Source organism: Microcaecilia unicolor, chromosome 5 (assembly GCF_901765095.1).
Source record: "Microcaecilia unicolor chromosome 5, aMicUni1.1, whole genome shotgun sequence".
NCBI classification, from domain to species: domain Eukaryota; kingdom Metazoa; phylum Chordata; class Amphibia; order Gymnophiona; family Siphonopidae; genus Microcaecilia; species Microcaecilia unicolor.
The window spans coordinates 88,786,604-88,930,782 of NC_044035.1; positions in this window are offsets into that span (position 1 = coordinate 88,786,604).

The following is a 144,179-nucleotide window of genomic DNA, read 5'->3' on the forward strand; positions in this document are numbered from 1 at the left end:
CAGAGTGATTTTTGCATGTTCTTAATGAGACAATGAACTTCATATATGCTATAATGGAGTTTGTAACTCTATTAATGTTATATAGGGGCTCATTTTCAAAACAAAAACATTATAAGGTAGCAAAAGGATGTTTTATTCTCAAAAATGTCCAAGATTGATGTTTTGCTCCTCAGTTCGTCCAAATTTCAAGGGGGCATGTTAGGGTCATGGGAGGCAACAAAAGATAAATGTTTTTCTGTAATAATAATGGACAAAATGAAAACATCTATGGTCAAAAATAAGACATTTTGGCTAGATTTGTTTCAAACATGACTATGGGCTTCTTTTTCAAAGTTACACTAGCGATTCCCATGCGGCAAACGAGAGGAAGCCCATTCAGTTCCTATGGGCTTCCTCTCATTTGCCACATGGCAATCACTAGTGCAGCTTTGTAAAAGATGCCCTAAGTGACCAAAAAGTGCCCTAAATGACCAAATGACCACTGGAGAGATTAAGGCATAAACTTTCTTACTCCTCCAGTGTTCACTGACTCCTCCAATTCCCCAAAGCTGAGAAAGAAGCAGTATATACCAGTTTCTATGACAGCTTCAGATGTTATGGCCAGACCTATTAGAGCAGAAAGCAGGTCCGTGGAGTTGTCCAGTGGTCGGTGCAGTGCACTGTAGAGAAGGGGACTCAGACCATATCCCACTCTATCTGGTACACTTGTGGTGGAAAGTGTGAGTAAAATCCTACTGTACCTACATGTAGGTGACACTTGCAGGCATAAGGGCTGTTGTAGTGGTGCAGATTTGGGTGCAGTAGGGTTTTGGTGGGTTTTGGATATCTGTTTGGCTATCTACTAAGAATGCTGGCCTCCTATACATCCCAATGGCTTGTTTATGTGTTCTTCCCTTGGACATTTTTTTAAAATGGTCCTAAAAGATAAGACACACTGAGCACAAAAATGTTCTGCAAATGACCATATTTGAAACAAAAAGTTGGACATCTTTCTGTTTTGAAAATTGCCATGCTTGCAATTGGATTTTTGGATGTTTTGCCCTCTTGTCCCATGACCTTTGCAACAGCATGCTGCAAGAGCTTATGGTTTTCTGATCGGCAGGATATAAAATTCCCCTGATGAAGCCTGGGAGGTGAAACGGGTCCCCGTTGGGATCATTCCTCCTGCTGAAGCTGTTTTTTCACTTTAACGTTAAAATACGAAGATGTTTGCAATAGTTGATAAGCATGAAAAATAATGACAATTAAAGATAATTGAAGACTCTTTATTATGCACGAGTGAGCACTACAATAGACATTTGAAAATTTCAAAGAAGGTTTTTGACCAATGATTGAATCCGTGAGCTATGTATGAAGGAAGTGGCAGTTCCATTGCTTGACCAGTGAACATATTGTCAAGGATTGATCACAGCCAGCTGAGGTCTTCTTTTGCCTCCATTTTATGTTCCTCTTGCATATTTAGGGACCCTTTTACAAAGGCGTGGGAGGGCTAACGCGTGGGTAGTGTGCGCCAAATTGGCACTACTGCCAGGGTAGCACGTGCGCCTGGCAGTAATTCTGATTTTGGCATTTTCTATTTTCTACTACAGGGGATGTTCCCAGCAGTAACCAGCAGCGCTCCCACATTGGCGCGTGCTGCAAGGTTACCACATGGGTAGCATGTGAGCCCTTACTGCTAGGTCAATGGGTGGCAGTAAGGGCTCAGGCCGTAAGTAGACGCGTACTAGTTTTAATACTAGTGCAGACCCCTTTCCCGGCCCATTAAAAAATAGCCTTTCTCCCAGCTGCGGTAAAAAATGGCCCAGCGCACACCTAACAGATGCGCCCACACTTCTGCAGTTCCCTTTTTTCTGTGGCTTTGTAAGAGGACCCCTTATTGACTTGGAGGTTTCTGGTAGAAGAGATATTTATTTCACTAATCTTTTGTTTTGGTGTTCACACATTGTAGTGAGATTTCTCCAGTTTTGTTATTACTTCATAAACTAATGTTGCCTTCAGTGCGCAGCAATTAACAAAAAAATAGTGTGTGAGTCTTTACCACCACCTATTTTGTAGGCAGTAAGAGCACGTTGATCAGTTGGCTTGCAGCAATGCTGACGTGCTGATTAGTGCAGAAACGCCCACTCTCTTCCTCCAGTCATGCCCCCTCAGGCAAAAAATTAAAAAAAATAATTTTTAGCATGTGGGTAGCATGCACACATTTGAAACTTACCACAGGATGCGTCAGCACACCCTGTGATAAGCCCTTTTAAGGTGAGATAAGCACACATTAATGCTTACCGCAGCTTAGTTAAAGGACCCCTTCTGTTTCTCTTCTTGCAGTAATATTTTAAATTAACCTTCTCCTTAATCAACTCTCTTTCCTAGTTCTGTATTATTCTTCAATTATATTTTAAGAGTCTGCTTCCTGCTGTCTGTCATTATTGAAGTCTTATTTGTCCGTGTCTGACACATGATTTAATTAATCTAATTGCAGTCAAGGTTCTTGTCTTTTGTCATTAGTGGAACTCTTTGTGTCAGATACCATCAATGATTCAAGTAACAACTTGACTTCCATAAACTGGTATGTACATTACAGAAACAGTAAAATTAAAGCATTCATTACTTTTTAATGATATTTTGTAGTTCAAGGAAAATCCAGTCTCTTTCTATAGTTCAAAAGCTTTTCAATTACTGGATTTTTTTTTTTTATTAGTGCAAGTAAAAAGATAATGTCTCTCTGCTGGACCAGCTTTATGTAATTAATAATAACTAATAATGAATGTATTTCAGGTAATTTACTGATAGGAAACTTGCAAGTGAAATTATGGCAACTCATGCTAAGGGGCCCTTTTACAAAGTGCCGGTACCCATACCACAGCTTTGCGCGTGCCAAATCGGGACCACTGCCAGGCTACTGTAGGTGCCCAGTAGTAGTTCCCAACCCCAGTGTGCACCATTTCCAGTGCAATTTTCTATTTTTGTAGTGCCAGGGCTTACCCAATGCGAGCCCTTACCTTCACCTAAATAGGTAGAGGTAAGGGCTCCCCTGAAAATGGCCGTGTGCCAATCCCTGTAATTAGCAGAGGGCCATTTCCTTTTTTCCTTTTACCCACATTGGTGCATGACAGATCAACACACCAATGCTACCACAGGCCACCTTTTAGCACAGCTTGATAAAAGGGGCCCTAAGTTAGTACAAGTTGTATTATATAAAATGGGCCTGGGGCAATTAATTCATGCACTAACTGTCAGGTTCTCAGGTTCAGAGCCCGCGGGACCGGGCTCTGGAGCAAACGTGAGCCCTTGGGCTACTGACGAGGAGCGACAGCAGCAGGCAAAACCCATCAACCAACGCTGGGCAAGCACACCGGCACCGGCAGGGACTGCAGGCACTGCCCAGCAAGCCGGAACACACGGACTGGAGGACACAGGACTGGAACACTGGACTGGAATCCCCTGGACTGGAGGACACAGGACTGGAACACTGGACTGGAACACACCGGACTGGAGCACCCTGGACTGGTCCATACAGCTTCACCTGCACTTAGCCACTGCCCCCCAAGGGTTGAGCCCCTGGGTTCGAGTGGCTGGCAGGACTTACTGGATGACACCGGATGACACAGGGACCAGGACTGAAAACAGAAGTACTCCTAAATCCTAAACTGACCTAAGTGCTCCCAAGTCCTAAACCAACAGAAGTGTTCCTCACAGTAAACTAACAAAAGGACTTCCTAAGGCCTATACTAACAGGAGTGCCCCTAGGCACTGACCTAACAGGAGTGCTTCTCACAGCACCAAAAGGAAAAGCAGAGGAGCCACAAGGAAGAACAGGGAAGCTAAACACATAAGCCAAAAGTGCTTCCAAAACACCAGACCCAACCGTGCTTCTAAAGCACCAAACACAGCAGAGCTTCCAAAGCCCTAGACACAGAAGTGCTTCTAAAGCACCAAGAGGGAAAAGCAGGGGAGCTATAAGGGAAAGGCAGGGAAGCTAAACACATAAGCCAAAAGTGCTTCCAAAGTACCAGACCCAACCGTGCTTCTAAAGCACCAAACACAGCAGAGCTTCCAAAGCCCTAGACACAGAAGTGCTTCTAAAGCACCAAGAGAGAAAAGCAGGGTAACCACAAGGGAAAATCAGGAAAGCTAAACACACTGTCACAAGTGCACACTGCACTAACACTAACCTGAACCTAAAGCAAGTAGCAAAAGCAAACGTTGCAAAGGCCCTGAAGGGAAGAACACCACTTCCTTATCATGGCCCTCCCTGATGATGTCACACTCCCTAGACCCAGGCAGACAGCACACTGAAACCCAGAGAGGCCCAACCCACACCAATGCAGCACTGTGAAGCACTTGAAGCCAGCATACCCAAAGAGAGGTAGAGCTAACTCAGTCCACACACACAGCTGCAGTATAGTGAAACAATTAGAGTCATGCTGCTGGAAGCTGCCAGCATAAAGAGACAGAGCTATCTCAGAAAGGACAGACACAGGAAACAGAAGCCAGCTAAGAAGCTGACCACCAGGAAAAAGGTAAGTTTGAGAGGGGTTCTGACCACAATCATAACACTAACACAGCATTTCCCAAACTGTGCGCAGCGGTACCTTGATGCGCCACAGCAAACTCTCAGGTGTGCTGTGGCACATCTTGATCTCCATCCCACTGCCCACAATCCAGCATCTCTCTCTACTTTCACCTCCTGCAGGTCCAGAATCTGCCTTTTCCTGCTTCTTCCCTCGCCGCCGCTGCAGTGCTTGCAGCTTACATTTTTGGTCCGTTTACAATTAACACAGGCATTGCGGGGACTTCCCTCTTCCATGTCCAGCCCTCACAACAGGAAGTTACATCAGAGAGGACCGGATGTGGCAGACTGGGAAGGCCCCAGAGTGCCTGCCTGTGTGAATCGCGGATGGCCCGAAAATGTAAGCTGTAAGCACTGCAGCGGCAGCAAGGGAAGAAGCATAAGAGAGAGATTCCAAGAGATTGAGAGAGACTGAGAGATTACTTTAGACTGAAGTTTCTTGTGGCAGATACCTTAGCATTTTTAGAGGCACCTCTCGGATGTGAATCATTTTTCTTCCCGGGTTTAAAGCTAAGTATTTCCTGCCTTCCTTTTTTTGTATGTTTCTGTTCAGTAAAAAGTTTTTTACATTCAGTCCTCTCTCTCTTAAATATTTTAGCTTTACTCTTCCGATACACTACATTACATTGATTTGACTTAAGTGATATTTTCTGTGCTTATAGTCAATTCATCATTTATGTGTTATGATACCACCCTCTGTTTTTTTACTACAGATTGATCTGGTTATCTCACTCTATAGGTTTTTCGGAGGCGGTGGTTGGCCCATGGTATAAGCCTTGTTAGGTGTGTCCACTGAGTTGGTACCCTAGGCTGATGAGGCCTCTTGTTAAAATCATTTATGATATACTTCGTGACAATAGCACATAATACCTATAGCTAATTAGAGCAAGTCTCTTTAATTTCTTTTTATTTTTTGCTCTAAGCAAATTTGTTAATTTTTTGTTTATAAAACAATCATTATTCCATACATAAAATATCCTTTAGTAATTATGAAATTTAAAAGTATCAAATATCACTAAACCAGTTAAAAGTACACATGCTGTTCCATTATTTGAGTATCAGCAGGCCTAAATTAAACAGATCACTTATCTGTTTTGCAGCAGAATATTGCTGCTAAATGGATAGATTTCTAAGATACCAAACACAGTGAGAGAATGGATTCACCTTGTAGAACCAAACAATCTTTATTCCCACCAACATGGACAATGCAAATGAGATGACAACATGGCCATGGTTGGCGAAAGGATACCTATGTTGGGGGGGGGGGGGGGGGTCTCATGACGTGGGTTGTCGATATAATAGAGCAGTGTCTCCAAAAGAGAACACTCAGACTGCTTGTCTTTGAAAAAGTAGTCATAATTAGATTTGCAAAAAACACCGTGTAGTAGCGTGGGTAGCAGCAATTCATGTTATTAGACCCCTGATGCAGGCATCACTCTTGCTGAAACACGGTCATGTCTGGTCATCACATTTGTATTGTCCATGCTGGCTGGAATAAAGATTGTTTGGTTCTACAAGCCAACTCCATTCCTTCAGTGTTCAGTTATTTTGACCTCCTTCATGAGGTATTGGTCCTTCTGACTTGTGTCTAGATTTCAAAGCTACCTGTGTCCCTCCCCTAACTTGGATAGTATCTGTCCATTTTGTGAGCTGAATGGCCTACTATTATCCTTAGTTAAGAAAGAAAGAATAGGTAAGTTGTGAATTTGCCCCACTACCATGAATGCATAACCCTTTATGAAAATTGGGCTCAATATGCTTTGTATTAATTAATCATAGTAATTGATGTAAACAGAAGCTCAATTAAATGAGCATCTGGTAAGTCTCCAGTGCATATTTTCACTTCTCCATCTCCTTAAAGTCAAATCCAGTAACACCTGAAATAGATGTGGGATTTTGAGGCAATGCTGTGGGATTTTGAGGCAAAGCCTTGGCATTGCCTCAAAATCCCACACCTATTACAGAAAAACATGATCTAATACTTCAGAGTATAAATACAAACACAGGTGTCACACAAAACAAATAGGAATTGTGCAATCTGTGAGTAAAATCTCTCACTTGAAAATGTAACAAGGTTACAAACAGCAACATCTTTCAAAAGAAAGAAAACTCAAAGATATTAAGTTACAAGGCATCGAAGAGCTGAAATAAGGATTAACCTTGTGAAAAAGGAACAAAGGGTGGAAATGTATCCTATGCGGGATCTTTTACTTCATTCATAAATTGACACCAAATAGTTTTGTGAATGAGTTCACATCCTGGTCACAAAGGAGACAGTTTTAAAATCTAACACTAGGTATAGGCACACACAGTAATAGTTAGAGCTTCACACATACAAAAAGGGTTATGAATATGAATGAATTTAAAAGAGGTTGTGTGTAATGGTGTGGTATACAAAGATGGCATGTTTGAGACATGTCATTGACATATGTATGTTTAATACCAGTACTTGCTTATGTATAAAACATGCATGGACATTTACAACTAGCTAAGTAATATGCCTAAGAATAGGACAGGCATATTTTGGGATGTGATGGCTTGATTAGTGGTTTGTGTTGGTGGGTTGGTTGTCAGGGCCGTGCTGATGCAGTAAGCAAGGTAAGCGCCGCAGGGGGGCGCTTGCCTTCGAGAGGCGCCATAGGCGCCCCGTATAAGAGGCTTGGGGAGGCTAAGCCTCCCCAGCCCAGCTCTGACCTTCCCCGCGGCCCTGCCAAGACTCCTGACAAAATCTTCTGCTGCTGCCGCCGCTTCTATTGAGCAGCGCAGCGGCAGCCAGGAACGACATCTATGCAGCTGATCCGCTGCCGCCGCTTCTCTCGGAGCCAGCATAAGAAGAAAAAGAAGCGCGGGGCCGCAGCAGCGTTCAGACATGCGCTGTCGGCTCTGCCGGTCTCTGCCCCGTGATGTTAATTTCCCGTTCCGGAGGCAGAGGACCGGCAGAGCCGACAGTGCATGTCTGAACGCTGCTGCGGCCCCGCGCTTCTTTTTCTTCTTCTGTCAGCTAAAGAGGCCCGGGCCGGAGGGAAAGAAGGGAACATGGCCACTGGCTGGAAAAGGTAGGCGGAGAGAGAAGAAAAGCAGGGGAGAGCCAGGGGACATGGCCAGCGCAGTGGAGAGCCAGAGAGCAATAGGGAGAGAAAGAGGGGACATGGAAAAAAGCAGGGGAGAGCCAGGGACATGGAAAAAAAGCAGGGGAGAGCCAGAAAGAAATGGGGAGAGAAAGAGGGGCCATGGAAAAGTGCAGGGGAGAGCCAGGGACATGGAAAAAAGCAGGGGAGAGCCAGGGACATGGAAAAAAAGCAGGGGAGAGCCAGAAAGAGATGGGGAGAGAAAGAGGGGCCATGGAAAAGTGCAGGGGAGAGCCAGGGACATGGAAAAAAAGCAGGGGAGAGCCAGAAAGAGATGGGGAGAGAAAGAGGGGCCATAGAAAAGAGCAGAGGAGAGCCAGGGACATGGAAAAAAAGCAGGGGAGAGCCAGAAAGAGATGGGGAGAGAAAGAGGGGCCATGGAAAAGAGCAGGGGAGAGCCAGGGACATGGAAAAAAGCAGGGGAGAGCCAGAAAGAGATGGAGAGAGAAAGACGGGACATGGGCAGGAGAGAGAGAGAGAGAGAAGCTGCTGGGGAGAAACTGGGGGAGACCCTAGCTGTCAGACTGAGAAATGCTGGCTGGATGAAAGGAGGGAGAAAGAGGAAAAATGCTGGAGGGAGGGAAGAAACTGGTAGGGAGGGAAAGAGGAAAGACACTGGAAGGATGGAGTGAGAGAGGTCATGCTGAATGGAAAAGGGTCAAGAGATAACTGTCTAGAAGGAAGGGGAGATAGAGGAAGACAATGGACGGAAGGATTGAGAGAGGATAATGGATGGAAGGATGGAGAGAGAAAGAGGGATAACACTGGATGGCATGGTAGGAGAGAAAGAGGGAAGGTGCTGGACATGGATGGAGGGGAGGGAAGTATATGCACATGGATGGAGGGGAGTGAGGAGAAATGCTGGATATGGATGGAAGGAAAACTGTTGAATATAAGAGCTGGATCGGGATACTGAAGGATAGGGACAGGGCTACAGATGGTAGACAGGACGCATAAGGACACAGGAGGATGGTGGACATGGTGAGAGAAAAATATCAAATGGAAAGAAGACACTGCATAAAACAGAAGACACTGGGACCAAAGCGAATAGAAAAACTAAATGATCAGACAACAAAGGTAGAAAAAAGTATTTTATTCAGAATTTATTAACTGGAATATGTCAGCTTTTGGAAATGTGCATCTGTGATGTTTTGCATGTAAATTTCAATTTTTCTAGTATTGCTGCATGCTGAGTCTGACTTCTTGAGGTAACTTTCCAGTTCAGTATTTTGCCTTCATATCTGTTGTGTCATGTGTTTTTCATGTATGATCAAGGTGCAGTATTCTGCTAGCGTGTAGTATTTTCAGCCCTTTTTGGGTTGTTGTTTTTTTTTTGTTTCACTAGGTTGTGCACTGGAGTTTTAGAGCCCCCGTGTAATTACAGTGCTGCCTTTCCACGCATAAGGTTTAGCTCGTCCTGTCCTTGGAATTAGTACTGTTATGGTTTGGTAAGGCTATATGAGTGTGTTTTTGCACAAGTTTGTGTATAGTGTTTTGCAGTGGAGAGATTGTGTATTGGCCTTACTGAGGTGGCACCAAATCATCAGAAAGGGTTTTAGAGCCTAAATCATGACACACTACCTCTTGAAGTATCTACATATAGTCGTTCATAAAAGGAGCTCATTGTGAACACTTTCCACCCTAAAAGGGTGTTTTGTGGCTCTACATGAGCATTGTGATATTATGATCCCTTGTTTCATATTGTTGACGGTCTGCATTTTCCGTATGGGTGGTATATTGGTTTATTAGGGTCTGCCCAGTGTTATGGTACAGTAAGGTTTATGAGTGTGTTTTTGCACAAATTTGTGCATAGTGTTTTGCAGTTGAGCAATTATGGTTAGTACATGCTTTGAGCAACCACTTTATTCTTTGACATATGATACATATTTAATATCTAAATTTAATAAAAGGTATTAATTGTGACTTATTTTTACTTATTTTTTTTCTGTTGTCAGACAATTATGGATGTAAGCCCCGCCTCTGGTCCCACCCTAACCCCGCCCCCTTTAGCCTGCCCAAACAGCTCACTTGCAAAAGCTTTCACCTGAACTTGTGATTCTCCTATCTGTGCTGCCCTCCCCTTTTCATGCAAAGGAGCAGTATTAATTGAGGCAGGCATGCTCTTCAAGTTACCAAGTTATGTGAGAATACAACCAGATTGCTATTTATGCTTCAGTTTGGGGCTAGCTCCTCAGTCAGGGTGAGTTTCAGAGCTTGAAACAGCATTCAAATTAAAGAGAACCTGAAATTTTAAAAGTGCTAAAAATAAGTTTTAAAAGTATTTGCCTTAAATCTAATTGCAGAATTCAGGTGCTGGGAGTCTGTACTTGGTTGTCATATGCTCAGATTTGTTTAAATCATATGCAAATTAGTCCGGTGTTTTTCACTAAACATTCCCATGAGTGTCTGTATTTTAATCTGCATTCAAATAGAGCTCTCTGATTGGATGATCAGCTTCTGTTAAGAAATCTGCCTGGGAAATGAACAGAGTGAGAGCTGTCCTTTGCCAAGAGAGACATCCAGCTGTGACTTCCTGTGTTTGTTGACTGAAGTTATAAAAGAGTGCCTGATTGTGGTAAATGAGAAAATATAAGTGAAAAGAGATTGGTGGCGATTGAAGTTTCTCTAGTGAGAAAAGGATCTGAATATTTCAGGATTACTTGAAGTTTATGAAGAATAGAAAAGGGTGAATTTCAATTTAAGAGTGTTTAAATCTTATAAGCTAGGTAGATTTAAGTGACTGTAAGCAAGGAAACCTTAATATTTGATCTGAAATAAATATTTGACCTGAGATAATTGATCAGAGATAAATGTTTGATCTGAATTATATCCTTTGGTGCAAAGGAGATTAGAATGCAATAGAGTATTTCTTTCTGTTTACCAGTACAGTCAAATAATTCCATTTCACTTAAATAATTTTTTGTTATATATATGAGGGAGTAGTATCTGGATTTATTGTAAATCAAATTGATTCCATTCACAGGAATTCATATTCACCTTCATGCATTCATCCGATATTATCTTTTAAGAATGAAGTTTTATTTTATGTTCACTCTGTCTCTTGTGAGCTGAGTACAGTTAGTTTCCTCGGCTGGCACGACTACATATTAGAGGTATTTTGATACTGTGTGAAGTTTTACCACAGACGGGTGACATATATAAAACATTCTCCTTGGATAGGATGTGATATGTGAAAATACATTTTGCTTTAATGAAATTGCTAAACTTTAGAGTCAGAGACTTATCAATGAGGGATACATACAATACAGTGCTATTTTTTCCTGAGGTCCGGCTTACTTGCCTGCTCCCTTCTGTTCCTGCTCTGCTGGACGGGGGGGGGGGGGGGGCACCAACCGATAGTCTGCAGGGGGGCACCAGTGACCCTAGGCACGGCCCTGTTGGTTGTGAATTCTTGTCCTTTGCTTATCAGGCATACTTCTCTGTCCTAACTCTGCTCTTGTCACTGTCAGTCTGGATTCCATTCCTGTGACTTGAGATCCTGCTCCCATGATGCTTGATAAATCTGCACCGGTGAGGGGGTGAGGTGGGATGCAACTAATGAGTTTATTCACATACCAGTAGCTTCCAGTATGGGCTCACCTGTTGTGCCTGTTCCTGTGACTCTTTTGGTTGTATCTATAGTTGATTCTGCCTTTATTCAATTAGGAAAAAGTTGATGTTTGCACAAAAGACCCATGCCAAAACTACAATGATGGCTCCAGCCAGTAGGTGCAGACACTAAGCTGGTGATTCTGAATTCAATTTCCATTTTTTTTTGAGAGGTGGGGGGTAATCTTTTTTTTCTTGCTCTACCTATGTTTTATGAAACTCTGCATGGAGCTGCAGCTCTAGAGAATGTAATGCAATGCTGACATTTTGGAGTAACTCTAAGAAGAAAACTGGACTGTGATAATAGTATCATGACATCCTGCTTCAGATATTGTTGTCTGGGCACTGTCTATAATCATTATTTTTCATGGTATCAGGGTCCTATACCCCCAAAGACTTTTACGTTATGTTTCCATGAATAGACCATCAAAGGCAAGACTATACTGAGCTATAACTGCACCCTGTATGACTCACTCACTGGCTTCCCCTAGTCCCTTCCACTATACTCTAGCCAATGAGAGGAGAGAGGAGTTGGGATCAAATTTGTGTCCCTTAATATTTGCATCCTGTGCAGCTGCACTGCTCAAACACCCCTTGGTATGGCACTGATCAAAGCACACTCTCTCTGTGGGATAGTTATTTCAGTGGGTAAGCCTCAAACCTGGAAGGTCTATGGAGTACCTAGAGTGGAGGCAGTAGATATACGACAAAATATTTCTGGCAGGACTTGACTTCATAGTTTGCTAAGAAAGGAGACTGAAGTACAGCACATCTCTGATAAATATAAACTGAGGAAAGTAGAAGGGGTTTGTATAAAGTCTGAAATGAAGACCGCACCTCAAATATTGTGTTCAATTCTGGTCGCAGCATCTCAAAAAAGATATAGTGGAATTAGAAAAGGTGCAGAGAAGGGCGACGAAAATGATAAAGGGGATGGGACGACTTCCCTATGAGGAAAGACTAAAGTGGCTAGAGCTATTCAGCTTGGAGAAAAGACGGCTGAGGGGAGATATGATAGAGGTCTATAAAATAATGAGTGGAGTGGAAAGGGTAGACGTGAAGCATCTGTTTACTCTTTCCAAAAATACTAGGACTAGGGGCCATTTGATGAAGCTACAAAGTAGTAAATTTAAAATAATCTGAGAAACATTTCTTCACTCAACGTGTAATTAAACTCTGGAATTTGTTTCCAGAGAATGTGGTAAAGATGATTAGCTTAACGGGGTTTAGAAAAGGTTTGGATGGCTTCCTAAAGGAAAAGTCATTGACCATTATTAAAATGGACTTGGGGAAACTCCACTGCTTATTTCTGGGATAAGCAGCATACAATGTTTTGTACTTTTTGGGAGCTTGCCAGGTATTTGTGACCTGAATTGGCCACTGTTGGAAACAGGATGCTGGGCTTGATGGACTTTTGGTCTGTCCCAGTATGGCAATACTTGTGTACTTATGAATTAGTCCTCTGGGCTTACATAAGGGATCACTGGGAACTTGTTTCCATCAATCTGAAGGTTGTTGAACTATATGTAGAAGTACACACAAGGAGGTATCTTATTGCTCATTTGTAAAATAAATTGTCTGCTGGACTGACTTCCTGAAGATTTTGACCCTGGAATGAATTTGACGTGAGTACTGCAAACTGTAATTTTCTCCTGACAAACACTCTTGAAAGGCTGAATTCAAGATTTCAACACTCACAGGAAAGATCTTTGACTGCATAACTAGATAGTTGGATAAAGGGATAGTGCTAGATGTGGTGTACATTGATTTTAGCAAAGCCTTTGACACAGTTCCATATAGGCCACTTATAAATAAACTGAGTACCCTCAGTATGGGCCTTAAAGTAGTTTATTGGGTTAGAAACTTGTTGAGTGGGAGTCAATAAAGCATATTGGTAAATAGAATTTACTCTGAGGAATTGCCAGTGGTATGCTACAGGGATTGGTTCTAGTCTGATTCTGTTTAACATTTTTGTGAGTAATGTTGCAAAAAGGCTGTTTGGAAAAGCTTGTTTTTTTATGGATAATACCAACATTTGCAATATGGTAGACACTTCTAAGGGTGTAGATATCAAGAGGAGGGTTCTAGCAAAGCTTGAAGAATTGTACAGAATTTGGCAGCTAAGATTTAATGCTAAAAAATACAGGGTCATGTATTTGGGCTACAATAACCTGAGGAAGTGGAAGAGTATAGGGAAAGAAATAATTCTGTGCAAGAAGAGCAGGACTTGAAGAGGGTCATATCTGGTGATCATAAAGTGGCCAAACAGGTAGAAAAAGTGAAGGCTAAAGCCATAAGGATGTTTAAGTGCATAGGAAAAGGAATGACCAACAGGAAGAAGGAAGTATAAGTCTCTGGTGAGACCACATTTAGAATACCGTGCCTTCACAAAGATAGACACAGGATGGGATCAGTTCAGAAGACAGCTAGTAAAATGGTTAATGGTCTTCATCATAAAGCTTATGGGACCAAAAAAGATCTCAATATGTATACTCTGGTAGAAAGAAGAGAGAGGGGAGATATGATAAAGATATTTAAATACCTTTATAGCATAAATGCACATGAGATAAGACCCTTTCAATTGATTAGAAGCTCTGGAATGAGAAGGCATAGGATGAAGGTGAAAGGGGATAGACTCAGGAGTAATCTAAGAGGAAATATGTCTATATGGAAAATGTAGTGGATGAGTGGAATGGCCTCTGTACTGTTCTAGGCAAACTATAGTGTAGCTTAAACAGCCAGCATATCCCATCCCCAAGCAGAAGCTTCGTCAGTAGACTCTCACATAGAAAAATATAGGCATGTTAGCATTTAAAGCGCCTTAAGTTAACAGGCGCGTTAAAAACTGTGTATGACTAAGGCAGTAATTCCCAAAATTTTACTATGGAGAAGCCCCTAAATATTTTTTTATACACTGAGGAATCCTCAATTTATGTAAACATATGTTCATACAAACAGATTCTACAATCTAATTTCTTGAGGAACCCATGAAGAGAGTTTGAGGATCCATAGGGTTCCGCGGAACCCAGTTTGGAAATCACTAGACTAAGTTGTAGTATTCTGCTAGCATGTAGTGCCTGTGTAGAGATCTTGTTGCAGTGGTGTTTGTTTTGTGTTTTTTTTCACTAGGTTTTTTAGGGCATGGAGTAATATTTACAGTGCTGACTTTTCATGCATAAGGTTGTTTGCTCTTTGAATCTTGGGAATTAGTGCTGTTAAGGTACAGTAAGGTCCTGAGTGCATTTTTGCACAAGTTTTAGTACATAAGTACATAAGTACATAAGTAGTGCCATACTGGGAAAGACCAAAGGTCCATCTAGCCCAGCATCCTGTCACCGACAGTGGCCAATCCAGGTCAAGGGCACCTGGCACGCTCCCCAAACGTAAAAACATTCCAGACAAGTTATACCTAAAAATGCGGAATTTTTCCAAGTCCATTTAATAGCGGTCTATGGACTTGTCCTTTAGGAATCTATCTAACCCCTTTTTAAACTCCGTCAAGCTAACCGCCCGTACCACGTTCTCCGGCAACGAATTCCAGAGTCTAATTACACGTTGGGTGAAGAAAAATTTTCTCCGATTCGTTTTAAATTTACCACACTGTAGCTTCAACTCATGCCCTCTAGTCCTAGTATTTTTGGATAGCGTGAACAGTCGCTTCACATCCACCCGGTCCATTCCACTCATTATTTTATACACTTCTATCATATCTCCCCTCAGCCGTCTCTTCTCCAAGCTGAAAAGCCCTAGCCTTCTCAGCCTCTCTTCGTAGGAAAGTCGTCCCATCCCCACTATCATTTTCGTCGCCCTTCGCTGTACCTTTTCCAATTCTACTATATCTTTTTTGAGATACGGAGACCAGTACTGAACACAATACTCCAGGTGAGGTCGCACCATGGAGCGATACAACGGCATTATAACATCTGCACACCTGGACTCCATACCCTTCCTAATAACACCCAACATTCTATTCGCTTTCCTAGCCGCAGCAGCACACTGAGCAGAAGGTTTCAGCGTATCATCGACGACGACACCCAGATCCCTTTCTTGATCCGTAACTCCTAACGCGGAACCTTGCAAGACGTAGCTATAATTCGGGTTCCTCTTACCCACATGCATCACTTTGCACTTGTCAACATTGAACTTCATCTGCCACTTGCACGCCCATTCTCCCAGTCTCGCAAGGTCCTCCTGTAATCGTTCACATTCCTCCTGCGACTTGACGACCCTGAATAATTTTGTGTCATCGGCGAATTTAATTACCTCACTAGTAATTCCCATCTCTAGGTCATTTATAAATACATTAAAAAGCAACGGACCCAGCACAGACCCCTGCGGGACCCCACTAACTACCCTCCTCCACTGAGAATACTGGCCACGCAATCCTACTCTCTGCTTCCTATCTTTCAACCAGTTCTTAATCCATAATAATACCCTACCTCCGATTCCATGACTCTGCAATTTCTTCAGGAGTCTTTCGTGCGGCACTTTGTCAAACGCCTTCTGAAAATCCAGATATACAATATCAACCGGCTCCCCATTGTCCACATGTTTGCTTACCCCCTCAAAAAAATGCATTAGATTGGTGAGGCAAGACTTCCCTTCACTAAATCCGTGTTGACTTTGTCTCATCAGTCCATGTTTTTGTATATGCTCTGCAATTTTATTCTTAATAATAGCCTCCACCATCTTGCCCGGCACCGACGTCAGACTCACCGGTCTATAATTTCCCGGATCTCCTCTGGAACCCTTCTTAAAAATCGGAGTAACATTGGCTACCCTCCAGTCTTCCGGTACTACACTCGATTTTAGGGACAGATTGCATATTTCTAACAGTAGCTCCGCAAGTTCATTTTTTAGTTCTATTAATACTCTGGGATGAATACCATCAGGTCCCGGTGATTTACTACTCTTCAGCTTGCTGAACTGACCCATTACATCCTCCAAGGTTACAGAGAATTTGTTTAGTTTCTCCGACTCCCCCGCTTCAAATATTCTTTCCGGCACCGGTGTCCCCCCCAAATCCTCCTCGGTGAAGACCGAAGCAAAGAATTCATTTAATTTCTCCGCTACGGCTTTGTCCTCCTTGATCGCCCCTTTAACACCATTTTCGTCCAGCGGCCCAACCGACTCTTTGGCCGGTTTCCTGCTTTTAATGTATCTAAAAAATTTTTTACTATGTATTTTTGCTTCCAACGCTAATTTCTTCTCAAAGTCCTTTTTTGCCCTCCTTATCTCCGCTTTGCATTTGGCTTGGCATTCCTTATGATCTATCCTGTTACTTTCAGTTGGTTCTCTTCTCCACTTTCTGAAGGATTGTTTTTTGGCTCTAATGATTTCCTTTATCTTACTGTTTAGCCACGCCGGCTGACGTTTAGTCTTTTTTCCCTTTTTTCTAATACGTGGAATATATTTGTCCTGAACCTCCAGGATGGTGTTTTTAAACAGCATCCACGCCTGATGCAAGTTTTTTACTCTGCGAGCTGCTCCTTTCAGTCTTTTTTTCACCATTTTTCTCATTTTGTCGTAATCACCTTTTCTATAGTTAAACGCTAGCGTACTTGATTTCCTAGTTTCACTTCCTTCAATGCCAATATCAAAACCGATCATATTATGATCACTGTTATCAAGCGGCCCTCGTATCGTTACCCCCTGCACTAGATCATGAGCACCACTAAGGACTAAGTCTAGTATTTTTCCTTCTCTTGTCGGCTCCTGAACTAGCTGTTCCATGAAGCTGTCCTTGATTTCATCAAGAAATCTTATGTCCCTTGCGTGTACAGATGTTACATTAACCCAGTCTATATGCGGGTAATTGAAATCCCCCATTATTATTGTGTTGCCCAGTTTGTTTGCGTCCCTGATTTCCTTTAACATTTCCGCATCCGTCTGTTCGTCCTGGCCAGGCGGACGGTAGTACACTCCTATCACTATCCTTTTCCCCTTTGCACATGGAATTTCAATCCACAGTGATTCCAAGGAGTGTTTTGTTTCCTGCAGAATTTTCAATCTATTTGATTCAAGGCTCTCGTTAATATACAATGCTACCCCTCCACCAATCCGATTCACCCTATCACTACGATATAATTTGTACCCCGGTATGACAGTGTCCCACTGGTTATCCTCCTTCCACCAGGTCTCAGAGATGCCTATTATATCTAATTTTTCATTTAGTGCAATATATTCCAACTCCCCCATCTTATTTCTTAGGCTCCTGGCATTCGCATATAGACATTTCAAACTATATTTGTTGTTCCTAAGTACATCATGCTTAGTACTTGACAGTATTAATTGGCAATCTTTTGTCTGATTTTTATTGTTATTTAAAGATACCCGATCTACTACAATCTCTTTTGCAACCTCACTATCAGGATACTCTATCTTCCCTGTTATGGTGATATCTTTGAAAGATACCTTATCCCGAACCATGCTCTTTTGAGCGACTGTCGGCCTTCCCCCCATTTCTAGTTTAAAAGCTGCTCTATCTCCTTCTTAAACACCGATGCCAGCAGCCTGGTCCCACTCTGGTTAAGATGGAGCCCATCCTTTCGGAATAGGCTCCCCCTTCCCCAAAATGTTGCCCAGTTCCTAACAAATCTAAAGCCCTTCTCCCTGCACCATCGTCTCATCCACGCATTGAGACTCTGGAGCTCTGCCTGTCTCTTGGGCCCTGCGCGTGGCACAGGTAGCATTTCAGAAAATGCTACCCTGGAGGATCTGGATTTCAGCTTTCTACCTAAGAGCCTAAATTTTGCTTCCAGAACCTCTCTCCCACATTTTCCTATGTCATTAGTACCCACATGTACCAAGACAGCCGTCTCCTCCCCAGCACTATATAAAATCCTATCTAGGTGATGCGTGAGGTCCGCCACCTTCGCACCAGGCAGGCAAGTCACCAGGCGATCCTCACGTCCACCAGCCACCCAGCTATCTATATGCCTAATGATCGAATCACCAAGTACAACAGCTGTCCTAACCTTTCCCTCCCGGACAACATTTGCATAGTGTTTTGTATTGGAGGGATTGTTTGTTGGCCTTACTGAGGTGACATCAAAATTTTAAATACTAATAAATCTAATTTAAGGGCCCTGTTTACTAAGGTATGCTAGTGTTTTTAGTGTGCACTAAAAATTAGCACACACTGTGCCTACAGAATTATGTGATGACTAAAATATAGCTATCAAAGGATATAATAATGGTAAAATATAATGTAATAGATGGACAGAACAAGCATATAAAAGACTCCATATAATAATCTATAGATTTATATGTATTTTTGATATTTTACTTCTTTTATATGTTGTACTCAGATTTATGTTTTTATACATATCCATTATTTTTAGACCCCTGATGCTGAAACACAGTGCTATGTCGGGTCTTAAAGAATAAAGGTATTGTTCATTACATCTCTCATCCTTCTGTTCTTTTCTGGGAGAGCCTTGCTGATCACACTACTCCTCTCACTGGTTTCTACTGACGTAGTGATATATGGTCCTCTGCTTTTGCAGTGTCCCGCCTTTAACCTGAAGCCTAACAAGAATGAGGCGGCTTTTGCTATGTCATCAGTTAAGAGGTTGAAGCCAGACTCTCCATCACTTGCCAAAGCCCCAGGGGAGAAGAATGATATAACAGCAAACTTTCAGCACTTGCAGAAAAGTTACAACAAATTACTAATTTACTCATGGAGAATGTTTCTGATTTAAATCCATCGAATCTGAGGTTACTCTGTTGAATTTGAAATTCACTGTTTTTGATAGTCCTTTTTGCAAATTGAAGCAGTCAGTGAGTGTCCTTGAAGATGCAGTCAGCCATTGTAATGCAATTGCCAAGATGGTGTGAGATCTTCAAGTAGCAATCAAAGATATCAGCAATCAGAATCATTACAATAGTGTAAGAGTGCTGGGTCTCCCAGAGGGCTTGAGGGCAATAATCTCATCCAATTTATGGAGGACTTACTACCCAAACTGTTGAATTTACAATTTAAACATGCCTTTAAACTTGGATGGGCCCATCATGTTCTTACCATTTGTAGTGAAGCTTTTGTGCTTTCCTCAGATGTGTATATATATAGTGATAGAGTCACATCCAGGATAGTTGGGTTAAGGCAGTTTCAGTCTGAAATAGAAGTCCCAGAAGGCACCTCCCACCACCGGTTCTGGCACAGACCATATAAGTCTGCCCAGCACCATCCCCGCCTCCCGCCACTGGCTCTGCCATCCAATCTCGGCTAAGCTCCTTAGGATCCATTCCTTCTGAACAGGATTCCTTTATGTTTACCCCACGCATGTTTGAATTCCGTTACCGTTTTCGTTTAATAGGGGGATAAAATATAATCCCTAATATCTCAGTGAAGTCTTTAAGCTTTCAACTTCTTTAACTCAACAGCAAGCACTATTTATTTATTTATTGCATTTGTATCCCACATTGTCCCACCTTTTTGCGGCTCAGTGTGGCTTACAATACGATATGAATGATGGAAATACAATTTGTTACAACTTGGTTATGGATTACATTGTGAAGAGTTATACAAGACAATCAAAGTGTTGTTAAGGAATATAAACACTGGAACAAAACCTTGAAACATTGGAAGGAGACAGCGGGAGGTTAAAAGGGCATTATGTATGGTATACATATTTCTGTGAGTAAAGGTATGAGTGAGGTGAGACTACGGGGGATGAGAGTTCAGAAGTGGATGTATTGATGCATTAGTGAACAGTGAGTATGGACTTTGTGTTTTGGTTCTTTCCGTAAATTTTTTTAAAAAACTAGAGGTTATGAAACATGAAACAAACAGGAACAGACTTACCTGAACTTGCAACTCCATTGCTCATTCACTGTGAGTTCCAAAACGTCCTACAGCCTACACTGAACTCTCCTTTGAACCCCTTAACAAATAAAGATCTATTATTTGACTTTTCTTTAGGCATCTTTTTTTTATACTGCTTTTTTTAGATATACTTTTGGGATTGACTTCTTGTATGGTGTATTAGATTTGTCTCTCCCTTGGGATTTGTGTTAGCAGTTATTGATTTATCACATCCATTTTCAGCAAAAATACCCAAAAAAAGGGATTTTTTTACAGGTGTGCTGAAAAATGATTCTGCGCATTCCCAAAACACACGCCTACACTACCGCAGGCCATTTTTCAGCGCACCTTTGCAAAAAGACCCCTTAACCCCTAATACTATATACTTGTGAGCACAATTTGATATTTAGGTCCTCTGTTGCAAAGCCGCGCTACAGATTCTCAGTGCAGCAAATGAGAGGAAGCAGCTTTGTAAAGGAAGCCCTTAGTGTGCAAAGTTGCATGCAAAAGTTTTAAAATACTTACCAGCTATTTGTATAACTTAATTGTTAAATTAGCTGCTTATTGGTGTTAACATCCAACAATTGGGTAACTGGTGTGGTGCTAATTGATACTAAATTCCAGTTACGCAACTTCAAGGGGGGGGAGGGTCAGGAGTGCGTCTGACACTTATGCACACAGGTTATAGATTGCTTTTAGTTACACACCTAACAGCAGTTAGGCACGAGCACTTAATCCAGACACTGAGCTAGCGTAAGTGCTCATGCCTGAAATTAGGTGTGTAACTGTGGACTTATACTAGTATTGTGTAAGAGCAATTACATATGTAATTACCGATATAGAATTTATGCTTAGGGCCTTATTCTATAAAGGTTATGTTCCTAAATTTACACTCCTAATTTATGGGCATAATTTATGCTCCTAAATTTATGCTCTTAAATGACGAGCATAATCTATTATGGAACATAGAATATGCTCCTAATTTAGGAGCATAACTTTTATAGAATAAAGCCCAATAGACCCTAAATTAGGAGCATAAATGTAGGAACATAGATTACGCTCATAATCTAGGAGCATACATTTAAGAGAGTAAATTTAGGAGTGTAAATTTAGGAGCATATGCTTTATAGAATAAGGCCCTTAGCTTGCCTCATCCTGGCGCCTAACTTTACGTGACCTATAGAGAATTACCCCCTAAATTTCTCTTACTGTGTGAAAGTGTCTGATCCTATGTTTGCTTTGACTAGGCTGTGCTTATCTTGCGGTCCTCCTGCAAACCTTAAGAGAGTGACTCATATCCCCACAGCATGTTATAACTTCTAGAACAAGGGTAGCAGTACCGTGTATAATAAAAGTTTAACGTGCACAAAAGCTATATGAGCATGGAAAAATAGTTTAATACAGTAAATCAATCAATAAAAACAAACACGTCTGCATTATTTTGGATTATGATTCACACACTGTAACATAGTTTTTAAAGCAGATTAATGTTCCTGGCTTTCCCAAGGTTAAAAGCAGACTAATTAGCATACTTTACAAAGTAACCTATGCTCTATTAAAAATTGGAACTGGTCTTTCAGGAAATGCTTTCACGAACTGATTATACTAAAATACCACCACTTAAATGAGGATGGGAGTGATTAGTGATGAATTCTCCACAATGTTGCAATTCTATTTTCTTTTCTTTGCCTTAATGAACTTTGGAGCTATCTTGAGGAGGTTGCTTGTCTTGCTGCGTAAATCCTTATCATTTATCCAAAAGAATGTGCTTCTGCCGAGCTACATATGGAAGCATTTCTTTAGCAGACTGGCCAAATTTCCACATGTCCCTTCAGCAAGGCAGTCATTTTGACTATGTTATATCCACTCACAAATGCAATTAAGACCAGGAAATAATTTTATGTGTTATGGATTTCTACCCAAGGTATCCTTTCACAAGTGAACTTTGCAATCAGATAACCTCATTATCCATTTGCTAGAATTAAACGGGTTGCAGGAAGGGCTCATTAGAATATAAGAATAACCATACTGGATCAGACTAATGGTCTATCTAGCCAAGTATCCTGTTTCCAACAGTGGCCAATCCAGGTCACAAGTACCTGGCAGAAACCCAAATAGTGGCTTCACCATGTCTATCTCAATAGCAGACCATAAACGTTTCCTCCAGGAACTTGTCCCAACTATTTTTAAACCAAGATTTGCTAACTGCTGTTACCACGCTGTTACCACATACTCTGGCCATGAGTTCTAGAGCTAAATTATTCATTGAGTGAAAAATATGTCCTCATATTTGTTTTAAAAGTATTGCCAACCAACTTCATTGAGTGTCCATGAGTCTTTGTACTGCTTTGAATTAAAGTAGCTGTTCTACCAAGAAATATTTAGTCAATGCAGATGGCAATTAAATAAAACTATTAGGATCCCTCTTATCTTCTTATTTATATTTATTTTTTCAGGATATGTATATGATATTAAATTTTGCATTTTTTTGTCACTACTGTTATGTTGATTTTTGTTTCAAGATTAATACAGATTTTACATTGACATATAAAGAGAAAGAGCTAGTAACCCATCTCAGAAACAAAATGTTAGAAAGCAATAAAACAATAAGATAATGCAATAAAAGTATTCTAACAAAGATTTACATTTGCTACTGAATTATAGAAAGCCCAGTGATTTACCAGAGGGCTGAATAAGAGTGGCACTGCTCCTGTGGGAAGATACTCATTTATTTATGCAAAAGGTAGTCTGGTTATTTTTTGGGGGGGGGGGGAGAGGAAAAGGAAGGAGTTTACAATTTTGGTATTTCAGGGAAAGGATTGAAAAGGCATTTTAATTATTCAGAGGCAGGTGGTAAATAAATGGGTTGGGGGAGGGAGGTGAATTATAATGAGAGAATAATTAATTAAGTAATTAGAATAGTGAGGGGAAGAAAGAAGGAATGATATGGAATTACTGTAAAATAGAAGCAAATTTGTTGCTGGGGAATAGGAAGAGTGAGAGCTGAAAGCTGATTGGAGTGGGTAAGCAGCGAGACACTGATTGGTGAACGGTAGGAAGGTGGGAAGTGTAGGTTCCATGTTTATGTGTTGCTGGGGGTTATTGTGGTAGTTCGGGTGAGGAGAGGAAAATTGACTGTTTTTAAGTCCACTTGGCCCTCCCGTTATGGTTTCTGGTTCTGTCTTTAGCACATTGAAGGGCCTGGCTTATTGCATTTATGGTTATGTGAGTTTTCTTGTTTGTATTGTGTTGGGAATTTTAATTGGGTTGGGGGTGGGGTTGCAGCTGTGGAGAAAGTCAAGGAATAATTAGTAAGTGGCCTTCAGTATTGACAGAATTACTATTTATCTTTGGGGTATGATATGCTGGTGTGTGAGACTGCCACTAGTGTAAGATGAGGCCTTGACACCACAAGCTTCACTGGAATACATGAGATAGAATATTTAATAACTAATAAAATTGGGCGGCTAGTTCAGCACTGACTAGCAGCATCAAATGAATAACTAAATTGAAGGTCGCTTGAATTATATGTATGGTTGTATGTAAATGCTATTACTGACTTGATAATGATGTAATAAAGCTGAGACCAAGACTGTTCTCCACTAAAATCTTGTATTGCGTAGTTATTTGTGAATAAGTATGGAAGTGGATCAAGTAGTAGTAGTATGTGATTGCCAATGTTACATGCATTAATATATTTAATGTATGTTATTAGGTCCTATTATATAAAATGGAACCTGTAGTAAAAATTAATAAATAAAAACGCCAGTGTTGACACATGATAATATGGTAGTGCACTTCAGCAACCCTAGTTCTATATTTCTTATGGACAATCACAGATATGGATAATTTTGAAAATTTTTCTCAACACTCTATGACTTGATTATCAGGACCAAAGCCTCTGAACCCACACTTAGCCCCCGCTGTTTACAAAGCTGTGCTAGCCATGGGATGAGAACAGGCTTGAGGGAAGGGAGCATATTGGGGGGGGGGACAAAATGGATACAACTGGACATGGAAGGAGAGAGAGGGGGGATGGTGGAATATGTGGGGCAAGGGAGGGAGAAAATAGATGGCACACAGTTTGGGGTTTGGAGAGGGGATATGCTGGACACCAGAAAGAATGGAATAGGGAGACAAAGGGCAGTTTTGAGGGGAGGTGGTAGATGGGGAAGGCAAGAAGGGGACAATGCTGGACTGAGAAGAAGGAGGGAGAGAGAGAGGGGGAGATGCAGGAACACATGGGGAAGGGGAAGGAGAAGAAAAATGGTAGACCTTCTTGGGTTGGGAAAGGGGATATGCTGGACACTGTGGGGAAAATAATAGGGATACCAGGACCAACAAGACATAAGCTCAGACTGCTCAAGTGTAGGGGCAACTAAACCTTGCCACACTGGATTGCCCCTTCACAGCTGCCACCATATTCCACCCCACCCCGGTATCTGGGATATGAGCAGCTATTACCTCCTTCCCTCCCCATCCCACCCTCTACCCAAACAGGATAGCGGGTGGAAGGAGAGATTGAGGAAGATGATGGAGAGGAGGTGGGTGGAAGGAGAGATGTGGGACAACACTAGAGAGAAGGCGGGTAGAAGGAGAGATCGGGAAGACACTAGAAAGAGATGGATGGAAGTAGAGATTGACAGAAGATGCCAGAGAGGAGACTGTGTGAAAAGAGACATCAGGAGAAGATGCTGGAGAGGAGGCCAGGTAGAAGAGGAGATCAGGGGGAGACACTGGACATGGTGGAAAAGTAGATGGGAGGACGTACTGGACATAGAGAAAAGTAAAGGGAAGATCAAGGGGAGATGCTGGAAGTGGAGGAACATGCTGGACGTAGTGGAAATGGAGATGAGAGGATGTATTGAACATTTCCTGAACATGTAAGTGACAAGGAAGATCAGGGAGAGATAACTGGACATAAGGGAAGGGAAGACAGGAGAGATGTCTGATCTGGATGGAGAAGAAGGAAAGAGGAGAGATTTGACAAGGATGGGGGAGAGATGGAGAGCTAGATAGAAGTAGTAAAAAGAGGGAGCTTGAAGACTGGAGGATGAAAAGGAGACATGGAATTTGTGAATATGAAAATACATTGGAGAAAGCAGAGTGTGAAAAAACAATGAGGAAATAAAGAAGATAGGAATACAGAAAAGAAATGGCAAATGGACAGGAGTCCCTGGACAGCACACTAAGAGGAAGAAGAAAGAAGAAGCAGAAACTAGGATCAATATGATTAGAAAAAAAAACACCAGACAAAAAAAAACGGTAGAAAAATATTTTTCCATTTATTGATTGGAATGTGTCAGTTTTGATAAGTGGCATCTGCTGTCTTTATATTTTGCACATTACAGGAGCAAATGCATCTCTTTCTATTTCTCTGCAGAATTTGGCTTTTTGAAGTCACATTCATTTTGTGTTTTTTTTTCCTTTAGGTTGTGATCACATTCTGTATTTGGAGACAGTCTATTTGTGTTCTGCATGTGTGACTGGGAGTTATAGTATTCCAGCTTGTTCAGTATCTCAGTACAGACATCCCAACGGCAGACAAACTTGCCAAATACTTCAATGAAAAAATCGTAAAACTGCGCAACACACTCTCATAACACTACTGATATCGAAAACTTCATCAATGGTCTGGACCCAACCCCAGGAGAATACCCAGCGGACCGAACCTGGTCAAACTTCGCTCTCCTGTCAGCCGAAACAATTACCCATGCGATCCTCAGGTTCTCCAATGCTCACTGCAAACTGGAATCTGCCCCAGCTACCTAATAAAATCCGCCCCCGACCGCTTCATAACATGACCCCACTAGCAAAATCCCTAGCCACCCAAGGCTTCAACCCATTCATCTATGATGTTACAATATTTATTCCTTTCAAACACGACTTGACAGAATTCACCAACGAAATCACGCTCAGCTTAAATACTATGAACTCATGGGCAAATGCATTCCAATTAAAACTCAACACAGAAAAAACACACTACCTCATCCTCTCATCCCAACACAACACGTATAAACCCACGAACTTAAACATCCCAGACTACACCCGCCCTATCTCAGACAGCCTGAAAATTCTCGGGGTCACAATCGACCGTAACCTCACACTCGAGAGCCAAGTGAACACTACAACCAAGAAAATGTTCCACTCTATGTGGAAACTTAAAACGTGTGAAACAATTCTTCCCGAGGGAAACTTTTCGCAACCTGATACAATCAATGGTACTAAGCCACGTTGACTACTGCAACAGAATCTATGCAGGATGCAAAGAACAACTCTTAAAGAAACTTCAGACCGCCCAAAACACAGCAGCCAGACTTATATTTGGAAAAACGCGATTCGAAAGCGCAAAACCCCTCCGAGAAAAACTACACTGGCTTCCAATCAAAGAACACATAGCTTTCAAAATCTGCAACCTAGTCCACAAAATTATCTATGGTGAAGCCCCGGGTTACATGGCTGACCTCATAATCCTCCCAACCAGAAACGCAGCCAGATCAACAGGAACATACTTAAACCTCCACTACCCAAGCTGTAAAGGACTCAAATATAAATCAATCTATGCATCCAGCTTCTCCTACATAAGTACTCAATTGTGGAATGCATTACCAAAAGCTGTGAAAACAACGTACAACCTTATCAGCTTCTGGAAATCACTAAAGACCTACCTGTTCGAAAAGGTATAACCTACCGACCCAACTTAAGCACCTAAATCCTGCAACACAATGTAACCTAAGCTCGTAATGAACACTTTATATCTCTTATTCTCTACTATTCCCAATGTCTCTGTAACTATGAACCTAATTAGACTATAACACCACTTTGTAATTGTTTCTCTTCTGGTGTTGGCGTATGCCTTCACGGTCCCATGTAAGCCACATTGAGCCTGCAAATAGGTGGGAAAATTTGGGATACAAATGTAACAAATAATAATAATATTTATAATGCTTCTTTTCCTAGGAAGGTCCTTGTCAGTGCTGATATGGAATAGTAGATTTGACTTTTGTAGGGTTTTGTACTCATTTGTAATAGGTCTGCTACTGAAGTGGGGTTATGTTGCTGCCACTGAGATGAAACTAGAATCAGATTTTGTTTTTCTTTGTATAGTGAATGCAATAGGATCATACTCTAGTTCTGCTCTGCACACATTGCAGAATGTATGTTTGCTTTTAAAACTGTGTCAATGCAAAGCCAGGGGTCTGTATTTTTTTTTTTATATTAGAGTTCCAGGCAACATAATCTATCTCAAACAGTTTTTGCTGATAAAGTTTACTTTTTTTTTTAAGTAAAGCTTGGGCATATAAATTGCATTATTTATTTTTCCTCAGGACAACTGCCTGACTAGTGTTCGGAGTAAGGGGACCTCCTCACTCTCCTTCCTAACCAGAGTGATCAGAGGGATTTCTCCTTTGGGAGCCTTGGGAGGGAGGGTGCCACCTCATCCCTTACATCAGCAAGCAGACTGCCTTAAGCCACACCTGGGGTGAGTACTGTCAAGTACTGCCCATAGGGGTAGGGGATAGGATAAAGTGCTGCCTGTGGATTGCCCCAGAAAAAAAGTGCTGTCTTATGGGGATGGCAGTGGGGGAGAGGGGCTATTTTCTATCCATGTGACATGGAATAGTAGTAACAGTATCTGGCTGTTTTTTAATTAGAAGAACTAAACAGGAGGCAATGTTTTGTTTATAATGATTATTGTTTTATGTGTTTTTATGAAAATGTGTTTGCTAGTTTTTACACCACACAGAATGGTAGATATTGTGGTATATAAGTTTTGTAAATAAATAAAATGGGGAAGTGCTGGTAGGGAGGGAGAGAGATGGGGGAGAGGAAGGGAGAAAGAGTTGGGCTTTGGAAAAGGAGAAGAGAGGATGGTGTTGGTATCAGGCCTAAGGAATAGGGAGAGGGAAAGTGTGCTCCTCCTGTGCCAATTCATGTGAATGTAAGAGGAGGCTTTAGGAGAGAAATGTTCCATGGTGCTGGCTCATTTCAGTTAAAACAAATATCTTCACTATTTTGGTATGCTGCTTCATATTCAGTCTTAGCCTGTTTGTTTTTTCCTTGGAATAATCATGAATATGTATGAGATGTCTGTATGCTAATGAATATGTCAGTGCATCAAGCAGTACCCTTTTGCCCCCCACCCCATGAAACAGTCAAACTATACCTATTGTGACCAGAGATACCAGTTCTATTTCTATCAAATAATATTCATGGGCTGGCCCCTGGCCAGTTCAAGGATACAGTTCTGCGGCTGCAGTTCATACGTACATGTTGAAGGCATATGAAGTGGGTTTCATTGCTTACCTCTGGGCCTCCTCAACCTAGCTGTACCCTGAGGTTTTATACTCCCTGGACCCTCCTGCCTACGCCCTTTCTGTGTTACTTCCCCCTGGTATGGAAGGTGTGATTTAAGGTGGTTCTGCCACTGTGATGGAGTGTCATTAAGGGGAAGCAGTAGATTCCTATAGGTTCCCTCACACAGGGCAAAAATATTCTCTAGAACAGAAAATGCCATCATTCTCAAGCAAAACAATGATGGAGTGGAAAAACAAAAATTGTATGGTAAAATATAAAGTAAATCAAAAGAGTTAAATTTTACTCCTCCCAAAATGCCTAAGAGGGGCATAATCAAAATGGATGCCCAAGTTTTGCTGAGGACGTCATCGCAAAACGTCCCGGTGGAGGGGCGGTGAAACCCGTATTATCGAAACAAGATGGACGTCCATCTTTCAGTTTCAGTAATATGGTCAGGGACGCCCAAGTCTTGAAATTTAGGTCGACCTTAGAGATGGTCATCCCTAGATTTTGTTGTTTCTGATTTTTGGCGATAATGGAAACCAAGGACGCCCATCTCAGAAATGACCAAATGCAAGCCCTTTGGTCGTGGGTGGAGCCAGCATTTGTAGTGCACTGGTCCCCCTGACATGCCAGGACACCAACCGGGCAATCTAGGGGGCACTGCAGTGCACTTAAGAAATTGCTCCCAGGAACATAGCTCCCTTACCTTGTGTGCTGAGCCCCCCAACCCCCCTCAAAACCCACTCCCCACAACTGTACACCACTACCATAGCCCTTACGGGTGAAGGGGGGCACCTAGATGTGGGTACAGTGGGTTTGTGGTGGATTTTGGAGGGCTCACATTTACCACCACAAATGTAACAGGTGGGGGGGATAGGCCTGGGTCCGCATGCCTGAAGTGCACTGCGCCCTCTAAATCTGCTCCAGGGACCTGCATACTACTGTCATGGACCTGAGTATGACATTTGAGGCTGGCATAGAGGTCGGCACAAAATATTTTAAAGAGTTGTTTTGAGGGTGGGAGGGGGTTATTGACCACTGGGGGAGTAAGGGGAGGTGATCCCTGATTCTCTCCGGTGGTCATCTGGTCACTTCGGGCAACATTTTGTGCCTTGGTCGTAAGAAAAGCAGGACAACGTAAAGTCTTTCAAATGCTCGTCAGAGACGCCCGTTTTTTTTCCATTATGGGTCGAGGACGCCCATGTATTAGGAACGCCCAAGTCCCACCTTCGCTAAGCCTCAAACACCCCCCCGTGAACTTTGGTTGTCCCCACGATGGAAAGCAGTTGGGGATGCCCAAAATCGACTTTCGATTATGCGGATTTGGGCAACCCTCTGAGAAGGATGCCCATCTTCCGATTTGTGTCAAAAGATGGCAGTCCTTCTCTTTCGAAAATGAGCCTGTAAATATTATTAACTATGCTACTACCCAGCTATCCTAGAACAAACTACAGAAATAGTAAATCAGGTTAACATGCTTCATGTTTCCCTTATTAGCAATACATTCCTGAAGTTCTGAAGGCTCAAAGAAGACAAAGCAATTCCCAGAATAAGAAATCAAACATTTACAAGGGAATGTAAGATAAAAGGTAGCTCCTCCTGAAATCAGCAGAAGTTACCAGGCCGTAACGGCTATAGGCCTCAGTTGAGTTCTATTGCCAATTTATGGAGGAAACTGAATTCTCTACCCACAAAATGGAACATATTTATACTGAAAATAAGTCTTCATAATTACACACATTCAGATATATGTGAAACCAACAAGGTTGCCCTATTAGGGAAAAGGTCTTACAAAGTCTCTAAAAAAGCTGAGAGATCAAAAGTATCAGCTTTCTCAACAACAGATATTCCACCTTGGAAAGAATACCATCTCTCTGCCAACATTTATTTTTTGCACCTAAAGAATATAAATTGAAATGACTGTTTTGCCACATCCTAGATTTATTCTGATCTAGTATCTTAGTTGTAATCCTCTATGAACTATGTTATTGGTATTAGTGGGCTATAAATGAACTAACTGTAACTGTTAAATGCACAATATTGCATTTAACCACATAAGAAATAGCCAGCCACATAAACCGGATATTCAGTTCCGGTGCCTGGACTAGCCCGGCAATAAATATCCAGGAATAACTTCAGCAACATCTTTATAAAATACTCATAAGTACATACTGTAAGTATTGCCATACTGGGAAAGACCAAATGTCCATCGAGCCCAGCATCCTGTTTCCAACAGTGGCCAATCCAGGTCACAAATACCCGGCAAGATCCCAAAAATGTACAAAACATTTTATACTGCTTTTCCCAGAAATAGTGGATTTTCCACAAGTCCATTTAATAACAGTCTATGGACTTTTCCTTTAGGAAGCCGTCCAAACCTTTTTTAAAACTCCGCTAAGCTAACCACCTGTACCACATTCTCTGGCAACAAATTCCAGGGTTTAATTACACGTTGAGTGAAGAAAAATTTTCTCCGATTCATTTTAAATTTGCTACATTGTAGCTTCGTCTCATGTCACTTTGTCCTAGTATTTTTGGAAAGCATGAAGACACGCTTCACATCTACCCATTCAACTCCACTCATTATTTTATAGACCTCTATCATATCACCCCTCAGCTGCCTTTTCTCCAAGCTGAAGAGCCCTAGCCGCTTTAGCCTTTCCTCATAGGGAAGTCATCCCATCCCCTTTATCATTTTTGTCGCCCTTCTCTGCACCTTTTCTAATTCCACTATATCTTTTTTGAGATGCTGCGACCAGAATTGAACACAATATTTGAGGTGTGGTCGCACTGTGGAGCGATACAAAGGCATTATAACATCCTCATTTTTGTTTTCCATTCCTTTCCTAATAATACCTAACATTCTATTTGCTTTCTTAGCCACAGTAGCACACTGAGCAGGAGGTTTCAATGTATCATCACGACGACACCTAGATCCCTTTCTTGGTCTGTGACTCCTAACGTGGAACCTTGCATGACATAACTATAATTCGGGGTTCCTCTTTCCCACACTTGCATTTGCTTACATTAAACGTCATCTGCCATTTAGACGCCCAGACTCGTAAGGTCCGCTTGTAATTTTTCACAATCCTCCCGCGATTTTACGACTTTGAATAACTTTGTGTCATCAGCAAATTTTAATTACCTCACTAGTTACTAGTTACTCCCATCTCTAGCTGAATATTGATCCCTATACAAATAATCTCCCCCCAACAACACAATACTCAGTAGCCTGCGCCAATACTTCAAATTTATTTTCAGAAAATTAACCCTGTGTAAATGCAATCTTGGATACTGCAAGAGACTAATTATAATATAGCAGTCAACCAAAAATAAAACTGATAGTTTGTGCTTTTTTTTCTGAATAACAAACTAAAACATAACTAAAGCCACAGGCCTGCTGTAGACTTCCAACTGGAGATAAAAGGGGTTTGAAATCCTAACTCTTTACAGTCACAAAACAATCAAGCCCTCAAAACACACACTTTCATTTCATTGCTCCTGCAATCAACATATAAAAAAGTCAGCACCAGCTTCAAACCTCATTTAACACCCACCAGTCAACTTAAACCACAAGTCTTAGTCACACTTTCCAGCACACCACAATTACAGTATCTACCAAAATATAATTCTATCAAAATATAATTCTCCAATTAAGCAAAGTTATAAACTGAGTTTCTCAAACTTTTTTCAGAAAACTCAAATACATGGCTCTCACGTATTTAACTAAGCATTCAAATGTTGCTTTTTCTCCTATGTGTGAAATCTTCAAAATGTATTTCAATCAGCTCTTTCGACACAAATGGCAAGATGGGCGTCCTTCTCACAGGGTCACCCAATTGGCATAATCAAAAGCCGATCTTGGGCATCCTCAACTGCTTTCCGTCGCGGGGACGACCAAGTTCACGGGGCCATGTTAGAGGCGTAGCGAAGGCGGGGCTGGGGCATGCCTAACACATGGGCGTCCTCAACCCATAATGAAAAAAAACAGGGCATCCCTGACCACACTTGGACAACTTTACCTGGTCCTTTTTTTCTAAGACCAAGCCACAAAAATGCGCCCTAAATGACCAGATGACCACTGGAGGAAATCGGGAATGACTTCCCCTTACTCCCGCAGTGGTCACGTAACCCCTCCCACCCTCAAAAATAATTTTTAAAAATATTTTTCCATCCTCTATGCCAGCTTCAAATATCATACCCAGATCCATGACAGCAGTATGCAGGTCCCTGGAGCAGTTTTAATGGGTGCAGTGCACTTCAGGCAGGCGAACCCAGCCCCCCCCCCCCCACCTGTTACACTTTTAGTGGTAAATGTGAGCCCTTCAAAACCCACCAGAAACCACTGTACCCACATCTAGGTGCCCCCTTCACCCGTAAGGGCTATGGTAGGGGTGTACAGTTGTGGGGAGTGGGTTTTGGGGGGGTTGCGGGGATCAGCACACAAGGTAAGGGAGCTATACACCTGGGAGCAATTTATGAAGTCCACTGCAGTGTCCCCTAGGGTGCCAGGTTGGTATTTGGCATGTCAGGGAGACCGGTGCACTATGAATGCTGGCTCCTCCCACGACCAAAGGGCTTGCATTTGGTCATTTCTGAGATGGGCGTCCTCGGTTTTCCATTATCGCCGAAAATCGGGGCCGACATCTCTAAGGACGACCATCTCTAAGGTCAACCTAAATTTCATGATTTGGGCATCCCCGACCGTATTATTGAAATGAAAGATGGTGCCCATCTTGTTTCAATAATACGGGTTTCCCCGCCCCTTCACCAGGACGTCCTGTGAGGACGTCCTTAGGAAAGCTTGGGCGCCCCTTTCGATTATGCCCCTCTATATCACACTTTATCAGAGATATTTTTCCATGCATCAGTTCTTTCCTTTAGGTTATCCACTCCTGTTTAAAAGGCCTTAGAAGTTGTGTTATTACATCTTCCAAATCAGATTTCTTTCATGGGAAAATTCATTGTCTGATATCCTATTAGGTCTAATATTTCAAAATTACTGAATCTGCCCATTATGATATAGCATGCTACTATAATGCCAATATAAAAGACATTAATGTGTCTTAACTATAATGTTGATAGTTTATTAATACTTTCTATACTGCTTTAAACTGATTAAGCAGAGCTAACTGGTTTACAAGCTATAACACATATATGAAAAGGGAAACCATTGTTATGATAGGAAAGTGATAAAAGTAATGTACTCACACCATACAGGATACATACAAATAGATTAGGAGGGATGGGCAAAGGGAAATTAAATAAAAGGAAAGGAGGCAAAGAGGAGGGGTAAAAGGTGGTAGGCAAACCTTATTTATCTGGAGATCCTAATGCTTGTGTAAAGAAGATAAGTCTTGAGTTCAGAACTGAATTGTTTTAATGATGCAGAGGGATAATGGTAGGTTGTTCCAAACATGGGGTGCCATAAAGAAAAAAGGGCAGTTTCTTGTGGATTCTAAATGTGCAGACTTTGGGCCCAGAAGAATCAACCGATGATTGTTTATTGAACATAGAACCCATGCTGGAGAGTATGGAATCGTTAGAGAGGAGAGATAATCAAGGGAGCTGATCCGAAGAACTTTAAAAGTTAAGATTGCTATCTTATAAATGATGCTTTCGTGAACTGGTAGGCCAATGGAATGGCTTAAGTAAGGGAGTAGTGTGATCTTAATGATGAGCAAAACAAAGAACGCCAATTGCAATGTTTTTCAAGTTTGCAGTTTCTTTATTGTTGATTGTGGTAGGCCAGTATAGATTATATTGCAATAGTCCAGACAGATGTGAAAAAGTAAGGATGAAATGTGTGCTAAGAATGATAGGATGAAGTCCAGTATGATACTGAGATATCGACAATTTGGAACAGGAATGATGGAAGTTCCAACAGGTGTACTGGGACCAAAGGGGTGTTAGTAACATAGTAACATAGTAGATGACGGCAGAAAAAGACCTGCACGGTCCATCCAGTCTGCCCAAGAAGATAAATTCATATGTGCTACTTTTTTATTTGTACTGTCCTCTTCAGTGCACAGACCGTATAAGTCTGGCCAGCCCTATCCCCGCCTCCCAACCACCAACCCCGCCTCCCAACCACCAGCTCTGGCACAGACCGTATAAGTCTGCCCAGCATTATCCCTGCCACCCACCACCGGCTCTGGCACAGACCGTATAAGTCTGCCCAGCACTATCCCCGCCTCCCAACCACCAACACCGCCTCCCAACCACCAGCTCTGGCACAGACCGTATAAGTCTGCCCAGCACTATCCCCGCCGCCCAACCACCAGCCCTGGCCAGACCGTATAAGTCTGCCCAGCACTAGTTAGGGTCCCAGAAAACCACAGTTTTTATCTTTGTTAGCACTAATTGATGTTCCTGTAACCAGAGAGCAACTGAGTCTAGACAAGCTTGTAGGGGTCCCAAAGTGGGTGATAAAGGCACTCCCTTAGAGATCCTATGTACTTGCCCCAAGCTGTCTTGAATTCAGATACTGTTTTCATCTCCACCACTTCAACGCGCATTAATTTCAGGAATGCCCCCCATTATGCCCACAACCCTCCCGATTTCCACACCCCCTTTTCAGATCACACATAAATTTTAGGCATGGATCCTGTGCCTAAATGTATGCATGTAAATGCCAATTAAATCTAGTGCCAATAATTGTTAAAAGTCAATTATTGGTGATAATTAGCTCCATTCAATTAAATTGGATATGCAAATTGGACATGTGCCCAAGTTTGTGCACACAATTTTTGCTGATTTTTTTTTTTTTTTTAATTGAAATTTTTATTAAACACAATTTAAATAATACAGTATAAGGCTATGTAGCCTTCAGAAGTCTTAATACAACAGACATTTGAGTAACATCGCAATATATCTTAAATTTTAATAGTTTTCTCCTACCCCTCCCCCTCCCACTCCACCCTCCCCTGCTCACATAATTCCCTTGCTTGTGAAATCCCCCTATTCTGGCTGCTGATTTTTTATTGATTTAGGGGGTTAACTCGCATTGGGCTTCTTTTACAAAGCCACGCTAGCGATTCCTGCATGGCAATGAGAGGAAGCCCATAGGAATGAATGGTTCTTCCTCTCATTTGCCACACTGAGAATCGGTAATGCAGCTTTGTAAAAGAGACCCATAGTTTGTATTTTCAAGGAGGATGTACACATAAGCAGATCTTGGGCGGGGCTCAACTTACACACAAGTTATTACACGTTATCTGTCGCATTTAGGTGCTAACACTTACATCAGCTCTATGGCTGGTGCCTAGCTTTTAAGTGCACATTTAAGCAGTTAAGCTAGTATTCGATAAAGGAAGTGGGTGTTTAATTCCTTTATAGAACAGGCTCCTACCAGGCACCCAGCTATAGAATTGCCCTCAAAGTGTTTTTGTTTGCCTAAGATATGATTCAAAGACTAGCAGCAAAAATTGAGATGATAATCATTTTGGAATGTCTGAACCAATACTCAAGGTGCAGACACATCAAGGATCTATATAGAGGCATAATGATATTCTCAATCTTGTCCTCCTTCCCTTTTTGGATGATCCCTAACATTCTATTTTTTTTTTAATGGCTGTATCCATACCACATGTCCTAACAGGAATTTCCACATTATGAGGATTATTTTTATAAGGGGGGTATCTAGTTTAAGAGAGCAAGTAGGTGTCTACTTACATGCCATTTTTAATAAAAACACATAAGTGTCTAATTTGCCTTCATAAAGATACAAAGGCATAAATGATAGAAAGCCATAACTATATTGTACATGCAGAATTTACGCCTTTTTTCTCCACTTGGTATTTACTATAACCCCCTAAAAATTGTGCACATAAATTTGGGTATGCACCCAATTTGCGCATGCAATTACAATTGTATAACAAGCCAATTAGCACAAATAATTGGGCGTTAACAATAAATTATCAGCACTGCTTAGCAATAATTAAAATTTATATGTGCATCTCTTTGTGAGGTGATATCCTGAATACCCCAACTGACTGGGGTGTCGGGTTGAAAACCTCTGCGCTATTCTATAAAATACATGTGTAGATTTTACATATTATAACCAGGGTACCTCTCTTATGCAGCCAAGGATAGAACAATCTCCTCCAGCCACAGAAATAGATGTCCACCAGTAACTTCAATCTTAAGGACTTTTATTCCATGCAGGTTTCTAGTACACAGTTCCAACAGCAGCATAGCACATACCAGGATTCAATACAGGCTTACAGGCTTCAGTCTGGGCTATTTATCCAGTGCACAATAACAGTAATTCAATTCCCAAGACAAACAGTTTTTTCAGTTCATCATCACGTTCAGTCACCAAGCAGCATTTTCTACCTTCTATCCTCTTACCTTCAGGAGTTCAATATTTAGGGACTCCTTCTACCCAAGGTTTCCCCCTGCATCAGCTTCACAGTGAATTCAATACTTTTGGGACGTCCTCTCACCCAAGGAATTTCAGCCTGCTTCAGTACTTAGGGACCTCCCTGCCCAAGGATTTTCAGCCTGCAAATATTTTAGGGACCTCCCTGCCCAAGGGTTTCAGCCTGCAAACTGCTTCTCTCCTTCTGCTTCTCTCTCTGAAAACGAACTCCACTCCTGGACTCCTTCCCACCTGCCTAATCAATCCCTGCTTCCCCTATTGCAGCTAGAAGTCCAGTCCGGGTTCCTCATCTCACCCCCTGGCTCCTTGCCTGCAATGCCTTCTGGGACTTGTAGTTCAGACTGAAACTGCCTTAACCCAACTATCCTGGATGTGACTTTATCACATACCACCCCCCCCCCCCCCCACACGTAAGAAATTGTGAGTCCCTTTGGGACCTTCCCAGGGATTGCAATTCTAGATAGAACCCTTCGCTCCTTTCTTTTACGCCTCCCTAGCCTCGGCGTCTAATTCTTCGCCCACTTTCTGACCCATGGGTACACCCCCTTTACCACTATGGGATTGCTGGCGTACTTTCCTCAGGCCCAATTCCCTTATCACATCAGGGGAACTCCTAGTCCTACCCCTCTCATGGCTACAACCCTGGTCTGTACTTCTTCGCCTACTAGGCCCTGATTGGTATTGTAGGTTGTGTATAGGGTCCTAAGTCTTCTTTTCCCTGGGACTTTTAAGTGTTTCCTATCCCTCCCTTTTGGTATAGGATAACCACTCTTGGTACAAGGCTCCCCCCAGTCTCTGGGCGATCTAGCATCCCCCTGTCACCCTCCCTGAGCTGGTGTCCCCTGCCTAGGAGCTCTTTCCTCCCCTGACTCTAACATGTGGTGTCTGGGCCCTAGGATCAACCCTTTCTTCTGAGGCTTGAGCCTTTCCCTCCATTGGACAGCCTCTTCCCTTTTCTGCTTGCCCTTCCGGGGTTTCTCAAATTCCTTAACCTTTACCCTACCTCTGGGGTTTTAACAGTGCCCTTCTGACTCTCCCTATCCTGATCATTACTCAGGGATAGGAGTTTACTTACTTTAAGTCCTCCTGGGTCCTTCTTTCCCTCAAGCTTTTTCTGGAGGTCCACAATGCAGGCCTGGGCTTCCTGAAGCTCGTTTAGTCTTCTCTGCCCATCCTGGAAGAGGACATCTACCACTAGGGTCAACACTCTGCACCTCTCTTCCAGGGCCACCCTGCAGCTTTCTGCCCTTTCTGTGGTTTCCTTGGCCTGCAGCCTCTCAACCGCCCACTCAGCTGCCCCCTGAGCTTGAACCTGTTGCAACTCCTTTATCTGAGTTTCCAACTCAAGGTTCCTCTGAGTAAGGTATCCTACCCTTCCCTGGGCTTCCTGCACCTCCGCTACTAACCCCTCTATCCTTTGGGTATATCCCTTGTGCAGGTTTCTATCTGGATCACCTTCTCCTCATTAAGCTCAGGCCCAGAATAATCGTATAATAGAAATATGATAAATGTCAGTACAATACAAATGATACCATAATCATTTGAATCAAATAGACTAAACATTCTGCAAGACATGAAACACATCTTGGAACTCCTATGGATTCCATGTGTAAAGGGGAAAAAGATAAAGTCCACTTGCCAGGATGAACATACAGATGTAGAAATGCTATCAGAAATGAGAGAGACTAACAAATAGAGGATCACAATAATAATGGGTGATTTCAATTACCCTGATATTGACTGGCTAAATGTAACATCAGGGCATCTATGGGCATAAAATTCCTTGATGAAATCAAGGACTGCTTTATGGAGCAGCTTGTTCAGGAACCAACAAGAGGTGGAATACTTTTAGACCTAGTCCTTAGTGGAGGACATGATCTGGTGCAGGAGGTAATGATGCTAGGGCCACTTCATAACAGTGATCATAACATGATCAGATTTGATAAAAGCTCTGGAGTAAGTACGCCCATGTAATCCAATGCATTGGCATTTAACTTTCAAAAAGGAGACTATGGTAAAATGAGAAGAATGGTAAAAAAAAAAATCAAAACAAAAAAAAACCTTTAGAGGAGCAGCTGCAAAGGTCAAAAATTCCATCAGGCAGGGATGCTTTCAAAATACCATCCTGGAAGCCCAGGTCCAGATATATTCCATGTATTAAAAAAGGAAGAAGGAAGGCCAAACAACAGCCAGCATGGTTAAAAAGTGAAGTGAAAGAAGTTCTATTAGAGCTAAAAGAAAATCCTTCAGAAAATGGAGGGATCCAACTGAAAATAATAAGAATCAGCATAAGGAGTGGCAAGTCAAATGCAAGCGCTGATAAAGAAGGCAAAGACAGACTTTGAAAGAAGATTGAGTTGGAGGCAAAACACATCATAAAAACTTATGGATAAAGGGAGTAGACCATATTATATATCTGGATCTTGAAAAGGCGTTTGACAAAGTCTTCATGAAAGACTCTAGAGAAATATGGAGAGTAATGCAATAGGAAGTAGTGTTCTATTGTGGATTGAAAACTGGTTGAAAGACAGAAAACAGAGATTATGGTTAAATGGTCAGTTTTCTCAATGGAGAAGGGTAGATAGTGGGGTGCTGTAGGGGTACATGCTAGGACCGCTGCTTTTTAACATATTTATAAATGATCTAGAGAGTAACTAGTGAAGTAATTAAATTTGCTGACAACATAAAGTACCTCAAAGGTGTAAAAATGCAAGAGGATTGTGAAAAATTGCAAGAGGAGTTTATTGGACTGGGAGACTGGTCATCCAAATGTAACCAGTAATGAAAAAATATTTATTTACCTGACCCTGGGGGAATCCAGGCGGTCGGGGCGGGTCTGTCACGGGACCGCGCATCCGGCACGAACTGCGCAATTATGGACAGCCCCTGATGAAGAGGGAAGCCGAGGTAGGCAATAGGAAACAGCCCTGAGCTCCATGAGACATGCTGGATACAGGGGAACGCTACAAAAATGCATCTAAGACGTGGGTGTGCTTGCTGATGTAATCAGTGACGTCTGCGGCACATGCATGGTGTCCCAAGTTCATCCAATGGCTCTAGTGTTAATATGGACCATCAGGGACCATTGTGCCACCAATTAAATATTAAAAATATCAAAGGGAGGCTTATTGTGACCTGTAGAAGGGTCAAATTATAAAAATAATATGCGTGTGAAATCGGAGGTTATGCGCAATTGCGCATGCGCAAGGCACGTGCTTGCGGTGTATTTTTAGTTAAATTTAGCCTGAGGCTGCTGGGAAGTGCAGGGGGGTGTTTGGAAGCATCCTTGTTTACCAGGAAACTCAAAACAGCGCAAATTCTGGCTGATTTGCAGTACAGTAAAAGGAGACCTGCACTGACACCTGAAAATGTAAAAGTATTAAAAATAAATTTTAAAAAAGTGTTTGCATGAGTTTATGGTGGAATTCAGGTGCTGAGAGTCTATACTTGCTTGCTATGGAGTTAGTTATGCTTAGATTTTATGCAAATTAGTCCGATTTTGTGAAGTTCCAGTTTGGCTATTTGGGGGTCAATTTTAATGGATTTTTTAATAGAATAAACATTAGGGTATTGCTCTGACCTGTGCTATGTAAATTAAATCCAAAAATTAAGGTTTTATATACTGTTTTTAACTAAAAATGCACAATAGAATGCCAGTATGGAAACCTGTTCTCAAATGGAGCTTCCTGATTGGTTGCACTGCTATAGTTAGGGAACTAACTAGTGTCAGTTGGTGAGAGAACAACATAAGATCTTGTTGAGAGAAGACCTGTCCTGACCTGTCTGAGTGAAAGGTTTGAGTGGAAGGAATAAATAAGAAAGTTTGTGTGAAATAATAAAAGAGTGATTGAGAATAGTTTAACTGAGAATACTGAGATTATATAGAGGTTTGTGCTGGAAAGCATTAAATATCAATAGCCCTTCAGTGAGTTGAGGTAATTTGTAATAGGAATTGATATGATATTGTCTCTGAAAGATATCTTCTGAGTTTTAAAGATATTTTTAAGGTATTTATTGGAAGCCAATAGACTAATATCTGAAGTCTGACTAGACAGATAATTAAAGATTTAACAAAACCGCTTAGGGCTGTGTGAATCCAGTGTGAGTTTGTGTGTGTGTGTGTGTGTGTAAGTGATCTGAATATCTGTGATCCTCAAGAATTCAGCAAATTCCTGGAAAAGGAGCTGCTCTCTCCATAGTTAGGGTTAGGAATTAAAAGTTTGTCAGAATGTCAGGAAATTAGACTCAGAAAATTTAAATTTATTTTATTTTATTGATATTAGAATATTCAGTCCAGGTTCCTGTTATAGGCAGACTCATCTTTAGATACACACACTGCAGGAAGGTAGATTCTTTCCTTTTATTTTCTTTTTAAGAATAAGTTTAGGGAGAAGATCAAGATAAAGATAACCAAGACAGATGACATTTTCCTAAAGTCAAGAAAGCTGGAATTCAAGCTAAGTACTAAGGAAAAATTAATTCAACAAGACTCTAAAACTGAGAGAGAAACATTGTACATCTACATTGTCACTCATATTTACCTTAAGGAACTGAGGACCTGATAAGAGAAAAAAGAAAAGTTAAAGTACTTTAATTATTTTTTTACAATACAATTGATCTGTGATATCATTACTTACTAGTAAAACAGGCCCGTTTCTGACTCAAATGAAACGGGCGCTAGCAATGTTTTTCCTCGTAGTGTGTATGTTTGAGAGAGTGTGTGTGAGAGTGACTGTGTGAGATAGAGAGAGTGACTGTGCGAGTGTTGTGTGTGACAGAGAGAGAGAGAGTGAGACTGGGTGTGAGTGTGTCTGTGAGAGAATGGTGTGTGTGTCAGAATGACAGTGTGTGCGAGTGCATATGTGAGACACAGTGAGTGTGAGAGAGCGAGAGAGAGAGTGTGTTTCACACAGCTACAGTGTGTGTGAGAGAGAGCGAGTGTGAGAGTATGTGTGCGATACACAGACTCTTTGTGAGACCGAGAGTGTATGAGACCGAGAGTTTGCAGAACCCCCTTCCCCTCCCCCCTCTCCCCTTCCCCCCCTTCCACCCCTGTCTGAGTTCTAGAAACCCTTCCCACTTCTTACCATCTTAGTTTCAGGACCCCCCTCCCACTTCTTCTCACCCCCCCTCTCCCCTTCCCGTTCCACCTCTCCCCCCCTCTCTGAGTTCCAGGACCCCCCTCCTCCTTCTTCCACCTCCCCTTCCTCCTTCTTCCCCTCCCCCTTCTTCCCATCCCCCCGTTACCCCTTATCCAGGACCCCCCTCCCCTTCCAGTTCATGACCCGCCCCCTCCCCTTCCAGTGGATTTCCAGGATCCCCTCCCCCTGTGTAATTTCATGACCCCCTGTTCCCTCCCCTGTCATTTCAGGACCCCCCTCCCCACCTGTCTGACACTCCCCCTCGTAAGAGTTGCTTTGCTTAAATGTTTTTACCTCCTGCACGCTGTGATGCCGCTCAGACAGCTTTCCCCCCCCCCCCATGTCGTTCATGACCCCCCCTTCCCTCCCCTGTCATTTCAGGACCCCCCTCCCCACCTCTCTGGCCCTCCCCCTCGTAAGAGCCGGCTGTTGCTTAAGAGTTTTTACTTCCTGCACGCTGTGACGCCGCTTCAGACAGCTTTTTCTTTTGCTTGTGTTTCAACTGTACCTGTGAGGCAGCTGTTCCTGTGGTCCCGCCCTCACAGGAACAGCTTAAACAGAAGCGAAAGAAGAGTCTGTCTGAAGCTGCGTACCTGCATGCACGAGGTAAAAACTTTTAAGCAGCCGGCTCTTACGAAGGGGAGGGTCAGAGAGGGGGGGAGTGGGAGGGGGGTCCGGAAAAGACAGAGTGGGGGAATGGGGGAGGGGGTGTTTGCGGCGCTATTATGTTTGACTCACGCGCTCCACATTTTCCTCACGGAGCTCCTTCAGCAGCACTATCAGTAATTCTCACCTCCAACGTTCTGTGTTGCCTCGGACCGTGGCTCCCTCGGAGTTGGTCTGCTAGGACCACGTCATAATGCTGCCAGTGACGTCTCTGTCTAATCTACAGAGCCTTCCTGACCCCCTCCGAGGGAGCCACAGTCCCAGGCAACACAGAACGTTGGAGGTGAGAATTATTATATAGGATTACTTACCTTAAAAGTAATTCCTATAGAAGGAAAGAAAATTGGAATTACTAAGTCAAATTTGAATAGGAAATTTTATGCAAGATTTGTTAACAGTATATGTGCAATACTTACTTGTAGTTGTAGTAATCCTATTGATTTCTATAAGGAAAGGAAAAATATTTTAGAATGTGAGACCTGGATCCAGGAGGGATTTTAACTATTTATTACATTTAATATATTTATGGTTTTAAAAGTTTTTAACTAGTTCTATAAAATTCTTAGTGCAATATAATCATTTATTTGCACTTTAACAAATAATTTATTTATATTTACTAGTGTTTGTGCCTTTAATTTATGTAAACTAAATTGATTCTCTTTACAGAAATCAAACATTTACCTTAACTATTTTCATCTGGTAACACCTTTTTAAGGATGATGTTTTCTTATGCTCACTCTGTGGGCTAAATACAGTTTAGGCCTCGGCTACATACATGACTACAAATAAAAGGGTTAATTGGACAAACTGTGTGACGTTCACAGAGCAGGTGACACAAATGGCAGGTGATGTTTAATGTTAGCAAGTGCAAAATGATGTGTGTGGGAAACAGGAACCCAAACCATAGCTACATGATGCAAGGTTCCACATTAGGAGTCAACACCAAGAAAAAGGATCTAGGTGTCATTGATGATGATAAGTTTAAACCCTCTGCTCAGTGTGCAGCAGCAGCTAAGAAAGTAAATAGAATGGTAGGAATTAAGAAAAGAATGGAAAACAAAAATGTGGACGCTAGAATGCTTTTGTATCGCTCCATGGTATGACTACATCTAAAAAAAAGATATAAAGGCGTATTTTCAAAGCACTTAGACTTACAAAGATACATGGAGGGGCATAATCGAACGTGGCACCCAAGTTTAAATGAGGGCGTGCTCGCAGGACGGCCCCGTAAAGGGGCGGGGCAACCCCTATTATTGAAACAAGATGGGCGTCTATCTTTCGTTTTCGATAATACGGTCGGGGACGCCCAAATCATGAAATTTAGGTCGACCTTAGAGATGGTCATCCTTAGGTCATTTTTGAGATGGTCATCCCCGGTTTTCGGTGATAATGGATACTGAGGACGCCCATCTCAAAAACGACCAAATCCAAGCCATTTGGTCATGGGAGGAGCCAGCATTAGTAGTGCACTGGTCCCCCTGACATGCCAGGACACCAACTGGGCATCATAGGGGGCACTGCAGTGGACTTCAGAAAAAGGTCCCAGGTGCATATCTTCCCCACCTTGGGTGCTGAGCCCCCCCCCCCCCCAAAAAAAAAAAAACCCCACAACTGTACACCACTACCATAGCCATTAGGGATGAAGGGGGGCATCTACATGTGGGTTTCTGGTGGGTTTTGGAGGGCTCACATTTACCACCACAAGTGTAACAGGTAGGGGGGGGATGTGCCTGGGTCCACCTGCCCAAAGTACACTGCACACAGTACAACTGCTCCAGGTACCTTCATACTGCAGCGATGGACCTGAGTATGGCATTTGAGGCTGGCATAGCGGCTGGCAAAAAAGTATTTTTAAAGATTTTGTTTTGGGTGGAAGGGGTTAGTGACCACTGGGGGAGTAAGGGGAGGTGATCCCCGATTCCCTCCAGTGGTCATCTGGTCAGTTTGGGCACCTTTTTGATGCTTGGTCATGAAAAAAAATGGACCAAGTAAAGTCGCCCAAGTGTTCATCAGGGACGCCCTTCTTTTTTGCATTATCGGATGAGGACACACATCTCCTAAGCATGCCCCAGTCCCACCTTCGCTACACTGCCAACACGCCCCCGTGAACTTTGGTCATCCCCGCGACGGAAAGCAGTTGAGGGCGCCCAAAATCGGCTTTCGATTATGCCGATTTGGGCGACCTTGCGAGAAGGACGCCCATCTCCCGATTTGTGTCGGAAGATGGGCGCCCTTCTCTTTCGAAAATTCACCTGATAGTAACCTATGGAACTTTATAATCCTAAGTGCTTTGAAAATAAACTCCATAATGGAATTAGAAATAGTACAGAGAAGGGCGATGAAAATGATTGAGGGGGATTGGATGACTTCCCTATAAGGAAAGGTTAAAGTGGCTAGGGCTCTTCAGCTTGGAGAATAGATGGATGAGGTGAAATATGTCTACAACAGACTGAGTGGAGTGGAATGGGTAGACTTGAATCGCTTGTTTGCTTTTTCCAAAAATACTAGGACTAGGGGACATGCAATGAAGCTACAAAGTAGTACATTTTTAAAAATTCAGAGAAAATATTTCTTCACTTAGGAGCGGAGGAGTAGCCTAGTGGTTAGTGCAGTGAACTTTGATGCTGGGGGAACTGAGTTCAATTCCCACTGCAGCTCCTTGTGACTCTGGGCAAGTCACTTAACCCTCCATTGCCCTGGTACAAAATAAGTACGTGAATATATGTAAACTGCTTTGAAAGTAGTTGGAAAGACCTCAGAAAGGCAGTATATCAAGTCCCATTTCCCTTCCCCTTCTCTTCACTCAACATATAATTAAACTCTGGAATGTGTTGCCAGTGAATATGATACAAGCACTTAGCTTAGCAGGTTTTAAAAACATTTTGGCTAGTTTCCTAAAAGAAAAGTCCATAAGCCATTATTAGGATAGACTTGGGAAAATCCATTGCTTATTCCTAGGATAAGCAGCATAAAATCTGTTTTACTGTTCTAGGATTTTGCCATCTAATTGTGACCTGGATTATCCACTGATGGAAACAGGATACTGGGCTTGATAGACCTTCAGTCTGTCTCAGTTTGGCAGCATGTATGTTCTTATGTGCAATAACTAAAAGCTTATTACTTATTTAGAGTAAAAATGCACATTGGAAATATAGCATTCCCCACCCCTGGTGTCTCTCAAATCTTTCAAAGGAGTTCTACTGCTCCTTTGACAGACTTAAAAAAAATTCCTTGCACTCTACTGCTGCCTATGCTACCAAGCCTAAGTGTCCTCTTAGCTGGTGCTGGTAGCACTTGGTCAGTGAGTCATTTCAGGCTGTGTGGTCAGTGCAGATGTTTTGCTGCTTCCTCATTAAAGGACATGTGTCAGACCTCTGGTTCTGCAATCTCCTGTCTCTTGGTCTAACTGAACAACATATCCCATTATAACTGTACAATATTTTAATTTTTGTACCTAAGGCAATAGAGGAATGAGTTGCCCAAGATCACAAGGAGCAGTAGCAGGATTTGAGCTGGGATTCCTGGGTTGTCAGCCTAGTGATTAGAGTACCTTGCCCCGGGTCCGGCCCAGTCTCTCGGTGGCCCTGCCCTTAATTAGTGCTAATTAACTCCAATAATTGTTAGTGCCTAACTAACAGGCTCATTTTCGAAAGAGATGGACGTCTATCTTTTGACATAAATCGGAACATGGACGTCCATCTCCCAAGGACATACAAATTAGTATAATAGAAACCTGATTTTGGACGTCTCCAACTGCAGTCCATCAGAAGGACGTCCAAATCTCAAGGGGACGTGCCAGGGGTGTGTTCAAGGCGGGACTTGGGCATTCCTAAGACATGGATGTCTTTCAGCATAACGTCCATGACTAAAACCTTTTTGAGCAAGACCTGTTATTATAGTGAATAGCTGCAGTGGGGATTGAATCCACTTCCCCAGGATCAAAGTCTGTTGCACTAACCACAAGGCTATTCTTCTACTCCACACAAGAGCTGCACCAAAAGACCAGATGACCACTGGAGGGACTCGGGGATCACCTCCCCTTACTCCCCCAAATCACAAAACATTTTTCCAAACAGCACTTTCAAAAGGAAAAGATAGACTTTTTTTGTAGAAAATGACCTTTCCTGTTCTGATTTTGGACATTTTACAAAAAATGTACAAATTCAGACTTAGGTGTCATATCCAAAAATGACCTTTCTGTATTTGACTTGCCAAAGGTCTCAAGGAGCAGTAGTGGGAATTGAACCCATGTTGCCAGGCTCAAAGTCTGCTGCACTAACCATTAAGCCACTCCTCCTCTGTTTTGAATAGCTTGCATTTGGACATTTTTTTGTTTGGAAATGGACCAAGGACATCCAAATCACAAAGATGTCCAAATCACAAGATGTCCTTGGTAATTTCAAAACAAAAGATGGACGTCCATCTTTTTTCAAAAAATACGCTTTTCCCCGCCCCAGGATATGGATGTTTTACAAAGACGTCCAAAACCAAACATAGATGTTTCTTTCGAAAATGCCCCTCTAAGTGTAGTGGAGGAGTGGCTTTGTGGTTAGACTACCAGTCTTAACATCTAGAGGTTTCCCAGTTCAAATCCCACTACAGCTCCTTGTGATCTTCGGCAAGTCACTTAACCCTTCATCGCCTCAGGTACAAAATTAGATTGTGAGCTTTCCAGGAACAGGGAAATAACCAATGTACCTGAATGTAATTCACCTTGAGCTACTACTGAAAAAGGTGTGAGCAAAATCTAAATAAATAATTAGTTTCCATGCACTTCATATGGGTGATCTATATGGAGGTAGATGTGCCTAGGGGCAGAGTTTAAGTAACACAAGGATAGAGTTGTGATTCACCTACATACTTTATAAAATATAGAGCTTTGCATGTATATTTACAACTTTTGAGCAGGTGTAATTTCGATGCCTTCAGTCTAGGTTGGATTTGTGCTAATATTTTATAAAAATACAGATGCATCTGGTGCCATTATAAAATAGGGTTAAAAATATGTCTGTTCCTGCCTTATTACTCTATGTGCTCTATTATAAAATTACACTCACAATGTTGAGATTAAGACAGGAATTAAATGCAGCATAATTGAACTCAAATTCTTTAAAGATCAATGGAAGAGCTGAGATTACTGATCATAATATCAAATTAACCATGCCTATGGATAGCATGCTTTAACTATGAAAATTCAGGAATTTTGAGGAATGAAATCTCTCAAAAGCAATTTTTAATCAACTCAAAATATATATCTCAAATTTTATATGAATAAGTAATCTTGGTATTTTGACATTAAGTACTGTTTATGTGCCTGTTATCAGACACATGCTTATGTTAAAGTAGCTTAATGGCAGCTATGATACCTGTAATTGCTGTAACTGCCTTAGAATTAGGAACTGGGCTATAATTATCAGTGCTCAAGAGGAGACAGCCCTGAGGAATGGCTGAAAGTTTGCAATGCGCAAAATTGCTAAATACATGCCCAAACAACACTAACCATCATGCAATTTATGTAATTCTTTTCCTAATATTAATTTGAATGCCACATGCAAGACATATACACTACACAAGAGCCTAACTTTTAATTTAAGTGATTTATTCCACAGCATAATTAAAATATTTGCATTCTAACCTTTTGCAATTGTTTCTTTGGTTGTTCTTAGAATTTATAAACATTTACATTTCTTATTCTTAGCTATGCCCTTTTTCAGTTATTAATGACTGGACATATTCACATTGTTTGTTGCTGTTGTAATATAGTTTGATACTAGTTATGAAAGGATGAAAAAACAATCAGGCATAGAATGAGCAAGATGTCTTATGATATGTGCTGTTATCTTGCCGCAACTGTAACGTTTGAAAATTAAAGAGCCCTTTTAGCTTTAGCTTAGTGCGTTAAGGGGCCCTTTTCCTAAGCAGCAGTAAGGCTAACGTGGGGGTAGTGCATGCCAAATCGACACTAGTGCCAGGGTAGTGCGGGTGCCCAGTGGTAATTCCGAAGTTGGTGCGCACTGTTTCCTGTGGTGGAAAACATTTTTCCATTTTCTACCTCGGGGAGCATTTCCGGCAGTAATTGGCAGCAGGCCACATTGGCACACACTGCCTGATTACTGCACGAGTAGCGTGTGATCTCTTTCCACCAGGTCCATGGGTGGTGGTAAGGGCTCAGTCAGTAAATAGGCGTATGCTACTTTTAATATCAGCACATGGCCATTTACTGCCCCATTAAGAAAGGCCTTTTTCCCAGCCATAATAAAAAATGGCCCAGCACGTGCCAATTTCATATGTTCAAACCAATGCAGGCCACTTTTTACCATAGCGTAGTAAAAGGGCCCCTAATAGAATTAGCTCATGCTAAATGCTAAGAAGCCCGTTTTATTTCTAATTCCATTAGCACACGTTAAGCTTTAGTAAAGGAGCCTGTAAGTCTCTTCAGGTATTTGTATTGCATAACTAAGGGGCCCTTTTACATCTTAAAATGGCATGCTACAGGAATTGCTCAGGCATACTAGCTTAGGGCGTCTTTTACAAAGCTGCGCTACTGATTCTCGGTGCGGCAAATGAGAGGAAGCCCATTTAATTCCTATGGGCTTCCTCTCATGTACCGCATGGGAATTGCTAGCTCGACTTTTTAAAAGAAGCACTTAGTTCAATATTTATGCACCTAACTTGAGGCATAAGCTCTGATGTTAGCTCAGTGGTTGGTGTAAATACTCATGTCTAAATGTAGGCAGTTAGGTGCATAACTGATAGTATTCTAGTATCTGCATGTTAAAGTGCTGTGCATGCCTCTCCTTTATCAACACTCCCCTTGCAGTTGCACATGATGGACTTTGCTCCCCCTTCCCACCTACCCACCCACCACTCTACACTCCCTCTCTGTCCTGAGCATCCCCCCCCCCCAACTCAATATAAATACCTGAGCTGGCAGGGATCCTTAAACACCACCACCTAAAGACCTCCTCTAATGCTCAAAAGGCACTTAGAAGCCCAGAATGCCATACCACCAAGCTCTAGAACAAATGAACCCCAAGGGAGAGATAGAAATACCAGAATATTAAATTAAAATCAGAATACTAAATTAAAATCAATAACTCAGTAGGCACTCCGGGACCTGTAAATAATGTCAACAAGTATAAGATTTTTCAAAAAATATATATGAAAGGAAGTAAGGAAGATTCAATATAGGCTGTATGACAACTGCCGAGCTTGACTTCAGTGAGAAACGCCAACAGATTCAGCTCACTTAAATTGCTCTAAACATCATAAAACTTCTCAATACTTCTTTCACCCAACATTTTAGAAAAAATTGTTAAATTATATGTACTATTATTCTTTAAACCAACAGGTTCCCCATGTGACTACCGAGTGCAAAACAAACTCGGTCTGCTACAAAAAGTATGAATGTCTCTCAATTCAAAATGAAGACCAAAAGACCAGTAAATAAATAATATAGCACCAGTCTTTCAAAGAGCAGTAACAGCATAACTTATTTTAATGTTTATTTGTTCTTCCATTGACTGCTTGCAAAAACGTCCGACAGAGCGCCCTGTTTCAGCATCTCCTTTGTCAGGGACGCCAGTGCTATAAGCCAAAATAGGGAGGTAGAGAGGGGAGTGGGGGTGGGGGGCAATTGTGTTTGGTTTGGAGGGTTGGTATAAGCAGCAGAGATTCAAGGGGGCAGATCTAGCTGTCTAGCTCTGTTAGTAGGTAGATAGATAATTTTTTAAACTCTATCCCATGTGCTTAAAAAATAAAATACATTTAAATTGCATATACTGTATTAGGTTGTATTTCATTTATAATTTGGTTATGAACTCTGGTGTCTCTCTGTAAGTTTGATTGGATGTGGTTAAATGGCACTGCATTTTAATGCTGCTTGAAATTGCAAATATTGTTTATATTTCTCTGCTCTGCATGCTAACTAATAAAACTATGTATAGTGAAGAAGGTATGTGTAGAAGATACTTAGGAGTAGGGTAGTTAGTACAAGGTTAGAAAGAAAGCAGTGCCTGCAATTTTACTGTTGGTGGAGAAAATAGAATAAATGCATGTGGAGCTTCTTAATGCCATCAGTTTCTATGAGCTCCGCTATAAACAGATGGGGTGTGTGTATGGAAATTTGATTCATTATTGAATCAGTTTGGGATATTTTGGTTGATTTTTAGTAATTTGTTTTTATCTTAAATTTAGAAATCAATCTGTTTGTATGTGTGTAGTCCTCTTAATGGGCAAGAAACCCCCAAAGTTGGGAAAAGTAGCTTTGCACAGTTACATAGACATCAGGAAAATACAACAGAGAGTTTACCAAAATGAACATTAACTTTTTTCACCAACTCTGGTATCCACTATGAATGATAAAGACCAATGACATCTTCCACCATTTAAGGTGTATTAGTCTAACAAAGCAGTTTATGAAGAATATTGATAAAATCACAGTGTAAAGGGGGAATACATTGGAGAAAGTACTAATAATAATAAAGAGACAAGAGAAGAGACATAAGGATGCCATACAGCATATACAGTATAATATTTACATAAAGACAAACTAAACAATATCTAAGCCTTATATCATTATCAATGACCCAAAAGGAGACACATTTTTCTGGTAACAGAGGAAGGAAAGAGGAGAACAAAACAAATGGTCAGTGAGGCCTATCCTAAAGCCTGAGAGCTCATTGGGAAGGGAACGACTAGAGAAATAACCAGGACTTATGCTTCACTAAGGTGGAAAATACAAAGGAGGATTGATGGGTAACATTAAATCTAATGCTGAAATGGGTTGGAAATCCCAACTGGTAAAGCTGAGGGGAGCTACTGTTGGATATTGACTTCTGACAGCACTTTTGAAATATTTCATACAAATAACTGCAAAATTGTGGCTGCTGCTGTTTTAGTTTCTCTTTGGACTAGCTAAGATTGGGATTGGTTCTGCTCCTTCCCCCAGCTCCACCTGTTCCAGGCTGTCAGGATTGAAAAGTACAGTAAACATGCAGTACTTCTCTTTCCCCACAGACTTTAATAACCCATAGTCATCAAGAACAAACAAAATGTACAATTAAAATAAAATAAATATGTTGTTGAACCTTTATTTTGGAAGGTTAGGCTTATATATAGTTTCAGCAATCCATTATAACTTCACATAGACAAATTTGGAAGAACAGGATATGCATTCATAAATGAGCTTTCAGTTCATTTGGGTACCTTAAAGTGCATACAAAACCCAACATAGTGCACACACTGATCTACAAATTAATGTAAATGCAATCAGCTTTCACATGTGTAAAAATTCTAATGCATGAATGCATTAAACAAACTGAACACGAGTCTAAAAATCTTGAAAATGTCCAAAAATGAACTAATTATTTTTCCCTAGCACATCTCTATAAACCTTTCCGTAACCCATGGAAAATATTGTAATTAACGTAGCATTGACACCACATTACTTTTGAACCATTTAGAATGTGCAGTCAAACAAAACATTCTGGGGGTCCCAAAAAACAACAAGGCAAACGATCTGCAAAATCCAATATGGGAAAGAAAGCCAGCAGATCAATGTCACAACAAAAAGATTTTATTGAAGATACCGTGTATGAACAAATCGCCCGACACAGGCCGTGTTTCGCCCACCTAGGGCTGCGTCAGGGGCTACAATGAACAAATATATAATAAATATCATAGATCATAATAAATAAAATATAACACACATACGAACATAATATATCAAATATATGAATTGACAAAAAATAATTAATAAAATATGGAATATTACTAGGTATACATAGAGAGTATACTAAAATAATTACATGAATAAACATATCGATACGCACTGTCCAATATAAATAATATATATATATATATACATGTACATAAAAGAGCATATATAAGAAAATATATATATAAAAGAAGTATATATAATGCAACAATTATATGACAGTGCATATAAACATATATATAAAAGCATAATAAAATCTGACATCACGTAACAGCAAATCAAGGGCACTGGTATAGGTTATGAACTTCAATACAAATATGTATATAAAAAAAAAAAATTATAAATGAGATAATAAAAGGCACATACCTAATTTGAAACCTTCGTAAAGGGGCAAATATGGTGCATAAAAGTCAAGAAAAAACCAGCTAAAACGGGAATCCCTATAATCATGAATCAAAAAGAATTAATAAAAAGCAAAAAATAAAATTAAAGCGGATCAAGACTAATAATATGACATTAGTTTAGGTATCATAGGGGGTATTGACACTACATTGTGTATTGACATGACTAGTGCAATGTGTTTATAAAAAATACTATATACAAAACGTCTTGCAATCAAAACATCATGGCACAGCAATGTCACATATATAAACACTAAGTGCAATGTAATAATAAAATATCTAAAATGTTACAAGTGCCGTGTTATAAAATGATGCACTTATTGTTATGTATGACAAACAATTATCAGTGCCCTTAAAGGCTGACAGAAGCACAATGAGATATTAATACAGCATCAGAGGAGAATTAAACCACCACGTTGCCAGTAAACTTCCTGCTATACTACTTCAAGTGATTGTATGTAAAAACAGGGATGATTACAACATTAAAGCAGGGACCACAAAAAGTGTGGATATCAACATCTCTAAAAAGCAAAACTGCTACAGCAACGTGGTGGTTTAATTCTCCTCTGATGCTGTATTAATATCTCATTGTGCTTCTGTCAGCCTTTAAGGGCACTGATAATTGTTTGTCATACATAACAATAAGTGCATCATTTTATAACACGGCACTTGTAACATTTTAGATATTTTATTATTACATTGCACTTAGTGTTTATATATGTGACATTGCTGTGCCATGATGTTTTGATTGCAAGACGTTTTGTATATAGTATTTTTTATAAACACATTGCACTAGTCATGTCAATACACAATGTAGTGTCAATACCACCTATGATACCTAAACTAATGTCATATTATTAGTCTTGATCCGCTCTAATTTTATTTTTTGCTTTTTATTAATTCTTTTTGATTCATGATTATAGGGATTCCCGTTTTAGCTGGTTTTTTCTTGACTTTTATGCACCATATTTGCCCCTTTACGAAGGTTTCAAATTAGGTATGTGCCTTTTATTATCTCATTTATAATTTTTTTTTTTATATACATATTTGTATTGAAGTTCATAACCTATACCAGTGCCCTTGATTTGCTGTTACGTGATGTCAGATTTTATTATGCTTTTATATATATGTTTATATGCACTGTCATATAATTGTTGCATTATATATACTTCTTTTATATATATATTTTCTTATATATGCTCTTTTATGTACATGTATATATATATATATTATTTATATTGGACAGTGCGTATCGATATGTTTATTCATGTAATTATTTTAGTATACTCTCTATGTATACCTAGTAATATTCCATATTTTATTAATTGTTTTTTGTCAATTCATATATTTGATATATTATGTTCGTATGTGTGTTATATTTTATTTATTATGATCTATGATAATTATTATATATTTGTTCATTGTAGCCCCTGACGCAGCCCTAGGTGGGCGAAACACGGCCTGTGTCGGGCGATTTGTTCATACACGGTATCTTCAATAAAATCTTTTTGTTGTGACATTGATCTGCTGGCTTTCTTTCCCAAACAAAACATTCTGTTCATTTTTGGATTTCTTGAACTAATTATCAGATTTTGTTTTCAATTTGTTTTATACATTTGTTTCCCTGCCTCCTCCCCCCAAAAAATAAAAAAAAATTGTATGTGAATTTTCAACACGCACAATTAAGTTTTATGCCTTGGTGCATAAGATGATGAGTATTATATCAATTCTGCATGTAATAAGGGCCAGAGTTTTAGCTAATGTGGCCAGTGAATTAACTTAGAAGTCAGCACTTAACTTATTCAGCATGCCTAAACTAAACAAATAACATATTCATGTAGCAGTAGTTGGACGTTCTCCACCCAACCCCTGATCAGGCTCACAATTATGCAGATAATATCTGGCCACTTGGGGGGGGGGGGGGAGGGAGGAGATAGTTATTAAGGTATGTGAAGGCATAAGTATGTGCTATTTGCCCCTTAATGTGAATTAAATGGCAGCAATGAACACTATACTACCATAATATGAGGTTATGTAGTAGTGAGATGCAAAGCATCTCAGCAATAGCTATGTAAATTGAATAATACACCTTTTGTCCTTATACAGCAGCTTAACCCCTAGTAACAGTATTGCAATATTGGTGCTAAGGATCACTGGTGTCATTTAGAATCCAGTGCCAGAAGGGACAGGAGCAAATAGGGCTTGCTCCCGCCCTAAACCTAATAGACAGACATCAGGAAGTTGCCAGGTAGTCCTGTGGAATGGAGGGGGGGGGGGGGTAAGGGAGGTTGGGAGGTGCTTTGATTGGCTGGTAGGAGCTTCAGGATGGACGCCATGAGGTATGCAAAAGAGTTGGATAAAATATATAGGGCTCCTTTTACAAAGTAGTGCTACCGATTAACTTGCGTTGAATGAGAAGAAGCCCATGGGAATTGAATGGGCTTCTTCATATTCAGCGTATGTAGCACCACTTTGTAAAAGGAGCCCATTGTCCAGCGCAGTACGGTAAAAGTCACTTTTATTCACACGAGCCCTGATGCAGCCATATTTCATTTTGCACCTGAATCCTGTAGCCTTATTCAATCTCCAAGAAGTAAAATAATATTCTGATGGATGTATTCCAAATAATAATCCACAAAGTCTGGTCTCGAAGCACAGAATAATGAATCTTCTTGTCAATGATGAGTCTTCCTGTTACTGAAGCACAGAAGGGGTGAAGACAAATCTTAAAAGTGTCACGCGTTAGTTTTTGCAGGTGTATGTGCTAACCACACGGAAAATATTTAGTTGGATATTTTTAGAGGGCATGTCAGGGGTGGAGAGTGGGTGTTCCAGTGCTAACCAGTTAGTACATCTACATTACCACACACTAACTAGTTAGTGTGCACATAATGCAGAAGCCCTTTCTACTTACAAAATAGGTGGTAGTAAGTGTTCATGTGGTATATATATATTTTAATGGCTGCATGATGATGCTAACATTATTACACAGCCATAACTATCACTTAGTGTGTGTTGGGGGGGGGGGGGGGGGGGTTGAGGTGCTTCTGGGAGGGCAGGATATCATTTAGAAGGTCTTTAGTGTGGGAGGATGTATTTGAGGGAAAGTGAGAGGAGTACAAGTCCTGCTTTCAAGTACCTTTAAGAAGTACCTGGGCATTTTGGGCTACCACTTTATGGCCTGATGCTCCTGGGATGGTAAAATAATGCAACTGTTACCACACCTTAGTAACTAACCCCTTTAGATGTCCTGTTACCAAGCTGTGGTAAAAGTTGGCCTTAATCAACCCTGACACATGTTTTTCCCGTTCACTAAGGCCATATTTACCATGCTGGATAATGGATGATTTTCTACTTTTTTTCAATTAATGGCCAGGCAATAATGTTGCCATTAGCACACAGTCTATTTTCTAGGCAATAAGGACTCCCACAGTAATCCTACGCTAATCAGTAGTACGCGGTAATGTGGATGCATGACCTGATTATTGCTGGAACACCCATTCTTTGCACCCCATTCACGCCCCCTCCATGTAAAAATAACAAATATTTTTTTTTATCACACAGGTAGCACAACTGATTGGGAATCTATCACAGGATGCTTGAGTGTGTCACGCAATAAGCCCTTTTAAGCTGCATTAAGCAATTGCTAGTGCTTACCTCAGCTTAGTAAAAAGACCCCCTTAGTGATTTAAATAGCCCATTACTATTCATATAGCCCTGGATCCTATAAATGGTGTGCAAATGCAAAATTGCATGCTATCCTGATATGTGTGTGCAACTAAACTGGCTAACAAGCCAATTATCGCTAATGATTGGGTGATAACAATTATTGTAATTGGCAACAATTTCTATTTGTGTGCACCTTTTTTCTAAGTGTTATTCTATAAAACTCCAGGTGTAAATCCTATAGCTTGCAACTCGCAAGGGGGAGTGCCCATGGGAAGCAGGGGCATAGGCAGACCTGCCATTTTGGGTGGGCCCAGAGTTATCTTGAGTGGGCCCTTCCCACTCCCACCCCTACCCCTGTACATACATACAATATAGTGTTTTTTTAATGACCCGACGTCTGCCCATTTCTCTCTAAACCCCCCCCCTCCAGTCCTACCTCAGAGCCATTGCCTGTCGCAATTCCTATAGGCAACCTGTGCTGGCCCAGCAGGCTTCTCTCTCTACAACATTTCCATCAAAGAAACAAGAAGTGACATCACTGAGGGCAGGACATGATAGAGAGAAGTCTGCAGGGCTGGCACAGGATGCTTATAGGAATTGCCGCCGGCAGTAGCTCTGAGGTAGACCGAGAGGTGGGGGTTCTAGAGAGAGACGGGCAGATGCCAGGTGATGAGAGGAGAACAGGGAGAGAGAGAGAGTAGTGAGGCACCGCCACTGAAGAGTTTTGGGGGCCTCATGGGCTGCTTAGTGGGTGGGCCTGAGGCAAGAATGGGTGGATCTATGCCCACACAGGCCAACCCTTAGCTTCACCACTGATGGAAAGGACATGGGTGGGTTTGTGACATTCATTAAAAATGCACGCAGTATTACTGAATGCTAGCAATCCATGCCTAACTTACATGCCAGGATTTACACCAAGTTTCAGTTAACATAGTAACATAGTAGATGATGGCAGAAAAAGACCTGCACGGTCCATCCAGTCTGCCCAACAAGATAACTCATATGTGCTACTTTTTGTGCATACCCTACTTTGATTTGTAACTGTGCTCTTCAGGACACAGACCGTATAAGTCTGCCCCGCCTCCCAACCACCAGCTCTGGCACAGACCGTATAAGTCTGTCCAGCACTATCCCCGCCTCCCAACCACCAGCCCCGCCTCCCACCACCGGCTCTGGCACAGACCGTATAAGTCTGCCCAGCACTATCCCTGCCTCCCACCACCGGCTCTGGCACAGACCGTATAAATCTGCCCAGCACTATCCCCGCCTCCCAACCACCAGTTGGTATAAATATTCATGCCTAAAGATGGATGCAGATCCCAGTGCTACTTACTATTCCATAAACAGTGCCAATCCTAGAATACATTTCAGCATCAAATTTTTTCAGGGCCATTTACTGGATCCAGCCCATAATGTTTGAAAATACTGTATATGGATAAGCAAGTTATGCATTAGTGTGCGACCACGAATATCAGCCTATAATTTTTTTAAAGATGCATTGACAAACTGAATTGCACGCTAATGAATGCAGATCCCTACATCTGTAATATTTAGAAGCTGTCCCTTGGACCTAATTAAACACATGGAACAGAGCTTTAATTCGGGTTACTACTGAAGAAGTGGAACAACACATCTTGTTACTGTCATACGCTGAGACTAAATAACCAGAGACATTGCAAGAAAGATTTTAATGCATCCTGACTTCTTAGAGGAGCCTAGATTAATACCACTTCTAAGAGATTTGCAAAAGCAGATATTGTCTTGGAAGTTAATTATTCTGATGCAATGACAACCGATTTAAGTGCAGCTTAAATCGGATGCCTTTTTACCCTCCATTGCCTCAGGTACAAACTTAGATTGTGAGCCCTCCTGGGACAGAAAAATACCCAGTGTATCTGAATGTAACACACCTTGAGCTACTACTGAAGAAGGTGTGAGCAAAATCTAAAATAAATATAAAATAAACATATAAAAACATCTCTCTGCCATAAGAGTGGCTTTTCTGACTTGCTGGCAGAACCAATTAGGCCTTAAATTCTTCTTTCTCTTATTACTTCAGAATACATTTATCATCTGTCTTTCTTTCCCCTATGGCAATTCTAAGGGGTCTTTTTTCTAAGGTGTGCTGAAAAATGGCCTGCAGTTGTGTAGACACGGGTTTTGGGCACGCGTAGAATCATTTTTCAGCGCACCTGTAAAAAAGGCCTTTTTTAAATTTTTGGCGATAATGTACGTACGGCAAAATGAAAATTGCCACACGTCCATTTTGGGTCTGAGACCTTACCGCCAGCCATTGACCTAGCAGTAAGGTCTCACGCTGTAGCCGTGCGGTAACTCCATGTTGGTGCCAGTTGGGCACACGGACACACTTATGCAGCTTATTAAAAGGGCCCCTAAATTATGATATATGTACTATGTGAAAAACCTAAAGCAATACATGAGGAAGATGAAGTAATATGTAAAATAAACAAACAATATCATTTACAACTACTTTTCACATTATTTTTACTTCACTGCTGAGCAGAGTTGAGTCTGTAGATTTTTTTAAATCATTTCCACATATCCTTTCTAAAAAATACTAAAATTTGGAACATTATTTATGGAACTGCTCATAGTATATTGAACCTCCCCAAAACACTGAATTCTTTTAGGGAGCTGTCATAGACTTCAAAACTTATTGCTTTCCCATAGAAAATAAATATACCGCATACCTCAGTGGTGTCATTCACTAATTCATATTTTAATATAGTGAGAATTACACACCCACCTCCTCATTGGGATGCGGTAAATTCTCTAAATATCAAATTTTAAATGCTTAAATCTTCTTCTTTAGCACTTTGTATCAAAATTATTTCAACTTAAATATATTCTTAGAATTATTTTGACAAAAAAACCACGGCTGAAAAATGCATCTTTAAGATGAGTACTGTAATCTAAGAATTTATTATATTTCTAAGAATATATTTAAATTGAAATAATTTTGATACAAAGTGCATAAAGAAGATTTAAACATTTAAAATGTGATATTTAGAGAATTACCACATCCTGATGAAGAGGTGGGTGTGTAATTCTCACTATGGGGCCCTTTTATTAAGCCACGTAGGCGCCTATGCGCATCCTACACACGTCAATTTTGAACTACCGCCTGGCTACCGTGTGGCCCGGGCAGCAATATCATTTTTTATGCGCGTACGCTACATGCACCGGAAAATATTTTTTATTTTCTGGCACGCGGCACAAACTGGGCAGTAATCAGTAATGTATGCTCACTGACAATTACCGCCTGGCTAATGCGTGAGATCTTACCGCTAAGTCAATGGGTGGCGGAAAGGTCACAGGCCCAAAATGGACATGCACCAATTTTCATTTTGCCGCACGTCCATTTTCATCCCCCCCAAAAGGCCTTTTTTGCAGGTGTGCTGAAAAATGGACCTGCGCTGGTGTAGACGTGTGTATTGGACATGCGCAGGTCCATTTTTCAGTGCACTTTAGATATGAATTAATGAGTGACACTGCTGAGGTTTGCAGTGTATTTATTTTCTGTGGGAAAGCAATAGGTTTCGTGGAGGGGCATAATTGAACAAAAACGCCTATCTCCATGGGCGTTTATCTCCAAGAACAGGTCCGTGAAGGGGTGGACTGAACCGTATTTTGGGAAAAAATAGACGCCCATGTTTTATTCAACAATGTGTGAGCTGGGCGTTTTTGTTTTTCAGCGATAATGGAAAATGAAAGCGCCCAGCTCAAAAACAAATAAATCCAAGACATTTATTCGTGGGAGGGGCCAGGATTCGTAGTGCTCTGGTCCCCCTCACATGCCAGGACATCAACCGGGCACCCTAGGGGGCACTTTTACAAAACCAAAAAAACAGGTAAAAGAGCTCCCAGGTGCATAGCACCCTTCCCTTGTGTGTTGAGCCCCCCAAATCCCCCTCAAAACCCACTGCCCACAAGTCTACACCATTACTATAGCCCTAAGGGGTGAAGGGGGGCACCTATATGTGGGTACAGTGAGTTTGGGGGGGGTTGGACGACTAATAAGCATTAAGCAGCACAATTGTAACAGGTAGGGGGGATGGGCCTGGGTCCACCTGCCTGAAGTCCACTGCACCCCCTAACAACTTCTCCAGTGACCTGCATACTGCTGCCAGGGAGCTGGGTATGACATTTGAGGGTGAAAATAAAAAAGTTGTGAAACATCATTTTTTTGTGGTGGGAGGGGGTTAGTGACCACTGGGGGAGTCAGGGGAGGTCATCCCCGATTCCCTCCAGTGGTCATCTGGTCATTTAGGGCACTTTTTGGGGCTTTATTCGTGAAAAAACAGGGTCCAGGAAAAGTGTCCTAAATTCTAGCTAAAAACACATACTTTTTTCCCATTATCGGTGAAATGCGCCCATCTTTGTTCGGCAGATAACCACGCCCCAGTTCCGCCTTCGCCACACCTCTGACACGCCCCCATCAACTTTGTCCGCATCCGCGACGGAGTGCAGTTAAAAACGTCCAAAAATCGGCTTTCGATTATACCGCTTTATTCGTTTTTGTGAGATAAACGTCCATCTCCCGATTTAGGTCGGAACTTGGGCGTTTTTCTCATTCGATTATAAGCAGGATAGTATACTGCAGCCAGTAGTTAATGTATTTCTCTCCCCACCAAACGCTGGCAAGAGCTGCAACATGGCAGAAAGCAGCAGACAGAACTGTGGGAGCCATGAGGTATGCAAAAGAGTTGGAATAAACACATAGGGTTCCTTTTACAAAGTGGTGCTACTGATTAACTTGTGTTGAATGAGAAGAAGCTCATGGGAATTGAATGAGCTTCTTCACACTCAGCATATGTTATGTCACTTTGTAAAAAAGAGCCCATAGTCCAGCGCAGTATGGTAAAAGTCTCTTTTAGTCAAACGAGCCCTGATGCAGCCATGTTTCATTTTTCACCTGAATCTACACTCCGTCTCCTTGGCTTTTTGGAAGAATCCTGTTGATCATGCTTCTCCTCTGTTGTTGCATTACCCCTCTTGTAGCGGATCCAGTTTCTCCACCTTGGTGGTTGACTCTTCCCCGTGAATCAGGGGCCTTAAACAATAATCTCCAAGTATGATATCTGACAGATGTTTTCCAAATAATAATCCATGAAGATTGGTCTCAAACCACAGAATAATGAAGCTTCCTGTCACTGAAGCAGAAAAGGGGTGAAGAGAAACTTAAAAGTAACGTACGTTAGTTTTTGCAGGTGCATGTGTTAACCGAATGGAAAATATTTATTTGGAATATTTTTAAGGGGCATGTCAGTGGCGGAGAATGCTAACCAGTTAGTGCAGCTACATTACCACACACTAACTAGTTATTGCACAGATAATACGGAAGCCCTTTCCACTTACAAAATAGGTGGCAGTAAGAGCTCATGTAGTATTTCTTTTTTAATGACTGCATGATAATGGTAACATTATTGTACAATCACATATACATATGAGCTAGACATGATATCACCGTACCATGCAATCTTACAATCTCAATAATCCTCTTAAGAAAATAGCGATTTTAACAGTTGCCTTCATATTGTATGCTTAGTTTTTAACAGTGAAGAACCAAAAAGGAAGGAATGGAAGAAAAAGCCTCAAAAGAACTCCTTACATTTGTGGCACTGCCTTCTTCATTGAGGAGCTTACGTTGTCATCATTGGCAAAAAAAAAACTCCATCCACCTTTAAATTTTATTTTAAATTCAATTTGCAAAAATATTTTTTAGCTGAATTTATTTGTGCACGGTGCCCAGTGCTGTCTAAACGCCATGGCCGACTATGGCCAGAGTTTCAAACCTTCCTCATGGTCCGTGGCGGATCGCATTCATCGATCTAGCATCTGGTACAACATAGTACTCCTGCAGTTCACTAGTGGTCTGTCCCAGTATGACAAAGCTTATGTTTTTCTACATCTGGATGATATCAAAGTAAAAAAATAAATCTGAAATGTCTCTGTGCCATGGCAAGTGAGGGTTGAGAGTGGGCCTGCACAATAACATAGCTAGACAAAGGTGTAAAAATGAAACAAGTGCTTTATTAAAAGAAACCTGAGGCCTGTTATGTCTCAGGGCCAGGAACACAAGATGAGAAGACTCTTGAGTTCAGATAACACAGTCTTAACCAGAGAATGTTACTGACAGTGCCTATGAGGCAGTGGGTGCAACAGCATCCCAAGCTGATACTAGAAACTACTCTAGGAGCCAAAGTTTTTCATCAGGCTCAATACATGTCTGAGAGCCCCAGACTGAAAGATAAGATGCTGCCCTGAGACCAGTAGTCAAATGAGGAAGAATGAATGAATAACACTGCAATCACTGAGGATCCAGCACTTAATGACATCCTGAGCTGAAGAACCAGAACCTCCAGCTTGCTTCACATGCTTGCTTTTTGATTCTGCGCTGCTACACCATACATTGCATGTCTTTCAGGTATTCGTGTCTTTTTAAAGATGATTATCCTGACCTTTAAAATGTTACCAGTGATTTCATACTAAGGCCCCTGATGCAGCCACTTTGCTGAAACACAGTACTGTGTTGGGTTTTGAAGAATTAACAGTTTTTGAAGAATAAAGACTTTGATATGTAAATCTTTTGTCTCCTCGTCCTCTGTGGAAGAGGCCTGCTACCTTCACTTCTTTCGTTTGGTTCTTCCCTACCCAGTTATCATGAGATGGGGCTATCCAGACTGTGTGGGCCCATCTAACTGCCTTGTAAAGTCAAAAAAGAGTCATTTCTGCAGATCTTTCTACTGGAAGACCCAGACTTGTATTTTAAAAACATAAATTACCTAAACCCTGATAGCAACATCAGCTTGAAAATTCCTGCAATACTCAGAATCTGGAGGCTATAGTGGTGGTGGTGGTGTGTGTGTGGAGGGGGGGGGGGGGAATGGATGGCCACTGAAGTTGCTGAAAGTGCCCAAGATACCCCAACTTCCCTACAAAGCATACCTTAGTGAGATGGGGAAGATAACCCCAGGAATTTTAAGAGAGCTCAAATGGAGGATGAATTGCATAAAAATGCATGGGGTCACTATTCAAATGATTTAACCAGGCAGGAGAGGCTCCTGCCCACTTAAGTCCTACTGAGCTGGCCAGCTGCCAATATTCAGGGGAAGTTAATTGTGTAGTGCCACTGAATATCTCTGCTAACCGGCTGTTCCCTGGGGCAGACTTGGAATGGAGCTTGGATGAAGCCAGTGATATTCAGTCCACAGAGGACTAGATCTATAAATGGCACCCACATTTGAGCACCAAAAAAAGGTGCTAAGATCTATTCTATAAATGGCACTCCAAGTTGGCCATTGATAATATAACACTAGGGGGTTCAAATAATCTTACCTGAGCTCCTCCAGAGGGAAAAGAAATAAGGGTTCTATAGTGACATCACCATGGAACAACAGCTGAGCAAGCTGAGACCTGGTTGCCTTGGCGACAGCTTGCTGGTCAGTTGGGAGTTGGGCAGAAGAAAAAGGGGAAAGCACTGAGAGTGAGAGGTTGTGTTGGTGGTGACTTGAGAGAAAGAAAGAGAAAAGTTGGAAATTTTATTTAGGGGAAGTGTAAATGCTGAGGAGAGGACAGCTGAGATTGGTTGTGAGTGACTGGTAAGAGAGTGAGGGGCTGAGTTGTCTGCTAGTGATGATATTAAATGTGAAGAGTTATAAGGATGTCAGGAAAATAGTGTGACAGGATTGAGAGTGTGCAGTGTGTTAGGGTTCTAAGATAGAGAATTGGGATCTGCCTGCAGGTTAAGGGGTATCCAGCACTGCCTATTTATGTGTATGCTGCATTCCCAAGATTGATCTGCCAGTTAAAAAGAGTGATGCTGTGTGTTTCTATGAAATCTATGGGATGCAATGTTGGATTATGCACTGCATAAGGAGTGTGTTACTGTGTGAGACCTTGAATGCAGTGCTGGAGCCTGCTGCAGCATTAGAGAAGGGAATCAACAATGAGAGATAGGCTTGGTAGTGAAAAATCCTTAAATTTATTTGGTTTTTAACTAGTGAGCATGGCCACAGTATTAAACCCTAATTAAATGTCACCAGGAAGGAGTCTGTTCCTGAATGAAGGGAGTTTAGAGTTTTGCCTCCCAGTTTATGTTCTTTACTAGTAAAAAAAGGTCCGTTTCTGACACAAATGAAACGGGCACTGGCAAGGTTTTCCTCGGAGTGTGTATGTTTGAGAGAGTGTATGTGAGAGTGACTGTGTGTGAGAGAGAGTGAATGTGCGAGTGTGTGTGTGTGTGTGTGTGTGTGTGTGTGTGTGTGTGTGTGTGTGAGAGAGTGAGTCTGGGTGCGAGTGTGTCTGTGAGAGAGAGAGTGTGTGTGTGAGAATGAGAGTGTGTGCAAGTGCGTATGTGAGACACAGTGTGTGAGAGAGACACTTGTGTTTCACACAGATACAGTATGTGCGAGAGAGAGAGAGAGAGTGTGTGTGTGAGACACAGACTCTCACTGAGAGAGAGTGTGTTTCACACAGATACAGTGTGTACGAGAGAGAGAGTGTGTGTGAGACACAGACTCTCTGTGAGACTGAGTGTATGAGACCAAGAGAGTGTGTGACTGTGTGAAACATAGTGAATGTGATACAGTGTGAGACATAGAGTGTGTGAGAGACTGTGTGAGAGTGAGAGAGAGAAAGACATTGACTGTGTGTGAGAGAGAGAGAGAGTGTGACAGAGATACCCCCCTCTCTGGTGTCAGGCCCCCCTCCCTCCCTCTCTCTGGTGTCTGAGTGTTACTGTGCAGGACGCTGAGCTCTGGCTGTGCTTCAAGGAACTGACCAATCCTATTTAATAGAATGCACCTCCAACATTCTGAAGCCGAGAAACCTCGTGTGGTTGGTCATTTCTGCTTATGACGAACCCGAAAGTATGTGATGTCAATTCAGGAGATGGATACAGAGAGCAGGAATGCCTCAGCCATGCAGTCAGCTTCAGAATGTTGGAGGTGCGTTTTATTATATAGGATAAGTGAGGTTTAGGGAGAAGCAACCTGTGAAGCATCCTACAGTCAAGACTTCTACAAGGGCTCCCACGCAAGAAAGAATTTGCTTCAGTTGGCTACCGACCGAGCAATTATAGCTAAGTGCCAATTTTGCAGGAAAATATCCTGTGACTCTGCACACTGGGAATGCCCCAGATCCATCCACGCTCCTCCCATGACCAGGCTTCCTTTTTTGGATCAGTGCGTAAGAACTTATGTGTGCATCTTCATAAAATACTGACTAGGAAGAAGTGTGTGTAAATTCAAATTGGTTCCAATTAGCATCAATAATTGATTATTAACACCTCATTTTTGCCAATGAATTGTTCATTTGGCAATTAAGTTGCATATGTAATTATAGAATACTCCTGATGTGCATCAACTTTCAGTGCACAATTTTGGGCTCCATATATAGAACCCAGGACTAACTGACAAGGCAAAAAGGCTGTCCTAACTTCAATCACTGAGTTAACAGCCCGATTTACTTCCAGGTCAGTACACAAAAACTGGATATCCAGGGTTAGTTTAGCCCTTGGCTGGAAGCAGTTTACAAACTAGTACTGTGTGCTGAGTATTGCCCCCCAGAATCTCAGCTCTAAACCATAGATAGGAGGCCAATATCTAACCCAGGCAAACCTAGGGCAACTATATTTTATTTTGTAATAAAACAGAACACTCTTCACATGGTAGCTCTTAGTACCCCAACCTTATCTCCAACTAGTATAGCAGCTGATTCATAATTATTTGCTAGGGAAAAGATCATCAGGAGTGAAGGAACAAGGATACCACTATGAAAAGTCACAAAAAAACAACTGAGGAGTAAGGTATCTGGTGACACTTTCAATGTAGAACACAGAACACATACTATCCAGTATAGTAGAAAATGTATTGGGATCAATACACCTCTGAGAAAAGGGAAAGACCCAGAAGAGAATATTGGCCCAGTTCCATTGGCTGGGGATATATGAAAATACCTATTGTAGCTGAATGAAGGTTTGTAGTCAGGTATATAAGAAATAAAATAAATAAACAAGTACAACTTTCCTGCAAATCCTACCTGACTTGCCAGTTGAGTAGGTTTGCTTGGGTCCAACCTGCTCCTCTAGCAGCCATGCCAGTCATAAAGACCCCTTTTAAGAGAGTGGCCATGGATTTGGTGGGCCCACTGGAATGAATCACATGAGGTAATAAATCCTGTTCTATTCTATTCTCAGACATTTATAGACTGCTAACTCCCAAGAATGGTACAAAGTGGTGTACATAACATTAACATAATCAACAACACATGATTAATAGCAAAATATACAGTTCCAGAAATCTTCAACACAGACTAACCACAGGATAACAAATCTTACAATAAATATTTATCAAACGAGTTTTCAGAGTCTTATGAAACAGTATATAAGATGGTTGTTGTTTAACAGAAACAGAAAGATTATTCCACATCCTTACTGCTTGAAACGAGAAAGAACTGTCACAAACTTTCTCATAATGTATACCATTAGAAGGAGGAAAACATAATAAAGATGTGCAGATCTTCCAGGCTAAAAAATCTTTATAGATTGGTTAATTGCAAATGTATTAAGCCCAAAGTAATCTTAAGCACAAAGAATGCCAACTCAGCATTGCTCTTGCTTGAATCAGGGCCGCAGAGAGGGGGGCCCGGCATCAGGGTCTCTCTCTCTCTCTCTCTCTCTCCTGCTCTTGACGGGATCTGAGTGATCGCGTCTCAACAGGAGAAGGAGAGAGAAAACTCCGGTGCCAGGCCCCCGTTGGAGTCTGGGGAGGACCCAGAGCTTCTTCCAGCACTGCTCTTCCAATTGCTGAGTAGCTGCTTTTCCTCTCAGGCGCACATGCTCAGTTTTGAAACCGAGCATGTCCTGAGAGGAAATTCAGCTGCAGGGGCAGGCAATGAGCACTGGAGGAAGATGTCTTCTGCTGCTGGGGCCTAGGGATCCCCACCAGCCAAGGTATTTTAATTCTGCTGTGGCAGCGATGGAGAGGCGGCAGTGATCGGGGGGAGGGGGCAGCGGCGGCGCCCCTGGGCCTGGTTCAGTCTCTCGGCAGCCCTGGCTTGAATAGGAAGCCAATGAAGTTTTATCAGCAAATTATCAAACCTTTTGGCTCTGCAGATTAACCTAGCAGCTGAATTCTGAAGAAGTTGGATCTTTCTTAGCAGCTTAAGTGAAGCTCTCAAATAAAGGTGTCCTTTTACTAAGTAGTGATAAGCACTAACGCGTGCTTCCCATGCACCAAATGCACTACTGCAGGGCGTGCTCCAGCTACTTTATATATACTTTTGAACTAACTGCCTGTGAGAGGAACAAGTTTCTCCATTTTCCTTTTGAAGCACACAATTCCTTCTGTTAGAGCTTAACTTCGAGTTCTAAACAGAAACCATGCCGAGTTAATGATAATTGATATCATATGTTATTTATCAAATCCTCTTCAAGAAAAGCAGCTTAAGGGGAAAATCCATAAACGTGTGTCCCCTGACCACAGTCTACCAATTTTCTCCTGCACTGCAGTCTTTTGCTAATTTGTACATTTAATTATTAGAGGCACAGGAAGGTTTTGAGAAGTGATAATCTTGCATTTGTTGTTTGCCAATCATTGCATAATTTTTACAGTGGAATGCATTCATGTGTTTCGATATGGACTGTTTGCACAACTCAATTACCGGTAGGCAAGCAGGAAAATAATAGAACAAAGCTAGTTTTGAAAAATCTAGACATACAGTCTGCTTTCATTGGCTACAACCCAATAGCAAAACAAAACAATCACTTCATATTGACAATCAGAAAAAGAAAGAAACATTTCTAAGGAAAGACAGATGCAGATAGCTATTAGCAGAAACCCATGACATATTTTCAGTAAATTAAAAAGTAATGAGCCAATATTCAGACCTAGTGTATATATATATATATATATATATATATATTTTTTTTTTTTTATTTATTTATTTATTTATTTTTTAACTAAAACAATGGACTGTACAGCTAAGAAAAAAAAATTCAATTCTACTGTCCCCTTGATTCTACAAAAGTCACCAAAAATTGTGCACACAAATTGGGTGCATGCATAATCTGTGCACACAATTTAAATGAATAATGAGCCAATTAGTGCCAATAACTGGCTTTTAAACAAGCAATTATTTACACTAATTAGATTTAATTAGTGCCTAAATTTTACACACAGTTCAAAAAAAGGAGCATGGAAATAGTAGGGGCATGGGCATTTCAGGGCAGAGCATAGGTGTGATTTTGAGTTACACTCATAATTGGGGTACTGCACATAAATTTAGGTATTGCCATTTGCACATTTTCATTGATGCATATGTCCGTGTCTAAATTTACTTGGGACCCCAGTGCTTAAGTGCTATTCTATAAGCCATGCCTAACTTTAAGAGCGGTTTATAGAATATCACTTTTGTGTCAACAATTTTTAGACGTCATATACAGAATTCACTCTTATATGGATAGCAGTGGCACTGCATATGCAAACCTTGTGATCCCATTAGGGACATGCAGCTGATAGAAGCAAAGCAAGTAGAGATCACACCTGCCTGGAAGATTCCAATGGACTACCAGAGATATCAGTATGCACCAAAGGAAGGGGGGGGGGGGGGGCTCTTGAGGGGCTCTCTTGCAGGGGAAGGTTTCTATCTTGGGTTGGGGTCCCTCTCAAGGGGAGGGTTCATGAAGGGGGTCCATCTTGGGGAGAAGGGAGTGTATCAAACAAGGTCAGCTGCTATCCAGTTGCTATGCAAGTGCAGGCTAACATTCAGTACCGGCACCTGATTTTTAAGCAGTCCTATTTGGTAACTTAGCTATGCGGGCACTGGCACTGAATTTTTCTGGCAGCTGCATAGCTGCCAGCTCCTTCCTGACTCCACCCTTAGAATGCTTCTCTTCAACCCACTGCAAAAACGGCCAGTCAGAGCCTCTGAATATCGGCAACCAGTCACTTAAATATCTGAATATCGACCAGAAAGAGAACAAATGGTTGTAAGTACTAGAACAATCAGATACTGAAAGATAGATAAATGCAGATGTTTAAGAAAGCAGTGAGAAATTATGCACTGATCTGTGGTGACAATTGCAATGTGTAAGAAAGTGTCCATTTTTTATTTGATTGTAAATATAGGATTCATGAATATTATTCAAAATCTATGGATTTTTCTTTAACCAAAAATCTAGGAGTTAAAGTATCTTTAGTTTTTTTACATTGATGCTTTACAGTAATTATTAGTGGTGTGCAGCCTGAACATTTGTGTGTAGTTGCATTTCCTGTGTTGTTTATGCAATTTTCAGTTTTTGAACTACTGCGTGGCCCGGGTGGTAATTTCATTCTTTATGTGCGTCCACTAAGCGCGCTGGAAATCTTCTCGCATGTGGTGCTAACCGAGCGGTAATTGTATGCAGTTAGACCATTACTGCCCAGTTAACATGCGAGACCTTACCGCTAGGTCAATGGGTGGCGGTAAGGTCTCAGGCCCAAAATGGACGCACTCCAATTTTTATTTTGTCGCATGTCCATTTTCGCACCCCCCCCCCCCCCCCCAAAAGGCCTTTTTTGCAGGTGCACTGAAAAATGGACTTGTGCATGTCCAATACACATATCTACACCAGCACAGACCTTTTTTCGGTGCACCTTAGTAAAAGGACCCCTGGGTTGGCTTTTTTTGGTTGTTGTTGTTGTTACTGGTGCCATGTCCTTAAGAATGTGCATTCTTTCAAAAAAGAGCATAAATATTTTTGTGAAAAAATATGCACTCTTCCAAAAAAAAGTATAAACTCTTTTAAAAGAGTGCAAGTTTTTTCCTGGAGAGTAACAAAATATGGAAAAACATAACAATCTGTTTCGTCTATTCATTTTCTCAGCCAATACACATCAGTGTCTGTGATTCTGCTTACCCCCACAGATGACAGAGGCTACCCCCAGAGAACCTAGCTCATGACTCCCATAGTATACACTCAAAATGAGGCAGAGGAAGAGTGCAACAAGAGACATAAGAGCACCTGCACCATTATAGAACAGACCTTTGGCCAGCTCAAAAATCGCTTCAGATGTCTAGACCGTTCCCGAGGGGAGCGCCTCCACAGGCCTGAAAAGGTTGCCAAAATTTTCATGGCCAGCTGCATGCTGCACAACCTGGCTGTCTGAAGAAGACAGACCCTGCCAGAGAAGGGACAGAAACCACAACAGCAGGGAATAGATCCAGAGGATGAGGAGCCTCCCTCCGCTCCTACACACAGAACTGACCAGGGAACATACCAGCTAGTGGTCTGCATCAAAGACTCATTCTGACCAATTTTTAGTAATGGTAAGTGCACTATTTATTTACTGCTACTTCATGGATTAAAAAATGAACTGTATTATTATTATTATTTCATTATCAGTATTAAATATTATTTGTCTTTTAAACTATAGGCCTAAGTTGTTTATTTACAGGCTTGTTAGTCCCATAAAATTGCATTAAAATGTTCCTTTCAGCTTTAAGCGGGGAGACGCAGGGAAGAAAATAAAGACTGTGGGGATGGTGAGGGGACAGGCATGGAGAATGTGGGGATGGTGAGGGGATGGAGTTAGAAACTCTGCTTGACTGCAGGGATGGGGTGAAAACCGGAAAACATTTTCGGTTTCAGGAAGGGAATGGGGATGAATTTTTGTTCCTGCATCACTCTCTTGTATGCAGCACCTCTAACACCCCTCACCACCACCATCCCCTCTCCCTCCCAGCCCATACCCCTACTCCCTCACCCCAGTACACAACCCCCTCCTCCTGAAAACACCCACCATACCCCTTCTCCCCAGCACACATCACCACAGCATGGCACTTAGGTGGCTCAAAGCCTACCTCATCCTTCCTCTCCCTCTCCCCCATCCTGTCTATGAACCATCTCTCCCACTCCATCCCTGAGCTGCTGGCAATGATCCAAGCCTTGCAGAAGCAGAAAGTGTGTTATATTGCTTCCCTGGGGAGCTCCTACTATCCTCATGAGAGTCATGATATATCTCGTCTGGGGCCTCCCCTCCAAACTATCTAGGTGCCACTGTTACATCCTGGAAATCTGGCCTCCTCTCCAAATTATCAGGATGCCTCTACTGCACCCTGGAAATCTGGCCACTTGATTATCTGGGTGGCTGATCTGCTGCTGTGTCCAGTACCCAGCGAAGGATTATGTGCTGCCCTTGGGGGGACTTGGCCTCATGGTTGTCCCACTGGCCTGGGGTGTTCTGTGTCCAATTCTTGGACACGTGGATGATGGTTTTGCAGCTGAGGTGGGTGCTATGAAGGTTGACTGGGTGGTGTGCCATTGTTGCCACTTGAGGCTGATGTGGAGTGTGTTGCTGCAGGACTGGTGGCCTCACTTTTTCCAGTTGGAGGCTCAGGTGCTTGCTGTGTGGGCAGTGTGGTTGCAAAGGTCACCATGTAATCCTGGTGATCTTGCTGGGTCCCCAGAGGCTGCTGCCAGATATTCTAGGTTGCCTCCTGGCTCTCCTGCTACATGGTCTGATACAGCTGCCCGCATTTTTGTTCGACCTGGATCCTCTCATTCAGCAGCTGTAGCTTTTGCTGTTGATAGTCTGTCAGCTACAAATTCTGCACTAGCCAGCTGCAACATCTGCCACCTGTGGCGGTAACATCCCCTATGGGCCTGCTGTGGCTCCTAATCAGCCTCCTGTACCTCTACTGGGCCATCTGAAAATGCTGTGGGGGTGGGGGTGGGTTCCATCACTAATTTCTCCTGCTCTTCATCCCCTGCAGGCGGTGTCCAGGCTGGTGTCGTGTGCTCTTCCTCTCCCATGGTGCCCTCCTGTGAGCCTTCATCTGCCACTGATTCACCCTCCTCCCCCTGAAGTGCCTGTGCTGCCTGATGGCTGCTGGTTCCTGGCTCTCCATTGGACTCTTGTTCTTGTCTGCATAGGGAAAGTAGAGGAAATGTGTCTGTTGCAATACCTAATCTGGCAGTCTGCTACAGCCTTCTTAACTATACCCCTCTATGTGCACTTCTAGATCACATCTGAAGGATTGTGAACAGAGACGTAGAAAGTAGGAATAGACACTGGATGGTGATGGGCCTAGGTGGTGGGAAGAAAGAAGGCATCTAAACATTACAGATACAAGAGCCCTCTACCCAGCGAGCTAAGTGGCCCCAGGCCTGACTGGTACTCCCTGTTAGATTATCAGGGCATGGCCCCTGATAACAGCCTTTCAGCATGTACTCTCTTTCTTTCTTACCCCCTTCATCACCTGAGAACCTGTACTAAACATAGGGGTGCTATAAATGAGGCCTCCACACTGTCCCTGGTTGAGGAAGAGAGGGTAAAACAGAGAGAACAGCCATCGAAGTTTTGTTCTCCCAAATTTATCTGACTCCCCAGCCTGTGCTGAGGTGTCTTGGCTTCCTAGGCCATAGATGCTCTCCTGGGGAAGGAGGCTGTGCATCATGAGCTCCTTAGGGGTGAGGTTCACGGTGTCTGCAACCTGTGGGTTGGACCCAGTCTTGCGCCTCACAAACCTCTTCAGCTTCCACCATTTCCTCCTGTAGTCATCCACCTTCCCTCTTTGCGTGATAGACAGCATTAAGCTTCTTGCATATTGTAACCCATAGAGGGTTTAAAAAAAAAAAAATGTACCTGGCTCCGGGGTCGTAGCGTCAGCTGATGGGGAGATTTTCGGCTGCGTTCGCTGCACCAGCATGTTTTTTTTTTGCAGCGTTCACGCCAGGGCCCAGATTGTTTCTGGCGCGTTGGCGCGCCGGCGCTATAGCGGCACTAACGAGGCCGCATCGCGGGGCAGAGACAGAGCGAAGGCGAAGAAAGGAGCCCGGGGAAAGCTTGGGGAGTGTTCTGGGCTCTGATTGGCCCTGCGTCGGCGTCTGACGTTGACGTAATGACGTCAGACGCACGTTTTTGACGCAGGGCCAGGGATTCCCTAGGCTTAAAGGGAACCGGTTCTTTTAAATAGTAGAGCCGGTTCCGAAGTGAAGATAAAGTCGGCGTGGGACAGGAGAGGCTGAGAAAGTGCTCCGGTGCACTTTCTCAGCGTTTTTGTTTTTAATTAAAGCGTCCAGCGATGGTGTTAGCGCTGCACGCGCTAGGAAGAGGAGGAGAGGAGTGCAGAGGAAGGCACGTGCGAAGGCCAGCTCGTGACAGAGCAAGGCGGGAGGCGCGTGTCAGGACAAAAAGGGAAGATTTACCGGCTACAGGAGCCCTTAAGGTACCAAAGTTTAAATTAATTAAACATGCTGCTTATGCATATGTATTCAGAAGCGTTTAATATTATGTAGTAATGCTGTATTTATGTTGTGGGGACGTTTGGAATGTGGGAGCTCGTGGCTAGCTCGAGCTCCGTGGAGAAGGTAAGAAGGATTCTAAACTGCCTTCAGTAGTCAGTTGGGTGGGTATTGAGCTGCTGAGAGGACGCAGGTGTTAGAGTCCCTCAGAAAAGTTAAAGAAATTACTTATCAGTGAAGAAACATTGTAAATTGTGATTGAATGTAGTGTGTGTGAATGCACAGAATTGTAGTAGTTAAATACAAAGAGCCCGCGGGTATTTTTGGCTCTGAGGTTGGTGAGTGAGAGACTGAGCTGGAGGTAGTTTTCCTAAACTTAAACTTTACTACCTTAATTTAGCTCAGTTCTTGAGAGCTCTGATTAATAAAATATTTAATTTGACCTGGTGTGACCTAAAAGGTTCAGAATATGGGCTCAGATAAAAACTGAAGCACAGAGATATTGTACTGAATATCTGGATCAGTGCCCTAATATTTGAGGGTGCTGTTTTTATATTAATAAGAAAGAAAAATACAGCCATTACCTGTTTTAAAGAAAATTGAATTGGAACTTATATATAAAGAGGGATGTGCTGTAAAATAAATAAATAATCCAGAGAAAGCTAAAAATAATTCAAAGAAAGTTATTTTGAATTATATTTTTAATGCCTGAGAGCTGTTAACAGGTATAAGTTTAAAATTCAGATTACGACATAATCTGAAGGTTATATATTTTTTTAAGAATCTTTTGAGGGTGGGTTATAGCTTAGGGATACCTAATTATATTTTTATTTACTTGGGGTAGCTAGCAAATAGAAAAAAAATATATTAATATACTAATGGAATGCATATGTAGGGAACAGGTTTTCTTTCTTTAAGTTCTTTGAGATAGAGTAGTAGGAGTGTGAAGCGGATCTGCTATCAAGTACAAGTTAGTCAAATCTTCTATCAAGCTCATGCTGGCCAGTGAAGACGGAAGTCCATGTCAAGAAAGAAGAGGATAGAAGATCAAGGAAGTATCCTTTGATCCTTCATTATTAACCCTAGAGAAAGAAACTTATCACTAAACAGGGGGGAGAAGTAAAGCAAAGCTACAGATTTTATACTTACCTTGCATGCACGACTGGAAGAGAACCTGAAAGAAAAAGAACAAAGCAAAGAATCAGCCCTTACAATTTCAAGGAGAAAAAAAATTAAGCACTGTTTATGTAAAATTTGATGTGATAGCCGAGGTTTTTTTTAAGAGAAATACTTATCTGACAAATTGTCTTTAAGCGTTGCTGGAGTGAATATTTGTTATTTTCCTAACAAGAAAAAGAAAAAATGTTATAACAAATCACTTGCAAGTCAATAAATGTAATTTATTTCCGAATTCAATATTCATTTAACTGAGTTTCTTATTTAGTTTAATTTCCCTTCTTGTTTTAGAAACAAGAAAGCGAGGATAGTTTTAAATGATTGAATCTCACCTCTGTTAGTCTGACAGGGGGGTCATCTGAGGTATTGCTAAGGTATTTGTAGGGTGAGCCCTTGTTTCCAGAGGTGAGGTCACATCATTTATGGTGTCACGGTGACAGGATTCTTATTTATATTGAAGAATTTGGTGTGGGGGAACTAAATTTGGTAAAGAGGTAAAAACTCCAATACTTTCTTAAAAGTAATTACTGTATTTGCAAAGTTTTGTCTGCACAATTTGAACCTTGATTTTAGCTACAACCCAATCTCCAGTGAAAATGGAAGGCATGAGAACTGAAATGGAGGAACTGAAAGAGATGGTGAGAGCTCTGAGGGATACACGACAGATTCCCGTAGTAACCAACACCATCGTGCTGAGGAAAGACAAGGAAATTCCAGATTTCTTTGGATTTGCCAGGAAGGCTGGAGACCTTTCAGTAGAGGAATGGGTCGAAGGTACCAAGGTGGCCTTGAAGATGTTGAGAGTTGCAGAAGAAGATAAGCTGGATATAGTGAAGGATCACATCAAGGGTCAGGCAAAGGATACGGTAAAGTTCTCGGCACTTAGAAGGCACTGCACAGTGGACGACATTTTTGATTTGCTAATTCAAGTTTACGGAGATAAGGTACCTTTAGGGCTTAAGGTGAAGGAGTTTTATGATAGACGTCAGAGGGTAGGAGAGACCATCCGGGAATTTGCTTACCAACTGCAAGAGGGATTGCACACCATTAGATCAAGGGATCCTCAGAGGGTGGGGAATCCCGAAGATGTTTTAAAAGAACAACTGATCTTAGGCTTGAGAGATGATGTTCTGAGAAAGGAGATGAGCCGTCGGGTAGAACTGAACCCGGAGTTAACGTTCGAGGAACTTATGCAAGCCGCCATCAATTGGGCTGAGGAGGAGAGGCGTCCATATCGACAGCAGGAGTGCTCTGTACGAATACTGCAGCGGGACAAGTCGGATTTGATGCCCTCTTATATGACGGCAGGTGCAACTGGGGGATTTGCGGAAAGAGACCCTATAGCGGAAATAGTTCGGAGACTGGAAAGGATGGAAAAGAAGCAGGAGGATTTCTTGTCCCAACAGAGAAGGAGGGAATCGTCTTATGGAGTGGGACAAAGACGAGAACCAGAGGTTGCTCGAAGATATGTGCCAAGGGACTATTCTAAAGTGATGTGCTACAACTGTGGGGAACTGGGACATATTGCTCGTTTCTGTAGGAGTGAGAAAGCGGTGCCTAAATTGGTGAGAACAGAGAATGAGCAGCCAAGCACCAGTTTTGCAAGGAATGTTCCGGAGAAAGGACAGGGGGATGCGGTGACACAAAAGGCCAAGATACAAACCTTGGAGTCCGAAATTTCGACGCAAGATTGGAACTCCTTGCAGGAGAAAGCAATAGGAGCTAGTCCAGTCATTCCTCTACTGATTGGTGGAGTAGCTACGGATTGTACCGTGGACACTGGGTCCAATGTGTCCACCATACTGGCAAGTCATTATTATAAGAATTTCAAAAATGTGGATGAACTACAAGATGCCAGTTGGATAAATGTGTCAGTGGCCAAGGGAACCGCATTACCAGTGATAGGGTGCATTGCGGCGGAAGTGCAGTGCATGGGGCAAAGGATTCCGGAGAGATGTATTTTTGTGGTCCGGGACACTAAAGTCACATCCGAAGGGGAGGAATCAGTTCCCGGAATTGTCGGTATGAATGTGCTGAAATACTTGGATGGATTGTTTAAGGACCTGAACAATTTAACAAAGAATCTGGGGGTACAAGATTTAAAGAGTATTTCTGCAGCAATCGAACAAAGGAGAGTGTTTGAGAGAACCACTTCTGAGCATCTGGGGTTTGTTAAAACTGTTGGAAAGAGTCCTGAGGTTATCCCTCCAATGGCAGAAAGAATATTACAGGGAAAATGCCAGAATGTGCAAGGTATGAGGGCCTGTACAATGATGGTAACGGGTACAAGAAGCGGGCATTCGGCAGGTGGATTATTGGTGGCTAATGCATTGGTCACACCAAAAAAAGGGAATATCTTGGTTAGAGTCATGAATGTGGGGACTAAGGAATTGGTCATTCCTCCGAGGGCTAGAGTGGCCGAAGTTTGGAAGCCAGACATTATCTTGTGCCCCGAAGAGGAAATGGACCTTGATCCGGATGTGGGAAGAGATCAAAGTCAGGGTGAAGGAGAATTGGAAATTCCGGCTATCAGAGTCGATTGGGATTCGCTTTCCATCAGTCAGGCAGCAGAGTTAAAACAACTTCTAATAAAACACAAGAAAGTGTTTTCTGTCAATAATCAAGATATTGGTTTCACATCTATGGCAACCCATGCGATTAACACTGGTGATGTGGCTCCCATTAAGCAGCCGTACAGGAGGGTTTCACCTCACTGGTATCAGGATTTTAAGCAACATGTGTTCGAGCTTATAAATCAAGGGATTCTGCAACAGAGTACAAGTCCCTGGTCATCCCCAGCGGTGGTTATTAGAAAGAAAGACGGGTCCCTAAGATTCTGCTGCGATTATAGAAAATTGAACGCCGCTACCATCAAGGATGCATATCCGTTACCAAGAATTGAAGAGTCGATTGATGCGTTAGGAAATGCCGTGTGGTTTTCATCGCTTGATCTTACATCAGGATACTTTCAAATGGGGATGGATCCCAAGTCCATTAACAAAACGGCAGTGACCACGCCGTTTGGGCTGTTTGAGTGGACGAGAATGCCATTCGGTTTATGCAACGCCCCGGCAAGCTTTCAGAGGTTAATGGAGATGGTGCTCCAAGAATACGTGTTCCAAATACTCCTGCTTTACCTGGACGATATCCTGGTGTACGCTTCCAGTTTCCAGGAACATTTGCAACGATTGGATCTAGTTTTTACACGCTTACAACAGTGTGGGTTGAAATTAAAGCCGTCAAAGTGCAAATTGTTCAGTAAGAAAGTGACCTTCTTGGGATATGTGGTGTCCGAGGATGGGGTGGCCACTGACCCCGAGAAGACTAGTGCATTAAGAAATTGGGCAGCGCCAAAGACAAAGTCCGAATTGAGAAGTTTTTTAGGTTTCGCAAGCTTCTATCGAAAATTTGTGCAGAATTTTGCGCAGATAGCAGCACCATTGCATCGGTTAACTGGAAAGGCCAAGAAACACCATAAGGAAGTACCTTTTGTTTGGGATGTGCTGTGCCAGGAAGCATTTGAAGCTTTGAAGGAGAAACTCATGTCGGCCCCACTGCTGACATTCCCGGTGTTTGATGTACCTTTCATCTTGACAACGGATGCCAGTTTCAAAGGATTGGGAGCGGTACTCTCACAAATACAAAATGGAGAAGAAAAAGTAATTGCCTATGCGAGCCGGGGTCTCCGTAAATCTGAGAGAAATGATAAAAATTATTCGGCCTTTAAATTGGAACTGTTAGCGCTGAAGTGGGCAGCCACCGAGAAATTTCGGGAATACCTACTATATAAGAAATTCATTGTACGCTCAGATCACAATCCACTGAAGTACCTAAGTTCAGCCAAAGTTCAGGCGGTAGAGCAGAGGTGGCTAGCTCAACTAGCTGAGCTAGATTTTGAAGTGGAATACCGACCAGGCAGAACAAACCAGAATGTGGATGTATTATCCCGATTACCAAAACATGAAGAGGAGGAAAATGTAGAAGAAGATACAGAAAAAGACTTCTGGGTTTTTCCAGCAAAGCAACTTTTGTCCCGGGTAAAGCAGCAAAAAGTGTTGAAGGCTACCGTTTCGGCAGAAGCGAATTCTATGTACACTACCTTGGAAATAATAGAGGCTCAGAGGAGAGATAGTGCAATTGGGGAAATAATTGATTGGATGGAAAAGAGGAGTTCCCCTGATCTTTCTGGGAAATCTTTGGAAATAAAAAAATATTGGGCACAAAGAAAACGTTTGGTGTTAAGAGATAAGATTCTTTTCCGGCAATTAGAGCATCCGAGAACGAGGGAACAGATCTATCAACTGATAATTCCTCGTGCCCAACAGCCAGAAATTTTAAAACTGCATCATGATTGTTCTGGGCATTACTCCACTGAAAGTATGTTGAGAAATTTGAGGGAAAAGTATTACTGGATAAAGATGTCAACTGATGTAGAACATTGGGTGGAAAACTGTATTTCCTGCATTCTAGCAAAGGAAGTTTGCCCGAAGGAAAGAGCACCAATGTCTTGTTTCACAGTCAAAGAGCCACTTGAGGTGGTAGCCATGGACTATACTCTATTAGATCGAGATTTGAAGGGCTATGAAAATGTGCTAGTTTTGTGTGATATGTTCTCACGGTTTGCCGTCATATTACCTACCAAAGATCAGACAGCAAAAACTACTGCGAAAATGATTCTCAAACATTGGATTACAGTATATGGTGTTCCCAAACGTTTACACTCAGATCAAGGGAGAAATTTCGAATCAGAGGTGATTAAAGAATTATGTGCATGGTACGCGATAAAGAAATCCCGAACAACACCCTATCACCCAAGAGGGAACTCCAGGTGTGAAAGATTTAATAGAACAATTTGTCAACTTATAAGAACTTTGTCCGAGGATAAGAGGAGGAGTTGGTCTGACTATTTGGGCGAAATAAGTCAGATTTATAACAGTCAAGTACATAGCTCTACTGGATATACGCCTGCATATCTTTTTTTGGGTAGACACTCTCTCCTGCCTGAAACTTTTGAGACGCATGAATTGTTGGAGAAAGATGAGGTTACCTTGAGCGACTGGATAGATAAAAGAAAACAACGTTTGGAGGAGGCACGTGAGATTGCAAATTTGGTCTCTGAGAAGTCGGGAATGAAGAATAAAAAATATTTTGACCAGAAAAACAGAGGAGAACAATTGGAGTCTGGAGATTGGGTTGTAGTTCGAGATCAGGGTTACAGAGGTAGACATAAACTAGAGAATGTATGGAGTTCTATACCGTATAAAGTAATTACAGTTTATGCTCCTAATGTTTATAGAATACAAAACAAAGAGGGAGTCACAAAAGTGTTACATAGAGACCAGTTGCGAAAGGTCTCGGAAACTCAAGCTGTTAATATTGAAAAATTACGGAAACAAAAAGTAATTCAGGAAACAAATGATATGCCAGAAAGTACTGTGAGTAATGAGTCAATTAAAAAAACTGAATGGTACATCATTCATACGGTTACAAATGTACCGTTGTGTGATGCATCAACCGGTAATATGACAATGCCTTTGGAGAAGGAGGATGTAACTGTTCTCTCTGGTTCCTCAAAGGAGGTTAGAAGTTCTTCGAGGGTAACTAGAGGAAAGAGGCCTGCGTTCCTTACGGAACATTATTGTATATAGAATTTTATGTTTAATGGTGAAAAAAAAATGTTAAGCTGTAGAAAGTGAGGGTGAAATGTGTGATGTTAAAATAGTAATTATATATAAAATTTAAGTAGTAAATTTTATAGAAAAATTGTTACAGTTAACAATTTTTGTTTTTAGCCCGCACGAATGTAACCCATAGAGGGTTTAAAAAAAAAAAAAATGTACCTGGCTCCGGGGTCGTAGCGTCAGCTGATGGGGAGATTTTCGGCTGCGTTCGCTGCACCAGCATGTTTTTTTTTGCAGCGTTCACGCCAGGGCCCAGATTGTTTCTGGCGCGTTGGTGCGCCGGCGCTATAGCGGCACTAACGAGGCCGCATCGCGGGGCAGAGACAGAGCGAAGGCGAAGAAAGGAGCCCGGGGAAAGCTTGGGGAGTGTTCTGGGCTCTGATTGGCCCTGCGTCGGCGTCTGACGTTGACGTAATGACGTCAGACGCACGTTTTTGACGCAGGGCCAGGGATTCCCTAGGCTTAAAGGGAACCGGTTCTTTTAAATAGTAGAGCCGGTTCCGAAGTGAAGATAAAGTCGGCGTGGGACAGGAGAGGCTGAGAAAGTGCTCCGGTGCACTTTCTCAGCGTTTTTGTTTTTAATTAAAGCGTCCAGCGATGGTGTTAGCGCTGCACGCGCTAGGAAGAGGAGGAGAGGAGTGCAGAGGAAGGCACGCGCGAAGGCCAGCTCGTGACAGAGCAAGGCGGGAGGCGCGTGTCAGGACAAAAAGGGAAGATTTACCGGCTACAGGAGCCCTTAAGGTACCAAAGTTTAAATTAATTAAACATGCTGCTTATGCATATGTATTCAGAAGCGTTTAATATTATGTAGTAATGCTGTATTTATGTTGTGGGGACGTTTGGAATGTGGGAGCTCGTGGCTAGCTCGAGCTCCGTGGAGAAGGTAAGAAGGATTCTAAACTGCCTTCAGTAGTCAGTTGGGTGGGTATTGAGCTGCTGAGAGGACGCAGGTGTTAGAGTCCCTCAGAAAAGTTAAAGAAATTACTTATCAGTGAAGAAACATTGTAAATTGTGATTGAATGTAGTGTGTGTGAATGCACAGAATTGTAGTAGTTAAATACAAAGAGCCCGCGGGTATTTTTGGCTCTGAGGTTGGTGAGTGAGAGACTGAGCTGGAGGTAGTTTTCCTAAACTTAAACTTTACTACCTTAATTTAGCTCAGTTCTTGAGAGCTCTGATTAATAAAATATTTAATTTGACCTGGTGTGACCTAAAAGGTTCAGAATATGGGCTCAGATAAAAACTGAAGCACAGAGATATTGTACTGAATATCTGGATCAGTGCCCTAATATTTGAGGGTGCTGTTTTTATATTAATAAGAAAGAAAAATACAGCCATTACCTGTTTTAAAGAAAATTGAATTGGAACTTATATATAAAGAGGGATGTGCTGTAAAATAAATAAATAATCCAGAGAAAGCTAAAAATAATTCAAAGAAAGTTATTTTGAATTATATTTTTAATGCCTGAGAGCTGTTAACAGGTATAAGTTTAAAATTCAGATTACGACATAATCTGAAGGTTATATATTTTTTTAAGAATCTTTTGAGGGTGGGTTATAGCTTAGGGATACCTAATTATATTTTTATTTACTTGGGGTAGCTAGCAAATAGAAAAAAATATATTAATATACTAATGGAATGCATATGTAGGGAACAGGTTTTCTTTCTTTAAGTTCTTTGAGATAGAGTAGTAGGAGTGTGAAGCGGATCTGCTATCAAGTACAAGTTAGTCAAATCTTCTATCAAGCTCATGCTGGCCAGTGAAGACGGAAGTCCATGTCAAGAAAGAAGAGGATAGAAGATCAAGGAAGTATCCTTTGATCCTTCATTATTAACCCTAGAGAAAGAAACTTATCACTAAACAGGGGGGAGAAGTAAAGCAAAGCTACAGATTTTATACTTACCTTGCATGCACGACTGGAAGAGAACCTGAAAGAAAAAGAACAAAGCAAAGAATCAGCCCTTACAATTTCAAGGAGAAAAAAAATTAAGCACTGTTTATGTAAAATTTGATGTGATAGCCGAGGTTTTTTTTAAGAGAAATACTTATCTGACAAATTGTCTTTAAGCGTTGCTGGAGTGAATATTTGTTATTTTCCTAACAAGAAAAAGAAAAAATGTTATAACAAATCACTTGCAAGTCAATAAATGTAATTTATTTCCGAATTCAATATTCATTTAACTGAGTTTCTTATTTAGTTTAATTTCCCTTCTTGTTTTAGAAACAAGAAAGCGAGGATAGTTTTAAATGATTGAATCTCACCTCTGTTAGTCTGACAGGGGGGTCATCTGAGGTATTGCTAAGGTATTTGTAGGGTGAGCCCTTGTTTCCAGAGGTGAGGTCACAATATGGTGACCCATTATTTTCCCTTGGTATAAGCGCATATTGTTTGCCCCTTTAGAACAACAAGATTGACATGGCCTGCTATGACCTACCATGACTAGGAGCTCAATATCACCATAGCTAAAATTTCACTTCTTGCTAGGGGACCTTCTTTTTGGGTGTCATAACAATTGTGGGATGTAGAGAGTTGAAAATCTTGAGATGCACGTTTTTATAGGGCACTGTAGACATTTCAACTGTGGCCGCTTAGTCGTTTGGGAGTTGTACTTTTTTTTTATAATGACCCATGCATGCAGGGCTGGTCTTAGCAAATACGGGGCCCTGTGCAGACCAATTTGGTAGGGCCTCATCCTAGCCACGCCCCCACCCTAGCCCCACCCACCCCACCCTAGCTCCGCCCCACCCTTGTTCCACCCCCACCCTAGCTCCACCCCACTGAAAAGATTATTCCATTTTTAGAAAATTTTAAGTGTGACTGATGAAGTGACAGGGGAATCCCTAGTAAATTATTTATATTGGATAACTAGGTTGTTTGTGAGACCACCTGCTGTGTAATAGCCAATTTCTTTGCAACCTTCTATTTGCTCTCTAATGCTCTACCTCTACCAGTGGCTTACTTGGGTAGTTGACACCCGGGGCCGGTCATTTTTTAACCCCCCCCCCCCCCCCCCCCCCCCCCCCCAAATCCAGTACTAGGCATACCGAGAATACAAAACATCAGGCCCTTTAGAGCGATTCTACCATACCATAAGCAGTCATTTCTACGAGTCACACAAGGAAAAGGAAAGCATCTTAAACACTACAGTGAGCACTAGAACATCAATTCACCTATTGTAAAACGAAACCAGACAGAATAATACAGATCGTCGATCCTGCACAGTCAATGCCAACTGAAAGCCATGTCTTTTTAACAAACACAGATACACCCTAATCCACTATAGAATAAGTAGTGATATTTAAACTTTCTATTTAGACAAAAATTAAACTGATCCCCCAAGATGCCAGACTCTGCATACAATGCAACACCACAGAAACAGAAAATGTCCCCTAGTACTGTGCAAAATATAAAGACAGCAGATGTAAATTTGAAAAAACTAACAAATACCAATCACCACTTTACAAATGAACAAATAGAAATAAAACAAATTATATCATTTTATTGGACTAATACATTTAGCTTTCAGAGGCCAAAATCTCCTTCCTCAGGTCAATACAGTATAGTGCTGTTACAGTATGCTATCCTGACCTGAGGAAGGGGGTTTTGTTCTCTGAAAGTTAAGTCAAAATGTATTAAAATTAGTCCAATAAAAAGATTACCTTATTTACATGTTCTATTTATAAACATTTATTAACACAGCTATAATACTATATCCTAAAGCAAAATAATTAAAATATATATTTACAGTTTGTTGTCTCTGGTTTCTGCTTTCCTCATCTTCTTTTCACTGTCTTCCTTCCATCCAGCATGTCTTCGCTCACTCTCTGCCATCCAGTGTCTGTCCTCTCTAATGTCCCTTCCATCCAATGTCTGCCCTCTCTCTCTGCCCCTTCCATCTACATCTGCCCTCTATTTCTGCCCCTTCCATCCACCATGTGCCCCAGTCTGCCATCTCTCTCACTCCCTTCCATCCACATCTGCCCTCTATCTCTGCCCCTTCCATCCACCATTTACCCCAGTCTGCCCTCTTTCTCTCTCCCCCTTCCACCCACCATCTGCCCTTTCTCTCTGGCCCTTCAATCCGTCTGCCTTCCCTCTCCCATCCATCCAAGGTCTGCCCTCCCTCAGGCTCCCCACTTCCATCCAGGGTCTGTCCCCTCACTCTCTGCCCTCTCTTTTCAGCCTCCTTATTCCACCTGCCCCTAGTTCCAGCCCCAGCCCCACATCTTCCCCCTGCCCCCCTTTTCAGCCCCACTATCCCACCAGTCCCCAGCCCTTTTCTCCCATCAGTCCCGAGCTTCAGCCCCAGCCAGTTCTCCCTGTCCCCTTTAAAGCCCCCAGTTTCAGCCCCTGCCCCGTTTCAGCCCCCAGTTCCAGTACTAGCCCCCTTATCCCAAATACCCTCCTTTTCAGCCCCCAGTTCCAGTCCCCTTCATCCACCACATGCCTTGCATCCCTCCTTTTCAGCCCCAGACCCATTCTCCCACCTGCCCTAGGCATGGACCCATTTTCCCTCCTGCCCCCTTGTCAGACCCCCAGACCCCTTCTCCCATCTGAGCACTCCCCTCCCCAATCCCCTTCTCCCCTCTGAGCTCCTCAATCCCCTTTTCCCCTCTAGGGACCCTCCCCAATCCCCTTCTCCCCTATGAGCACCCTCCCCAATCCCCTTCTCTCCTATGAGCACCCCCACCCTCCCCAATCCCCTTCTTCCCTCTGAGCACCCTCACCCTCCCCAATCCCCTTCTCCCCTCTGAGCTCCCCAATCCCCTTTTTCCCCTCTAGGGACCCTCCCCAATCCCCTTCTCCCCTATGAGCACTCCCACCCTCCCCAATCCCCTTCTTCCCTCTGAGCACCCTCACCAATCCCATTCTCCCCTCTGAGCCCCCCCTCTCCCATCTGAGACCCCCCTCCATCGAGAGGCCTGAGCCCTCTTCACCCTAAAGCCACCACCCTGCTTTTTTTTTTTTTAATCCGTGCAGCGATGCAGGCAGCGCCTCGCGTCTGCCCTGCATGAACTGAAAAGAGGAAATCGCTTTGCTGACGTCGGGCCTTCCCTCGCTTGTTGTCCCGCCCTCTTTTGAGGTAACTTCCTATTTCCTTGAGGGCAGGACAACAAGCGAGGGAAGGCCTGATGTCAGCAAAGCGATTTCCTCTTTTCAGTTCATGCAGGGCAGACGCGAGGCGCTGCCTGCATCGGCGATCGCTGCATGGATTTTTAAAAAAAGCTGTCGGCTCTCGCGGAGCACCCCCCACCCGCTGACACCCGGGGCAGACCGCCCCCCCTTTGGTACGCCACTGACCTCTACTAAGTGCTTCAAGAAGTAATTTACAGTAACATATAAAAGCAAACTGTATGCCATCAAACAGAAGACTGTGAAGCATCAAAACACAGATAAAATTGCATATAACCCTTTCTAGACTCCAAGAAATGGAGCACTTGTCACATTAAGCTAAAAAAGCATCATGCACAAGTTTTGATCTTCTGTAATAGATTCCTTACAACTGATTATATTAACCTGAAAATTAAAATGGCTTACTGGGAAAAGCAGGGCAGCATAGTTCTGTTACAGAAAGGTTAATCGTTTGTTCTACCTGAGTGATGAAGTTGCCGTCACAAGCATAAATCATGTTTCTTTATTTTTTAAGTCACACTCGCACTAGCACCAGGCAGTGGCTCACCTCCGACCACACTGCAGCTCCTTTTCCCTTCCCGCTCAATGACTCCCGCCCGCCCTCACGGAAACAGGAAATACCTCATCAGAAAGAGGCGGGACATTGAGCGAGAAGGCGGAAGGGAAAAGCTGGGGTGAGCCATCATGCCTGCAACTGTCTGTCGGGGCCAGGCCGTCGTTGCAACAGTCATTGTCCTGGGACTGGGAGGCGGATGCTGACGGCGGGCTCAGCCAGGGGGGGGGGGGGGGGTGGGCACCGGTGGCGGGAGGCGGGAGCAGAGCGTTCATGATGATGCGGTCCGAGCAAGCAGGGCTCGGAGAGGCAGAGTTGAGGCGCGCCACGCGGGGCCCCCTTAAGCGCGGGGCCCTATGCGGCCGCCTTAGTCGCCTTTGCCTAAGACCAGCCCTGCACACATGGAAATGTTTTGGGAAGAATGATGTCTAAATCCTGTGATTTAGATGCCATTTTTGACCTTTAATTTATCATGACTCTACTGAGACAGGCAGGGGAATGACTGGGACTCGCTTCTGATTAGCCTGTCAGGGACTGAGCTGATGTCTGAAGCAGAGACGTCAGAAATCAGACCTACAGCGGACGTCAGAAATCAGACCTACAGCGGATGCTCTAGCGTTATTTCCTTTCAGCTGAGCTCTGGTTCTCTCACTTAGTCTGTGCTCGTGCCACAGTGTGTATTCTTTGCAGTTTGCTTGCTCTCCTCTTTGATTGTGGTCTCTGTGTGTGCTGGTTGTTACCAATGTGTCCTTGATTGCTTCACTGCAGTACAGCTGAGTCTATCCTCTGCCTCGTTTCTCCTTGCCTGGCTGTGGTGGTGTTTTGTCTGTGGTAAGCTTGTTCCTGCTTTGTTTGCTTAGTTTCCCTCTTCTCAGCTTTAACCCTTTATGTGCAGTGCTTAGTATTTGCCTTCTGTGTGCCCTGCCTCTTTTAGGCAGCCTTTGTGTCTGTGGTAAGCTTGTTCCTCCTTCCTTTGTTTAGTTTCCCTCTAACTTAATTGGCTTAACAAGCTTATCAGCATTGATAACAGCTCTTAACAATCAATAATGAGCATTAATTGGTAATAATTAGAATTTACATGCACAACTCACTAAGCATATTCTATAATAAACTACGACTAAATTCTAAAGTGCGCAGGCAAAAAGCGGCATGGTTATAGGTGTCTCGCTGCACCCTTCTGTCTCGCTGCACCCTACGCCTGGAATAAACTTCCTGGGCCCCTACGTCTTGCCCCATCCTTGGCCACCTTTAAATCTAGACTGAAAGCCCACCTCTTTAACATTGCTTTTGACTCGTAACCACTTGTAACCACTCGCCTCCACCTACCCTCCTCTCTTCCTTCCCGTTCACATTAATTGATTTGATTTGCTTACTTTATTTATTTTTTTGTCTATTAGATTGTAAGCTCTTTGAGCAGGGACTGTTTTTCTTCTATGTTTGTGCAGCGCTGCGTACGCCTTGTAGCGCTATAGAAATGCTAAATAGTAGTAGTAGTAGTACTCTGCTTTAACCTTTTCTGTACTCTTGTGTGCCCTGCTTCTTCCCTATTCTTATTTGAAAGCAGCCTTTTTCTGTAGTTTGCTTTTGTTTGTTATTTTCCTGTGGGCTCTGGCCCTTTTCTTGTTTGTGTATTTGAAAGTGGTCCTTTCCTTTGTTCTGCTTTTACTCTGGGTGCCCTGTGTCTGATATTTGACTTTGGGGAGCTCTGTTCTCCTTTCCTGATTTAGTTAGTTAGAAGCTGCCTTTTCTTTCTGTCTGCTGTTGCCCTTGGCCTGCTGTGTTTGTTTTGGCCCTGGGGGGTCCTGGCCCTCCTCCGCCTGGGGAATTCTAGTCTATTTTTTCCTGCTCAGCCATTTCTGTGGAACTTCGCTCTTTTTAGGTTCTGAGTCTTTAGTGTTCTGCTCTGACCCTGGTTTTCCCTTTTCCCCTGTGGGCTCTGTCCTCCACTACCTGGGTTACTGTGTAGCCTTTGTTTTTATTCTCTCCCTCTGGTTGTAGTCTGTATCTGCCAGTTTGGTCTGTCGCCCTTCCCTTTGTGCTACTGTCATGCTGTGTGTGCTACTTGAGCTCCAGTCCCTTCTGGGACCCCTAGTTGCTATTTTCACTTCCCTAGTGTATGATTCGGTTCTAGTTCAACCTTGTGGCCCGTACGAATGGGTTCCAGATTGGCCTTGCGGCCTGCCTGACAGGTCTATTTCCCTTTTCTGGTGGTGCATGTTGTGTTTCCTGAGTGTGTGGGGCTTTGTGGCCCATGGTATTGCTTAGCGCCTGTTTGGTCTACCCTAGGCCTTGGCCAAGGTCTTTCTTAAGCCTCAGCCTGGGCACAAGGGATCACGATCAGACTAACATAATTGCTAAGGGGAAGTGGCATTTCATCAGCCTGGTATCTTCCACACCTGGGAAGCTAACTCATTTGGTCTCCATTCTGTCTCCACAGCATTAGGCAGCTGAACCCTGGAAGCTATGAGCCAGCTGGAGTCCTCTTTTGCCACTATCTCCAGGTAAGCAGAGGCCTTTGATCCTACCCTTCCCCCTCTGGTAGAGAGCCGACCTGAGACCTGCTAAGGAAGGACACCTTGCTTTTTGCAGGACCTGGCTGCTGAACAAGATAGAGCACAGACACTGGTCAGCAGAAACACAAAGGACAGCGGAAGACTGTGATACAAACTGTTTTCATGCTATTTACCCCTTTGTTTTAAAACTGACACTATGGGACTGTGGGGATATATGGAGCTATGAATGTCATGGAGACATCCGTTTGTGGTTGCCTATCTGACCAGTGAAGGGAGGATGCCCTGGGAATGGGTCTGTATACATATTCTCCACAGGCCTGAGATTCATGGGGCCCACCATCTGGTGGCTTCTTGCCAGTCTTGCGCTTCACATCTCTCTTCAGCAGGCTCCTGTTGTTTAGTGGCAGTCCTCCACATCTCCATTTGTATGATAAACCCCATTCAAATGTGTCCATGTGCCCACCTATTCTCAGGTTTGAGGGGGACCATTTTACTTATGTATTGTCATTCCCTAAAAAGTTAACTCACCCCACAATCATCCAAATTACAGCATCTTTTAACCTAATTCCTATCTTGTTCCTCATGTTCAGTAGCCCCCCCCCCCCATCCTCTATAGTTTCATCTACAAATTTCATAGTCTGAATGTGGGTTCCTCCAGTAACTGTTCCTGCTCTTCCTCCCCTGCAGGCAGCTCCTAGCTGGTGCCTAAATTATTCACCTGTCCTCTGACCTGCTGAACAAAGAGTAAATTCTAGTCTCTGCTATGGCCTTGCACTCCTTCTGGTTAGTACCTGACTGGTTACTATTGTGAGACAACAGAGATGTGTATAACAGTTCATTTCCCTCCTCATGTATATATCCTCCATAAGTTGTATATAGTTTGTTTCCCCATCCCTCCTATTCAATGTCTACCATTGCTGTGTATATGTAAATATATAGATATGAAGCAGATGTTTGCGCATCTTCCCAAGATCTCATCCTTGTTGGTTGTTGGCAAGGAAGCATGCAGAACAGAGGGTAAAGTATAGTCTAGGCACTGCCTATGCTTACCTACTGGTTGGTAACAGATGGATGGCTAGTGCGAGAGAACACACCTTTACTTTAAGGAGTTCTATGCAGACTGTCCAAAGGGTGTGGGGCTGCAGGGGTAAGGGGAGTTATGGAGCTGGTCTCCTGATGCAAGCTGTCAGGAATAGACAGGGAAATACTTAGAGTAGGTAAATTGTAGCCCACATCAGTATATGTGTCCCTCTACCTGAGGCCAGCAGTGCAAATATCTACTTAGGATCTTTGGCAAGGGACACCTGTGATAGGAACTTGGTTCTAGCCTCCAGCGTGTCTGGACTGGGAGACCAGCATGCCAGGTTTCTACCAATGTTTATGTCATGGATATTCAGCCCCATTAACCCCAGCTTTCCCTCAAACCAGATATCTGGTGGTAGTATTGGTATAGAATAATAGCCAGATTGTTAATCCCCAGGGTGCAGATGCTACAGAGTGCAGTGGTGATGTAGCTGGGCAGTCTGACTCATACTGTGACCCATAATTCTGTTTCTGTGACCCGCTTTGTATTCTCTTGTCCAGGTAACTGTAGCTACATTAGGAGTTAATTTCGTTTGGTCTTTTCACCTTCAAATTGTTCCTCTAATTCCCAGGGGGCATTGGCTGAACTCATGGCTGTAGGGCATCTGGAAGTGGAGCCAAACTGAACTGAGTCAAGCCCAGATATTGCTCTAATAAGTTCTGGAGGCAGGCAAGCCCCTCAATTCGTGAGAATATGGCCCAGGAATCTGTCTGAGAGACATGTGCATGCATTGGCAATATTCCCTGCACTTGTCTTTCAGACAGTTGTCTTGGCCATCTCCTTAATAACTGAGGGGCCAGTTTGCCACCAATACCTGGCAGGGAATATCTGGTCTCATGACTCAGCTCAGGAGAGGCTCTACTCCCAGATGCCTTAGAGCCATAAGCTGAGAGGAGGGGGTGGAAAAGGAGACTGCAATCCTGTGTGTTCCCCTCCCCCCTCAGTAAACTAGGTAGCAGTTTCTATAGACCTTATACCTGTGTCAAGTGCTATGGTGGGCAACTTAGTTCAGTTGTTATTGCAGGTTGTGGCAGGCTTTAAGACATTTTCTGCAACCTAATTTTAGACTACTAGAGGCCCAGCATGATGGTTTAGGGTGTGGCCTGGGATGCTGAGGGGGACAAGTTTGAGTCCCACAGAGCCTTCTTCTGCTGCAGGGCCCATTAGATCCCTTTCCATTAATGCAGCCCTCTGGTAGAGCATTTGACATTCAATGGGAGCTGATCTGATTGTGGACACCGAGGGCCCTTTGGACACTTCTTTCCCCATCTCTTCCCCCCCACTCCGGTTGGCACCATAGCACCTGTCAGTCTTGCATATCAGGAAATGAATACATTTTTAACAGACCTTTGTATGCAAACTGTAAGCATTGTATTTGTAACATACAATGTAACACCAAAACATTAAAAAACTATATACAGTGGTGCTGATCTATTGGCATTATTGAGCCTGCCACTTCTCCTCACTGAGCATCCCGAGCTCCTCCACAATCTGCCCTATTATTTCACATTGGGCCACCAGCTCCTGCTGCAAGTCTCTATGCATGGCTGAGATTTGCAGGAAGAGCTGATTTCAGCTGTTTCAGGGTAGTCCTCAGCTGCTGTGCCCGCCAGCTTACCTGATTGTGGGGGCTATCCCAGCCCCCTTTCTTCCCCCTCTAGTGGGGTGATGTCCCTTCAGGGGTCCTCCTCCTCCTCAGCCTCTTGATGAGTTGGGGTATGGGCCTGTTGTGGGGTGACTGGCATCTCCGAGGGCCCAGGGCCCATTTCCTCTTCCTCCACACTGTCAGGGGCAGGCTGGTCCTGGGTGGCCTGATCTGGGAAAGGATGATCCTGGGTGACCTGATCCGGGGTGGGTTGTTTGGCAGCTGTAAAATGCCCTGTGTGTGTAAACTATTTGTTGTTGAGATCAACACATCCTACATGGCTTGCATAGTGGTGCAGCTGGCTATTGGGAGACAGGGACAGGGACAACTGGGGGCAGTTGTTACCTGAGGAAATTTCTGAGGTGTGGCACCAATGAGATGACATAGTAGGGAACCCCGGAGACAATGATAACAAAGTTTTTTTGTCCTCTGAGAGGGTTGTCTGGATATGGGCATGCAGGATGAGTTCTGGCCCTGCTGAAGGGCCCTGGGTCAGCAGGTACTAGCTGGAAGGTAGTATGGCACAGCACTGTTGCACGGATGGAGTCATTGTTACCATTTTTGTCAGGAATGTGGCTGTGTGTGTGTCCCCATGCCTTTGTGTCCTACAGCTGGTTGGGAGATGGCAGGGGACCCTGTCAGAGCCACCCATCCATTTGGCCAACTCTGTTGGGACTGCCAGGAGAAAGCCAGTTTCCAGGCTTCAAGGAAGCACAGTGGAAGCAGTGGAAGCACATCACCTCATAACTCAGGCCCATTCTTTGGGAGTTCCTGTGGGGAGGGAAAGTTACACATAGGTGGGAGTTTCCATAAGGTGGGTTAAATTTCAGATGCCCCCAGCTAGATCCTTAAGGGATGTCTTACAGGGCAGCATACAAATCTTTAGAGCAGACAATGGTGTACCCAATGAGTGTGGGTTAGGGGGCATGACACACCGCCATTTGGGGGGAAACAATGATGTGACGGCCTTCTGTGGTCTATGTACTGTCTTCCTTGTATACTCCTTTATCAGATATGTGTTTGCTGTAAGGGTTAGGACTGTGTGCCCTGAATGCAAGGGTATGGGATTGATTCCCACTGTGGGTGTTTGGGGTTACTGTTTTACTTCCCCTGCCATAGTGGCTGCAATGTGCTAGGTAGATGTGTGTGACACACTGAGTGCTTTTCTATTGGTCGTTGGAGGATGCTGTCCAAAGGGCTTCCCCCCTCCTTTCCATGTCATCTCATAGGTTGGGGGTTGGCTACAACACATTCTAGAAGACATGGGAGTTGTAGGCACACTGTAATGAGGGTAGCTGCATACTCAGGCCTTGATTGGGGACAGAGCTGTTATAGGGGTGCTATATCTGTGGTGCCTACACCAGTTCCTGAGGCACTCCCTCATGTGCCAGATTAGGGCTGGGTCTTCTTGGAGGATGCACCTGTACCAGCACTAGAGTGACTCAAGTTCCCAGTGGATACCGAAGCATATGTAAAACACAAGTTGGTGGAGATAGGATTCAGGTGATGGGCCTTCTTGGAGTCACATACATTATTATTTTTTACAACATGCTCCTCACATAGCCTGTGACAGATGGTTACTGCCAGATTAGGGAGGGGCTGAGGGTGTGGTATGCATGACACAGGCACAGGTGCTATGTCTGCGAGGTGAGCATGGGGATAGAGGATGGTATGGTGGCCTTTCTCTGAAGCATGTGCACTGTTGCTAGGAGGTGGGGATGGGCAGTGAGGTAGGTAAAGCAGGTATGCCTCTGGGTTGCTCGGTGTACTTTAGTGAGCTGCTGCCAACATCTCCATCAGTATGGAGTTCTGTTTCTCCCCTCCCTTACTATTTCCCCCCTTTTTGTCTTTTTCCTTTTTAGTTTTAGCTTTGTAAGCCGCATAGATGTATTTTTATTGATGTGCGGGATAGCAAATTTTTAATAAACCTGAAACCTATATGTAGGCATGGGGCAGGATGCAGTGTGTGTGAGGGAGGGGGGAAGAAGGGTCCTGATGTGTGCAGCCCCTCATTTTAGCACTGAATGGTTAGTGGAAGGGGCTCCATAATTACTTGTCATTGGATATTCTGTACATTCTGAATTCAGCAATGTTTTGTTATTCTTTCTTATGAAAAATCAATAAAATGTATTGCAACAATAGAGGGACCTCACTGTATGTGACCCTGGCTATGTATGGGGCTTATACATGTGTGGTGCTGTAATCCTGGGGGGGGGGAAGGGGGGTCAATATTTCACACTCACCTTGCTAGGGTGGCTCAGTTCTCAGATGGATCTCAATACCCTCATGGAGATGTTGTCGGGGGGGGGGGCTTAACAATTTCTCTCCTATGCCTGAGGCACAGGAAGACCAGGAGCTCTGTCTCTGGCACACTGAAATTTGGTTTCCTGCACAGAAGCATTACTATGTACATTGATGAACGTTCCTCCACGTGCATATGTATATTTGCACACTTTGCATGTGGAGGAAAAGTCCTGCTGTTGCTGCAGATGTTTTCTTGATGTAGGGACCAGTAATGCTGTTGCACATTTTACATAGTGTATTTCTGATTGGCAGTGTGTCCTCTTGCTAAACATTTTTCCTGTATTTTTGAATATTGGAAAACGTTTAGTTTTTCTTTCATTATGGACTTGCGTTTTTAGGTGTTTTCTGATAAATGTTTATTTCATCATTTGAAAGTCAAATCAAAAATGCCTCTCTAATGTGTTAAGTGATATTCTGAAAATTGAGCAGTGATTGATAGTGGCTCCCTCCGAATTGATCTAGTTACTGGTTTTAACAGAGATATTTTTTTTCTCCATTATGTATGTGGGTGAACTCCTTGTGTGTCATTGATTGTTGAGAACAGCTTATATTTTCTTTAAAAGTTTCTAGTCCGCCTACAACTAGGCAGATCACAAATCAACTTATGTAATAATAAAAAACAGTAAGACAATAACAGGCCCCAGGAGTATACAAAATTAAAAATAATAATAACAAGCAAAATCAGTTCCATGCATGTTCAAACAAAATTGTCTTCAACAGCTTACTGAATTGAGCCCTACTACACACTCTCAAGTAACCTGGGGGGTCTTTTACTAAAGCTTAGCTTAAGTTATCTGCTGCAGGGACCATTTTATTCCTATGGGCCCTGCTACAGATAACTCGAACTAAGCTTTTAGTAAAAGATCCCCCTGGTAACTTATTCCAGATTCGTGGACCCACTATTGAGAATGCAATGTTCTTTGTGTTAGCATATACCACAGTTTGCAATTTATCATTCTTTCAAAGTTTTCAGGGTTGCAGTAACACATTCATTCTCCTTTATGAGTTTGTCAACCTTTTTTTTCTCCTTTATTTATAACTTCATGAATAATTTACAAGCACAAGACTTGAACAGGGAAAACAGATATGAATATTTCCAAAAGAATACATTTGAAGAAAAATCACAAATCCTTCTTAGACCACAAATCTGAGGGAGTGACCTTAATTAAAGGATAAGGAGCTCCATTAAAAGAAACAAAGTAAGAGGTATAAGTAACTATGATCTACACCAAGTCCTTTTAATAGCAATCCTAAATGGAAAGCTGCTTAATCTTCTAACTTCAATAAAGCTTGAAGGGCCTCAATAAATCATACAATGCAATCATTTAGTTTTCTTTTTTTAAATCAAGGAAGGCTCTTAACTGGTCAGGAGCATAAAATGTATACTTTATCCTTAGATATTTAATTAAACATTTACAGGGATATGCAAGTAAGAACGTAGCTCCCATTAATAATACGTTCTGTTTCATAGCCAAAAACATTTTACAGCGAACCTGGGTTTGTTTAAAAACATCAGGATATACCCATATTTTACTACAATAAAACAGCACTTGGGAATTATGAAAAAAAAGTTTCATTACTGCCATTAAATCTTGATAAAAAAACAAAAGATATTATTAATATAGCTCTATAAGCAGTGTGTTTATTCTAACAAAAAAAGTGCCAGTACTCAAATGCTAGGCTGTCCTTCAGGGATGAGTAATCACTGATGGTCCTATCCCACAATAGCCAGGCACTCTGCAACCAGCCATAGAATCTATGCACAGAGAGCACTGGTGTGCAGAGCCTGGGCTCTTTTAATAATACTTGGTGACCATTGGGAAATTTTAGCAGGCAATAGAAAACGGTGCCAGTACTCAGTACCCCCCCCCCCCCCCCAAAGTACCCCCTGTGATTCTGTGCTCACTATTAAGAACATCTCTGGCTGTAATCCCATCCCCAGGCTATCTTCATATGTTTCAAATTCTTTCTGCTCATTTCAATTTGCTATTGCACTTTACCAAATAAATTATGATGTTCATCTGACAAATTCTCACCTCCAACCCATTTTGCTTGTTTGCTTACTCACTTCCCTCCTCAAATTGTATCCACTTCATACCTCCTTTCACTTTTTGCCCAGACTGAGACTGACTAATGGTAGAGACTATTATAAAGAACAAAATTACAGAGCATATTCAAAAGCATGGATTAATGAGACAAAGCCAACTTGGATTTAATGAAAGGAAATCTTGTCTTACCAATCTACTGCATTTCTTTGAAGGTGTGAACAAACATGTGGATAAAGGTGAGCAGGTTGATATTGTGTATCTGGATTTTCAAAAGGCATTTGACAAAGTACCTCATTAATAGACTCCAGAGGAAATTGGAGAGTCAAGGGATAGGAGGTAGTGTTTTATTGTGGATTAAAAACTGATTAAAAGATAGAAAAGAGAGAGTAGGGTTAAATGATCAGCATTCTCAATAAAGAAGGGTAGATAGTGGGGTTCCCCAGGGGTCTGTGCTGAGACTGCTGCTTTTTAAAATATTTATAAATAATCTAGAGATCGGAGTAACTAGTGAATTAATTAAATTTGCTGACGACATAAAGTTACTCAAAGTTGTTAAATTGCAAGAGGATTGTGAAAAATTACAAGAGGACCTTATGAGACTGGGCATCCAAATGGCAGGTGACGTTTAATGTGAGCAAGCGCAAAGTGATGCATGTGGGAAAGAGGAACCTGAACTATAGTCACATGATGCGAGGTTCCACATTAGGAGTCTCCAACCAGAAAAGGGATCTAGGTGTCATCATTGATGATAGGCTGAAACCCTCTGCTCAGTGTGCAGTGACAGTTTTGAAAGCAAATATAATGTTAGATATTATTAGGAAAAGAATTGAAAACAAAAATAAGGATGTTATAAAGCCTTTGTATTGCTGCATGGTGCAACTGCACTTCGAATACTGTGTGCAATTCTGGTCACCACATCTCAAAAAAGAGTGGAATTGGAAAAGGTACAGAGAAGGGCGACAAAAATGATAAAGAGGATGAGATGACTTCTCTATGAGGAAAGGCTAAAGCAGCTAGGGCTCTTCAGCTTGGAGAAAATACATCTGAAGGGAGATACAATAAAGGTGTATAAAATAATGATTGGAGTGGAACGGGTAGTTGTGAATTGCTTGTTTACTCTTTCCAAAAAAACTAGGACTAGGGGGCATGCATTGAAGCTACAAAGTATTTCTTCACTCAGTGTTATTAAACTCTGGAAATTTTTGCCAGAGAATGTAGTAGAAGCAGTTAGATTAGCAGGGTTTAAAAAAGGTTTGGATAGGTTCCTAAAAGAAAAGCTCATAAGCCATTTTTAAGATGAACTTGAGGAAAACCCACTGCTTATTTCTAGGATAAGCAGCACAAAATGTATTGTACTATTTTGAGATCTTGCCAGGTACTTGTAACCTGATTGGCCACTTTTGGAAATAGGATGCTGGGCTTAATGGACCTTCGGTCTGTCCTAGTATGGCAACACTTATGTTCTTATCTACTCTCAGTAACTCTTCACTAATCCTCCCCCTGGGCTGGGCTCTCTCGCTCCCATCCATTGCTGCTCTTCTTCCTCCCCCCAGTGACTCTGGAGATTTCTTCAGCAGTCTAATAATCCTTGGAGGAAGTTTCCAAACTAAATTTACCAGGGGATTACACTTACATTAGAACTGTTCAACATGCACAAATCCATGTGTGTAAATTCATAGGTTAATATACATTAGATTGATTTAGTATGCACTAAGCCCTCCCCCTCCCCAATATTCAGCCAAAGGTGGTCAGCAATCTGAAAGACACTAGCATATCCAGTTGAATTTGACTTGGATATTCAATTCTAGGCCTAGTTCCAGGTACTTGCACTGAATAGCGCAGACATAGGAAGCCATTGGAGCGTATTCAGTTACCAGCAATATTTAGAGTAAAGCACAGTAAGTGCCCAGGTTAAGGGGTCCTTTTAAACCCATAGGTACACAGTGGTTTCCAGAGTTTATATTAAGCGGAATACTTAACACCAAAACAGTTAACATTTCATATTTAAAAAATCATATAAGGTTTATTTTTTTCTTTTTCTGTCTCTACTTGGATTTACCAGACCATCAACAATATAGTCCCAAGGCTAATTATGATTTTTGATTGCATAATGCACAATTGCTATTAAACTATCTTCAATCTGTATAATGTGCAAAAAAAAATTCTATATCTGAATTGTTCTCATTTGAGTTCTAAAGATTTTAATTTTATATGAATGAGAGAAAAAAAGATATTCCATTGCACTTCATGTTTCAAATGTAAGTTAACAGTAGCTCTCATTGATAACTCCCCCCCCCTTAGACTATTTCCAAGTTCTAGAAATGATAAGTAGAAGCAGGGGCGTAGCCAGACAACAGATTTTGGGTGGGCCTAGGCAAGAATTGGGTGGGCACCAAGTGTGCTCCCCTCCAAAAAAAAAAAAAAAATATCTCAGCTGGTGGGAAAATGCTTCTTTCCACCTTGGCAGCAGGCATGCACTGAAAGCATGCGCAGGTGCTGGTGTCATGGAGAGTAGCGTTTTCGTTACCACCAGGGGAAAATCTTCAGCTGGCGGAGCCTGGGATTCCCACCAGTTACCACTAAACATGTGCTAGTGTTGGGTGGGCCTGAGCCATAAATGGGTGGGCCCTGGCCCACTAAAGCCCACCTGTGGCTACGCCACTGAGTACAAGTAGTAGTAGACTTAAGGGCCTTTTTAACTTTTATTGGGTTAAAATGGCCAAATTTCCTATTTTTGTATTAATGGCCATGCACTAATTTTACCATTAGCACATGGCCATTAAAACACATTAGCATATGAGCCCTTACCGCCACCTATTATATAAGGGGGAAGGGCTGGTGCGCTTAGCATGAGCTAATTGGTCAGCATACATCAATGTAGCTGTGCTAACCGACTAGTGCAGAACATGCCTACTCTCCACCTTCAAACATGCTCCTTGTGTCAAAAAATAAATTTTCATTTTTTAACGCATGGGTAGTGTGCACACATCCAACAATTACCGTGGAATGCCTCAGCACACCCCACAGTATGCCATTTTTTTCTGCAGTAAGCACACATTAGTGTTTACCGCAGCTTTGTAAAAGGCCCCCTTAACTTCTAGTGAAAATAATGGAGCGATGGGAGTGGGGGCACAATGCAAAGTAGAGGGACTGCCTCAAAATATTTTAATACCAAACTGAGGGGTCCTTTTACTAAGCTGCGGTAAAAGGGGCTGCGCTAGCAGCTGCAACCGTTTTTGCTGCACGCTGAGTCTTTTTTTCCCATGATGGGTAAAAAGGACGAAAAAGAAATGGCCAATGCGTTATAATTGCACTTACCGCCACCCATTGAGTGGCTACCATATTAATCCAGCTGTAATTGGCCAGCGCACAGCGCTGCCCGATTACTGCCAGGTAACCATCTGTGGAAATATTTCTGCTAGTACCAGAAATTCTGCACACTGGGGGTTGAACTACCACTGGAGCCCGCATTGGGCCGGCGGTACTTTTGGATTTCCATGTGGTTTGCCCTTGATGGGCTTATCGCTGCTTTGTAAAAGGATCCCTGATAGCATCTCTATGCATAGCATTTAGAAGCCTGCATGCTAGCATGGAGGGATGTTTTTGAAAGGATGTCTAAGTCAGAATAGGAACATCCAAAATGGACATCCATCTCACCGTCTCGCAAGTATTTTTGAATAGGAAATATGTCAAGATTTCCTGTTAGAAAATATGTGAGATGGATATCCATGTGCTGGAGATCTCCAGCATGAGCAGCCTTTTTACAAACAGGAACATCCAAATTATGAATGGTGAGAAAAAGGGATATGGAGGTCAAAATAGCAGCATTCTTAGCAAATGGCCACAGAGATGTCTGTGCAGAGCAGAGAGGCACCGAGTGGTTAGTGCAGTGAACTGTGAACCAAGGGACCCAGGTTCAAATTCCACTTTAATCCTGTTATTTGGTAATTGTGAGCCCTCCAAGAGCAGAAAAATACCTACTGCCAGGGCTGCTGAGAAGGGGGGCAGGGGGGGGGGGGGCAAAATTCCCTGGGTTTGGCCTCCAAGGGGGGGGGGGGGGGGGGAGGAGCCGGGTCCAGCACCGGCAAGCTTCTTCCTGCCTTGCCTGCCTGCTTCTGATTCTGTTCTCTCCTGCTTCTGCCTGCACAAAGGACTTGGATGATTGCATTAGTGTGATATTGCGCTAATTCAATCATCTGGATCCCAGTATGGATAGGAGAAGGAGAGGGCAGACCGTGGAAGCAGGCAGGTAGGAATAGGTTTCCCGGCGCCGGGCCTGCCCCCCCCCCCCAGACGCATAGATAGAAAAGTAAGGGGGCAGGTGGGAGGGAGGGAGCGGCAGCATGAGTGTGTGTTGGGAGGGGGTGGCGCGCAGTGGTCCGGTTCTGTCCCAGGCCCGGCTGTGTTCTCGGTGGCCCTGCTTGCTGAATGTATACCACTTTAATAGCCCTCAAGCTTACAGGTGGCTTATATATTCAGGTACAGTAAGTATTTTTCTGTTAGAGGGCTCAGAATAAAAATAAAAAATAAAAGTATTAGAGTGAGTTTGAACCTGGGTCCACTACACTGACTACTAGGCTACCCCTTAGAGCTGCTTTTTTTGTACATTAGGAATGCCCATCATACCTGAAGCTATCATAGAGTCTGATATCCCCTTTCAGTTTCTCTTTCAGGGGAGGTGGGGGGGGGGGGGGTCAGCAACCACTGGAGGATTAAGGAAGTGTCATGCTTTAATCTTTCCAGTGATCAGCTGCTCAGTCAAAGCACCTTTTGTACCCTGGGCATGATAAAACAGGTCTAACTTAGGATGGTCTTCTTTTTAGACTTCAAGGTTTCTTCACGTTCAGTAATCACTGTTGGGCCTCTTGATTTTGGTTCCACCCTAGTCCCGCCCAAAACATGTCCACAACACATCCCTTTGTTATTTGGCCATACTGCAGTGTTGGATGTCCCTATTCTACCTTTACAAAATCAGGATTTGGATGCTTTAAGCACATAGACATCCATTTGGGCATCTTGAGATGTTCATATACTTCAAAAATAAGCTTCATAGGGGCTCATTTTCAAAACAAAAAAACAACTAAAAAACGTTATATGTTGGCAGAAGGATCCTTTTCTCTCAAAAACATCCAAGTTGCAATTTTGACACCCTGATTTTAGTTATTTTGCTTCACAATTCGTCCAAATTTCAAGGGGGCGTGTGAGGTGTGTTTTGAGCGGGACATGGGCGGCAATAACAGATAGACGTTTTTTCTGCAATAATAGAACAAAATTAAAACAACTAGGGCCAAACATTTTGGCTAGACCTGTTTCAATCACAACTAGGTGGCCAAAAGGTGCCCTAAATAACCAAATGACCACTGGAGGAATTAAGGCATAACCTTCCTTATTCACCCAGTGGTCACTGACCCTCTCCCAGTCCCCTAAGATGTGACAGTGACAGTACATACCAGGCTCTACGACAGCTTCAGATATGATGGCCATCCCTATTAGAGCAGCAAGCAGGTCCCAGGAGTAGCCTAGTGGTCAGTGCAGTAGACTATAGAGAAGGGGACCCAGGCCCTCATCCTACTCTACTTGATAAACTTGTGGTGGAATGTGTGAGCCATCCAAAAGAACACTAAATACCTACTGTACCTTCATAATGGTTATTGTAGTGGTGTACAGTTGGGTACAATAGTTTTTTTCTGGGTTTGGAGGGCTCTCCATAAGATAAAAGGGTGTAACGGTGAGATGTGTACCTGAGACTTTTTATGTGACATCCATACATCTATGGTGCTCAGCTGGGATGTCTGTGTGGCTGGTCTACTAGGAATACTGGCCTCCTCCACCCCCTCCCCAATATATCCCAATGGCTTGTTTTTGTGTGTTTTTCTCTTGGACATTTTTTTTCTTCAAAAAAATGGTCCTAAAAGATAGATGCACTGAGAACAAAAACTTCTAGCAAATTGCCATTTTCAAATCAAAACGGACATTTTTTTGGTTTGAAAATAGCAATGTTCGCTACTGGATTTTTGGACTTACTAATCATTTGTTTATTCATTTATTTAGTTAGGATTTATTTGCTAACTTTTTGTGAATAAGTTGGACATTTGTGAGGAATTTGAGGGTGAGAAGGAGAATGAAGGCACATGGAGGAATGAGGAGGCTCGAAAGGGAGGGAGACTGGGTAGAGAAAGGAAGGAGTCTTTTCCCCTGGGGGATTGGAGAAAAGGAAAAGACTACAATTCCCAGCAGCCCCTGAGTAGGTCCCATAGTAGAAACAGGGACTTCAATCCCCAACAGCCCCCAGAGGAGGCCAGGAGAAGGGCAAGAGAAGGGAGTTGGAAAAACCTGTCCCAGAGAGCCAGGATGAGGGAAGGAGTTCTGAACCTGCCCAATCAAGCAAATGGAGAGCATCTGAGCAATGGGTGTGGGGAGGAACCTATGGACTGGCAAGGGGAAGAAAAGGAGGAAGGGGGGGGGCAGATGGAGATTGCGACTCTGACTAAACTGGAAGGAAATGAGGTGAAACAGCAGAGGGCTGCTTGGGAGGAGAGCCTGGTAGAAGAAGGGAAAAGGTGGCTATCCCATGAGGGGCGCTGAGAGAACAGGTTTACCATGAAAGGGTCATATGGGTGGTGGTCAGGGTATAATGCTGGCCCGGTTGGGATGGGACCCTTGCCACTCTCCCTAGGTTGATTTATTTTGAAAGGGAGAGAGGAGGAGTGGTGGTTTGGGGCATAACTGCTATACATGAACTGCTGGGAGTTTGAAACCTTTCTGAACAGCTGGGTTTGGGGAATTGTTTTGCATAACTGCTTACATGAACTGCTGGGGAGTTTGAACCCTTTCTGAACCGCTGTGTTTGGGGAATTGTTTTGCCTAACTGCTTACAGGAACTGCTGGGGGGGGGGGGGGGAGTTGAACCCTTTTTGGAGCTACCATGTTTGGAGAATTACTTTGCATACCTGTTATACATGAACTGCTGGAAGTTGGAACTCTTTTTGAGCTACTGTGTTTGGAGAATTATTTTACATAACTGCTGTACATGGACTGCTGGGAGTTTGAGCCCTTTTTGAGCTACTTTGTTTAAAGAATTGCTTTGCATAACTGCTTTATATGAACTGCTGAGATTTTGGAACCTTTTGTTTTTATTTTCTGTTTTGTTTTGAATACTATGCGGTTGAACTGCAATGCTTCTTGAGAAATGCTGTGGTGGGAACTACCTTTGGAGGAGCGGTTGACACCAAGGGATTACAATAAAGTATAATGATCTGACCTTGTGGATTGCCCTGTGCTGTTTAGCAGTGGATTACATCACAGAGCTCAGCTAAAGGTCGGAGGGACTCAAGAGTCTCTTGGTGCAGGAGACTTTCCAAGATTCACCCAGTGGTGGAGGCCTTACAACATACATGATAGACAACAGTAAAAGTATTCAAATAATAGTACATATTATGGCATAGTATAATACTTACAATATTAACATAATATATATTAAAACTACTTAGTAAACAGCATAGGGTGTAAGTGGAGGTAGAACATATAGACAGATAAGATAGAAAAATAGGAATAAGACAGAGAATAAAAGCGACTAACTTAAGGAAAAATTGCACTTGAAGTCAGAAAAATATTCCCATTTAGGGGTGAAGTTATCAACATGGGCTACTGTTAAGTCGAGTTATTTTACCACAGGTTAGGTTATTTTAGCATAACGTTTTTATGCAATGACAACTTGTGCTAAAATAACCCGATTTTTTGGTAAAATAACGTAAGTTAACAGTAGCCCTCATAACTTCCCCCCTTAAACTTAGATGCCCTTTTATTAAGCTGCGTCAAGGAACTTACATGAGCTTTACTGCTTGCTACACATTAGCGGGAACCTGTCAGCGTGGTGAAAAAGTCCATGCTAGCTACTAGTGGGTCAGATGACTGACCAGCTGGGACAGTTAGCACATAGAGTACTACCGCACTCTAGCTGTCACAACTTCCAACAACATGGCTGCACTTAACACCACCTCAAGAATTTGAACACTGGATAAAGTAAAGTAAATTATGCAGCAAAAATAAAAGAGGTGTCTTGACTGATTACCACACGATGAGCACGTGAGCCCTTACCGCTAGGTCAATGAATGGCAGTAAGTGCTCAAGCAGTAAATAGCCATGCACTATTTTTAATTTTAATGCACAGCCATTTACTGCCCTCATTTAAAAAAAGCCCCTTTTCCCAGCCATGGTAAAAAAAAATGGCCCAGGGCCTTATTCTACAAAGTTTATGTTCCTAAATTTATGCTCCTAAATTATGAGCATAATTTATGTTCTTGCATAAATTTAGAACCCTAATTATGCTCATAAATTTAGGATTGTAAAGTTTAGGAGGGTAAATATAGGAACATAAACTTTGTAGAATAAGGCCCTAAGGGGCCTTTAGGCACACTAGCACTTATATCGTGCGATAAAAAAATGGGTGCATGCTAATGCTAGAGACACCCATATGAATATATGGGTGTCTCCAGCATTAGTGCACATTAAAAGTGCTAGTACGTCTTAGTAAACAGGGCCCTAAGTGTCTGCCCTGTGTGGTAAATGCAGAGCAGATGCTCCCTGCATTTACCACACAGTCTTTGCCACTACAGTGTGCTAGTTTTTGCACCTAATGCAAGTTAAGTGCATAAATTTACCACATTTAGTAAAAGGTCCCTTTAGAGACACAGGGGTCCTTTTACTAAGCCATGGTAAAAAGTGGCCTCCAGTGGTGCAAGCGCACCTTTTGTGTGCATGCTGGGCCATTTCTTACTGCATCTAGGAAAAAGGGCCTTTTTTTAAGGGGCCGGAAAATGTACATGTGCTAAAATTGAAACCAGCATGAGTCCATTTACAGCCTGAGTCTTACTGCCACCCATTCACCTAGTGGTAAGGTCTTACACACTACCCATGCGGTAAAAAGTGGCCTGCAGTAGAGAAATTGGTGCACGATGGGCCATTTTTTACCACGGCTGGGAAAAGGTAAAATTATGTATAATCATACCTGATAATTTTCTTTCCATTAATCATAGCTGATCAATCCATAGACTGGTGGGTTGTGTCCATCTACCAGCAGGTGGAGATAGAGAGCAAACTTTTGCCTCCCTATATGTGGTCATGTGCTGCCGGAAACTCCTCAGTATGTCGATATCAAAGCTCCATCCGCAGGACTCAGCACTTAGAGAATTACACCCACGAAGGGACACTCTGCCCAGCTCACCACCGCCGAAACGGGGGAGGGGAATTAACCCAGCTCATCCCCACACAAGTGGGGGAGGGGAATCCGTCCAGCTCATCCCCGCGGAGCGGGGGAGGGACACCACACCCGCCGATGCGGGGGGGATCTGGCTTATCCTGCAACCGCAACCGCGGGAGGAGCTGACTGACCCTAACACCGCCGAAGCGGGAGGGGTACAAAGCTGCCCTACAGCCGCACGAAGCGGGAGGGAGTGCCGGCAGAATTTATGTCTCAATCCAGCCCCGTAAAACGGAGGGGAGAGGAATGCAGCAGCTCACTGTAACACAAACTCGTCTCAACTCTTGAAGAATCCAAGTGAAAGAACTTGAACACGAAGTCTTTCTGAAATAACTGAAGACTAAACTTGAACCTGAAATGCAACCAGAATAAAAACAGAACAGATATCTGGGAGGGGCTATGGATTGATCAGCTATGATTAATGGAAAGAAAATTATCAGGTATGATTATACATAATTTTACCTTCCATATCATCAAGCTGATCAATCCATAGACTGGTGGGATGTACCGAAGCAGTACTCACCCAGGGCGGGACATTGAAATCCCTGACCTCAACACTGAAGCTCCAAACCGGGCCTCCGCCCGTGCAGCCACAGTCAAACGGTAATGCTTGGAGAATGTATGAGCCGAAGCCCAAGTTGCCGCCTTGCATATCTCTTCCAAGGAGACGGATCCGGCCTCTGCCATCGAGGCCGCCTGAGCTCTCGTGGAGTGAGCCTTCAGCTGGATAGGCGGCACCTTCCCCGTGGCCACATAAGCCGCTGCAATGGCTTCCTTGACCCATCTTGCCACTGTAGGCTTAGCAGCCTGCAGACCCTTACGAGGACCTGCAAACAGGACAAACAGATGATCCGATTTCCGGAAATCATTGGTCACTTCCAAGTATCTGAAGATGACTCGTCTCACATCCAGATATTTAAGAGCAGAGTACTCCTCTGGGTAGTCCTCCCTACGAAAGGAAGGGAGACAGAGCTGCTGATTCACATGGAAGCGAGAAACAATCTTGGGCAGGAAGGAAGGCACTGTGCGAATAGTCACTCCTGCCTCAGTGAACTGCAGAAAAGGCTCTCGACATGAGAGCGCCTGGAGCTCGGAAACTCTTCTGGCTGAAGTGATAGCCACCAAAAAGACTGCTTTCAACGTCAGGTCTTTCAGAGATGCCCTCGACAAGGGTTCAAAAGGCGGCTTCTGCAATGCTCTTAGCACCAGGTTGAGATTCCACGCAGGCACCACTGAGTGCAGAGGAGGGCGCAGGTGATTAACTCCCTTGAGAAAGCGCACCACATCTGGCTGCGAAGCCAGGGAAGCACCCTTCAGGCGGCCCCTGAAGCAAGCCAGAGCCGCTACCTGGACTTTAAGGGAACTGAGCGACAGGCCTTTCTCCAGACCTTCTTGCAGGAACGCCAACACTGAAGAAATTGGAGCAGTGAAGGGAGAAAGTGAGCCTGCTTCACACCATGCTGCAAAGATACGCCAAACCCTGGCGTAAGCAGTAGAAGTAGAGCGTTTCCTCGCTCTCAGCATAGTGGCAATGACCTTGTCTGAGAAGCCCTTCTTCCTCAGACGCTGCCGCTCAATAGCCAGGCCGTAAGACCAAAGGGAGAGGGATCCTCCATCACCACGGGACCCTGATGTAACCGGCCCTGCTCCACTGACAGCCGCAGAGGATCGTCGACTGAGAGCCTGATCAAGTCCGCATACCAGGGACGTCTGGGCCAATCCGGACCCACCAGGATTACCCTGCCGGGATGCTTTGCCACCCGGTCTAGCACCCTGCCCAACATGGGCCAGGGCGGGAACACAGAGGAGCTCTTGTGTCGGCCACTGTTGGAGAAGAGCATCTACTCCCAGGGATCGAGGGTCCCGTCCTCTGCTGAAAAAGCGCGGCACTTGGCAATTGGCCGATGACGCCATCAGATCTAGGCTCGGCTGGCCCCAGCGCTTCGTGATGTCCAAGAACGCCTGAGCAGATAGTTGCCACTCTCCGGGCTCCAAGGTATGGCGACTGAGAAAGTCCGCCTTGACATTCATGACTCCGGCAATGTGGGCCGCTGAAAGCTGCTCCAGGTTCGCTTCCGCCCACTGGCAAAGACTCAGCCTCCTTGGCTAGAGGGGCGCTCTTGGTACCTCCCTGGCGGTTGATATAGGCCACAGCTGTGGCATTGTCCGACAGGACCCGTACAGGCTACAACACCAGTACCGGGATGAACTCCAATAACACCAACCGAATGGCTCTGAGTTCCAGGAGGTTGATAGACCACTTGCCTCTGCAGGAGACTAGAGCCCCTGCGCTGTCCTTCCCAAGCAGTGGGCTCCCCAGCCCATCAAAGAGGCGTCTGTCGTGACGACAATCCACTCCGGGGTCACCAGAGGCAATCCTGCAGACAACTTGTCTGTCTGCGTCCACCAGCTCAGCGCCTTGCGCACTGCTGGGTCCACGGGAAGGCGCACAGCATAATCCTCCGATATCGGAGTCCAGCGCAGCAGCAGAGATAGCTGTAGTGGTCTCATATGAGCCCTGGCCCAGGGCACTACTTCCATCGTGGCCGTCATAGAGCCCAACAGCTGCATGTAGTCCCAAGCCCGAATAGGAGAGGCTACTAGGAACTAGTCCACCTGAGCCTGAAGCTTGACAATCCGATTGTCTGGCAGGAACACTCTGCCCACTTGGGTGTCGAATCGAACTCCCAGATACTCCAGGGACTGAGTCGGGCGCAGCTGGCTCTTCTTCCAGTTGATGATCCATCCCAGGGAGCTCACAAGAGCAACTACCCGGTCCATAGCTTTGCCGCACTCTGCATAAGAGGGGGCTCGGATCAACCAGTCGTCCAGATAAGGATGGACTTGTACTCCTTCCTTTAGCAGGAAGGCCGCTATGACCCCCATTACTTTGGAAAAGGTCCGCGGAGCAGTAGCCAACCCGAAAGGGAGGGCTCTGAACTGGAAGTGTCGTCTCAGGACTGTAAAACGCAGAAAGCGTTGGAGAGGAGGCCAGATGGGAATATGCAGGTACGCTTCCTTGATGTCCAAGGAAGCCAAGAACTCTCCTGCCTTCACTGCCGCTATAACAGAGCGGAGAGTCTCCATGCGAAAGTGCCTCACTTTCCAGGCCCGATTGACCCCTTTGAGGTCGAGGATAGGCCGGACAGAACCTCCTTTCTTCGGAACCACAAAGTAAATGGAGTAACGTCCCTTGCCAATCTGATTTTTTGGCACCGGAACGACCGCACCCAGGCGGATCAGGTTGTCCAAGGTCTGCTGCACTGCCACAGCTTGACCGGAGACTTGCAGGGAGAGAGTACAAACCCGTCTCTTAAGGGTTGGCAGAACTCTAGCTTGTAGCCGTCTCTGATGACTTCCAGCACCCACGCGTCTGAAGTTATAGTGGTCCACTCTCCCAGAAACGAGGACAGCCGTCCTCCAATCTGCACTGGGGCGTGGACCAAGGCCCCGTCATTGGGTACGAGACCCTGGGGGAGGACCGGAGGGAGCACCTCCGGGACGGCGGTCTCTGCGAAAGGAATGCTGCTTGAGGGAGAAATTCCTCTTGAAGGAAGAGGGGGCAGAGGAACCCGACTTGCCCGGGCGGTACCGACGGGCTTCCAGCAACCGTCCTCTGGAGGTACCGGGACGAGTACTAGCCCGAGCCCTGATCTCTGGTAATTTCTTGCCCTTAGACGTGCCGAGATCGGTCACGATTTTGTCCAGCTCGACCCCAAAGAGCAGCTTGCCTTTAAAAGGCAATCTAGCCAGGCGGGATTTAGAGGCGTGGTCAGCAGACCAATGTTTCAGCCAAAGCCACCGCCGCGCAGAGACTGTCTGAGCCATGCCTTTAGCTGAGGCTCTCAAGACATCATACAGCAAGTCTGCCAAATAGGCTAAGCCCGATTCCAGGGCCGGCCAATCAGCCCTCAAGGAAAGATCCGAGGGGGAAGCCCGCTGCACCATAGTCAGGCACGCCCTGGCCACATAGGAGCCGCAAACTGAGGCCTGCAAACTTAAAGCAGCTGCCTCAAAGGACGACCTTAAGGCCGCCTCCAATCTTCTGTCTTGGGCGTCCTTTAGGGCCGTGCCACGCCGTTTTCTTAGTCACCGCAGTGATTAAAGAATCCACGGTAGGCCACAGATAGGCCTCACGTTCACTCACAGCCAAAGGATAGAGGCGGGACATAGCCCTAGCCACTTTAAGGCTCGTTTCCGGGACATCCCATTGAGCCGCAATTAAGGTGTGCATGGCATCATGCACGTGGAAGGATCTAGGCGGGCGCTTCGTCCCCAGCATAATGGCAGAGCCAACAGGGGCTGAGGGAGAGACGTCCTCCGGAGAGGAAATCTTCAAAGTGTCCATGGCCTGTAAAAACAGGTTGGGCAAATCCTCTGGGCTAAAAAGCCGCGCTGCAGAGGGGTCATCCGCTCCATCCGAGCGGGGATCTATCTCCTCCAAGGAATCCGCAAAGGACCGTTGGGAGACCTCAGACACGCTGCCCTCATCTACATCGGAGGAGACAAAGTCCTCCAAGGCCTGGAAATCAACCCGAGGGCATTTACCTCTGGGAACCTCAACCTCTTTATCAGAAGAGGGAGCAGGGGCAGCGTTTTGCATGAGGAAAGCCTGATGCAGCAGCAAAACAAACTCGGGGGAGAAACCCCCCAGACTGTGCACTTCCGCAGCCTGGGCAACAGCCCTAGACGCACTCTCAACCGGCGCTCGCAATAGCGGGGGAGAGACATGCTGCGCATCCAAAATGGCGTCCGGCGCGAAACTCCGCGAAGGAGCCGCGCGGGAAGAACGGCGCTTAACTTTAGCCGCTTGTGCCGTCGCCCAAATTAAGGGCGTTCATGGCATTAATGTCTCCAACCTCAAGGGCGGCCCACGAAGAAGCCGTCCGAGCCGTGTGGCCGGCCAAGATGGCGGAGGCGAGGAGCGGGGGATGGGCGTTTATGGCGGGAAAAAACCGCCACGCCGGAGGAACGACCGGGACATTCATCGGTCACTAAACTGTCACCCATCAAGGGCGAATCAGGTTGTAAAACCCCCGCATCCCCTCTAGAAGCGCTCCAGCGATCCGGGGAGCGACCCTTTGCGCCCTCGCCCTCCGACGCCATATGCCACGAGGAGAAGAATCGGGGAACCCCCTGCCCGCTATAAAAAGGTAAAATTACCTGCTTGCCGCTCCGAGCTGTAACGAACTGGTGTCCCAGTGAGTAGCTGCAATGAACGTTTAAAGAAACGTCGAATTAAACGCCTTTAAAGACGTTTAAAATTTTTTTTTTTTTTTTTTTTTTTTTAAACGGAGCCAGCGGGAGGGGGGAGAAAAGGAGGGACCTGGCACCACCAGGTTTGCACTTGCTCAAAAGAGCCCTCAACCCCAGGCCTCAACAAAACCTAAGGATTAGGCTTGGAGGCCTAGCCAGAGCTGCTGCTGTGTGTGACCACCACCTGCTGAGATAGAGAACATACTGAGGAGTTTCCGGCAGCACATGACCACATATAGGGAGGCAAAAGTTTGCTCTCTATCTCCACCTGCTGGTAGATGGACACAACCCACCAGTCTATGGATTGATCAGCTTGATGATATGGAAAGGGCTTTTTTTTTAAATGGGGCAGTAAATGGCTGTGCACTAAGTTGAAAAGTAGCATGTGGCTATTTACTGCTTGAGTACTTACTACTGCCACCCACTGACCTAGCGGTAAGGGCTCATGCGCTACTCATGCGGTAATCAGGCAGCGCACATCAATTTGCCCGAGCTGCCAATTACTGCCGGGAACACCCTCATGGTAGAAAATAGAAAAAATATTTTCTACCATAGGAAACAGCGCGCACCAACTTTGAAATTACCACTGGGTGCCCGCACTACTCTGGCAGTAGTATCAATTTGGCACGCACTACCCACTACCTACTGCTGCTTAGTAAAAGAGCCCCTTAGTGCACAGTAAAGTTGATGCACTCACTGATTAATGCAGCCACACCCCCTCCATCAAAAATTGCTAAATACTTTTTAGCGCGCAGGAAGCAATCACAGATCCCAGCTTAGTATAAAGACTCCTAAATGTGTTTTAGGGCTTAACACCCTTTAGTAAAAGGGTCCCTTTGAGAATAATGGTCCTAATTTGGCCTCTTGAAATTTTACTAGAGCTGCATGACTGTAAATTTATATTTAAAATTTCACTAAACTTCTAAATTTAGGAGCGCAAAAAGTGGGGGTCAATATTAGTGGATTTAAGGTACGAAAAATATTCAGGTGCTTAGCACTGGTTTTCAGCACTAGGCTTATAAATTAGGCTCATATATCTAGGCAAATGAATGGTAGGCCTAAATTTATAAGTTTAAGGGCCCTGTTTACTAAGCAGAGTTATAGGCACGTTAACATTTTTAACGCGCGTTAACCATGTATGTGCTTACAATATCCCTATAGACGCCTACATGGTTAGCATGCACGCTAAGTGTAGGCGCGCTAATAACACTAATACACCTTAGTAAACAGGGCCCTAAGTTCTTAAATTATGGTGAATATTAAGCTGAAAACTTAGGGGGGAAGTTATCAATGTGGGTTATTTTAACACAGGGTCTTTTTATAGAATAAGACCCTGTATTAAAATAACCTGACTTGTGGTAAAATAACCTGACTCACATTGATATCTTCCCTTCTTAGGCACCTAAATTTGGCTGAAAATAGGTTACAAATTTAGCAGCCAAAATTTAGGAGCCTAGGTTTTCTTTTTTTTTTTTTTGTCTATGGTGCACATTCTTCCTAGAATTAATCAAGCTAAGCCTCAAATTAGGTTCTTTCTATGTAGCAGTGGATTTCTCTCTCTTTCTCTCTTTAAATGTAAATGCAATTTAAGACTCAAAGATTTCACAGTAACCTTAACTGCCACTGTTGTAGACCTGATGGCACCATTAACAAAAGGGGAGGGTTTTGACACTGGGTGATGATGCTCTTGTTTCACTGGCTAACAAAGACCTAAAAAGCTAGCCCTATTATTAGTGCTAGTGAGACCAGATTTACCATATGATTAATCACTAAAATTGGAGTCAAAATTCAGGCCATCTTGCACCCACTGTGTGGGTCACAGAGTTTCTCAGAGTTGCTTCGGGTTTCAGATTTATCCTTCCTTTCCACTGCAAACTATTTCGGAGTTGTGATAAAAATGAACTACAGACAACGTCTGAAGCATTCTTATTGCCAAGACACAAGGGAGAAGTAGTATTTTCTTGTTTGTAATATCAGTGACACATTTTTCTTCAAGTCCTTGAAATGAGATAATGAGGGGGAACACACAGCTTTTGATCTTTCTCATAATAATTGAAAAAAACAGCTTTGATACAGTGAGCCATGGAAAGGTCACTGCATAAACATTTACACTCTCTCCACAAGGTCTTTGAACATATTGAAGTTAGCTCATTGTCAATTACAATGTTTTTTGTCATCCACTACTAAACATAGAGCAAAACTGGCTCAGTACACATCCTGTCTGTCCAAGGATAGAGCTCAACTGATGAGCTGCTCCTGTAGTGTAGCTAATAAGTAGGTAGAGGGATGACAATGTCTCTGTACTTTTGACTTAGACCCTATGGCAGGGAGTGCCAGCAGGAATGTCTCCTCTCTGGCGTCAAACAGTCCCCTGACCATGCATGCAATTTCAGTTATTACAAGGCAATGCTGCAAGTTTGAACCCTGGGATAAAATAAAGTAATTACATTTAATTAGGCAGCAAAAATAAAAGAGGTGTCTTGCCTGTGACTTACTGTCTTGCATGCATCCTTTGTTGACTGAACTCAGGTAATGAATGAAAACTTCAAAGTGTGACCAGACCAGATGATTGGTTAAGAAGGAGACAGAGTCAGAAAGAATTGCAAAAACAACAACAAAAAAAGCTTTGTTCTATCCTAGAAAGAATTCAAATAAAGATTCCATGTTTCCATATACACTATTTCATGCAAGATCTGAAATCAGTCATTGGGCTAGGAAAGAATTTTTGTTATGACAAATTGTTTGGACATCAGGCTTGTCTTTAAAGCTTAGAATACAGAAATATAGTGGTTTCCAGAAAATGTGCCTTTCTTAACAAGCATACGTTTGGTTAACATGTTCAACAAATTAGTGCATAGAAAATTGATTTCACATGCCTTAACCTACAAATTAACACACATATATTCTATTTGCACAAGTTAAAAAGTCCTAACACACATTCGTTTTGAAATGAACCATTCAAATATTGAGAAAATGTTTTATAAATAACTTGCAAACAAACCAATTTTTTCTATGTTCATCCTAAGTGGGCTCTGATTTTTTAAAAATTGTTTCTCCCACCTTGTGTTCTTTTTAACATTTAAATAAAGTTGGACAAAGAAAACACTATGGGGGTCTTTGATTAAAAAATGAAGAAGTCCAAGCTGCCACAAAAAAGGGAGGAAATGCAAAGGGTGGAGTAAAAACACACATAAAAGGGTATGCAAGTAAAAACAGCCTTTATTTAAAAAAAAATATATAAAAACACGATCATCGTGTTTCAGCTTAAAATCCTACATCTGGCGTCAATGTGAGTTCTGGCTGATAGTATGAAGTTGGAGCAGAGGAGTGGCCTAGTGGTTAGGGTGGTGGACTTTGGTCCTGAGGAACTGAGTTTGATGCCCACTTCAGGCACAGGCAGCTCCTTGTGACTCTGGGCAAGTCACTTAACCCTCCATTGCCCCATGTAAGCCACATTGAGCCTGCCATGAGTGGGAAAGTGCAGGGTACAAATGTAACAAAAAAAAAAAAAAATATATATATATATATATAAAGCCACAATGCGAACACCTGTGTGCAGTGACCTGCCAAATATTGCTACTAAAAACGCCTCTGGTAGCACCGGGTGATATTGAACAAACGTTATAACAATCAGATAGTCCCCTTGTAGTGAAAGTTAAAAACTCAGTATCACCCAGCACTACCAAAGGTGTTTTTAGTGGCGATATACGGCTTTTATATATTGATGACTCATCTTCTTATTATCAGCCAGAGCCCACACTGACTCCTGACCTAGGCTTTTTAGCAGAAACACGATGACTGTGTCGGGTCTTTTTTAAATAAAGGATGTTTATACTTGCACAACCATTTATGTGTGTTTTTACTCCACCCTTCACTTTTCCTCGGTCTTTTACTAAGCCACATTAGCATGGATTTTATCATGCTGTAGACATTAATTCAGACTCACCCTATAGTTTACTGCATGTTAAAACCAGCACTCAGCAAAAGAAAAAAAAAAACAAGAAAAAACATGCTATCTGCCTAATGTGAGTAGGGATGGAAACTGAGCGATATATGAGTGGGTCAGAGTAGTGGCCAGATGTGATAGCTGGTACATGGGTCAGTGCCACATGCTAGCTGTCACGACTGCTGATAGCACATCTGCTCTTACTGTTAAATCATGAAGAGATGCTAATGGAACTATGCAGTGGCGTACCAAGGGGGGGGTGGTCCTCCCCGGGTGCACGCCGCTGGGGGTGCCGTGGCGCATGCCTGGCTCCGAGTTCACTATCTTTGCTCATTCGCTGCAGCTCCCTCTGCCCCGGAACAGGTTACTTCCTGTTCCGGGGCAGAGGGAGCTACAGCGAACGAGTGAAGTTAGCGAACTTTTCGGAGCCGACAGGGGGGGTGTCATTTCACCAGGGGGGCGCATCAGCGATCCGCCACGGGTGCCATCCTGGCTAGGAACGCCTCTTGAACTATGCTACTAGCAATCTGGTAGCATGGCCATGGTTCTGACAGACAGGACTCCTCATCTCACCCCCCCCCCCCCAATCTGATCCCCAATGTTCCAAAGCCCAGATCTGATCTCCTCCCATCCCCAGATCCCCTTCTCAGATTTCCAATCATATCCCCCCATTGAGGGGGGGGGGGCAACAACAACAAAGGAGGATAGGATAGAGAGGGAGGAAGTGAAGCGAAGGGAATGGGTTGTGCCACTGCGGTGGTGTACAGATTGTCAGGTGTAGGGCTAGGGCTGTGTTGCATGCCTGGGCTGACAGCACAGACCCATACTATCAGCCAAGGCATGTTATGTGATGCCTAGTAACTAAAAAGGCAATTCTGTAAGCTGCTGTCTATATTTATGCGCCAAAATTGCACCTAGTTTATAGAATAATAGAGTTTACACCCATGATTGGCACCAATAATTGACAATTATGTGCTTAAGTGCTTGGTGATATTCTGTAAACAGTGCTCAGCCAATACTTAGTGCTATTAAACCGGCCAGGAATGGCTCCTGGCCAGTTAAATAGCATTTAGTCGTCTAACCACCAATATTCAGTGGGAGATATCTGATTATCTCCGCTGAATATTCATGGTTAATGCATGGGACCTTATTCTATAAAGGTCATATACTCCTAAATTTATGTTCTTAACATTTATGCTCCCAAATTTATGCTCCTAAAATTTGTGCTTCTAAATTTATGCTCCTAAATTACAAGCATACTCTATAGGCATATTTTCAAAGCACTTAGCCTATGGAACTTTGGAAGGATAAGTGCTTTAAAAATATGCGTGTTCCAGAATAGATTATGCTCCTAATTTAGGGCCTTATTCTATAAAGGTTATGCTTACTCGGCACTAATTTCAGCGCTGCTTTTGTAGGCGCCCTATATAGAATCACCTCCTCCTTCTATAAAGGTTATGCTCCTAAATTTATACTCCTAAAATTTATGCTCCTAATTTATGAGTATGATTAATGCTCATAAATTTATGCTTACATAAGTACATAAGTACATAAGTACATAAGTAGTGCCATACTGGGAAAGACCAAAGGTCCATCTAGCCCAGCATCCTGTCACCGACAGTGGCCAATCCAGGTCAAGGGCACCTGGCACGCTCCCCAAACGTAAAAACATTCCAGACAAGTTATACCTAAAAATGCGGAATTTTTCCAAGTCCATTTAATAGCGGTCTATGGACTTGTCCTTTAGGAATCTATCTAACCCCTTTTTAAACTCCGTCAAGCTAACCGCCCGTACCACGTTCTCCGGCAACGAATTCCAGAGTCTAATTACACGTTGGGTGAAGAAAAATTTTCTCCGATTCGTTTTAAATTTACCACACTGTAGCTTCAACTCATGCCCTCTAGTCCTAGTATTTTTGGATAGCGTGAACAGTCGCTTCACATCCACCCGATCCATTCCACTCATTATTTTATACACTTCTATCATATCTCCCCTCAGCCGTCTCTTCTCCAAGCTGAAAAGCCCTAGCCTTCTCAGCCTCTCTTCATAGGAAAGTCGTCCCATCCCCACTATCATATTGTATGCTCCAAAATAGATTATGCTCATAATTTAAGAAGTGGCAATAAGGGCTCCCGCATGCTGTGATCCCCGATTACCGCCAGGTTTCCGCCACATAAGCCATTTCTGTTTCCCCCCCTCCCCCCGGAAATGGCATGCGCTTGGGGTGGGACTACCGCCAGTGGCCGCATTGGACCGGCAGTAGTCCCGAAAGAACTCTATAAAAGGGCCAATTAGCTGGTTAAGTTTGAGATGGCCAAAAAAAAAAAAAGGGATATTTAATGACAGTCACCGAAATGGCCTGGAATTGAATTTACAAAGTCAGCACCAATGGTGGCACTTATGCGGGCAGACTCCCATGGTCTGAATATCAGGCCCTGCCTCTCTTGCTCAATTAAACCCTTCTGAATATTGACAGTTGGATTTTTAGCATTTACACATGATATGCACACATGTATCTGTATATGCCAGTATGCTAGTTATCAGTGTGGGTTTGAAGTATAAAGGGAAAGGGAAATGGGACTTGATATACTGCCTTTCTGAGGTTTTTGCAACTACATTCAAAGTGGTTTACATATATTCAGGTACTTATTTTGTACCAGGGGCAATGGAGGGTTAAGTGACTTGCCCAGCATCACAAGGAGCTGCAGTGGGAATTAATGTTAGTGCCTTCTTTATCAAATTGTCTATTTGGACAAAATAACTTAGGCCGCCCTTGAACTAGAACAGCGTTGGGATGAGAAGTTAGAGAATTCAAGAGAGCTTGGGACAAGTATATTGGATCTCTGAGGGAGTGACAGGGAGAGTAGATGGCATGGTAGACATATTGGATAGGCCATATGGAGGTCAATATTCAGACCGTGGGAGGTAGCTGTGCTGCCTCCTGCGGTCGGCGCTGAGCCCAGATAACATAGTAGATGATGGCAGAAAAAGACCTGCACGGTCCATCTGCCCAACAAGATAAACTCATATGTGTCACTTTTTGTGTATACCTTACCTTGATTTGTACCTGTCCTTTTCAGGGCACAGACCGTATAAGTCTGCCCAGCACTATCCCTGCCTCCCAACCACCAGCCCCGCCTCCCACCACCGGTTCTGGCACTGACCGTATAAGTCTGCCCAGCACTATCCCCGCCTCCCAACCACCAGTCCCGCCTCCCACCACCGGCTCTGGCACAGACCGTATAAGTCTGCCCAGCACCATCCCTGCCTCCCACCACTGGCTCTGCCACCCAATCTTGGCTAAGCTCCTTAGGATCCATTCCTTCTGAACAGGATTCCTTTATGTTTATCCCACGCATGTTTGAATTCCGTTACCGTTTTCAATGCTGGGCTGCTTCTGATGACCAGCATTGAATATCTGGGTGTTTTTTGGCAGGTTTCAACTTAACCAGCCAAGTCAATATTCAGTGCTGGCCGGTTAAGTTAAAACTGGCCAAAGATAGGCCTCATACTTTGGTGGCCTAATTTAGCCGCCAAACTTAGAAAGCGAAGTGCTGAATATTGGTGGATAACCAGTTATATCTCACTATATAACCAGCTATCCACTAAATGCTAACCGGCAATATTCAGTGGGAGATAGCCAGCTATTATCTCGCTGAATATTGGCAGTTAAGTACCATTTAACCAGCCAGGAGCAAATGGTTTTAAATATCAGCCGGATGGTCTTTATCTACCTACATTTTTCTATGTTTCTATATTTCTATGAGACACCAAGGGGCTAAGTCTATAAGCAGCTGCCTAGTTGTAGGCAGCAGGTAGGTGTGTAAATGCAGGTCCAGCCCAAAGCAAGATGCTGCCAGAGGCAGAGGTAGGATGCGGTCCCCCCCCCCAGCTGAGATGCCACCCCCCCCCTCAGGCCGAGATGCTGCCCCCTTCCTGTTGGATTATTTGTAGTAAATAATTAGCAGATTTTAGTACACACAGCTTCAGCTTTAGAAATGTTAATTTCTTTCTTCATCTCTCTCTCATTCACCCCTGAATAATTCACTGCTGAGTCACTTTAAAGTTGAAGTAACAAAACATCTGTTTACTCACAGTTTGCAGTTAGATTATAATCAGACAGGCTTATATATACATATTACTATACATTTGTATTATCAGCTCCTTCCATGTGCTTAGATGGTAATGGATGCTCACACCACCATAGATCCTCTCAGGTTAGGAGAGATCATGAGCTCCATGTGCTCCATGTGCTGCATGTGCTGCATCTAACCCCCACAGGAAGTTGCATAGCAGTGTGACCTCTCTAAGTAATTCACATCAGAGGTCACAGAGTAATCACAGAGAAATAATAGGTGACAGGCAATGCATGTAAAATACAATTACATTCCAACAAACCCCTTCTCATGCATAACTGTCATGCAATTATTTATTCATACAAAGTCCAAGCTTTATACGCAGATTCACAAAATGTTCTCTGGGTAACGGTTTGGTCATGATGTCAGCTGTCATCTCACTGGTGTGACAATAGTGTAGACTGATGACCCCTTCTTTCACCAACTCTCGCACGTTGTGGTATTTCGTTGCGATGTGCTTGGTGCGTGACTGAACCTTGTCATTCTGTGACAGTCGGATGCAGCTCTGATTATCTTCCATTATCTGGATTGGTCTCTTTTCAGCTATTCCAAAATCCAGCAAAAGTTTTTCAATCCACATCAGTTCTCTGCACGCTTCCGATACGGCCACGTATTCAGCTTCTGTAGAAGACAAACTCACAATACTTTGTTTATGACTGGCCCATGAAATTTGTACATTTCCATACATAAACACATATCCACTTGTGGATTTATAATCAGAATGATCCCCTGCCCAATCTGAATCACAGTAACATATTAGTTTTGGATTACTATTGGCTGAAATCTTTAATTTACAATCAATGGTACCCTTTAAATACCTTACCATCCTTTTAACTGCAGTCCAATCTGATTTGGTAGGTGAGCTGACCCTTCTGCTCAAAATTCCTACTGCATTTGCTATATCAGCCCTGTATGTGGTAGCTAGATATAAAAGCTTACCTATGGCTGATCTATATTGGATGTTATCTGGTAAAGGTTCTCTTACTGTTTCATCCTTCAGAAAATCAGTGATCATGGGAGTGCTTACAACTTGGGCATCTTGCATACCTAAACTTTCAATAAGCTCATTTATTTTCTGCTTCTGGCTTAGAAGATAAGAACCATCATTTTGTTTCTCAATTTCTATACCAAGATAGTATGACACATTACCCAGTTCTTTTATCTCAACATTGTGGTTTAAACACTTTACAATGTCCTTGTACTCTTGCTCACTTTTGCTTGCAATGAGCAGATCATCAACAAAAGCTAAAATGTATGCATATTGTCCATTTGTGCACCTAGTGTACAAACATTTATCTGCTTCACCTTGCTTAAATCCTAAATTTGTCAATATTTCATGCAATTTTTCATTCCAACATTTTGCACTTTGCTTTAATCCATAAAGACCTTTGTTTAATTTACACACTAGCTGTCTTTGTTTTGTATTTATGAAACCTGTTGGCTGTTCCATGTACAAGTCTTCAGTTATTTCTCCGTGAAGAAACGCTGTTTTCACATCAATGTGGTTGACTTGCATGCCTTTTGAGACTGCAATGCTCAGAAGTGTTCTTATTGTCGTGTGTTTCACTACAGGTGCAAACACTTCATCAAAATCTTCTCCATATTTTTGAAGATATCCCTTTGCCACTAATCTGGCTTTATACTTTTCCACTTTTCCTTGTGCATTCCTTTTTAACTTGAATACCCATTTGCATCCTATAGCTTTCTTGCCAGGAGGTAATTTTGTAAGAATCCAAGTATTATTTTTATCCAATGCATCAATTTCTTCTTGTGCAGCTTTACGCCATTCAGCAGCTTCTTCTGCTGGCATTTTCTCAATCTCATCCCATGTTAAGGGCTCTTGAGCTTCTGCTGACTTTGTTAGGTAAGACAGTCTTGGGGGTGGAACACCTTTGTTTTCCCTGTATGAGCGTCTGACAACAGGTTGGTCTGACCTTTCCGCATCCTCTAAATCTGAGAGTTCTTCTCCAATTGATTCCCCTTCTCCAACTGTACTGTCTTCTTCAATGATCCTTTCTGTGTCTGCTTCCTCTGCCTGTTCCTCGTTAGATACAGGTGAGTTGCTTTCAGACATCTGCCTTGGTATGGCATTTATATACACTGGCATGTCTATTATGGTTCTAGTTTCATATTCTGGATGATAAGGCTCATCTGGGATAATCCAGCCTTTATCAACCCTTTTGTTTTCATCAAAATATGTAACATGTCTTATGCCAACAATGCCAGTTTTCAGATTCAAAATTCTATATCCTTTGTGTCCTGGAGCATAGCCAACTAAAATGCCCCTTTCTGTTGTGGAATCCAGCTTATGCCTTCTTTGCTTTGGTACATGAGCATATGCTGTACTTCCAAATGTTCTTATGTGTGACAGGTTTGGCTTTCTACCATGCCATGTCTCATGTGGTGTGCGCTCAGCGCCTTTAGTTGGCATTCTGTTTTGTAGGTACACTGCTGTGAGAATGGCTTCCCCCCATAGTCTTTTAGGGAGATTGCTATCTGACAGCATACATCTGGTCATTTCCACAATTGACCTAAATTTTCTCTCTGCAACAGAATTTTGCTCTGGTGTATAAGCTACTGTTGTGATATGCTGAATGCCTTCTTGTTCTAGAAATGTGCGCATGCTTTGTGAAGTGAACTCACCACCATTGTCGGTCTGAAGAACCTTTGGTTTTCTTTCAAATTTATTGCTCACCATGGCTACGTATTTCTTCAGCATGTCTGTGACTTGACTTTTTTCTTTCAGCAAATAGGCCACACAATATCTAGAGAAATCATCCAAGAATATTAGCACAAATCTGTTATTTCCCAATGATGGGATATTAAACGGTCCACATAAGTCACTGTGTATTAAGTCCAGCACTTTATTACTCCTATTTCCTGTGTATGCAGGAAATGAGGGTCTCACACCCTTTTGAGTAACACAGTCTATGCATTTCTCCATTTTACCAGCATCTGCACTTATCTGAATGCCGGTGGCCAGTTGCTTACTGTAAAGATCCTGGATCACCTTAGAATCACGATGTCCCAGGCGGCGATGCCAGATTTCCAGAATACATTTACCATCATTCTTCCTTACTTGCGCCATATGTGAGGCTTCACCTGAAATGCTCAGTTTATAAACATCATTATGCATAAAAGCTTCAGCATACACTTCATCATTTTTAGAGATTGTGCACTTACTGTTTTCAAAATGAATCACAAATCCCTTCTTATCTAATGTAGATACACTAAGCATATTGCAAACTGCTTGGGGAATATACAAGACATCACTTACAGGAATTTCTTTAACTTCATTAGACACTTTGCATTTTAAGAATCCAATACCTTTTGCTTGGATCTTAGCAGTCCCTGCGTTTGCAGTTTTAAGAATACCTTCCTCTGGACACATTTCCTGAAAGAAATCCTTACAATTGGTTAAATGGCATGTGCTCCCCGAATCCAAAATCCAAGTACTTTCATTTGAATTATTATTTACCATAGTCAAAGATTTTTCTGCCATTAGAAAGCCCTTGTGTTTATCTTTGTCCTTCATACATTTCCTGGTTTGAAAATTCTTTAGTTCCATTGGCTTAGGTGAGCTAGAGGGAGTGTTTTGTGTTTCCTTACACCATTTAGATACATGTCCCTCCTTTCCACATGAGTAGCAAATCAGCTTGCCCTTGGGTGGAGTTTTCCCATAGCTCCGCCTTCCTCTGTTCTTTGCCAAGAAATTTGTTTCATTTCTTTCTGACTTGCTTTGAGAACACATCTCCTCAGAATCATTTATTATGCATTCCTGCCTTAGTTTTGATGTTGTCTGTTCAAAAGATTGCCCTTCAATGGCCTCATTTACAGACCTAAAAACATCAAACTTCTTTGATAGTGAGGTAAAAAGAAATGCTCTTTTCAATGCATCACACATGGGAATTCCAGAAAGTTCTAATTTTTGAAATGAAGACATAAGATGCATAATGTGATCATTACATTTACTTTTATCCCTTAATTTGGTTTCATTCAACTCTGCCAGCCAAATTGGTTGCTGCTTTGCATATGTAGTTGCATACATAGTTCTCAGTTTATATAAAATGTCCTTTGGTGTATCTTTTCCCTCCACTAATATGGCTTGTTTCTCTGAGAGAGCTTCCAAAAGCATGCACTTCACATAATAGTTTGCATTGTCCCATTCAGCCATATTTTCAGCTGTTCTGTCTTGGTCTAAGCATATATTTAATCCTTTTGCTCGAAGGAGACATATGAATCTTAGTTCCCACTTCTGATAATTAAACTCAGTTAATTTAGGCACCTTGAGAGAATAGAAAAATGGTGAATTTCTTCCCTCAGCCATTTTCTTAGCCTTCTGTCTGCTGTGTGGGGGGAGAGAGAGACAGACTGAATCTTTCCTTTAAAACTTAAGAGAAAAATGTGGCCTTTTTTTCTGCCTGGTAATATTTCTCTTCTTTTTCAATTCCTGAGCCCTGGGCCCATAACCCTTTTGTTGGATTATTTGTAGTAAATAATTAGCAGATTTTAGTACACACAGCTTCAGCTTTAGAAATGTTAATTTCTTTCTTCATCTCTCTCTCATTCACCCCTGAATAATTCACTGCTGAGTCACTTTAAAGTTGAAGTAACAAAACATCTGTTTACTCACAGTTTGCAGTTAGATTATAATCAGACAGGCTTATATATACATATTACTATACATTTGTATTATCAGCTCCTTCCATGTGCTTAGATGGTAATGGATGCTCACACCACCATAGATCCTCTCAGGTTAGGAGAGATCATGAGCTCCATGTGCTCCATGTGCTGCATGTGCTGCATCTAACCCCCACAGGAAGTTGCATAGCAGTGTGACCTCTCTAAGTAATTCACATCAGAGGTCACAGAGTAATCACAGAGAAATAATAGGTGACAGGCAATGCATGTAAAATACAATTACATTCCAACACTTCCTACCTCCAGCCCATTTGTGGTGTTCCACTGCTGCTGGCACCCGCCTCTTCCTTTTACTGCGGCTGCCTGAGCCCCTGACAAAACAGGAAGTTACATCAGAGAGGTGACTGCAGTAAAGGGAAGATGTGGGTGCTGGCGGCAGGGAAGTGTATGGGAATTACTGTCGCTGCCGGGTAAAGTGGGGGAGATGCCGCTCCTGAAGAGTGCCGCCTGAGGCCCCCACCTCAGGTGGCCTAATGGTTGGGCCGCCCTTGTGTAAATGATACTATTCTAGTCATCTATGAGCATAAATTGATCATATCCACCCATAAATGACCTCATAGCAAACCAACTAGTGGAAAAGTAAGTAGCATGATTTGATGGTGCATACTTTGCCAGTGGATGTACACATGGGTGAAGGTTGGGTGGAGAGGGGTGGAACACACAGGTGTGATTGTAAATTATAGTATTCTATTATTTATACACGTTCATCCCAACATCTAGGTATAGGCATTTATAATGACTGGCATAAATGATTGCACCTTAAATGTATGTGCATTGTCAGTCATTTGTGCTAGTATTTCTATAAAGAAAATAGATGCCTATTTTCTGTATAGATTAGGCTTAAGGTAGGCTCCATAACTAGTGCCTATGTGAGTGCCTTCTTATAGAATTGCCGTCTAAGTGGCTACAATGAGAGGAAGCTAAGGAAGGGCTTGCCCACAGTTCTTAACCTAGATCTATAAACTCCATCATGAGGAACTGGATTGGTCTTTAGAGCTTACAAAAAGAGAACAAAGATCCCAGGAAGATATTCTTGGTAACCTAAATGGCTATGAAGCTCACTGTGAACCTAGAAAGCTTGCCATTAACCTTTATATTCTGATCTGTTAGTTTTGTTGTACCTCACAGGTAAATTTAGACCTGTTTGAACTTGTGTACTGAATTCTGACTTGGTTGATTATTTTCTAACCTGGAACAGACCTGACCTTGAGCTATTTGGATCAAAGTATTGTAGTTGCTGTGCTAGTCTGCTTGACTATATAGGAACAAGGATCAACAAACACATTGTAATTGATAACCTTCTCCTTTAACCAGCAATGACATGTGAGGCAACCTAAAATCTAAATGACTCTGTTACTATTTATTTCTTCTATTATTTATTTCTTCATTCATATATCTGAATAGCTCATAAAAGCTCTAAATTGATTACTTCTTGCTAGTAACAAGGTACAAATAATAGTGGAGTATACAAAGAAATAGAAAACTGACCTGATTAGAACATGCATAGAAAAGAAAAAGGTCAGTACCATAAAACTATTCCAATAGAACTCAAAATTTCTACATTGGATGCACTATTGTTTACTTGTTTTTCTTATATGGTCTTATGAGAGAGTTATAAAAGGCTTGTGCTACCTTTCTTATAATCATCACCATATAGAATCAGAAATCTGTTCCTCAGGGAAAGCCTATCTTTTCACCATTGCCTTCCCAGAGAGGTTGTAGCTTGGTGTGGTTAGTGGTTGACTGCATCCACTGTATTGGCATCAGTAATTTCATATCAGTATCTCCTTCTCTCTGTCCTATCTTACATTTGTAGTTCCTTTCCCTTTTTTCTGCAATGATTTTATTGTAAACTGCTTTGATTTTAATTTCAAAGGTAGTATATCAAGCCTTAATAAATATAAACATTAATTAACAAAACACTCCAAACCACTGAAAATAAGTGAATGCTTACTCAATAAGGCTGAGGGAAGATATGAGTGAGGTCTACAAAATACTGAGTGGTGTGGAGCTGGTGGAGGTGAGTCAATTTTTCACTCATTGAAAAAGTACAAAGACAAGGGGACACTCAATAAAATTACATGGATATACTTTTAAAACAAATAGGAGGAAATATTTTTTCACTCAAAGAATAAAGCTCTGGAACTCATTGCTGGAGGATGTGGTAACAGCAGTTAGAGTGTGCTTAAAAAAAGTTTGGACAAGTTACTGGAGGAAAAGTCCATAGTCTGCTATTCAGATAGACATGGGAGAAGCCACTGCTTGCCCCATGATTGGTAGCATGAAATACTGCTACTAATTGGGGGGTCCTGGGGGGGGGGAGGGTGAAAAATGGGCTGCACTAGTGTAGGCGCATGTTTTGGGCCATTTTTCAGTATGCCTCTAAAAAAGGCCTTTTTTATATTTTAGCCAAAAATGGACATGCGGCAAAATAAAAATTGGTGCCCATCCATTTTGGGTCTGAGACCTTACCGCCAGCCATTGACTTAGCGGTAAGGTTTCATGCAGTAACCGTGTGATAATTGTCTACGCGCACAGAATGATGATTACCGCCCGGTTTCCATCATGTGCAGGAAAATAAAAATTATTTTCCGGTGCATATAGCAGACGCGCGTAAAAAGTTAAATTACCGCCCAGGTCTCATGGTAGCTGGGCGGTAACTCGAAATTGACGAGCATAGGACATGAATATGTACCTATGCAGCTTAGTAAAAGGGCCCCTGGGTTTCTGCCAGGTACTTGTGACCTAGATTGGACACTGCTGAAAGCAGGATACTGGGCTAGATGGACCATTGGTCTGACACAGTATGACTATTCTTATTTTCTTATCACCATCAGAAATTAGAGCTCAATAACAGCAAGTTTATATACACTGTGTAGCGGCTAAAAACTGCAGTCATCAATCACATAATTATTTAAACATTTTAAGTGTAATTAACATATGTAGCTTACAAACAGTACCTCATTATTAATTGGAACTTACTCTTTTTTTGGATTGCAGTCACATATGGATGATCAGAAGCAAACGCAGGTGCTAGAGGCTGTTACTGCCATGCTAGCGCCTGCATTTGCTACCGTCTCATGATCAGAGTCCCTGAGTGTGTGAAACAACGTGCTTGCGAGCTCTGAATGCAACTAGCATTCAAATGCATGCAAAACAGGGCTCGTAGCACAAATAGCATGCAAATGCATGCTAAACCTATTCATACCTAATGATCAGCGACTAGCATGCCAAAGATTGGCTCGCTGGCTGTGGCAAACCCTACACCAGCTCCGAGCTGGCGTTAGGGATTGCAGACTATTGGGGAGGAATGGTGAGCCCTGTTCAGCATGCATTTGCATGCTAGCAGGCTCCCATTCCCCCTAATGAAGCAACCCCCCCCCAGGAACTGACGACACCTTCCCTCAGCGACAGGGGGCTGGATGTCCGGTGGACCTCCGGTCCCCCTGAAACCCTTCCCGACACAGGTTCAGGGAGGGCTGGAGATCTGGTGGGTCTCCAGCCCCCTAACTCCCCCCCCCCCTCAGCATTTCCAACAAGTCCCTGGTGACCCAGTGGGTGACCGACGACCCCCCCCCCCCAGCGACGGGTCTGGAGGTCCAGCGAACCTCCGGTCCCCTCGACCCCCCCTACATAGTTCAGGGAGGGCTAGAAATCTGTTGGGTCTCTACAGCCCCCCTAACCCCCTTCCCCCAGCATTAGCAAGAGGTCCCTGATGGTCCAGTGGGCCGCTGTCAATCCCCCTACCCCACCCCCTATCTTGAGTTGGAGGAGGGAGGTAGCCTACCTCCCTCCTGTTCCTTCGACACTGCCTGCAAAATGGTGGTGCCCAGCCCTGCCCAGTATATCCTGGGATGCGCTGGGTGAGACTCCATACCATATAAGGGAGAAACTCAATGTAGGGGGGTGGGGGTGGGGATTGACAGCGGACCTCTGGACTACCAGGGACTTCTTATTAATATTGGAGGGGGGGGGGTTAGGGGGGGCAGGAGACCCACCGGTTGTCCAGCCCCTGTTTTGCCTTTCTTGGGACAGGGGTTGTTAGATTCTGGTTGTCCCATGGACCTCCAACCCCTTTGTTTGACAGGTCTGGGCTTTTGACAGCCCAGACCTGTCAAACAAGAGTGGGACGATTGTGCCTGAGTGCATGCTCAGGCACAATCCTCTCACACTTCTACCCCATGATCAAAGAAAATTGTGTGCTTAAATTTGCATGTCATTATCTCTGATCATAGGTCTAGTAACGCCCCGTGCTGTTCTAGTACTATTTTTAGAGCGCTGTTTGGAACAGTGCGGGGCTTTTGATCATCTGCTTAGTGACAAAGGGAAGAAGGAAAGCCAGCATGGTTAAAAGGTAAGATGAAGGAGGCTATCGGAGCCAAAAGAACATCGTTTAGAAAATGGAAAAAAGATCAGAATGAAAAAAACAATAAAAAAAACAGCAACTAGGAAGCAGCATAAACACTGGCAAGAGGCAAGACAATAAAGAAGGCTAAAAGAAAAATTGAAAAGAAGCTTGCTGTAGATGTAAAACCTTATTGCAAGAACTTTTTCATATACATTAGGAGCTAGATTCTATATATATAGTGCCAAAAACATTAGCACTGATAAAAATGCTATTCTATAAGCTACGCTTAAAGTTAGGCAAGGTTTATAGAATAGCGCTTATGCCCGGGAATCATATCTAACTTTAGGTGCAGCCATTTGCACCAACTGAAACATGGTGCAAATGTATATGCCTAAGGGCCTCTTTTACTAAGCTGTGTAGGCACCTATGCATGCCCAACACGCGCCAAAATGGACTTACCGCCCGACTACTGCATGGCTCTTATGGTAATTTCATTTTTGGCGCACGTCCGATACGTGCATCTGAAAACTATTTTTTATTTTCTGGTGCACATAGCAGATGCAGGCCAAGTGGCATTTGATGCATGTAGGTCGTTACCACCCAAATTCTTTACCGCTAGGTCTATGGCTGGCGGTAAGGTCTGAGACACAAAATGGACGCACGGCAATTTTGAATTTGTTGCACGTCCATTTTCAGGGGGAAAAAAAGAGGCCTTTTTTACAGGTGTGCTGAAAAATGATTCTGCGTGCGCCCAAAGCCCATGCCTACACTACCACAAGCCATTTTCAGCGCCATAATTAACACCAATAATTGCTTGTTAAATAGCCAATTATCAGCACACATTTATTTATAGGGATTTATTTGGCTCATTATTCAATGAAATTGCATGTGCAAATTGGGCATGTGACCAAATTTGCATGCACACTTTTTGGTGATTTTTATAGAATTAGGGGGTAGAAGCAGAAAGACTGTAAGGGAGTCAGTTGAACCATTAGATCATCAAGGAGTAAAAGGACTCTCAGCGAGGACAAGACCATAGTCAAAATTCTAAGGGGGGAAGTTATCAACATGGGCTACCATCACTTAAAAATACTTTTTTTTTTTAATTTTCTTTATTTCATTTTAGCATTTTACAAGCATTAACTTGCAAAAAAAAAAATACAGAGAAAGAGTGTGTCCGTAACAAAAATATACACTAGAAAATGTATTTGAAAATTTGTTAACCCATATTCAATCGCTTCCTTAGTCCACAATTTGGGGGGGGGGGGGGGGGGGGGGCTTGTTCTACAGGTGAGGAGATCCAAAATAAAAGAGGAAAAAGTTATAATTATATGGCCTGTCCTTAATTCCCACTTAATCTATGCTTAATCAGCAGTTTATCTCTCATTCCTTCGGTTTATTGGAAAGCTTTTTCATATCCAAAAATGTACAAAGTGGTTCAGGTATAAAGAAGACATATTTATTCCCCAAATATCGTATTAGGCATTTGTATGGATAGGCTAATAAGAATGTTGTGCCCATCGCCTTTGTCTCTTCTCTAAGAGCTAGAAATTGTTTCCGTCTATCTTGTGTAGTCTTTGTTACATCTGGAAATACCCAAATTCTCTGTCCATAAAAACTTTTAGGGAATTCTTAAAGTATAATTTTAATACAGAATTTAAATCTTGCTCAAATATGAATAAAACAATTAAAGTCCGTCATTGGGTCACTTCGGACAATGATTCTTCAAGTAAAGCCGATATATCTTGAATTTCTAACAGAGGCTCTTGATTCAAAGGCAAATTCACTAATCCTTTAGGATCTACCCCAGACTGTAAAGGTAAATAATAAGTTTTATTTAACGGGGGAATGGCTGTAGCAGGGTATTGTAAAACTTCCAGCAAATACTTTTTAAAGAAATCAGTTGAGGTAATTCCTGTAGTCATAGGAAAGTTTAAAATCCTTAAATTCAATCGTCTGTTATAGTTCTCTATTTGCTCAGTTATCCTAGAAGTCAAAGTTTTATCTTTGATTAACATTTCAGTAGAAGATTTTAAATCTTTAACTTCTTGTCGCACTAATAGTAATTGATTCGTCGAATCTAGCTTAACTTTTTCTAATGAGGTAGTCAAAGTTTCAACTTTACTCACGAGAAGAGTAGTTTTCTGGGCAGATTTTGAAACTAATGTTGTTAAAGCCTGAATAGCTCTCCAAATAGACTCCAGTGAAATCTCCCTGGGAGCTAAAAGCTCACCGAACACTTCTCCTGTGGTCTGGGCTGGTACACTGCAGAACAAGGCCCCAACACCATCGACTTCTGATTCGGTTGGGCCCTCTGTACTTTGCCCAAAGACCGCAGGGCACGGAGGAGGATTAAGATCCAGTGGTGATAATGATGTCTCTGGCCCCAAGAGAGCCGATGCTCCTCCTTCGGGATCAACCATTCCAGTTGGTGGAAGACTCGTCGCATAGCGATCAATCGTCTGCTGGATCGGGGAAGTTGTTCTGGCCAACGGCAGTTGGCCTTTTACCGTCCCCTTTCTTTTAGTATGAGGCATTAGGATAGGAAAATCACTAGAGGAAACACCAGCAGGCAGCTCCGATCGGGCAGAAAACATGTTCAGGACGCCATCTTGACATGCCTCCCCCCACAAATACTTAACTTTTAAGCAATAGATTTTGCCACACACATGTGCATTCATTGGCACATTTACAAGTGCATGTATTGAATTTTGCAAAACTGCATGTCCAAGGGGGACCAATTAAAAAGTTAAGTTCAAAAACTCTTTAAAAAAAATGCTTTTAAATAGCAGAGATGGAAGCACAATTGTTCCCTTTATTACTCCTCCAAAAACACAGGTTAAATCAAACAAGTTGTTAACTGCCAGTTATGTTTGTCTCAGAGCTAGTAAAAATGCTGACTGGAAAATTGTTTAAAGTCTTCAAACAATTTTCCAGTCAGTCTTGTCTATTGCCATTGCAAAACAGGTAATATAGGTATATTTTTAAAGTCTGCCAAAACAATACCAGGGACACACACCCTGGAAAACTGTAAATGCCTAGAGTTTACACTTGTAAGTAGTGAGTTTTTCTATAATAATGAATTACATGTGTATGCCCATTAACACCAGTAAATCAGGAAAATAAGAATTTTTGCAATCAATACATGTTGGCTAGTCTATACTTGATGCTTTTTTTTTAACCCTTAATTTATGAGCTCTCTCTGGTTTGGCCGGCACAAGTACTCTGCAAAGCTTTAATTCTCTCAGAAGACAGATCTCAAGGAATTAGCTCATTCTGTTATATGCTACACCTGCGAATTAGATAACCTAATTTATTTTAATTTGTAATTCCTGGCATAATGTTACCAGTTTCTTGTACTTTGTAAACCGCATTGAACTAATTCTTTTGGTACATAAAAATAGCTATACTGGGTCAGACCAATGGTCCATCTAGCCCAGTATTCTGTTTCCAGTAGTAGCCAAACAAAGACACAAGTACCTGGCAGAAACCCAAATAGTGGCAACATTCCATGCTACCAATCCCAGGGCAAGCAGTAGCTTCCCCATGTCTGTCTCAATAGCAGACTATGAACGTTTCCCCTAGGAAGTTGTCCAAACCTTTCATTAAACCCAGATACTCTAACCGCTGTTATTACATCCTCCAGCAAAGAGTTCCAGAGCTTAACTATTCATTGAAGGGTCCTTTTACTAAGCTGCACTGAAAAATGCCTTGCGGTAGCGTGGGCACAGGTTTTGGGCGCGCGCCAATCCATTTTTCCATGTGCCTGTAAAAAAGGCCTTTTTAAAATTTTTGCCAAAAATGGGCATGCAGCAAAATCTAAATTGCCGCGTGTCCATTTTGGGTCTAAGACCTTACTGCCAGCCAATAACCTAGCGGTAAAGATTTATGCGATAACAGGGTGGTAATGACCTATGTGTGTCAAATGCATGTTGGAAAGATCAGTGAGATGATAAAATTTGCAGATGACACAAAACTATTTAACATATTTATAAATGAGTCAGAGTTCAGTACATCTATATATATAAAACTCACCCTCAACGTTCTATTTGCACTGACGTCACTGAAGCCAGGTTCGTAAGTTCGAAGCTCTGAAGCCACAGAAAATCACAGTCTGTGGGCCCCGCCCTCACGTCAAATGTTATGATGTTGAGGGCGGAGCACATTCTCAGCTCCAACGTTGTACTGCACTGTACCTCTGCTCCGCCCTCACGTCAAAACGCAATGACGTCGAGGGCGGAGCACACGGGGGGCGTGCCAAAAGGGCCAGGGTCACACATTTGCACGGAGGCTGCATGGGGGCCGGCGACACACGGAGACACAAAGGGACGGAGGGGAGCCTTGCTAGCGCCCGTTTCATTGCAATTTTTAACGGGCCTTCCTTACTAGTCATTTATAAATATGTTAAATAGAACCAGTCCCAGTACTGATCCCTGTGGCACTCCACTGTTTACCCTCCTCCATTAAAAAAAAGACTATTTAACCCTACCCTCTTTTTTCTGAGCAATATCAATTCCTAATCCACACCAGAACATTGCTTGCTATCCTATGACTTTTTAATTTTCTCAGGAGTCTCTCATGAGGAACATTGTCAAAAGCTTTCTGAAAATCTTGATAATCTAATTGCGGGCAAGAAGACATGTGTAACTTAACATAACATAACATAAATCAATTTTTCAAATGTGGAAAATGTGCCTAACCCTTCTAAAATGGCCTTCATTGTGTCTCACAGTAAATTATGCCAGACAGATATATTAAAAAGAAAACACATCACCATGAGTAATGTGCATTTTAGGAATAATATTCACATTATGAAGCAAAGGGAAAAGCATAATTTAAATGGGAATGAGGGAACACTCATGCTGTGCAGTCTTTCAAATGGGGGCCTTGTTATTTAGAGAATTTTCAAATGCCCTTATCTATGATTCTTGTCTCTAATTTGTACTCCACCTCTCTTTCCTATCACCGACACAGATCATCCCATTAAATGTAACTACTCTATTTGGTTTCTAAGCTACATTGAAACAATATCAATTGAAAAATGTGGGATATAAATGCCAAAATAAATAAATGATTTCATTAAATACAATTATTCTGGCTGGGAAGATGGTCTGTTTCCATGGCTGTTACTTCTTGCCCAAGAGATGTGCGAAAGAATTGGGAGTGATTTTTCTATTTTACTCTTCTAATAGGAGGAACCAAGGGAAGAGCTAACAAGGTCTTGTTGTTTATAAATAGCAGTGCTTTCAAAGGAAACTATCTTTTACCTCTTTTCTACCTTCTGCCTCTGAGATACAGGCTGAGAGTTCAGCAACCAGAAAGACTAGGCCTTATAGAGGGTGTGCTCTGAATTGCCAAACTGGTTTTGGAGTTGAGAAAAATATGCGAGTTATCTGTTTTCCCCATCTCTTTCTGTATGCTGAATAGAGGGTGGCCTTCTGAGTCAGTAGGGTCCTGGGTGCTTAATGAGGTCATGGAGGTAGTGAATAAAATATCTAATACTCCCTTTTGCCTCAAAGACAATTGAGAGGGACTGGAACGGAAGCCTCTTGACCAACTAAGGATAGCTGGAGGAGAGGATTTGCAGCCACTGATGATAGGTCTATGACCAGTGGAGTGTCTGGGGAAGAGGATGTTGAGTAAGATTTTGAAGTGAAATGAGTCTTGGCACATTGGGAAGAAAGTGTTTTGTCGAGATTGCCAAATAGGAGTTCTCCTAGGAAACCCACAAATAGAGTGGATGTGACATGCCATTTCTGATCCCAAGAAGATAACTTTGCTGAAAAGTGGAGAATTATAATAGATAGAAGTCCTTCCAAAGGATTTCAAGAAATACTGAGAGGAAGAACAGTGTCTCAAAGGAGAAGATACCTGAGAAGAAGACTTCAGAAAAGAACCCCAGTATCTATTGTTGTATTCCTTCACTTATGATATTTTTCTCTGTCTGTGAATATAACAAATGATCTGATCTTAATTGCTCAGTTTATCCAATAATCTATGGGGTCAGTACTAAGCCAGCACAGTCACCGATTTAAATTGATGCCAACATTTAAGCCAATGCTACCATTTTAAAGATATATAGACAGGCAAAAAGCATTTGCTGACAATCAGGAAACACATAATTTGTTTTGAATATTGGCCTGTATATTTTTAGACAATACACCCAAAAGAGGAGGCTAGTAAGATTTAAACATATATTGTAAAAAATAGATACTTCACTTAGAGATTACCATATGACGTACCATTAAATAAGAAACCAGCAAGGTCTTATAATTAGGAAGGAAAAAGCCTCAGAGGACTTTGGTGTTGTAAATCACCACACCAGTCCCTTTATAATCATTGGATGAAAATCCTTCCTTATAGTTAACTTCTGTCTCTTAATTCTATATTTAAAATTTTACAATAAATTTTAAATTAACAAAAACTTATTTTCTATCACATTAAATACTGTTCCATAACTGATAAAGTCCTATAATGGACAGCATTTCGTATTAATTGCTTCAGGGACCTTACTCTTGGAGCAATGTTATGTCCTGCAACAAAATATTATTCTTTAAAAGACAGGAAAACTTTTATATAAAATACATTTTGTATACATTTGCAAGTTTCCTTTCTTTGTGATACCTGGTCAAAGTAGCCCCCCAAAAAGAAAAGAAAATAGACAAAAATGCCCCTGACAAAATAGCCCCCAACAAATCAGCTCCCAGACAAAAGGGCCTACCCCCCAAGTATTTTACCTGTTCTGCTCCTGCTCCTGCAACTGTGTCTTTCTGAGTCCCACTGCTACTTTGAGCCAAGATATGTTTCCCCTTTGCCACCCCAGTTTTAATGTTCACTGTCCAGAATGTCTCCCTCTTCTTCCTGCCTGCCCTGCATGGTCTGGTATTTCTCTTGCCCTCCACCCCCCCCCCCCCCCACCTCCTTGGAGATTCTCCAATGTTCCTGTGGGCTGCCATCAGTGCAAGTAAGGGAAACTATCTGCTTCGGTAAGCCCCAAAAGTGTTCCCTCTGTTGTGTCCTGCTTTGTCTGACACAACTCTCTATGCCCAAATAGGCAGGATACAACAGAGATAAGAACACTTATTGATGCTGTTGGGAGCCCACAGGAATGTTGGAGGATCATCTGGAGGGGGAGGGGGCCAAGAGAGATACTGGACTGTACAGGACAGGCATGAGGAAAAGGGAGACATGCTTTACTATGTTGGGAGGTGGGTGGGAAGGAAAAGTAAGAGATACATTTCCAGACCATGGGAAGGGAGATAGATGCCAGAATACAGGGGAAGGGGTAGTGGACAGAGATGACAGATCATGGGGGTGAGGACAGAAAGATGATGCACTGGGTCAGACCAGTGGTACATCTAGTCCAGTGTCCTTCTTCCAACAGTGACCAATCCAGGTCACAAGTACCTTGCAGAAACCAAATTAGTAGCAACATTCCATGCTACCAATCACGGGGCAAGAAGTGGCTTCCCCCATGTCCATATGTGCATTTTCTCCAGGAACTTGTCCAAACCTTTTTTAAACCAGATACACTAATCACCATTACCACATCCTCCGGCAACAAGTTACACTTAACTATTCTTTGAGTGAAAAAATATTTCCTCCTATTTGTTTTAAAAGTATGCCCATGTAATTTAATTGAGTGTCCCCTAGTCTTTGTACTTTAGACATAAATCATATCTCCCCCCTCAGCTGTCTCTTTTCCAAGTTGAAGAGCCCTAACCTTTTTAGTCTTTCCTCATATGGGAGGAATTCCATCCCCTTTATCATTTTGGCCGCTCTTCTTTGAACCTTTTCTAATTCCACTATATCTTTTTTGAGATACGGCGACCAGAATTGAATGTAATATGCATCATGGAGCGATACAGAGGTATTGTAATATTCTTGGTCTTATTTACCATCCCCTTCCTAATAATTCCTAGCATCCTGTTTGCTTTTATGGCTGCCACTGCACACTGGGCAAAAGACACCTAGACACTTAGGGCTAGATGCATCAACCAAACGTTAAAACATCTAAATCGTAAAAGTGCTTAACGAATTTGAAACAATGAAGAATGCACCAAAACAAACAGCTCAGAAATGTTCGGTGCGGTATTGAAAAGTACAATGTATCAAGCGTTTGTTATCCCCGTCGTTAATTTGCTCCTTAAGCATGCGCAGAGCAGCCACAAATGTATTAAACCTACGTAGGTTGCTTACGTCAGACTGGGGCGTACGAGGGGGGGATCCCGACCTGCACGCCTTTTAGCTGTCTGATCTAGCAGAAGAGTGCAGTTGAAGATAACTCTAAAAAGAACGACCCTCGTAAATCCCTTTTTGTAACAAAAGACCTCTTTGCAGCTTGTTTACAGTACGGGGAAAATTGGCTTCAGGGGATAGCAGAGAGTGTTAATTTTCAAAGCTGCAGGGAGAAGCAGTATATTTTGTTTTGTAATGATGCCGGGAAAAGTGGAGAGCCACGTGTTTGTATCTCACTTTTCTTTTTAAACATGCTGGCTTGGATTTTTATGGTGCAGGGAGCAGCGGGGAGATGATAGCTCAGGCCTTAACAACAGGTCTGAGCGCACGTAAAACTTCTGACGGTAAATGATTTGTTGCAATCGTCGGTATGGTTAGTGCATTCCGAATTGTCCACATTTCAATGGTAGTTTCTCTTTTCCATTCCATTTTCGTTAGCTGCTTGCTTCCTAGGAAAAAGGCCATTAATGCATGCAACGGTTAGGAATTTCCTTCGTTAAAGGGTTGTTAGAGGGTCGTTAAGGTTTAGTGCATCTAGCCCTTAGATCCTTTTCTTGAGTGTTGACTCCTAAGGTGGACCCTAGCATCAGGTAACTATGATTTGGATTATTCGTCCCAATGTGCATCACTTTGTATTTCTCCACATTAAATTTCATCTGTCATTTGGTTGCTCGGTCTTCCCGTTTCCTAAGGTCTTCCTACAATTTTTTACAATCTACTCCCCACTCACTGGCGTTAGAAAATAAAAACTATTTTCTTGTGCTAGAAATGCCATGTGACAGAACTGGAACTACTGCCAGGCTCCTGGGCTGAGCCTAGTGGTAGGGCCGATTTGCTGTGCTCTACCCCAGCGGTAACCCTACTGTCCATTGATAAAAGGGCCCCTAGGTTTCCAAGATTTTTTAATTGAATTTTTGCAAATATAAAAACATTATAGGTACAAAATGTTTGTAATTAATCTTTGGTTTAATTTTCTTTTCTTTCAGCTTTATTTCATTTTGCTTCCTTTTGTTATGTGTTAGTATATGACATTATTGTTTTAATGTGTACTACAAAATAGCATGCAATAAAATAAAATAGCACATGCTGATTTGGTTTTTAGTTCCTATTAAATTAGAATGAAAGGGGTTTTAGGAAAACCCTAAAATATATATGCATAAATAAGGGCTTCTTTTACAAAGCTGCGCTATTGATTCTTGTGCTGCAAATGAGAGGAAGTCCATAGGAATTAAATGGGCTTCCTCTGATTTACCACACAGGAATCAATAGTGCGGCTTTGTAAAAGGAGCCCTAAATCTTAACCTCTATAGCTAGTGAGCTTGATAAGTATAAAGAATTGTACAGCTTTTCTTGTCCATGGAATCATTTTTCATTCCTGGTCTCCATATAGTAGATGTCACTTTTAATCCTCTGGCCTAAACATCAATGTCGTGCACTTGTTTTAGATCTTTAAAACACCTCTCCATCAACTGGTTTCCAGACATTTTACTTAAAACAGGCAGAGACCTGATTTCTGATTAAAATATTGTTAACCAAAGGGAAACACACATCATGTGATAACCGGTCTGATTTGTGACATCTGAATGCTGTTGTCTCCTTGGGTATTAGCATAGTCAACCAGTTTGGCAGAGAACATTCTGGCATGCAAACTACACAGACAGGAACCACAGAGCCCAACAACCTTGGTGTGTTTTACATTAAGAATAAAAATGCAAGATTATAATTTCAGTGTGGTTTTAAAATTGAAAACAATTCATCAGATCAGTAATTTGTGACACTACTAGTTATTTAAATGTTGCATGAATCAATTAGGTAGGCCACAAGGACTTTTTTTTTTTAAAACATACCTTGCCAACTTTTGAAATTTTGTTTCTATCCTTTCATAAAGTTTAAAAATGAGTTTACCTTCCAGCTGGAGGCTTAACACTAGTCCCAATCTGAGGCAACAGGAACCAGACATCACTCTTCTCTGGGTTATGTCCTGATTGAGTATATGTCAACAGAACAACAGAATGACTATTTTGTATTGCAAAAGGAAGAAGTAGCCTATTGCTTAGTGCAAGAAGCTAAAAACTGGAAATCAGGATTTAAATATTGCTAATACCACTTGAGGGTAATTTTACAACAGGTTGCCAGCCTGAGAGAGCAAGAAGGCATTAATCTGTGACCTGTTTTATAAAGACAAATAGCTGCAGTTTTAAGATAGAACACGTAAAGGGGAATTCACATGTCAAGTTTTTCACAATCACACGATCAAACATTGCTTATGTTTGATTTATTCTTATTGTACACTGCCTTGAGTGAATTCTTTCAAAAAGGTGGTAAATAAATTGTAATGAATAAATAAATAAGTTAGGATGTGGTGAATTCCCGTACTATTTTACAAGTGAATCTACCAATTGTAGTGCCTCTTGTAAAATAGGAGCAGGACTGCAAGGAAAAGTCCCTCAATGTACCGAAAGGGAACGGGCTTCCTCAGGCATCCAGGCTCTCCAGCTGAAGGCCCCCCCCCCCCCCCAATTCAGCTCGGTTCACTCCCCAGCCTCCCACAAAGTCCAAAACCCCTACTTTCCCTCACCATCCCCCCACTCCTAAGGTAGCTCAATATATATGGAATACTAGTAAACAAGGCCCATTTCTGACACAAATGAAACGGGTGCTAGCAAGGTTTTCCTCGGAGTGTGTATGTTTGAGAGAGAGAGAGAGAGAGTGTGTGTGAGAGATGGAGTGTGTGTGTCATAGAGAGAATGAGAGAGAGACAGAGACAGCGTGTGTGTGTGTGTTTGTGTGAGAGAGAGAGTGTGTGAGAGACAGTGTCTGTGTGTGTGAGACTGTGTGTGTGTGACAAAGAGATAGAGTGTGATAGACAGGGAGTGTGTATGTGAGAGACAGGGAGTGAGTGTGAGCCCCCACCCTCCCTCTCGCAGGGCCCCCCTCCCCACCCCACCTCTCTGGTCTCAGGACCCCCTTCCCACCTCCCTCTCCCCTGCCCCACCTTCAGCCATCCATATCCAGCGACCCTCCTCTCCCCCTACCCCCCCTGCAGCTACCCATGTCCAGCGATCCTCCCCTCCTGGCGCATCAAACTCCCTCGCCATCCACAGCTGCCAGTGGTAACGCTGTCTGGCCGCTTCTGCTTCCCCTGTTGAGCAGCAGCTGCCACTACAAAAAGAAAAGAATTGATAAATGTTTTAAAACCCAGCCCAAATCATTTGCAAATGCCCGAGTCTTACAACACAGTCTCTGCAGCCGCTCCTCCTCTCGCTTGTCATGTCACTGCGCTCCTCCGGGGTCTTACTCCAGGGGCAGTGACGTGGAGGTGAGAGGAGGAGTGGCTGCAGAGACTGCATTGTAAGACTCAGGCATTTGCGAATGATTTGGGCTGGGTTTAAATGCATTTATCGCTTCTTTTCTTTTTGTAGCGGCCACTGCTGCTCAACAGGAGAAGCAGCAGCGGCCGGACAGCGTTACTACTGGCATCTGTGGGTGGCGATGGGGTTTGATGTGCCGGGGGGGGGGGATTGGGTGATGCGTCGAGGGGGGGAGGTTCTGTGGTGCCACGCTTGTAGTTTTTTGATGCGCCGCTCCCTGCCACTTGCTCCGAAGTGGCAGGGAGCGGCACACTGACAGCTGATTCCCAGGCAGGGGGAGGAGTAGGGAAACATGCGTGTTTCCCTACTCCTCCCCCTGCCTGGGAATCAGCTGTTAGTGATGTCATCCTGGCTACGGAGCCTAGCTCAGCAACTCCAGGAGCCATGGACACAGGTAGTCCCACATTAGAACGTTGGTAGTGAGAATTATTATATAGGATGACCCCTAGCAGTAGTTGCACTAGACTACTGCTGTATTCACCTGTTTAATATTTGGATTTAACTCACATTTTTCTTAAGTCCATGTTGTTTTAATAGTTTCTATAATAAATTAAACTCTCTATTCGCCCCTTTTTTTTATCCTGCTTGTCTATCTTGAATCCTGTCAATCAGGAATTGTCTCTTGAGTGTTTCTATACAGTGCTGTGTATATCTAGTGGTGCTCTAGAAATAAATAAATAATAGTAGTGGTACATTTTCGCAATTCAGTATAGCCCAGTAATAACAGTTTTAATGTAGAAGAACCGACTGTGATATCACCAATTGTTGTTAAAATAATCCTCCCACTTATCATTAGTATAAAGCCAGATATACAAATCATTTGTCATGCTCATCATGTATATCAGCCAAAATATTTTCAACAATACCAGAGAAAGGAGCTGATTTATACTATACTATTACCATAGCTGATGTGTGGCTATACATCTGAAAGATAATTATCAGATATATGTCAGTCATGACCAATCAGCTTGTTGATTTAGGAATGTCCAGTGGTCTGAGTCTATGAAAATGGTACAAATAATCTCCTCTGTGTGCATACACGTAGACCTCAAGCTGGCAAAATTCTAGAGCCTCTGGGAGTCTGGTTCAAAAAACACAATGTCAACCACCACTCAATGCTCCTAACAGAGTATATAACATTGTAAGAGAGGGTTGGGTCAGGGCAGGATTAAGGCATAGGAACAGTGGCATTCCTAGACAGAAAAGTCTGGGGTGGGAAGGGGGTTGCAAGCTATCTATGGAAGATGGTAAGCCAAAGTGGCATTCTGTACACCACATCCAACACATCACAGCCCCCTCCCCTTGCCTTTGAGATTAGTTATAAAAGATGCTGTAAGAAAAAGTTCCAATACCTTCTGTGCATAAAGAATCCATCCCCTAGCCTATTTTAGCTACACAATATAACTACCATTATAATTATTTGATAGCAACATTCAAAAAATATGGGAATGAAGTCTGGATTTTATACAGCATGGAAAAGAATCATAGTATAAACCCTATACATGCATATATTCCACCCCCCCCCCCCCAATGGAGTCCTATATAACTCATTGTACTAAAGTAGATAAATAAATCAATACAGACTGTGTATCACCTCAAGAATAGCAGTAACATTCTGCTTTAACTTCCACTTCTGAAGCACCACAAAACCCTTAAAAAGACACTCACTGGCCAATAGGAGGAGCCATTTGCAGAGGCTAGCTGCAAGAGGCAGGAGCAAGGGCTTTGCTCCTGCACCCAACCACCCCCACAGACCACAAGGGACATCAGGTAGGTCTGGGGGGACCTACTTAGAGTTTGGGGAGTTGGGGTGGGGGTGCTCGTTCTGAGAAAGAGAAGGGCCTTTTAATCTTGCAGGCCAAGGAGAGGGAGATGGCGGGAGGTGGGCTATTTTGGAGGCTGGGAAGGGAATCGTGGGGGCTTTCATGTAAAAAGTTAGGCAATTTACATAATAGATACATGGTCCAATTTGGGGAGATATTGGCCTTGCAAAATGATATTCCTGTGTATGATTTTATTGTACACTCAAATTTTCCACATGCTCTAATGAAGGAGCTTGCTACAGTAGTCCTGAATGAATGCATTTCTCTATGAAATCTCTACCTCATTGTTGATTATATCTGTAGCTTGTGTGTGGCATCAACGGAAACCAAATTAAGACATTTCTAGACTTCAATTATAAGCAGATAATTTCATTTTTTAGCTTTTATTTTGAATACATTTATTTGATAATACTCTTTATATGAGGGATTTCATCTTCAAAGGAGCAACACATACTGAATGTACTTAATGCATTTAACATTTAATAATTAAAATTAGATAACAAATGCTTATTTTAAACCATCATTTTCCTGGATGACTGAAATGTTCTTTTCTATACTTATTCTGGTATTTCTTGTTGTTAGCATTCATCTTTTATATTAAGCTTTGTATGTGGCACAGGATATCCACAATCCTTTTATTCAGCCCTTAATATTTTATAATAACATGCTTCAGACTGCAGGCATGTCTCCTTCAAAATTACCAATAACCCCCAAAGGAGTAAGAGATGCATGGTTAAAGTAAAAAAAAAAAAAAAATACATATATGGATACTGTGAGGAAGTACCTAGACAAACACTAATTCTCGTTAATGCATATCATCCCCAGGTCATCTTAACAGAGCTAAGCCAGGAGGGTGTGGCCCAGATCAGGAAGAATAAAACTTCTGAGTAAAGGAAGAACAGGAGGCCCTGGGAGTAGCTGAAGGAGAACTTCAGTACTCTGTCAGTGATAGCTGAGGGGATCCTCCAAAGTCCAAACACTGCCAATGGTAGTTTTAAGCATTTCCCTACCAACTGTCTTCCCTCTTGCCCCTTCCCATGATAGTTTTAAGCATTAAAGCCTTCAAATTATATGGTGGCAGAGACTGCTAGAGAACCTTTTGAGCCTGAACTGGTAGGCCTGTCTGGATCAAGGTCTCTGTTGTATTTGCATTAAAATAACATTTATTTTGAACATGAATTGCCAGACTGAGAAGGAAGACAGGTTTATTGTGTGTGTTTGCAACCTAACTTGTGAAGAAGGGGATAAGGGAACGGGGAGGGGGGGGGGGGTACCGGCGGAGGAGAAGATAAGGCCCAGAGGAGGGGACAACCCAGATTCTTAGCTCAGGGAGTTCCACATGTCAGGAGAAAGCATAGATCATTTTCCCCAGAGGGCTGGCGGCAGGGTAAAAACTACGATTCCCAGCAGCCCTTGAGGAAGTCTTACAACAGAATCAAAGACTTCCTATCCCAGCAGCCCCCAGTGAAGCCCAAGGTGAAAGGCAGGTAAAGGTGAAACCCAAGACATGGAGGGGAGGCCAGGAATGGAGGGGGAGCCTCTAAGCAGAGTTAATCAGAAGGAGGAGGATCAGCTGGGGAATGGGTGGGGCGAGGAGCCCATGGAATGGAAGGGGGAAGAAAAGGAGGAAGAAGGTAGACAAGAGGAGCCGATGGAGATTGCAGTCCTGGCAAGATCCACAAGTAAAAGATTCAGACAGCAGATAACGCTTGGTGTGGGGTATTAGTAAACAAGGGAAGGCAGTGGCTATCGTGGAGGAGCCAGGGAGCGACGCGGTCAAGTGGGAGGAAGCCAGGAGATAGAGCTGGCCAGAGGAGGGAGGGGACCCCTGGGAGCTCTCTGCCTCTGAACTGCTGATGGGATTTCTAAACTGCTTGTTTGAACTGCTTGTTTTTCTTTGTGGAACATTTTTTGCTTTTCTGATTGCGTATTTTGAATTGCATCATTGGGGCTGCTGAGATTCATGTCCTGTTGGTTTATGAACTGCATTTTTGAAGCTGTGGAGATTCCTGAACTTCTTTGCTTTTGGAACTGCATTATTAAAAACTAATTTTTCTAAACTGTTTGTTTTTGGGATTGCATTCTTGAAACAGCTGGGATAATTTTCCTGGCGGATATCTCGGGAGCTGTGCTGGAATAGTACTGCTGATGTACCTCAGGTCGGAGGGTACACCTGGAGAATTACAGGGAGTTGTACCTAAGTGGAAAATCATATAGAAAACTTGGGCTGGAGGCCAGAGTTTCCTGAGAGGAGCAGAGGGATCCTTCACAAACTACATGAATAAAGAATCTATTTTGATGTCTTTAACCAGTGCTTTGGCTGTGTTTAAAGGCCCCAAACTCCAATGCTTGCTTATGCTATGACAGAAACTAATAATCTCCTTACAAATACTCAATGAATAGTGACTCATGTCTTTCTGTGTGGGAGAGCTTGACATGTAATTTAAGAGATGAGATAAAGAACACTTATTCATTCAAGAAAAAGTGAAACTTAGCAAACATTAACATTTTTTTGTTGGGGCAGTGTCTTTTTCAGTCTCAGTTAGTCTCAGGTTATAGCATTGTCTATATTAGGTGTAGCTCCTGTGGTTTCAGGTCCTTATCCAAGTGAGGATTCTTTGTGGGAAGACTCAGGATGCATACTTCATAGGAGGAAGTACTACTCTACTTAAATTTATCTCCGATGACATTCTGTGTTCAGGGACAGGACCAGCAAGGTAGGGAAGCCATTGGCATCTGGGATCATTCACTCTGCCACTTGCTTCCATTAAAAAAAAAAAATTACAGTCCAGTCCAGGTTTTGTTTTCAACATTAAAGTTTACTGAAAGTCTTCAATCCCTCTTCTGTAATAACTGGGATTTGCCTCCATAGATGGAGACTCTAGTCTTCTCCAACTCCTTTACTGGAGGCAAATCACAAGCTACATGCACTTCTTCTGGCCCTCTTGGATACAACTCCTAGAGTGGTCCTCTGAATTCTTACCTTCTTATTCACAATCAATGGAAAATCCTTTTGTTTCAGATGCACTTTCATATCCTGACTCCTTGTTATAGTTAGGTATTAGAGTATTGATTTAGCCAATTAAACTCTAAGCCCTCAGGAGTACAGTAGCTTAGCAGCTAAAGATGGAAAATCACATTTGGTCTGAGGTTACCATTCAATTCTAGGTCTCCTCTGACTATTAAAGGACCTTCCCAATTCTTGAAAGTGCTGAATGGCATAAAAAGTCACTTGATATAATAAGTAGGACAACCAGAGGTCTCTACTTTCATAACTGGTAGATTCATAGGGTCTATACACAGGACTGTAGTATTCAGTCCCT